The 128038-nt window shown below is 32.1% G+C and overlaps 7 protein-coding genes and 1 long non-coding RNA gene across 10 annotated transcripts; 1 reads left to right on the top strand and 7 right to left on the bottom strand.

Annotated features, from left to right (window-relative positions):
- Positions 1-39530: 39530 nt before the first annotated feature.
- On the bottom strand, positions 39531-40757 carry LOC134716455 (uncharacterized). The gene has a single exon (XM_063579455.1). The coding sequence runs from the start codon at positions 40755-40757 to the stop codon at positions 39531-39533; it is 1227 nt and encodes a 408-aa protein (XP_063435525.1).
- Positions 40758-52208: 11451 nt separating this feature from the next.
- LOC134714785 (endonuclease 8-like 1) lies at positions 52209-67413 on the bottom strand. Its single transcript, XM_063576347.1, has 6 exons — positions 66840-67413; positions 65812-65931; positions 64814-64953; positions 63321-63476; positions 62366-62433; positions 52209-54063 (listed from the first exon to the last, which is right to left on the bottom strand). The coding sequence occupies exons 1-6, from the start codon at positions 67304-67306 to the stop codon at positions 53734-53736; spliced, it is 1281 nt and encodes a 426-aa protein (XP_063432417.1). The 5' UTR covers positions 67307-67413; the 3' UTR covers positions 52209-53733.
- LOC134714784 (zinc finger protein 862-like) lies at positions 55681-60878 on the bottom strand. Its single transcript, XM_063576346.1, has 8 exons — positions 60497-60878; positions 60152-60365; positions 57365-57737; positions 56987-57241; positions 56672-56857; positions 56412-56561; positions 56070-56274; positions 55681-55935 (listed from the first exon to the last, which is right to left on the bottom strand). Exons 1-8 carry the CDS (start codon positions 60858-60860, stop codon positions 55754-55756), a joined length of 1929 nt encoding a protein of 642 aa, XP_063432416.1. The 5' UTR covers positions 60861-60878; the 3' UTR covers positions 55681-55753.
- A 4813-nt stretch (positions 67414-72226) lies between the features above and the next one.
- On the bottom strand, positions 72227-79125 carry LOC134713761 (uncharacterized). 2 transcript variants are annotated; one of them, XM_063575048.1, is made up of 6 exons: positions 79056-79125; positions 78692-78801; positions 76764-76993; positions 75929-76082; positions 73812-74051; positions 72227-72529 (listed from the first exon to the last, which is right to left on the bottom strand). In XM_063575048.1, the coding sequence occupies exons 2-6, from the start codon at positions 78771-78773 to the stop codon at positions 72315-72317; spliced, it is 921 nt and encodes a 306-aa protein (XP_063431118.1). In that variant the 5' UTR covers positions 78774-78801; positions 79056-79125; the 3' UTR covers positions 72227-72314. The 2 variants fall into 2 exon arrangements, with proteins under 2 accessions (XP_063431118.1, XP_063431119.1); XM_063575049.1 differs by having other exon boundaries at positions 78692-78790; positions 79056-79124.
- Positions 79126-88225: 9100 nt separating this feature from the next.
- LOC134713760 (uncharacterized) lies at positions 88226-91768 on the top strand. Its single transcript, XM_063575047.1, has 2 exons — positions 88226-88885; positions 90651-91768. Exons 1-2 carry the CDS (start codon positions 88453-88455, stop codon positions 91019-91021), a joined length of 804 nt encoding a protein of 267 aa, XP_063431117.1. The 5' UTR covers positions 88226-88452; the 3' UTR covers positions 91022-91768.
- A 2851-nt stretch (positions 91769-94619) lies between these two features.
- Positions 94620-96510, bottom strand: LOC134713759 (uncharacterized). The gene is made up of 2 exons (XR_010106375.1): positions 96200-96510; positions 94620-96061 (listed from the first exon to the last, which is right to left on the bottom strand). It is a non-coding gene; the product is annotated as an uncharacterized LOC134713759 (long non-coding RNA).
- Positions 96511-99013: 2503 nt separating this feature from the next.
- LOC134713758 (uncharacterized) lies at positions 99014-104815 on the bottom strand. The gene is made up of 3 exons (XM_063575045.1): positions 104587-104815; positions 101340-101768; positions 99014-100313 (listed from the first exon to the last, which is right to left on the bottom strand). The coding sequence occupies exons 1-3, from the start codon at positions 104678-104680 to the stop codon at positions 100234-100236; spliced, it is 603 nt and encodes a 200-aa protein (XP_063431115.1). The 5' UTR covers positions 104681-104815; the 3' UTR covers positions 99014-100233.
- Positions 104816-113874: 9059 nt separating this feature from the next.
- LOC134714783 (uncharacterized) lies at positions 113875-124273 on the bottom strand. Of its 2 annotated transcripts, none has more exons than XM_063576345.1 (6): positions 124151-124273; positions 122042-122130; positions 118754-118995; positions 117299-117446; positions 115833-116255; positions 113875-115334 (listed from the first exon to the last, which is right to left on the bottom strand). In XM_063576345.1, the coding sequence occupies exons 2-6, from the start codon at positions 122127-122129 to the stop codon at positions 115258-115260; spliced, it is 978 nt and encodes a 325-aa protein (XP_063432415.1). In that variant the 5' UTR covers position 122130; positions 124151-124273; the 3' UTR covers positions 113875-115257. The 2 variants fall into 2 exon arrangements, with proteins under 2 accessions (XP_063432415.1, XP_063432414.1); XM_063576344.1 differs by lacking the exon at positions 124151-124273 and adding an exon at positions 123764-123901 and having other exon boundaries at positions 113876-115334.
- Positions 124274-128038: the final 3765 nt, after the last annotated feature.

Raw genomic sequence — 128038 nt, 5'->3', positions numbered from 1 at the left:
TCCAGTTTCACCATTAAGCCTGTTTATTAACTATTAACCTTCTTTTACAACATTTTAATAGTTGGTTATTCCTTTTTAACTCTTGTGATAGAATTACTAGAGATATCATGTCCAATATCATATTTGTAAGCGATTGAGTAACATATACGATACAACAAATTCGTATGAACAAAATGGAGATGCAAGTTATATATCAATATAAAAAAAATTAACAAAATTCATGCTTGTAGGGGGAATTATACAGTATTCAATAATGAAAATATTTCTCCACAATGTGTCAAGCTCGAAATCGTACAGAGCCTGTAAACCATGTGAATAAATCCAAAAGAGGAACACACCAATCTTCATGAATTACATAATAGAACAATTAATAAAACTTGGATTTTATTAAACCTTCAATTTCTTTTCAAAAATGTATCAGAAATTTGAGACGCGGTTTAAAAAAAAATAAGGATGAAAGTATTTCGTGTTAATCTAAACCACCGAGGTGACATTATAGAGTGAAATTAGATTGTCGTTACAATTATAACTGATATGAACGTAAAATATGTAGATTTTATTCTACACTCTCTGATTCTTAAATATGTTCTACTTTAATTTTAGAAACATCATTACAAATTCAAATTCGAGGGGAGAAGGGAATGGCATATCAATCACTCTATATAGATAAATAAATACTAAGTAATACAAATTAAAAATGGTATGTCATTGTAAATTGACATAATAATAAACTATAGATCTATGTATTGGCTATTTTTGTGTATTTGTATATCAACATTATGTGTTAGATGTTTGTTAAAAAATCATTCCTGTTAAATTAAAGCATAAATATGTCACATTGTTTTTTCATTTGGCCAACCACGTCCTTTTAACTCCCGTATTTTTATACGTTTTGTGTTGATCAGTCGTTAAATTTTCAAAACATTGATTTTATACTTAGATGTTTCTTCTTTTACTATTTCAAAACAATACACGAACAGTATAAAAGAAACATTTTAATTAAAAGATTTAGTTTAATTCGAAATCGTTCAATTGTCTTTGAATTCAGACACCTATGGCAATTGTCGCTGTGTATTAGAATATTTCAGAAATAAATATGGACGCATTGTCAGCTTGTCATCATGTACAAAGAACTTCATGCATCTTTGCATCATTTAACCAACGTAAAATGCAATTAATATTATATGATGCACAGCTAGGATTTAACGTATGTTATGTTCTAATTCATTACTTCAAGCGAACATAAATTATTTACAAAATAAACTCAACATCTTTGTATGGGATCAGCTCGCCTGACAGTGTGCAGCAAAGCTTTAATCTTATTAAAGGACAATGCAGTGTAATAAATGTTCAGCAGTGCTACTGTCTGCTTAGGCCACTGCAGGTAATAAACACAAAAACCAATTTCGAAATAAAAACAATTTTCATTATGTACGAAAATACTCATAATGAATCAAATAAAGATTATATATATAAGAAAAAGTTAAGTAAACTCCGTATGCTGGTAACATATAAGAAAATTATAAAAAAATTATAAAGGTTTCAATACATCACTTTTGTACTAGTACTTTCAATGCTTCCGCAGATCTTAAAAGAGCATTGCAGAAGATCTTCCATATTCTGTACAATATTTCAGAACAAGACAACAAAGTGACATATTGATATGTATATGTAGCTATACAAAAAAAAAACGCTTCATCAGGAATAGATTACCTTACCTGTTTTTGGCAAAACTTTAAGGAATTATGGTCTTCAATGCTCTTCAACTTCGTGCTTTAAATTTTTTGGCCTTTTTAACTTTTTTGGATTAGAGCGTGGATTAGACGAAATGCGCGTCTGGCGCAAATAAGATAAAATGTAATCCTGGTATCTATGATGAGTTTATTTATAAAGCAGAACAAAGCTTTAGTTTAACATACAGTCTAATTTAGCTGCAAGTCTTATTGTAAGCATCTATAAAGTTGGTTTGAGTGAAATCATCAATTACAGCTGTCAAAAATTAAAATAAAAATACAAAAAATACGAAATACTTGCATCATGGTTATGTAGATTATATATGTATCTCCATGCGAATAAACAGCATTGGATTTCAACATTTATTTTAATAGAATAGTTTTTATTTGGGTCATATGTTTATAGTCTACTAGTTTTTTCATACCGCTTTTTATTTCTTACTTATTGATAGATAGGTTGTATAATTGTGTGTCAGTAATTATTCCATAGCGTAATTGAATAGCGTTTCCATCAAGGAAATTTCATATGAAGAAAAATCAGTTCTTGCGTTTATGACATGATATATTTGGATTAATCTGAAAAAAAACGGGAAAAATCATGCAAACTTGATGTAACATATGGATGCTTGATTGGCCTTAACGAGTTGTAACTTGATCGTAAATCAAATTATTCTTCTCTCGTTTTTGTTTTGCAATATCATAATGAAAAAATTATATTGTACGTTTTACTTTAAATGAATCAAATTTCTAATAAGGTTTATATAAGAAATGTACAATTTGTTATATTTGTTATTTAGAGTCTTGTAGTTTCAGTGAATTACTTTATCAAAATTGAGTCGAAAACATTAAAGATTTATTTTTTTTGAAAAATTAACCATGTAAAATTATTGTTATGTCTTGTATTCAGTCCGGTTGTTTGATGTCATGTATACTTATATTATCTTGATGACAAAAAGGTGATTGATTCTCAGTCAAGTGGTAAATGGAAATTGGAAGTGTGCATTGGGATGTTGGTTTCAAGTGGCCCCTAATTAAAAAAAAGTTTACTAGTAAAAAAAACTCATAAAGATGTAAATGAACTAAAATTTCCAAAACAAAACCCGGCATACAGGACTTAAAAGGCCAGAAAGGCGTAACAATGCGGCCGAAGAAGTGTGAAGTTCATAAGTATTTTAGTTTAAAATACAGTTGATAATTGTTTATCTCACCTTAACTGTTCTATTTTTACATCTTCTTAATTAATGTTAAACAAATACGAAAGAACAAAACCTATTTGTTAATTTCTCCTTTTAAGTGATAGCATGTTAGTCGTCCAAACTTGCAAAAACTATTCATTCTATAGTTGACCAGATCCTTATAATACTTTTACAACCGTAACCCATTCAATTGCAGGTCTACACGTACTTGGCCAAGTGGAATTCGAACCTACTAAGCAAAACGAACCCCATCAAATACTAGGAGTGATCTCAGGACCTTCAACATTATGACCTGTATAATCAAATTTGAATGTCATATTCTTGGCTTTCCAAATAAAATTACGAAATTTTTTTTCGATATAGATTGAAATATTTTATTATAATTTATATTGACAATAAATATGATTTGTTTAGGAAAACAAATTGCTTTTGGGATTTCTAACAAATTTATCTTTGTCGACATTCAACCCTAAAGTGCATTTGTGTAAATTATTTTTCATGCAAAAGATGATTATGATCTTACACTTAGCTACAGTCTGCATCAGAACAGGGAAGTAAATATCATCTATAAGGGTTGTTGCTGTCACGTAAAATACTTCGATACGAAAGATTGATACTTATGGAAAAGGTTTATGACTATAAGATTGACTCTTTACGAGAAAGGCTTTTTACTTTAGGATTGGTACTTTACAGTAAAATCTTTTGACCTTTAATTTTATACTTCAAGAGTTAGATTTCAACCTTAAGATTGGCACTTACGGAGAAAGCTTTATGGCCATATACTAAGGCGACAGTATAGTAGTTTATCGCTGATAAGTTCTTGTCAATGTGGAAAGTACAGATAAGTCAAGGTTATAGAAAAAATGTAGTGGAATTGCATGAACTCTAAAAGAAAAGAGAACAGGTGTGTTTACAGGTTAATTGTCTTCTGTCATGGATGAAGGAACCGCCATGTGAATTTACACTCAACTTGACATCCTAATCATGACGATTTTGAATAAGACATTATCTTTAAAGTTGTAGATTAGAAAAATTTACTAGTACTAGTAACGTAAGATTAACGATTTCGAAAACATTATGCAGATTTGTTCAGAAACTGATACGTATCGGTCCACCAATTCGTGATAGTTACAGTGAAACTGATGTTGTAGTAATTTAATCATCATTGTAAATATAGAATTCGATGAGACTTTCATCAAAGTTAGAGGGTTAACGCTTTAAAACCAGGTTTAATCCACCATTTTCTACAATTGAAAATGCAGGAATATGACAGTTCTTGTCCATTCGTTTTTGATGCGTTTTGTTATTTGATTTTGCCATGTGAAATGAACTTTCCGAATTGATTTTTTTCTAGTTCAGTATTTTTGTGATTTTACTTTTTTTTAGTACAATGAACGCAACCCTGTTTTAAAGTGTGGATATGCACACGACCGTAACATGTTGATTGGGATGTGTAAACGTCATACGGTCACTGCTGAGAATAGGATGCTAACAATTAGAAAGTTGAAACCACACTGTGTGTCGTATTCTTATTTGAAGTCGTCAATATGACTCAAACTTTGGAACAGATCCTTATATGAAATAGATCTTCTACTTTCGGTTGTATTATTAATTTCAATATTTTTATTATTAATATCAGTTTTAACATATATAGTAATACAAAATCAAAGATACCAGGTTTGTATTTGTGTGGATTTATATTTAATTAATGAAACGTAATAGAAGCCGAAATATCCAATAATGTTTATTCTGAAGATGAGATAACACGAGTCAATTTCACTTTTTTTTAAACTTTATTTTTCTCTAATGTTTGTCAAAAAGTACGGAGTTTTAATTTCTAACCCTCAGTATCGTTATCAAATCTGAAAAAATTGTTTTGGAAAAATTAATCGTTTCAGAAATAACCGATAACGAAACTCTACTGTTTGTTCCTGTTTATCCATAAAAACTTACAGTTTGGATGGTTTTGACAATTTCAATGCAAAAATGCGTATAATAATGCTAAGTTATCTAGTTCTATTATGGATGGGCTTTGTTTTCGTCTATGTAGAATTAGTAGTCTTATCTGTTATTGTTGCATTACATAGAAGATCAATATAGGGTCGATTAGAAACCTATTTTTTATAATTAAGTTTCATCCATTCTGGTTTGTGGGATTGTTTTGTTTCACAGTTAATACGATAATGATTATAGACATATATTTCTCTGATAAAGAAATCAACTGTGGTGTTGTCTCTGGTATGACAACATTGCATAATTACTTGACAAATTGATTAAGGTAAAATGTAACATACACAAAAGAGACGTGTTTGAATTACAAACAATAAGAAGATATTTTCATAATATTAAAAGATACAGATTACATACTGACCAAAACTAATAGACAAAAACACAAATAAGTCTTTAGCTGAAGAAACTTTGTCACAAATAAGGCGTGACTACAGTTTACCGAGGGATGGCTAATAACTGTTCCATTGGTAGTATCTCTCCTGTTTAAATATGGTAAGTTTTAGTTATATGCCAGTTCTGAAAATTTACGTTACGTCTAAAGAGATGTAGACTATTCCTTGTTATGAGAACATGGAATATTTGGTGGAATTAAAAAAATATATCAATATTTAAGTACCCCTTGAAAATTATATTTGTATAACATGCCCAAAAAAAAATCGCGCACGTTTTTGGTATTCGTGGATTTATAAGATTAATTTGAAAAGTCTGTCCAGCAACTTTTTATATTTGGAAGCATTTCAAGAATAAATGATACATATAACTTACAATTGGAGACCGAAACCATATAATGCAAGCTATAAGACGTAAAGCTCGTAAACAGTTCAAATATAAAAAATGATCATTTATAGCACATCTTATTGAGAGTTCCCTATTATTCATTTAATTTCAGTTAGTTATCAGCCTTTGTGAATACAAATGATACATTAAACAAATACTTTAAAGACAGACCTATCAACATATCTGTGTTAATAATTCCCTCCCCTTTATCGAAGTAAAACGTTAAATAACAAAAAATATCTAGCTCTCAGAAAAATTCAAAACGGAAAGATCCTTATCATATTGAAAAATTTAATTCTCACAAAGATAAGATTATGGTTGTTCATTTTAAAAACACTGCTTTGGTGTGACAGTTGAACATATATTTGCTTGATTAAAAAAACATAAACAAAAACAAATGATAAATAAAAAAATCGAGTTATAATTTCAGTCTATTCTTTTCTTTTCTATTTTCTTTTGTTTTGTTTTGTTTTTCTTTTACATTTTGGTATAACTTTAGTTTGAATAGAGCCGTCTACTCTAACCTTATTATAAAAAAAATTATTTTCAGCCCACCAGAATATAAAATAACTATTATATGCCAATGCAGAACAAACCCAATGATTATTCATTAATAAAGATATATTTTCTTGTCTTTTTATTGCCGGTACCTTTATGGTAGATTAAATAGGTTTTGGTAGGAAATTACTGAAAAGCAAATAATACGCATTTGATGTTCGTAACAAACGGATATTTCAATTTATAATTCAGTGTTTGCCATTCGGCATTTAAGCAGGGTGTGCCGACCCCCTTCTTTTAAAAGCCGACCACCTTTCGATTTTCGGAGGTGGTCGGCTTTTTTTCAAATTCCGATTTTTTTTCGGTTCCATACCGTTAAAATTTGAATACTAATCGCCCCTGGATGATTTGTTTTCATTGACAAAGATGGCGTCAAATCGTCAAATTTCTTCAATGATTTCATTTATTAATCGGGGGAAAAGAATGGCAGATGACGATGATGATAAAGAAAATACCAGACCAAATAAGTTATATAATATACAGTTTTAATACAAATGATGAGCCAGCAAAATGTACATTCGTTTTTAGCATTAATCTTTCCTAATATCAACAGAACATGTTTATCAGCGTCAGTCCTTTGAAACATTTATTCGATTTGCTTATAAAACTGATACAGGTATATATAGTTGCATATCGTTCAAGGTTTGACGATAATTGACTGTTATGTATACTGTTAGGCAGCGTGACATAAAAGCCTTTAAGAAACGTATTAACTTCGTACCTAATTGAATGGATGAGAAACAGGTTTCAACACGGCTGCATATAATAGCATTTAGTGCTAAAATTATATTCCTGGACATTCATCGTGATATTGTCTTATTGTTCCATTAGTGAAATGACAGTAATGATAATGGTCAGATATTTATAGGAGTTTGAATGTATAAAATGTAAACCTTTGACATATACATTTACATTCTTTTCTATAATACGTTTAAAGGAAAGGTTACAATTATAGGTATTCTATAAATACCACAACTATATAAGAAAGGTGAAAAAATGGTAATTTGCAAATATCTTTAAAATGGAATGCTATTTTTACAAAACACACTAAATAACCATAAACAATCTATACATTTTAATTAAAATTTATTTATTAATGAAATGCACATTTAACCCCTGGGGGTTGAAGGCATATACAAACAATACAATACAATATACACAATAGAAAAATTAACATATTAAACATCATATATAAAGTGGTAAAACAGTAATATTTGTGCAGGCGTTGTGTCCACTCCCCTCAGTGCAAATGACTTTTTAATGAACGGAACAGTAAGCTGCATAATATTAAATGAAGATAGAATTAATTGTAATCTATCTGTTTCAGACACATTAAAGTATTCTGGACAGATATTATTTATATCTTTTTCAAGCTGATTACGTAAAGATTTATTAATTTTACATTTTAAGAAAAAGTGGGTTTCATCTTCAACCGCATTTATATTACAATGTTTACATATTCTATTTTTATATTTTTATAATGCTTTATCTTTTTAAAGGATTTTTCTGTCTTCGAACGGATTTTCATAACAACCTTTTTTTCAGTTTATCAAAGAATGATCTAATAAATAGAAACTGATGGGTTCTTATCCTACAATGAGCATTGTCAATTTATAACACTTGTCAATTTTGGGACTTTTATATCCTTGCTGTTCGGTGTGAGCCAAGGCTCTGTGTTAAAGGCCGTAATTTGTCCTATAATTGCTAACTGTTTATTCATTGGGAGTCATTTATTTTGAATGACTTGAGACTCAAAGAATATGATAGTGTAGTGTTTAATTAAAAAGAGAAAATATTGTATCATTGCCAATGAGAAAACTCTACACAAGAGACGAAGTGACATAGAAATTAACAACTACATGTATAGGTCTCGGTACGGCCTTCAATAATGAGCAAAGCCCATATCGCATAGTCAGCTTTAAAAGGCCCCTAAAAGACAAATGTAAAACGATTCAAACGAGAAAACCAACGGCCTACTTTATGTAGAAAAATGAACAAAATCAAATATGTAACGCATCAACAAACGAAAACCACTGAATTACAGTCTCCTGACTCGGTATAGGCACGTACGTGAAGAATATGGCAGAGTTAATAGATACAGGAAGATGTGGTGTAAGTGCCAATGAGACAACTCTCCATCCAAATAACAATTTAAAAAAAGTAAACCATTATAGGTCAATGTACGGCCTTCAACACAGATCCTTGGCTCACACCGAACAACACGCTATAAAGGGCATTAAAATTACTAGTGTAAAACCATTCAAACGGGAAAACCAACGGTCTAATCTATATAAAAAAAAACGAGAAACGAGAAACAAGTTTAAATTACATAAACAGACGATAACTAAACATGTTTATAAAGGGTAAAGTACTCTCAAGCTGGGACAGTAAAGAACATCACTGTTCAAACTATAAAACTATGTGGGAAATACATGTAGCTGAATTCGTTAAATTCTAAGGGAGCACAAACAACAATCAACTGAACAAAACATGTAAAAGGCACCAGGTACGGATCTCAGATATGATAATTAGCGGTTACAAAAAGCTATAAGAACATTGATTGGATCACAGGACTCTTTTACTTTTAAGACATAAACAGTAGATGGTAGCTTTAGTAAATGCAAAATGCTTTGCTAATTGTTGAAGGCCGTACGGAGACCTATAGTTGTTAATTTCTGTGTCATTGTGTCTCTTTTGGAGGGTTGTCTAATTGAGAATCCTACCACATCTTCTTATTTATAAACACATATAATGTACTACCACACCATTATAAGATGTCAGTACTACCACACCATTATAAGATGTCAGTACTACCACACCATTATAAGATGTCAGTACTACCACACCATTATGAGATGTCAGTACTACCAAACCATTATAAGATGTCAGTACTACCACACCATTATGAGATGTCATTCGAGAACTTGATCAGCTGTAAAACATCGCAAATTAATAATGAACAAAGAGTGGGCATATCTTACGGAGAACCTGACAACTCAACATAAACGTAAACTGAGCATGATAAAGAGTCAATTAAATACCATTAATAAGAAGCAGCTGTCTTCATATTCCTCTGCATGATTTATAAATGTTTCCTTTATTGTAGTTTACGAGCTACTTTTGTATACTGTCCTTGAACGGTAGTGAGAACAATCAACAGGTGAACACGGGGGCATGCGATTGTTATATATGATAGAGAAACGTAATAGCAAGGATGAAACGGAACATATTTTTTTTGATAGTATCAGTAAATTTTGTTGATCAAAATTTAAAGTGAATTTAAAGGTTGTTTTAGCTTTTTTGATTCGAGTGTCACTGATGATTCGTCTGTAGTTGAAACACGCATCTGGCGTAAATACATAATTTCAATCATGGTATCTATGATGATTTTTTTATACAACTAAAACTGTTCCGTACCATAAGATATTACAGGGAAGAAATCTTTATCATTACCATTATTTCGTTATCTTATTGTTAAAAAATATAACAAATTAAATTGATAAAAGCAGTACCTTCGCATACAAATACAAATTTGCTTTGGTAATGCTAACACTTTGCTTATCATTCAACTATAAATATCTGAAATTAGCATACTACAAGAATAATCAACATTCCGGAAATCTGTGGTTGATGTCGTCATCAACATGCTTAATATTATTGTTCTTCTACAAATTCTCGTCATGCATTTTTAAATGTATTATAATACTTTAAGGATGTTCGTTACTCTGTTTAAAAATAACAAGCTTTTAAAAAGACTGTTATGAATTGAAAGCATATACAAAAAGAAACGAAAAAGCAGAAAAAAATGGAGGGTCCGTGTGCTTGTTTTCGAGATATAAGCCGTTGAAAATTTGGCGGGAAATAATTCTCTCTAGACTTTTCTTTCACTTAACATTGGCACCTTATTTGATTAAAAAAATATGAAAAAATAACAAGCATTTCATTAAATTTTGAAATATGGCTTTTCAAATGATATGGAATAAAAATATGAAAAGAAAAGAAGGGGTTAGTGGGCAATTTTTTTTAATGTTTATACATGGATACAACCAGAGGATTTCGAAAATCTTGTAAAAATTCCAAAAGTAGAGGAGCAAACATCCTTAATATAAGGAATCATGCAAATAGTTCTTTGTATCGTATTGGCATCACCATATAAATCCTTTCTTTTTATTTATTAAATTTGTCAAATACAGTTTTCAATTAAATGGTCATCTTTGTATGTTTCAGTTCCAACCTTCTAGTGTACAAGTTTGTCATTGAAATTAAGGATTTGACTACTCAAACCAAAAGTTATCAATCGACATTGGTAAAACTGTAAATAAACTCATCATAGATACCAGGACTAAATTTAGTATATACGCCAGACGCGCGTTTCGTCTACAAAAGACTCATCAGTGACGCTCGAATCAAAAAAAATTAAAAAGGCCAAATAAAGTACGAAGTTGAAGAACATTGAGGACCAAAATTCCTAAAAGTTTTGCCAAATATAGCTAAGGTAATCTATACCTGAGGTAGAAAAGCCTTAGTTTTTCAAAATATTCAAAAATTTGTAAACAGTAAATTTATAAAAATAACCATATCAATGACATTCATGTCAGCAGAAAAAGTGCTAACTGAAATATGACTAGTTTTTGTTCGGGAATTACCATCACCACTAGCTTCATATAGTTAGCTTTGAGCATTCCTGATGTAGGTATCTTAAAATCAAGATAAAAATGTTAAGAAACAACAAGTTAGTCAAATCCAGGTACAGCCCACAATTTTTTTCTGTCAGGAAAATGGCCATTGCTACATAATAGTTCTTTTCTGTGTGTGTGTCACATTTTAATGTTGTTGTTTTGTTGTGTCGTTGGTCCCTTATATTTGATGTGTTTCCCTCAGTTTTAGTTTGAAACCCGGGTTTGGTTTTTTTTTCTCAATCAATTTATGAGTTTCGAACAGCGGTATACTACTGTTGCCTTTATTTATGTGTATTTTTTCATCGTCATCTAGTATGCTCAGTTAGAAAAAAGCAATTTAACCGAATGATTTCAATGTTATATTTATAATTATTTGTTATTGAATGCAAATTACATCTTTTCCGTTCCTTTTTTTTTAAATTTCTTATAAAGTCTAAAAGGGAAGAAATTTCAAAATGATCGGAACAGAATACAGATTTTTTTTCTCCTCCAGAATTGTTCTTAAAATGTCTAAATTATTCTTTCTTTTTTCGATTTGTAGAAATTTAAAATCTTACTAAACAAAATCTAAGTTTTTCCTTTCCCTTGAAATCCAGACAATGCAAATAAGAATCTATGATCAAATTTATTTGTCATTACTACAGTAGGTCATAGAAATGGGAGCCGTAAGCCTGTACTTCACAATGTTTAATAAAGCGAAAAACATTCATTTAAATATTTAAATAATTTTATTGCCACTTGGCTGACACTAATTTATTTTATTGGTATCCGTTTGGAATACAAATCACATGTTTTACTTTAAACTCAATTCAAATACCTTTTTCATTTATACTTGTAAGATTGCATTAGAAAATTTATCCGAGTCCAGTAGTATACTTGAAAACTGTTCTTGATTCTTGTCATTATAACAAACCATAGAGTCAATGATTATGTAGCGCTAGCGTATTAGTTTTTGTTTATAAGATTACCAATATTTATAGATGAAAGTCCTTGTCAAGTCAGTCTAGGTCAGACATCACTATGGACTAATATATATAGGAAAGATCAGACATTACTATGCATAAATATATAGAGGATCAGGTCGTCTGGGAAAAGTTTACAGACGAAAGATACATATGAATACCGATAGAAGTTTTTTTATTAAACACCAAGCATAGATAAATTGCTAGCCCTGGAATACACAAACCGCAAAGTCATCTATATATAAATGTCCCCGAAATGAAAATGTAAAACAATTCAATCGAGAAAACAAACAGCTAAATTTATGTATAAAAAATTAATGAAAATCAAATATGTAACACATAAACAAACGACAACCACTGCATTGTTGGCTCCTGACTACAGATAGACACGTGCACATACATACAGAATGTGGTTGAACATGTAAGCGGGATCCCAACCCTTTCCGAACCTGGGGCAGAGATAAAACAGTACAACATAAGAACGAACTATAAAAATCAGTTGAAAAGGGCTTAACTCATCTGATGGATAAAAATACAAGTGGACGTGGACGGGTACTTGTACATATTTTTTATTTTGTTAAACCACTTGAAAACAAAACTTTACGACATTGTGATTTCAGCTTTCTGATTGTGAACTTTCCATTTTTAAGTAACAACATTCTAGCAGTACCTGCATACGAAGTATTATATACCTCTCCAAATTGATGCAATATTCCCGTGCTTGTATTTCCTATCATGATTTTTTGGATAAAGTATTGCTGCACACAACGAGGTTGTTAAACCAAGAGTTCCAAATGGTGAAGTTGAAATCAACGAATTTTGATATTGACTGGCCCTCTATTATCTATCGTCACCCTTTTATAATAGTAGTTTGAAAATATTTTGAAAAAAAAAATTATCATTTTATTCCTAAAAGTGTTATCCATATTTACAAAACTATCACATTACCCGTAAATGAATACAAAATATAACTTATTTTTGGCTCACACTTTTTGTTATTTTTTATTCTATATAAATGAATTATATAACACTGTGAGGGATAATTTTGCCATTCAAGAATTGGCAAATTTGACTTTGTTGCTTTACAAGATAATAAAAATATTTTTGGCCAAGTGTTAGATGAATTAAAAATGTATCCATATGTGCCTGCCTGTCACTGTTGTCATTCTTATCACTACAGCGTATTAAAAGCTAATTTTCAATGATAATTTGGGAAATTCCCGTAGGAAAATATCATACGGCAATTTCAAAGTTCCGATTAGTTCTCATGGGAAAACAAGTACACGAAAAGTTCCCATGTGAATTTAACTTCAACTATCGGAAAAAAAAATCCTACCACGGGAACATATAATTTACAATGGGAACGTTCTTTTCATTTCTTTTGGAAAAATGGAAAGGAGTAGGTCCGGTAAGACCCCTTTTCGGCCCCAAAATAAAGCAGTTTTACAAAACTATTCAAATGTAAACTTTTAGTTATTTATTGAACAGTGGAATGGTTATGCTACATACATATGGGCTCTTTTTGACAATACAATGCACATATATCGGGTACTAACACCATTAAGTCATGCTAAATTACTGAAATCTTCAAGATTCTATCATTTAAGTTAAATTTTAGACGATTTTCGTGTAAAACGGAAGTGGCCACATTCGTGTTCATCCTTAATATTGAAATGTAAGTTGTATTTTATGATAATACATAACATATATAAAGGTTGAGGATGAACACGGAGGCGGCCACTTTCATTTTTGACAAAAACCATCTGAAAAGTGACATTTTTTGGCATATTTGGTAGTTTTTTTCATATTTGAGCTTGAATCGGAGCGTTTTTAATGACTAAATAAGTTAAAATCTTTAACATAAACTAATTGATTCAAATGAAATAGACACTTAAGTGTTTAAAAAGTTGTCAAAATCTTTCGTCAGATGAACCTGAAATTTGAGGCCAAAATCGGTCCTTACCGGACCTACTCCTTGTTTGAAAAAGAAAGTTTGTGTAAAACTATTGCAGTAAGCAGGTTTTCCACAAGATATCGAAATGACCCCGTTTCGAAAGTTGTACTTTACATGCAATGTTTTCGTTTTGAATATTTGTTACAACAATATTGGTAGCGAGGTTTGACATGATTCATATCTTTGACATGCTTCACATTATTGTAATAATTAACGTACACTTGATGGTTTATAAGGTTTTGTCAACATGCATCTTTTTTTGGCACAACTTTATGGAATTTTGGATCGTCATTGCTCTTCAACGTTGTATTTGTTTGGCTTTATAAATATTTTGATGTGAGCGTCACTGATGAGCCTTATGTAAACTAAATTATAAACCTGGTACCTTTGATAACTATTCTTACAAAACATTGAGTAAAATTATAAAAAAAATATATCAGTATGGAATAAAAATAATAAAATAAAGAAATGAACACCATTTTCTAAGCCAAAGAAAAAAATGCCAAAAACCAGAAAAGTCTGCAAAAGAGAGGTAAAAGATACAAGAGGGACATTCAAACTCATCAGTCAAAATTAAACTGACAACACCATAGTTAAAACAAAACAAAAAACATGGAGACAAACAGATTTACACAAAACATAATATCGAAAACGAAAGATTAAGTACACGAATCCTACCAAAACCTGGGGGTAATTTCAGGTGGTCAAGGAGGTAGACAGATACTGCTCCATTTGTTGCTGTCGTGTTGATCATGCTAGTATAAACGTGGTTACAAGTCTTATTATACAATCTGCAAAACATTGTTCAGATTGATTTTTGTTTGCTTAACGTATTGTCAAAATTTTTAGGGTTAGGGTTATGGTTAGGTTTAGCATATAACAATCACAAGAATATGTATACTTACCAATCAGCCTACTCTCTCTACAGGAGAACAATTGATAAACAACCATCAAACAATTCAAACGAGAGAACTATCGGCCTGATCTATGTACTAAACCTTTACTTAAACAGAAAACAAATATTATATACAGCACCAGCGACATCGATTGCAATACAAGCTCCTGACTCGAAACATGCGCAGAATTCGAAGGGCCTAAACATGTTTGCGGATGTCCAACGCTCCTACACTGTGGATGGTAGTGAAACAGCACGACATATGAACTAATTATAATAATCAGTAAAAAGGGCATAACTCATCAGATCCATACAAAACATCAAATTCTACTTTCTCAATCCACGAAAATTGGTCCCCACGAAAAAAGGAATCCACAGAAATGTATATATGGTAAGCATGTTTAAGATGAAAACAAATATAAAATCATATAAAAAGTGTTCAAAGGTACCAGGATTATAATTTAATACGCCAGACGCCCGTTTCGTCTACATAAGACTCATCAGTTACGTTCAGATCAAAAACATTATAAAGCTAAATAATAGACGGGATCGGTTTGAGGGGTATACAAATTATCCGGACACTTGAAAATGAGGGTAAATTCGATTAAATGCTGCGACCGGTGTATTGAACACCTCAGGAAAGTGTCTGTCTTATTTTCATAGATATAGGAAGATGTGGCGTGAGTGCCAATGATATTTTCATGCATATTTACATCAAGTTGAAACATTTTTATTAAACGTTCTAGTACTATGTGTTGCATAATCAATCAAAGCCAGTATAGAAATCAATCATAATGATATTATGTAATACGTATTAACAAAACTTGTAAATAAAGCCAATTTAGTATAGACACGCATTTATCTTATTGAGACATTTCATAAATACTGGTATGTTTTACCAAGCTATATTCATCCAAGCATAAAATAAACTTTTCCTATATTTATAGATAACCAAAATTGCTATGTCAGGAAATACACACCAAACAGTTTTAATTTGTAGAAAAAATACTTTCAAAATAAATTAAGCGAAAAGACAAAAAAAACGACATACATCATACATCGCACATCTTATTTTTCATACTAATATCTACATAAATAAAAAAAACATAGAATTAGAAATTATACAATTCATATGATTACAATCTAAATGTAATAAAGTTGTCGAACACGTTTGGTGTTTGAAATATCGTTCAAATGAAAAGGCGTGTAAATAATATCTTTAGTCTGACAACCGATTTACTTAGTATTGTGTAAAAGAAAAACTGAAAAATTCTGTAAACGAAACAAAATACAGGATATTTGCTGCAAATACTATTAGCAATCCCGACTTTCACATTAACATTAAGCTCGATCAAATGGTAGGTGTCTTTTTTGCTGAAAATTCAAAGTACCCCAAACGTGCAATCTTAACAATATCAAGCTTTTAACAATCAACTATAACCTGGAAATCAAAATTGGTGTGAAAAAAATATAAGCAATAATTTTCCTTTGTTATTGTGTACAAACGCTGACACCTAATTGAACCTTCTCTCTGTGCCTGCAATTTAGATATAAAATTGTATTTCTCTTTTGAACTTATCAACCTTTTGTTTTCAACTCATTTCCAATCATAAACTACAAGAATCCAAGGATGCATTGAATGAAAAATATAAAACTTTAGTTAAACCAATTATTATTTATTGTCACAACTACCAATCACTTGTCTTACAATTTATTTATCACCAATACAACCATGTCAACATTGCTTTGTAAAGACTCCGTGAAATGTTGACTAATTATGTGTGCCAATTAACTTACTAAAATAACGTTTTAGTTATGACCGTTGACAGAGTTTTCATAATTCAATAACAGCTAAATCATAAGAGGTAAATCTTTTTAAACGATACATTTGTGTTTTAAACTTTTTTGTATTTATGTATTTGTTGAGTATTTACATAAAACTTATTTACACAAAAAAGGAATACCTACTGTATCAAGGAGCTCCGTATTAGAAAACTTAAACCACGTGTTCCAGGAATATAGATGTCTTACTTAAATTTCTTAGATAAAGAAAATTGTTATAATAACAGTTTAAAGTGGAAGAAACGAACAAAGCCTATAACACATTTTTCAAAATCTTGAGTTGTCTTTCACAATGAGACTGTATTTACATTTATTTTATATAGTGTTAAATTCTAATTGTTTTTTGTGACAGGTGCACTTGGCAATTATGATAACCGGTTTTTTTTTGTGATGTTGTTTGGTTGAGAATTAAACTTAACGACAGTATTTTGGCTAACTTATGTTGACTTTTCATTTCTAAGTAGCTTCATAACAGGGATACCATATTCGAGAGCGGACCTTTCCGATCACGATTTCCTTGAACAAATTGATTGCAGCTTTCTATGAAGATATGGAACAAAGGGTTCCACGTTGTTAAGTTGTATGTTGGTCTCTTTATTTTAGTTGTTAGTGTATTTTTGCTTAAACTCTGAATGTTCATCCTGTGTTCCTTGATTGAAACTTTACCGACTGTTGTTGGTCTTTTGTGTCAGTTCTCATATTTTTCAATATGGTTTTATCGGTTTCCAATTGACATATGGTCGTCCGTGTAAAATATTCAGCCTTGTTTTTATGTAGTTCCACTTTTCCTTTAATTTCACAAATTTTATCATCATGTTCAGATATAGCCACATAATAGTTTAAATCAAAATTCATATTGTTCAACAATTATAAAATGGATTTTCAATTTGCTTTTTTTTTTTTTTTATCTTAATCATTTTTTTTTTTTTTTATCATTTTTTTTTTATTCATGGATTAACAGGCATTTACATAAATTATCTATAGTGGGACATAATAAAGCAAGCAAGAAAAATAAGCATAATCAAGCAAAAAAGAGTAAACAAAAATAACTAATAATACGATATGATATAAATATTGATGAAGTATAACATTTTCATCAAACAATATATAGTGATAATGGAAATTACATTTCAGGCACATCTATATAAAATAATTCACTATTAAATTAATTAATGATTTTATCCCAGGGGTTCCAGTATATATTATAATATTTCACACTCATATTTTTTGAGGAAATATGTTTTTCTAAAATCAAATTTTCTTTTATATAGTTTTTAAGTCCCTCTTTATGAGGTTTTTCTTCTCGCATCTTTGATCTGTATATAAAATACTTAACTAGTAAAATGACTTTATTTTTTATAAAATTTAGTTTATAGTTATCATAAAGACCAAACATGACTATATCTATATTAAGTGGAATTTCAATAAGTGTTGTTTCAAAAATCCAGGCATTCAGATGGTGCCAAATGTCTGCTACAATATGACAGCCCCACAATAAGTGTTCTATGGTTTCTGGCTCTTCCTTGCAAAATGTACTTAAATTACACTGTACACGGTTCATCTTTAAAAGTAAAGTATTAGTACCTAAAATACGGTGAATAATTCGGTATTGAAACCAACAGAGTTTGGTATTTTTTGAAATTTTAGTGACACAGTTATTGATTTTTTTTCCAATCCCCTATAACTTTATTTAATATATTACCCTCCCATTTTCGCTCAGCTGCTATTACAACTGGTATCGCACCTAGATTTAATATATTATACATGTCTTTTGAACCTTTGTTTGACTTGTAAAAATGTTTATATTAAAAGGTAACAGAGCTTGTTGTTGTTTTTCCCTTTCAGTGTTGATTCCCATAGATTGTAGCCATTGTTTTAATGCTACTTTAATACCATAAAATTGTAAAAATGTGGGTTTAAAAGAATAAAGCTGTTCAAAATTTTGATAAGACAATATATTTCCTTGCTCATCTAGAAGATCATTTACAGTCCATACCCCGTTTAGTGCCCAACTTCTATAGTAAACACTGACGTTATCAATTTTAATGTTCTCATCATTCCAGATAGATGAAGATATGACTTCCTCAAAATAGCGAGGATGTCGGAATCTCGACATGTTTTTCCAGGCACAAATAACTTCTTTCCAAAAAACGTTATCTAATTTTTTAGTTGTTCCAAAATAAGACAACTCTGTAAAATTTATATTTTGTGTAGCAGTAAATAATTTGACCCACTTTGAATTTGAATTAAATAATCTTCTAACCCAGGTCAATTTTAGCCCTTGTATAAAATTTCTTAAATTAATCATTTTTAAGCCACCTCTGCAGTATTCTTGACATAAGAGCTCCCGATTTACCTTGTCAGGTTTACCATCCCAAATGAAAGCATAAATTTTACCATTGAGTTGTTGTAGTACATTTTCATCTGGACTTGGTATGGATAAGAACAGATGATTCAATTTTGATATAATTAAAGATTTTATAATAGTTATTTTACCAAACGGAGTAAGCGACTGTTTTGACCATTTTTGTATAATACTTTCTATTTCTTGAATTCGAGGAGCATAATTTAGATTTAACATTCTATCCAAATCAACACAAAAAGTGATACCCAATGATTTGAAGGTACTGGAACCCCATTTCAATCCCCACTTTACACATATTTTATCTTGACTATGTTTTTTACTTCCTATCCATATAACACTTGTTTTATCTAAGTTAATTTTCAGTCCTGATATCTCAGCATAGAATTGTAAGATACGGAGGGATGCATCTAAAGAAGAAGGAGATCCATCTAAAATAAGTGATGTATCATCAGCATATTGAGACAATACAAACTCTGTATCATCTATCGTAATACCTTTAATATCATTACTATTTCTGACTAAAATGCCAAGTATTTCTGCACATAACAAGAAAAGGTAAGGAGACAAAGGATCTCCTTGTCTACAACCTCTTTCCACACGAAAAAAATCTGAGAGACAACAATTTTTAGTTACTGTTGAAGAAATATTATTATAAAATGTTTTTATCCAGTTCATGATGGATTCTCCAAAATTAAAATATTTAAGTGTCTCAAATAAAAATGACCAGGAGATAGAGTCGAATGCTTTTTCAAAATCAATCAAGAGTAATATACCAGGGATGTCATTTCCCTCTGTGAAATGTAAAATATCGTATTTAAGTCTACAGTTCTCCCCAATAAATCTTCCCGGAATAAAGCCTGTTTGGTCAGAACTAATTAGTTTATTAAGAACCGACTTTATTCTCTCTGCTATACAGCTAGATGCTAATTTATAAGTTGAGTTTAAAAGGGTAATTGGACGCCAATTTTTTAAAACTGTCTTGATTTACCTTCCTTTGGGATACATGTAATTACTCCCTGCTTCTGTGTGACAGACATTTCCCCTATTTCATATGCATCATTTATTGACCTGAAGACAAATTTTCCAATATCTATACAAAAAACTTTTTAAAAATCTGCTGTGAAGCCATCTGAACCAGGGCTTTTATTATTTTTCATCCTTTTTAATGCTTGTGTTAACTCGCTAAAAGTAATATTACCTTCTAAAGAATCTTTTTCATTATCTCTTAATTTAGGTGTTTGAAATGGTAATTCCTCTGATAGATTGACATCTTTTATACACTTTTGTCTTCTGTAAAGCTTCTCATAAAACAATTTTGTTTGCGTCAATATTTCTTTTTTATTTTCTACTACAGTGTTATCATTAATACAAACATTTTTAATAGTTTTATTTATAAAATATTTGGTTTCTAGGTTACAAAAATAATTAGTTGGTCTCTCTCCTTCTTCAATCCACTGGGTTCTTGAGCTAACATATTGACCTTTAATCTTGTTTTGTCGCAAAATTCTAAGTTCACATTTTTTAATCTCTATTACATTTATATTGTCCTCAGTGATTGTGTTTTGTTCTAATTTTTGTAATTTTACAATTACAATTTACAATTTGCTGATGCCTAAAAGTCTAAACACCACATGGCTATGATTTTAAAGGAATCATTATAAATCATTCTACTTGAAATATCCTTCAATTTTCGAAAATTTCCAATCAATGCATATGCCTTTTTTATGCTGTGATACACTAAATACAATATTGTGGTGTAATTGTACTCTGGCAATGCAAATATAGCAAGTGTCTCTTCAAATAAGAGTGCATCCGATTTATGAAATAGGCGACGTGCTGTCATTAAACGTTGTTTTTTGGTAAAACAACCCTGAAACAATTGTCCAATATTGTGTTCAAATGTTATCTTAATGATGTTGCAAAATGTTGTATACAAATAGGGCTTGACCTTTGTATTTTATTATTATTTAAATAAGTTATGTTGATTTGTTTTTATTGGAAATTAATGTTTGTTCTGATATCCAATACTCGTTTTAAATATTATATAACGGAAACTGATCCACCACGGTTTGTAAATGCATTATTTATATAATTATTTATAAAAGTTACTAAGAATTATTTTTTTTAATAAACGAAATGACACCGTTAGTCGAAAAACAACTTTGAGCACAGTCTGTAATAACATATTTATTGATCAACATGCAAACTTCAATGACGGACATATTTCGAACGTATTTCTATGAATCTTGCTTTAAATGCAATGAAACAAGATAATATGTCATAAATTTAATTAAAGTTAGAAGCGTTTTGCACTGAAATTACAAACGGTTTTAGTGTGGTTCGTGTTGCTCAGTCTTTTGTTGCGTTCAGTGTGTGTGTCTGTTTTAAATAAAAGGTACACTGTTAGTGAGTTGGGTTTTTTTGCCAGGGTATTATCAATTTGTTTTCTACTTGAGTTTGAATGTCCCTTTGGTATATTTTACTACTCTTTGTGCGTCAATTAAACAATAAATAAAGGCAACAGTAGTATACCGCTGTTCAAAACTCATAAACCGATGGACAAAAACTAAAACGGGGTAACAAACTAAAACTTAAACTGAGGGAAACTATAACCTCGTTAGCACAAATATACCTTTGACACATTCCCCATTTCCTTTCTCAATATTATCTAAATGTTCTACTGGTTTCAACCACATTACCGAAACCAGGTGTTGGATAAAGATCGTCTACATCACACCCTGCCAACAATCAAATGATACATTTTTTAAATATTTTTTTTACTATAAAACCAAGCAATTACTCAATTAATTGGTATTTTCTGAATCACAAAAGTTTTGAGTGTAGCATTTGTTTGTCTCTAAGTCTTATTAGTCTTTATTTTTGTATAGTGTTATTTTGTATTTGTTTGCATTATTGTTTTTGATTGCCTTCTAGTATGTTTTCTCCCTTTTACACAATAAAACAAATCACAAATGTGTTGCGAGAGAAAACAAATATGCTACCCCATAGTTATCAATGGTACCAGGATTATAATTTCAAAATCAGCCGAACTCAAAAGTATCAAATTTTGAAGATTTTATCATTTCTATTTTATGTCTCTAGTCATGGTACCCGACACCATCTACGATAAACGAGAAACTATTTCACATCCGCATGTCTCTTCTTTTTATATTTTTTTTTTATCCAGATCAAATCTTTTGAAATTGATAAAACCAACTTTTGGATGATTTTAAAACCCGTTGATTAAATGTCTACATAAAGGTTATAGTTTACTAAGTCTAGTTTAATTGTATTTCGTTGAAATGAAAAACTGGAAGTAAAGTCGATTTTTTTTAATGAAATAATATTGAATCTGAAACCAAATGTAGAATGTTTGAAATAGAATATGTAAATCGAATGTGGAAAGTTAAATCAAATATTAAAAGATTAAAAACAAATGTTAAGTAATGAAAGTCAAATCAATGTTGAATGCTGAAGTAAATATCGCAATGAAATTTCAAATATTCTTACATATATATTACGTGTTTCTAGAATGACTTAGAATTTCTTGACGAATGACATGGGTTATACATTCAAACCCTTTATTAAATTATTTCATATGAGCTGTGTAGGACAAACATCAACCTTATGCAAATGTCGGAATGAAGAATAAAACTACATGTAGCTGCTTGACAAAACAGACAAGAATTCGTATTTCATGTCCTATTTAAATGTTTCGATATCAATTTAAGTCTCAGACAAATATATGCTAAAATGCACTCGCATGCAACTAAATTTAGAACACAAAGTTAACTGATTTGTCCCTATACTTCATACAAGTGAGAGGGTCAGCTAACTATTAAAAGGTTCAATCCATCATCATAAACATCAGAAAACACCTGTACTAAGTCTGGAATAATTGTTATCCATTCGTGTGATGATTTTTGAGTTTTTAAATTTGCCATTTGATTATGAACTGTTCAATTTAAATTTTCAACGGATTTTGATATTTTTCTTCTATTCTTCTTCTTTTTTTGCATAAAGTCGATGTCTAATTTTACGAGTTCTAAGATACCGTTAAATTTAAATTGTATTTTACGACTTTCTATTCTATGCATACCCACCTATATTTTGCATTATGTTGCGCTCTTGATGCCTTTTGTTATTTGATTTTGCCATGTGATTATGGACTTTCCTAATTGATTTTCCTCTGAGTTCAGTATTTTTGTGATTTTACTTTTTTCTTAATCTTTTAAAAGTGAGTATGGTCTATATTAAACTCCAAAAAGGGCATGTTGTTTCGAAGTTCATAACGAAACCTGCAAAATATACGCACTTTTATATCCGGCATATAGCAAAATCAGCGGACCAAAAGCAAACTATGGACAAAAAGAACCGTATCAGTCGATTGCTATCCGACGCAGCTTATATCAAGTTCACAAGAAAGCACAATTATCCTACTTTTCATTTTGTATATGCTTAGCACATGCCCTTCAACAGCTTTCTTCTCAGTCATAATCTTGATGAAACAGTCGGTGTTTATGTCAAACCTGCCCATTAATCGCCTTCTTTTTCATCATTATGAATGTGATTTGAAGTAGTTTGGGAAAATATACATAATTGGAGGAAGTTTCGCTATCAAATATCCATTATACGTTTATGATTTGATTGATAAGTTTATCAAGGCTAAATGCGAAAGTTTTTTGTTGGTTTATATTTTACAAAACTCTTTCAGTTAAAAAAAATATCTTATCTCGTTTTCAATGTGATGAACAAATTTTTGAATATTAAAACCTGTTATGTTTTTTGTTTTTGTTTTATCATTTTATCATAGAAGATCGTTTGCAACTAGTACTGTCTACTAACTCCAAAATTTGTAATACTATTATTTCCTCACATTATATATTGTTATGATTATGTCATCAACAGAAATTATATCAATGAATTCACTTGTAAATTTGACACGTTAAAGTGTTCGTTGGGTGCTCGTAATGCAAAACTATGCATGTGTTCATGACTGTCAATGCATATTTCCAATACCAAATGAGATAACTAAAATAAAATTTCATTGACAAATATTCATCTTTTTCTCCTCGTAATTCCAACTAAAATTACATAATGAACTGAGAGAACGTTATTCTCACAACGCGTTTAATATTCTAAGATGTTACATGTAGCAAAGGGACATTCAATCTGATGAGTAGAAAATTAACTAATTACGCCGTGGCTTAAAAAGAAAAAGACAAAATAAACACATTTAAATTGATAATGCAAATTGGAAATAAAAAAAACAAAACGGAACACAACATAAAAAACTAAAGACTGAGCAACACAAACTCCATAAAAAATAACGGTGTTCTCACCGGCTCCACCTATAACACCCTTCGTGTTTCTCGTGTTGGTACAACCTCGGTAATAAGTCTTATTGTAGGCAGTTCTTGTAGTTGTCTGTGCAGTAGTAGTTGTTTCGGTTAATACATTTTTATTTTCAAGTTTTATAAAATATTTGATTATTTAATGGCATTTATACTACGGTTTTAACAAAAAAAAAGACGTTTTAGTGCATAAGAAAGTGTTTGAAGGTATTGATTTTTTCCCTTTTTGTTAATCAGTATTCCTTGATGGTTATTTTTATGTGTCGATGTGAAACTAACTCAAACTAGGTCATGTTTTTCTCTGGCTGTTTATGCCGTCTTTACACAAAATCCATTGATTGTTTAGTCTTGGGTGCATGATTTTTTTATTAGTTGTTAATGGCTTTGAACTAGCTGTTAACTGCGAGTACTCTCATATTTGTTCATTGTGTCTTTTTGTGTCGAGATGTATAAGTACCCGGCCACGTCCAATTGTATTTTTTGTCTATCTGATGAGTTAAGCCTTTTTCAACTGATTTTTATAGTTCGTTCTTATGTTGTACTGTTATACCACTGTTCCAGGTTAGGGGAGGGTTGGGATCCCGCTAACATGTTTAACCCCGCCACATTATTAATGTGTGTGCCTGTCCAAAGTCAGGAGCCTGTAATTCAGTGGTTGTCGTTTGTTTATTTGTTACATATTTGTTTTTCGTTCATTTTTTTTTACATAAATAAGGCCGTTAGTTTTCTCGTTTGAATTGTTTTAAATTGTCTTATCGGGGCCTTTTATAGCTGACTATGCGACATGGGCTTTGCTCATTGTTGAAGGCCGTGCGGTTAACTATAGTTGTTAATGTGTGTGTCATTTTGGTCTTTTGTGGATAGTTGTCTCATTGGCAATAATACCACATCTTCTTTTTTTTAAAGTTTGAAATAGGTAGTATTCTTTCTTGACTGTACTGATGTCTACATAATCATTCTGAAGTTATCTGCGTTATAATCGTCATTACTCGAATTTGATAGACTTTTAATTTTAAATCGAATCAAGTCTAGACATTGAAAACAGATCTGGTTGAATATATATTGATCATTGGTAAAGATTGGTATAGCCTGGTCAATGATGAGTTCACACTTTTCAGTATGGTCATGATATAGGTCGAGTAAGTTAGTTCAGACTCTATGGAATGGTTCAGACTACATTTAAGTACTATCGAGTAAATTTTAAACTAGTCTTAATGGTCAGGTAAAATTTGCTAACGTTTAGATCTAGAACAAAAAATGCAAATTTCAGGCTTGTAATGATTTTTAGTGATTGCAGTTGCATAAAAAAAATAACTCTAGATCTGACCTATTGTTCTAAATATGAAAATGTTTGAGATGCATTTTCCTTTTCTTTGAAAACGAAAACCCCATTTTAACGTAAAACTAAAATGTAAGCCTGGAATCTTTGATGAGTTTATCAATATGTTGTCAATAAGAAACTCAAGCATACTGATTTCTTTTTCCTCTGTGTAGCCTGTTTCACCGTTTTTTTTACTATTAACGATAGAATGTGTGGTGTGTCTGTTATTTAATAAATAGTATTGTGGTTGGCTGGAAGTTCGTTTTCATTAAAAAAAAATCATTTAAATGTTAAAGATTTTTGACCAATAGAGTTTTTCTCGAGTCTGCAACTTCTGATGAAGAAGGCTCGACATAGGGAGTATGAATCAGCGGCGGCAGCGTTAGCTAACTTCAGAAAAGTTTATACTTTAGAAGGTGACAGGTCTGGATGCTTCATTCTTTGAATATAGATGACTTAACTGTTCATGGATTTATGAGTTTTGAACAGCGGTACACTACTGTTGCATTTATCTTACGAAGTATCTTTTTGTAATATGTCCATTGTCATTTGTATCATATTCATGGTTCAGATACTATATTCACTATGTCTACTATATTGGTGTCTGGAAGAATTATAAGGTGTACATGTACAATTTGTGGATATGATCTAACCTTGATTTCATTTTCATGGCTCAGTGGTTAAAGTTATGCAATAAGTCAACGTTATCTCTTTTATTAATTTACAATGTACATGTTACTCTATCATGTTTAATTTGACCATGACCTCATTATTTTATTGCTCAATATTAAGTTTTTGGTTATTTGAATACTTCATTTGGTATATGGACCACCAACTCATTTTAATTGCCCATCGTTCAATCTTAAGTTTTCCTTGTTAATGTTATTTCGCAGATACTATATATGCAAAAGGTCCACTATATTTAAGCATGTAAAGATTGTAAGTTGTACAAATCTGTCTGGCATGGTTCATCTGACTTTAGCTTCATACGCTTGCTCTATTGATTAATGTTCCGTTTTTTAATCCAGTTCGTTTCTTATATGTTCAAAAGATCAACTATATTTCAAGATTATTTGGTGTAAGGAATAATTGTAAGGTATTTTGTGTATTATTTATCATTTTCTTAGATCGTGTTTAGTTAATTCGATAGTTGAAGTCAAACTTTATATCAAGTACTATCCTCATAAAATATACGGAAAGTAAAAGAAGGCGAGACATTTCAGCGTATGCACTCTTGTCCCTTATATCTAAAGGAATGTTGTCTCATATTAACCCACCTTATGCATATCAATTGTCCTTTAAGTACGAAAAAGGAATTCATATCTATGAATGATTAATGCTACAATACAACTTAAAGTATGAATGTTAATGCTTCGTATGATAAAGTTAAAATCATATAGACGATAGATTCATCTCTGTGAATGCGGGTAATGTCTATAAAAAGTTGTTTTGTGACTGATTAATTTTACATACAACACCGTATAAACTATTTAGTGGAAGAACTGTTCTATATTATTTAATTGGAAATATATTTTTTTCCTATCTCTTTTCATTTATTTAATGAGTAAAAAGGAATAAAACTTTATAGATGCGTAGAAATTGATACTTTTTGATATGATTTATGTTCTTTATACGAACATAAAAATTGTCTTAAACATGCGGTAGTAAACCAAAAAGCAACATGGACTTTAAATAAAATCGACCAATTTAATAACAAAAAAGGAAAAATCTATCTATGCCTCTACAAAGCTCCAAAAGTATGGTCCGACATCTTCAAAAATAACATCTTGAATCAGAAAACGGCGGGTTGTAGGAAACATCACATTGTTAGTTCAAAACATGTGCTAAGATAAACGTATCTGTGAACGCGCATTCTTCCTCCTTACCAGAGTTAATACAAAAATTTGAGAAAAATATAGATAAATCAGTTCAAGAGAACTTGACTCATAAGACATTTGACGTATGCATAAAACATCAAACTTTTCAAAATTGTAATAGGTAAAGCTAGATACCGATCTATGACTGTTCACAATAAATATGAGTCATTTAATAGGCCGATTCTTAAAGTGGTCTTAAAAAAAAAGGGGGGGCGAGTGAAAACGATAAAAAGTCTGCACTACGCATTATGAAAACTTAAAATCTGAACAACACGAATCCATGCGAAACCCGTGTTGATTTCATGTGACCTGGAGTGTTAAATGTAACAGACGCTGGTCAGCTTGTCAAGCTTGTGACACAAGAAATGTTACTCCTATAAATCAAGTTAAACGTTACTTTAATAGTATCATTTATCATCGTTATAGCGGATTGGTTATTGCCTAATGATTATTCCTAAAAAAATCCAAACTAAAACAATATACGAATTTAATGTAAAGTGATTATCAAACAGTCAGATAATATCATAACCTTTTTGTTCAATCCTAAAATATAAGTTTAAAAAGGAGCTTGTGTTTGGAAAACAACATCAATACCAGTGCCGAAATTTTTAAATGTTTTAATAGAATTATCAGTTGATGAGTAGAAATAAGCTTGTGTTGCGTCTGAAGCGCTTCCCTGTAAGAACAAATTCGTTTTGGTTTCTGCTTTGTAATCCTGATTCTTTATATTCACTTCCTGTATAAGGAAGCAAAATCAAAAACACTTATACAAACAAGGACAGCTATAAGTACAATTTCAAACATGATCATGTACTTGTTTATTTTAAAAAAGCAAAATCAGATTGAAATTAGATAGTAAATTAAGACAGAAACTGATAAATATCAATTTTCTGAAAAGGATGTTTTTCAAGGACAGCATTTATTATCGGCGATATCCCGTGTAATTATTTTTTTATAGCCGCTTCTACGTAACTGTAACTAAACCAAATTCTACCTATACAAGGACAGCTTAAAGTATAATTTCGATTGATGATTATTTTCTTGATCATTTGTAAATTTTCAAAATCAGATAAAAATCCGAGAATACAATAAGATGGAAACTGATAAATATCAATTGATGAAAAGGAATTTGATCATTTACATTATTCAGTATCAGTGTAATATGAAGATAAATACTTAATTTTTTTTCTGAAGGTTGAAAAATGAATCACTTTGAATATTTTTAATCCAACAAACTAGACTCGAAGAATGGGGAGTACGAACATTTGTGTAATGTGTGAAAAGAAGTCAAACATTAATTGAATTTATTAGAAAGGGTTGTATGTTTGATTTAAAAACTGCAGATGCGTTGAATTATTTCGTCTCTGTATTGGTTTAAATCCTTTTAGATAATGAACAGTTGCTATGGATATAAAACCAAAACTTCTCTACGATTTGGATAATAAATAGTAAAAGACGGCGGCATGCAAAGAATGGTCACAAATTAAAAATAAATTCAATATCCCAGTAATAATAAAGATTTTGACAGTAAATAACAAAGCTATACCGATTCTGTTATCATAGTAAATTGATCCAAGGTGCATAATGGTTATCTGTATTTTCCTTCAGACGTCAGGTTATTTCTGTATTGGTCTAGTACTGAAAAAATAGCTTCATTGTCCCATCCAATCCTTAATGAAAGTTTTCACTTTAAAGAATTTTTTACAACTGAAGTTTGCAGTTTTCGTAATAATGCGATTAATTTAACTTTACAAAAACAATGTCGGTTAATCGAACAATGGATTGGACCTTGACGGTTAAATTTCTAAAAACAAATCGTCCTTATGTTGTATTTTTAGAAACAAATATAAACTTAAAATTTGCATTTATTCTGTTTGTTAAGCTGACTGATAAGAGTTGTAAAAAAAATAAAAATGTTTCAAGATTATTTGTAAAGAAATAACGATTATAAATACAAAAAATGGATGATAAACAAAGAGATGTAACCGTTAATCATGTATCGAATTTGAAATTGGTTAATGAGTATCCCTAGATTTTTTTCTAGACTGATGTAATCTCCGGATAAAATGAGTCAAGACGTAAAAAGCAATCTTAAAAGGGCAAAACCTTGTTGTGCAATGCTAAAATATAAGTATGGACAGAAGCTGGAGCTTGTGTTTGGAAAACAAGTCCAATGCCACAACCGATGAAATCAATGTTCAAATGGCTTAATACAATAATAAAACTAATTCAGCACTCTTCATCTGTCATGTAAAACTACCATGATCTTATCAATATTTTGCAATGGACAACCTTGCCAATATTTTGCTGTACTTTATCACAACTGATTTCGTATTTTATATGACTTATTAAAGCCTCTAACTCTTATGGAACAACATATTCCAGCAGATAACGATATTGTAACGCCACAACTTGTAAATCAAGCTTGTTACATTTACATACATGCATAATCTTTCTTAATAACATTGTCGGCGTCCTTTGGAAAGACAGAAGCCTACAAATGGTTCAGAAATCCCCTGTGATTATAAATGAGGACAAATGAATAGCTGCTAGCTACAAATAAAAGATACGTATTCTCTTACTTTTCTTTCTGTTGTGGGCTTCTTTTATTCATATTCTTAGAAACGGCAATAACGATACCTAGTTCTCGACCGACGACTACAATTTGTTTAAATGCTAGTGGATTTTAATTTTGAATACCGTGTAATAAAATAGCTACTCTGGATATCCCGGTCGTTTTAAAATATCCCATTTTGAACGTTCTGTATTATGTTAAAACAACTATTAAGTTTTGTTCTGTTACAAATGCATGACGCTTTGGTTTGCTGCTAAAATGTTCATTCAATATGCAAATTATGTAGATTGTCAGGTTATTGGAATTTCTATGGGAACAGACTGTGCACCACCTATTTAGGACTTGTCTCTATATTGGTATGAGAAACAATGTATGACTTAAATCAGTAAAGACCCATCGAAACAACATATGATTAAAAATGTTCATAACACTTTAAGATATTTAGATGATAATATTGGCTCTCAATGATGACGACTTCTGTATGTATACTAGATAGAGTTTAACCCTATCGAACTGACTCTAAATAAAGCCACTACTAACAATTTACATCACCCTTTCTTAGATTTTGATATCTATAATATTTAACGAGATGCTTAATACCAAATATTGCGATAAATAAAGGCAGCAGTAGTATACCGCTGTCCGAGAGTCACAAATCGATTGAGAAAAACAATCTGGTGTGAAAAGTTGTTTACCCGTGAGCAGACATGATTTTCATCCGAAAAAATAATTAAAAACCCACGAATAGAACAATCAACACCCTAACAATGTTCCTGGAAGTGCAAGGCATATATGCATTTGGTCATCCGTTAGATCCATGCAATCTAGTATACGAAAATAAAGTATACAGTTACTCTAAATAAAGAGACGTGTTAAATTGAATCAGTGTGAATGTTTTACAGGTAATATTGTAATCCGGTATGATGTATAGAAAAGGTGAACTGTACTTTGTGTAGGCATATGAATACTAGTTTATATAAGCATGTGGATTTACCGACAGAAAAGTGATTGGTACACGTTAAAGCACGAATTCACGCATGTCTGTTCCTTGTATTAATATAAATATTTCTATGGGATTATGAGGGTTTGTTTTAGATTTTTTTCATTTAACATAAAACTAGTATTAATGTTGTCGATTAAGATAGATATTATTATTTTTAGACATAACCTTCTTAACTGCAATCATACTCACGCCTCCTGTTATTATCTACAGTGCATGGCCAAAAGTATTCATCAACTTTCTAATATATATTTCATATAAATAAACACATTTTAACGTATTTGATTATAGTTTTGTAAAGATCTATTTTTTTTAATATGTATTTTCTAATTTCATGTTTAGCGTTTAAATACGGAATTTTAAAAAGTGAGCAAGAAGAGGAGGGATCAAAGTTAAGATTCCAAATAAATACCACAACAATTTAAGCAAATTTATCTTATAAATTACACTAAACATAAGAGGAAAACCAATCACCTTAAACAGCTTCATAAACAAGTATATTCACAGAATGCAAAACGGAATACAATGCTATACATTTATTTGTATCAAGTTGTACCATTATATATGCCCTGACAGGTCCCTCATAAACCAACCCATATCACAATCAACCATTCGGCAGACGAAATTGCAAAAGGATTAAAATCTCAATTAACCAAATTTTATCAAAATCATACAAGCGTCGCTGTTTACTTTTTACACGTTGTGATTCGGGTGGAGAGATGTCTCAATGGCACTCATAACATATCTTCTTATAGTCCTTTCCAATTGTAACTATTTTCTCATGTATGGGCATTAACCTGATACTGTGATGGACTCAATATGTACAAAATCATTATTTGAAATATTACTAATGTGGCTTACAACTAATGACTGATCACTTCCTTGAAAAATTTCAGTTTCTGTCGTGAATTGATCATAAGTAATCAGTACAAATGCAGCGTTAAAAAGAGTAAAATAGGATTATTTTGGAAATTTTTTAGGTAACTTTTTTTTTTTTTTTCAAAATGAAACATTTGAAACTACATAATACAGTCGCCGACGCAAAGTATAAAGAGTTAAGTAACACTTGTTAGATCGATCAAACCATAATGGTATAATAAGATATCAATATTATAATTGTTTTTGTTAATTAGATGCTGCTTCTACCAAATTCCACTTCTGATCCATTTTTATTTTTTTGTGCAGGGGTTAAGAATCACACAGAGTAGTTTTCTTTATTAATCCAATACTTTATATAGTCCATCTCCCAATATGTTGTGGGCAATATGCTCTTACATGTACATCTACATGTGTGTATATAGTATTCAAATAACAACAAGATATTATTAACTGATTTACTGTTGACAAAATCCTCCGACACACCTTACATAACCTCTGTTGCACTGAAAAGCAAGAGTAAAATAGTTGAAATGTACTTCTCTGTTAAATTAGAACTTATAACTGGTCTAGAAGGCATATTATCAAAAACAAATTCAATAAAAGTTTAGCAATGTGTGATTCTGGCGTTCTGTCATTGGTACGACTCTATACTGATAATATTTGCATTCTGAATTGTCATATATTCTGATTTGAATAAACAATTTGAAGATAGGGGCGATCAACAACAAATGCTTCTTTTGGGGATTTTTTTTGACAATATGTGCATTTTCGGACGAATACAAAATGTATTAATGTGTACATATCCTTTGTACGTACACATCTAAGTTATATTTCCCAGTATTTCACATGTCAGTTACTGTGTTTGTTTTATTCTCTCATTTCAAATCGTTCTTTAACTTATCAAAACTATCAGTCATTGTTTGTTCTCGGTATTTTAGCAGTCGAAATTGTATGAATTGATCGATTGTTTGATTTAAGTCCATTCTCACATATTTTATGCATTAGACTGAGAACAAGTAAACTGTAACTGTAAAATATAGGGCTTTGCAATTTTATTTTTGTTAGATCAGGGTGAAGTGTTGATTGCCACTGTAAAAGATCGTTTGATTAAGGTGGTACTTAACACTTAAGGGAGATAACTCTGTAAAATCAGCAGAACATTTTAATGACTATGTGTTGTTAAGAACATAGTAAGCTTCTCAGTAATCAAAGTAAGTGTTTGTCAAACTGCTATATAACCAGTGTAATTTTTCTGATTAAACGGTTGTTCGAATTTGAAAACTTTATATTTTTGTCAAAGAGTCAAAGTAAATACTTTGGCATAATTTTAAGAAAATTAAACGAGCCAAATTAATTTTAGTTAAGGTGTTGGCACCACCTTAATGGATCAAAAATTGGGTATAAAGACAGGCCAGGCCGTATACGAAACTCTGAAAGAGTTGTTGAAAGAGATTTAAGTGTGTATAGTGCATGGTGCAAGACGTCACATTTAATGTCCTCACTCTCCAGATGTTCCCCGTTAACTGAACGTAGATGATAATTTATACATCGTGCATAACCAAACGCCATACTTTGGCAAGGAATATACTGCTGTCAATTATCAACAAGTTTGTGTTTTCTAAATAATGCATTTAAATCTTAATTTTCAAATACCTGTTGCTTAATAGAACACTGAATTTGACTTTCAAATTAAATTAAAACATGTACTTACTAACGTTGCTTTTTGACAAAAATAAGGAAAAAAAATAAACTTCTAGTATCCCTCCTTTCCGTATTGTAGGCTTCATGATTCTTAAGCGTAATGAACTTATAAAAAAAGGTTAAAACAATTCAGGAACATTGTAAAGGACAACGATGATGTAAAGAAAAGGGTGATGAAAGACTTCATAGAGACCTAAACAATTAATGTTTAATCATTATTATGTATGTTGGCAATGGCAGCGCTAATGGCAGACAATAGCGTATAAACATTGGTTTATATGGATTTATAATCACCACAGGAGACTAGACCAAGACTCAGTGTTAACAAACATTATAGGAGTAAATAGTACAGGGACTTTATACAGACAATTTAATGCCGTTTCAATTTAAAGGAACGCTAAACTGATGTTTGACCAGACGGTTTATATCCCTATGGACATGAACTATGTAATTCGTGAAAAAGTGTATCCTTATTTAATTTTATAGACAGTAAATCGCTACTAAAAGCTTCACATTAATCAACAACTATCAAGTCATGAATATAATGTTTACTCAAAATTCGTGCTTATCACGAAGAAAGAAGTTTAACATATTTTTTCGTTTCATCCCAACAATTTCGAGGCCATTGTTTCACGGGTGATTATTAGCATAATATGTCCGCAAGGGTGTCATTCACTTAGCCACGAAAAACATCAGTATTGCCATGATTAAATGATAAGGTGTTTTTTAATTCATATGATTATGTAATTATGATGTGTACCCTGGTCATCACCAGTCATTTTGGTAAGAAATTGTCCTCCGATATTTATCGGATTACACTAGGATGTTGTTTTATCTCTTATTCTTTTTCTCATTGTAGCAGGATAGAATGTTTAACTCAGAAAAACAAGAAAACGTGTTTTTTCTTGTAATACAATGACTCGAAATCTCATTTACAGAAAATGATTTTTGAATTGTATTCTTTTCTTCAATCATTTTGGTTTGCAGGCTTATAACTTATATTGTATTAGCGGTAATAACTTATATTGTATTAGCGGTAAGGTCATTGTTAACAGCTTTAGTGCAATAAATTTATATTCAAGTGTTAAAAAAAACTTATATTGTATTTTGTACGTATACTCTTTGAATGATTTGTAAGTAAGTTATCTTAATGCATATCGGCAAGTTGTAAAATGAATCTTTACTTATTACAAGACAGGTAGGTGAGTGGTAGCAGGTTACTGGTTTATGAAGTAACTATTAGATATTATACTTCTCCTTATTTCTGAACTACTTATGAAAGAGAGGGCCCCACTTTTACGACATCATTTTAAAAAGACAGCACTTTCTATGTTGTAAGTAAAATAATCATGATCTTATCAATAAGTTGTAACCATTTGCTTTACTTATACACAAAATGTGACCAAGCTATTTTATAAAAACACAAAGTAATAACAAACAATTGAAAAATTGCTCTATGTGTCGGTAATACAATCGATTTCGTTTTTTATATGTCAAATTACAGCATCTTTTTCTACTGGAACACAATGTTAAAGCAAATAATCGAATAACGATACTGAAATTCCATCACTTGTAATTCAAGCTTGTTACATTTAAATAATTGCATAATCTTTCCAAAATAGCATCGTCTGAATCCTTTGTATGTACTGAAGCCTATTAACGGTTCAGAAATCCTATGAGATTTCCAAGACAAATGAATAGCTGCGAATGAATAGGTACGAATAATAAATAAGAAAACTATCACTTTTATTCTGCTGAGGGTCTTCCTCTATTCAAACTGCTGGAATCAGGAACAAAATATACCCAGTCGTTTTACAATGTTTTAACAAAATTCATTTTTGATGATATGTTATAGGTAAAACTTCCATATTTTGTAATAATAAGACCTTTGGTTTATTTGGTTTCATTTCGTGGTTCTCAATGCTCTTCAAACTTCGTACTCCATTTGGCCTATTTATTTTAATTGTATTTAAGGGCAATTGATGAGTCTTTTGTAGAATAAAGACACGTCTGGTGCAAATGAAGAGATTCGGTTTTGGTATGATGAGTTTATTAATTAAAATAACGGTGAAAACACCGCTAAAAGTCAAAACAAATTCTTACTTTAAATTAATGTCGCATAATTATAGGAACTAGTGACCTATTGTTGTTTATTTTGGTTATTTGGTATCTGATGAAGAGTTGTCTCATTGGCTATCATACTATGTCATGCTATTTTAATACATAGTGTTGGTGGTATATCATCGTAGAAAAATAAAACTAGCATATCCGCGTAAGCTTAAAAAACTATTAAAACTACAACTAAAACAGCAAAAGTGAGATTTTCTAATCATTTGACGTCCGTTGTCCGTGTTCGTTATTGCACATTATTGTAAAAAATTTTAACAATTTTTCATAAGTTTTTGTTATCTTTTACTAAAAGATTCTCCTTTTAATTTATAGGGACAAATTTACTCACACTTGGCCACAAACATAATTAGGGAATCTATTTTTGAAAAATGTTTCCAATGACCACGCCTGCCAACCAACATGTCCAACATGGCTATCAATTGAACATAGTGATAAAATGCTCTGTCTGGCTGATACCTGTGAAACGTGGCCATTTAGAACATATCTGATAATTAAAAGAAAGTTCATTCGTTAAGGATGTCCTAAAATCAGACGAATCAGACGGAACGTTGTTGGGTTGCTACTGTGGGTTACTATTTTGAATACTGATTTATGTAAAGATAAACTGTAAAAACAGCAAAAATGTTCAGCAAACTAAGATCTACAAAACAGTCAACATGACAAGATCCAATGAGGAGTAATTGCCCTTTAAAGTATTTTTTTTACAATTTTTCGTAAAGTTTCTTATCTTTTACAGAAATCTTCTCCTCTGAAACTGCTTAGACAAATTCACCCAAACCTGGCCTGAATCATCATTAGGTATCTAGTTTTAAATTGTGTCCAATGATCCCGCCTGTCCACCTACATGGCTGACATGCCTTAAACCATAGGGGTTAAATGCGGTTGTTTGCCTTATATTATATTATATGCAATAGTATAATGGTTGCATTATTTTATGCATTGATACCAACAAAAGTACAAGGTGAGTGACAAAGGCTACTTTAATTTGCCTATTTATATACCATGCACTAACATGCAATAACATGCTTCACCATCTAATTCAAAACTATGGGCACACTTTTTTTTAATTTGTGATCATTTACATTAAACACATAATCTCAAAGATTTGTCTGAAAGGAAATGCATTTTAAAGTATGATAATGCCTACATGTATGACGCCTAAAAATCTGTATCTTTTATCGTTTGTTTTTTTCTTCGTTTGTTTTTTCAACTTTAAATATTTTATTCTTCTACTGGTATTCTTAATCTTTTTTTTTTCGTTTTGTACTTAAAATTGTGATTTTCATTTTAATGATATAATAGATGATAACCAAGTTTACAAAACATATGTATGTTGAAGACCGTACTGTGACCTCCAGTTGTTAATTACCGTGTCTTTGAAACTCGTATAGAGAGTTGTCTTATTGGCATTAATACCAAATTTGTATAAGGAATCAAGGATGACTCGAGCGGGTTTATTGATTGGTGATGATTCCTGTTAGTCAACTTTACAAATGCCATTCAACTACCTTGTTTTGAATTGACTTTGAAACAAGGTCAAATAAAGTGCGAACGGATGGAAGATATAGCGCAGAAGCAGAATCCTATAACTTTATGGTCAGGTCAATTACTAATAAACGATTTTCTTAAATGCGTTTAAGAATGGTATCACACTATGAATTTACAACACATGTTAACTCTCATGTCCATCTCTTGGTATTACTTTTATAACTAGACAATAAAACAAGAACACAATGAAAACATACACTCATATACTTGTTAACATTATCTCCCACATTCAAACTTCACAACATAGTACAGCAATAAGAATAAAAGAATATATGATGTGGACATCAGTTAGGCAGAAAACTATAAAACGCTATAGAATCATACATCCATATATATACTTGTTTACATCCTCTCAAATGTAAACTATACATCATATTTCACCAGTTAGGAATATAAGGATATATGATGTAGAAATTACAGTATCCCAAAAAACACAATATATGTACAAACATAAAAGTATCTACATTATCTCTCAAATGCATTACTTCATTCTAAATATTACCAATATTGAGACAATATCTGAAAAAGTCGATTTTCCATGTCCCCCACTTCACCAGCAATTATTTTTTTATTCAACCATCTTTTTTGAAAATTTCAAGTTTCAGTATGAACTAAATTATATAATGCACCAACTCTTTCCAATTAAAAACTCATTCTTATATTTCTTCCAATAAAATATTGTAATTTAAATGTTCAACCCCCCCTAAAATCATGTTGTCCCCTGTGTTTTTTTGAAAACTAAATCATTCAAATAATATCCAAATTAATTAAACAGGCGTCCGATTCTCACATATATGATAAATTATATAACAATATTGCCCTTAATTTGTCTTTTTATATTATAACTATAGCATGTTATAAAATTTTGCAAATTTTAAGACAAATAAATTTGTCCCCAGAGGTGATTTCCCTTCTGTTACCACACGTTTTTTTTTACCTGTACGTTTATAAGACTTAGAGTTATTTTCCCATTATGTATTGTGAAGAGCATCATTTCCTGAATGCATTAGTACAAAGAAATAGTTGGAAAGGCAGCCAGGTTTGAAAATCAAGCCCATCCAAAGTAAGAATTTATAGAAAAATACTTATTGGTGTTCTATCCTGTTATAGCCTTTTCTTCCACTTTCTGAGAATATTTTTAAGTGTGCACCACAATATTAAGTGTGTTTTATATCATCTTTTTAAATGTTATTGGACACAGGCAATACACTTACATTTAATGTGATAAAAAGGACAAAAACTATCGCGTAATTCCTTTCTGTTACGTTCTGTCATGTTACCTGATAAAAAGTAACAGCATAACCATCATTAGTAACAGGAAGGATGTTCAAGACATTTTCACTGAAGAATCGAAGAGTTAATCTACTATATGTCAACCATTTCATTTAATATAAGTTATCACCACCATATCAAATAAATTTCAAAATAATATACAGTATATTGAATAACAAATTAGGTTTTTAGCTTTTGATAACAGCAGAGAACATTGTGCAATTTAAGTATAGTAGATAGTAACAGAAAGGAATTAATTTTAGAATTTTTCATTACCTAGGCAGAGTTTTCATCTTGCAAATACAGTTTCGAAGTATAAATGACATTGTTTGCTGTTATCTTCCAATTGTGACCAATCTAAAATGATGTATTTTTCTTAAACTTTAAAATAAAGCAGGAAAATCCTTTCTGTTACCTACTCTGTCCTGTTACCGTTGTCCTGTTACTCAAGATTCTTTCATGTTACCGACATACCGAACTATATTTAAGTATATTTCTAAACCTTTTGTATTGCAAATGTTAAAATCAATAATTGGCATTTGATAAACTATTGCAGGATATACTAGTAAACCACAAATAACGTCTTAAACTTATTCCTTATTCCCATTAGAAACTTTTTAAAATTGATTCCCTTTGGTAACAGGAAAGAACTGGATTTTTGTTGTACCATTTTCAAAATTGCCATTGTTTCCTTATTAAATAATTGTTTGAATTACAGACAACAGTTCCCAGATCCCAAATGTGTGTTCTTCGATTTGTGCTATTAAAATACCGGGTTTAAAGACATTTTTTTTGTTTTTTCTTGTAGCCAAAAAATCGATTTTTTCAGATATTGTCTCATATATAAACTATCTTCGTAGTTTTATAGGAAAGCAATGATACTTTATTTGTGATGGTTTCTGTTATCCATGAGACAAATTGAATTTTGCTAAGTATTTACCATATGTATCACAAATAACACCTGAAGACTCGTTATTGATAAAACAAACACACATTGGAGAGTTCAGTTCGTTCTCTTGAAAGTTCATCAGTACTTTACTCTCCTGTCCATCTTTTGATATAACTAGTATTTTCTGAGATCTACAATCTGTTACAATAATGTTACCATAATTATCTGTACAAAGTCCTTCAGGTTCTGATAATTCCTGTGTATATTGCCAAATCTGTTTACCTAAACCGTCATAACAGCATACTGCTTTACCATTTAAGTCACTATAGATTACTCTGTCATTACAGAAAACAAGGTTCTCCAGGTCCGATTTACTCTCAACTTGTATTGACCTCAATGTATTTCCATCCAAGTCTATAATACAGATTTCATCATCAAACAAACCTACAGCCAGAGAATTATTGGAGAATGATAATCCCCAGCATTCATTGTCTAATGTGATAACGTTGGTAACTGTTTCATTCTCCATGTTGAAGATCTTAATGGCTCTTTCATAAGGATAAGTAATAGCGATAGTGTTCTGATCGATCTGTGTTACACTCCAGGCTTTACCAGATAGTTTTAATTGAGGTTTGCCATCAGAAGTAAGTATATTAACTTCACCTAAATGTTCAACAACTATAATTCTTCCATCTATCAGACATATCATGTCACTAATATAGCTCGCAGTGTCAATCGCCATCTCTGTCTCAATATTCATTGTCATGTTGTTGATGCTGGATTGTTCCCGGGATTCTCCTTGTGATCCCCTCATCAAACCTGTTCCTATGTTCGTGACTACATTTGTCTCAACAACCATTACTTCTCCAAGAGAATCTAATGATTCTAACTGGCCAAGTATCTTTTCTATCTCATCATTTTGTTTAATTTTGATGTCAACTTCTTTTACTCTCTCATCTTTTTCAAGATTTTCAACAAATCTTTGATATTGATGTACTTGTTGTTCAATCTTATGTACACTAAGAAATGATTGTAGTTTAGAACTATGTGTTGTAACTGTTTTTAAATGTTCTTTCATTTCTTTCAAATTTTTAGATTTTCCTTCAATTTCGGAAATGAAATCAATTGCTTTTGATTTTTCCTGATTCCATATGAAATCTTTTTCTTGACATAACTTCTTTTCCAGATGATTTAAATGTTTATTCATTTTCTTTCTTATTTCTCCAATTGATTTTTTCATGCTTACACACAGATATTCTCCTGCTTTGATGTTTTTTGATTCGTTGTAGATTAATTTTTCCAAAATATTTAAGATATAATGTATGTTTGTCTCTACAGTTTCCTTTGACTTGTCAGTTTCGCTTTTCTCTACGATACCTGCTAAACTTTTAATTCCCGTACATTTTGAATGGCTAGTAGAAATACATTCATCACAGCAAGGCATTAAATGGCTGGGGCAGTACAAGTTGAGTTGTTGACCATGTTCATCACATTCTGTTGTAATAGCCCTGATCAATGGTTGATAACTTTTAATATCAATGGTCTTGTGATCCTGTGTACCTTTGGATCTTTTGTGATAACTTAAACATGTTGAACATAATCCTTCATCACAGTTATAACACCAGATGTCAGCTTTATGATCTTCTTCTCCTTGGTGACAAGGTCCACATAGTATAGGTTTACTGGATGTCATGACCTGAGCATGAACAAATACAAAAAGAAATATTTTACTTTGCTTCATGAAATCTTGAACATCTGATAAATCAAAGGTATAGCAAAATCTGGACAAGAAAAAGGAGCCGTGCATGAAGTAGATACATTATAGAAAAATCATTTCTCAAATATTTAGACAGCAAAGCTGTACCTAAAATATCAGTTTCCCCAGTATTTGCTCGACTCAGAGGTTCAAATTCATAAAATTTTAGGTTGACAACATCATGGTCAGCATTCAAAACGAGAGTTGTTCAGGAAAATCATAGCATGTACCTGTTTAATTTGTCTTTACTTTAGCAAGAGAATCAATATAGAAAAGCATTTGAAAATTTAAAATATTTTGTATTGATATTTGATTACTGTTTTTTGATACAATCGGTAATTTCACCAGATTATTTTTTTACCCTATGAACTTATATTGATAAGTTTTATGATAACATATAAAGTAAAGACACCTATCTGTTATTGCTCTCTACAGTTTTTTTAGTTGGTTACTATCTTATTGATGTTTGTCATCTTATTTCTTAATCCCGGGTACAGTATGTACGTGTATAATGATAAACCGTTGTCAATCAATCAGCAACATGTTGGACAATAAGTAAAAAACGTTGTTACCAATTTGCATGAAACTTTGTTGAATTGTTAATCTATTGACGTGACCTTCCTTCGAATATTATAGATTTTTGGTTTAACATATCCGAGGTGTATGATTTTACTCATAATAAAAGAATGATTTTCCAGTTTATGAAAAAAATATAAAAAAAAATACTTAGAGCAGTTTTCTTAAAACTTGGGTGAATTGTCGTAAGCCTCCTTCCGATTTTTATAGATTTGAGATTTATATTTTCGGGTTTTTGGATTTTATTCATAAAAGGGATTGATTTTTCAGCCTTTGGGCAATATCTTTAAAGTGCTTTAAATATTTTACATGAAACTTGAAGATGTTGAACTTAATTTTTTTTAAAGCAATGGGTGTTTCTTATGCGCTCAAGGCGCAGCTGTTTACATTCATATTAAAAAAAAATAAAAAGTAAAAAAAAATCATAAACATACTGGACTCCAAGGAAAATTCACAAAGGAAAGACTCTTATCAAATGGCGAAATCAAAAGCTCAAACACATCTCACGAATGAATAGCAACTGTCATATTCTAACTTGGTACAGGCATTTTCGTGTGTAGAAATGATGGATTAAACCTGGTTTTATAGCTACCTAAACCAATCACTTGTATGACAGTCGCATCAAATTTCGTTATATTGACACATACATGTATAAACAAACATACACAATTGGTAAAAGTGTCAAAAATAGCAGTCAACATTGTGTAATCATCTTAATCATTATTAAAAAATGCATATATCAAATTTAACAACCTCTTTGTCTTTTTTCATTTATCTATGTAAAATCCAACCATAAAGAATTGAAAGCTTTTAGGTGCTTGAATCGAATCATTGCCCTGTTATGTGGTTAGATTTCCATTAACAATAAGGTAGAAGTGCGCGTTTGACGTCACACAACTAGGTGTAAAATAATTGTGTCGGTCAACGTTTGACGGTATGCGTAAGTACAGAATCACGTCAAACGAATATCACAAAAAGCAGACTTAGAGTAAAAGTATTATTAATAAAGACAAAGAAAAGAATACTGTAACACGTTTTCAAGATGATAAACAACGTCAGTACGCATAATCTATCCTTCAAGAACATCGTGTATTATTTGTGAAGTTGATATGGAATATTCATTAACAATGTCTTAGTACCTTCCAATGAACTTTTTGGAAAAAGAACGAGATGGTTTTTGATATACCCCTGGTTTGTTAACTTTTTTCTCAGACACTGGTGACATTTTATACAGTATAAGTAGGACTTGAAAGCTCTTGAATACCAAATAAATTAGGAAATGTATATACCTTATTCAGGTGAAGTTAGAATATTGCTAATAAGGTGGGGGAAATAATTTCAAAATTAAAGTGTCACAGATTCTGGTACTGAGATGAGTGTGTATGGCGAATTCCAGGTATAAGTCTATGAATAAGGAAGATGAAGACGTGTACATTATTTCTTCAATTTCTTGTTCTGAGGTAGATACATATATATTAAAGGAACCAGAAAAGTTGGGATAGTTAATGGAAAGAACATCATCAATATTTCTGAAATTGAAATTATATAACCTGGCTTCTTTGATCTTCATTTTGACAAGTGTCTGAAGGAACTCCGATTCATAATGCAAACAAATAAAAAGAAGGGTGGCTAGGAGAGTCGCACAGATCGTTCCCATTGAAAAGACGACAATTTGTTGTAAAAGTCACCTTCAAATTAAACAAATATGAAGCCAATAAGCAATACCTGTAAATGAAATATATATGTGACACCAAATTCAAACCTTGTCTCTGTACATGGCATGTTGCATTGTCAAAATAGAATGTGGTAGTGTTTTTTAACCATATTATATTACCTCTTCGGATTAGGAAATTATCACCTCATCTGTATGTAAGTAACTTCTAACAGCGGTTTACGTTTGTTGCCTTTATCTTATAAAGATTTGTCATTTTCAAGGACGCTGATTAGAATAAGTTTATGCATTATCTTCCTAATCAGTTAATATTCAAAAAAATCTATATATAGATCATACCTGTTCCAGATAACCCCTAACATACAAATGACACAACCATGAATGTCATATATTGATAATTGATTTACCTCTTCATATAAATTTTAAAAGTTTGTAAAGATAAATCAATTTAAAAGGACTTTTTTTATTATTTTTGTGTTTTTACTTAAATTGAGTTAAAGAAAATGTTTTACATAGTTAAGAAGTTCTTATCTTGACGGGATGACAAGAACATAAGAGCAGTGTTTGCACCTGTCCTCAGTCAGGAATCTGATGTACAGCGGTTGTCTTCTGTTTATGTAGTTCATACGTGTTTCTCGTTTCTCGATTTTATATAGATTAGACCGTTCGGTTTTTTTTTTTGGTTTACACCAGTATTTTTTGGGACCCTTTATAGCTTGATGTTCGGTATGACCCAATGCTCCATGTAGAAGACTGTACATTGACCTACAATTGTTTACTTTTAAAAATCATACCACATCTTCGCATATCTACCTATTGTATTTATTGTAAACTTGTTCTCGTCCTGAAGATGCATGAAATATTTGCCACTGATTGATTGATTGTTGGTTGCTTAACGTCCAGTGGCAAATATTTCATGCATATTCAGGACGAGAACAAGTTAACAATTAATACAATAGGTAGGCTGTTGTAATAGAGGCCATCTAGGATGGTAGTCGGGGAAATTTGGACTGCCACTGGAAAATGAGGGTATATTGGATAGGTAATATACATTTTGCCTTGCAACAGGCCATCCTCGGATCCCTCAAAGAGTTGTTGCAAGGGTTCTGAACGTGCAAAGAGCGTAGCACTCTCTTTACACGAGGCATCGAATTTAACGTTTCCTTCTGACCGGACGTGACTGCGAACTTGATACAACCCGCAAAGTCAAACGGACGTCCCACTTCGGCAAGCGTTTTACTGCCGGTCGGGAGAAAACCAAGTGACCATATTTCTATACCCCACCTTTGGTGTATATCTGATTAGATATTGAGGAGTTATGGAACTTTACTTTTTTAAGAAAAAATCAAGCGTATCATATGCTCGTGGTGAAGCTCTTTATTTAACCGACTTTCAACCAGATATTGCTAATACTAAACTGATGTTTAAATTCTAACTATTTATGAAATTTTGCACCGTCTCTCAACTATGACAGGTCATAACCCACGATTTTGGAGAGTAGAAAACATGACGCGAAAATGATATACCTTAAACTCTTAATTGAAAATAAGATAGTACAGATGAAATTCTTTCAAATTGTACTTTATGATATAGGTTCGAAGATCGTTGTAGCATTTTTGTTATTGTGTTTTCTATTAGTTTGGGCTTTTGATTTTGACCTTTGATAGAGGACTTTTCTTTTTGAATTTTCCTTAGAGTTCGGTATTTCTGTTACTTTACTTCTGACTATTTATTGAATCGCTACAGAACCATTAGTAAACAGATCATAGTTGTTACATTGACATCCATATCCAAAACATCTCTCATATGAATATTCTTTAGAATCTGCTATGACCAACCTATCCTCCTTTCGTGCTTGTCATTTTGGACAAATTCGACCGTTTACAAATGCAATTTAGATGCTGAGATTTAAAATCAAAAAGGTATATGCAGGTTGTACGTGATAACTATCTTTGGAATTTAAAAGACTGTGCGGCAGAGATACATGTTCTTGACGGATATGTATTACCTTTCTGAGATCATATTGTGGTAAACTGTTATCTCTATCTCAGACATAATTGTCCTCGGAGATGTAAAATATATTCTATCCTAATGTAAGTTGATACTTTTGCAGGAACAGTTCATCAAATTCATTAACTTTCCGATGTTTGTTTACAGAATAGTGCAATGCTACGGTGTATATTCCATCATCAATCATTCTCATAATTATTACAAGGAAATAAAACGAATAACAGCTAGCAAGAAAACTATCATTTTTATATAAGCACCGAATGCTCTTGTACAAATAAAACAAGTTATGTTCGAAGTTAATGTAATTACTTAGCAAAATGATGGGCTCTTGTATTTTTTTCACAATGTGTCCTGGTAAAGTACACCTATATATATATATATATACATGATATAAACAAAAATGGGATAAGTTAGTTCCTGTTTCATTGACGAAAACCAAATATATTCATTTATTTTGTTTACTCGGCAGTTAATGAATATTAAAGTAACAAATACTATCAGGGAACAATAGGGAACTTTTTTTACATTTGATTTTTCATTGAACGGAAAGACAAAAACTTTAACAGGCTAAAAATTAGGAAGACAAAAGACGCGAAATGTTGAAAACATCATACAATAGGGATTGTTTATCCCTTATAGTTATAGTACTTTTTTCTAAATACTCTTATCGATAGGATGTTATTTCCGTATATATCAGAACTCTCAGCCTTTGGTACAGATGTTCTTTTAAAACTTAATTGAAACCTGAGATGTCATAAATAAGCTAATGTCTGACTCTTGCAATATGTTTTACTAAGGAATTATGGTTCTGTTTATAGAAAAAAAGATATATTTTGTTTTACGTAAATTTAAACTTTTATTTTTGTCAGAGATTAATTATGATATGAAATAAAAGCTTTTTGACTGGAAATTCCCGGGATTTGAACTCGTGCTATTATAAATTGTGATAACAACGTATGTACAGTGTCCAACACTATAGATCACTCCGCCACGTAGACTGAAAAACAATCAGCTTTCTGTAGCCTAGTATTACATTTCCTCGACAGTAGATTCTAGAGTTATAGCAACGTTCATGATACCTGGATTCGAACTCATGCGATTGAGATATCGAGGCAACACCGCCTGCACTGTGCAATCGCTCTAGACCTAGACTGAACTAATCATTCAGCTTTCGGTGGCCGAGTGTTACCTTTGCTCGTCAGTACAATCTAGAATTTTAACACAGTGTATGTCTATAATATATTAGACATGAAGATGGAATTGATTGCACATTAGCTATATAACTATCGTAGAGGATCGTAAGTTCATCCACACAAGTCCCAAGTCTACAACAGATCCATCCATTGAATTACATTGAATGTAAAAACACATATTATATTCATTATTACTCTAAATATCTGCACGACAATGTTAAATCTGCAAATGTTGTTCTTCCCTAGCCGGATTCGAATATGATCTTTAACGTTTGATCGTAATTGTTGACCTAACGGGGCCCTCATAGAACATATAATATTACCATCAACCATCTCTTAGAGGAAACTGGGAAAAAAACTTGACACGCAAGAATAAGGGGTCACCGAGGTTAGTTCCAATTATTTAGAGATTGTCTCATCAACTTGATATTGTGATGGACTATACTAAAAACTGAGTTGTTAGTAATGTAGAGGTGCATTAAAACTAATGACTGACCACTTCCTTGAAATATTTCAGTTTCTGTCGTAAATGGATCATAAGTATAGTAATCAGTACAAATTGATCATTAGAAACTGTAAAATAGTTGGAAGTGTACTTATTTGTTAAATAATAACTAAGAACTGATATATCCTGGTCGAGAAATAAAATTATCAATATTCAGTAAAAGTGCAGAATAATTTTTAACAATGTGCTGAATAAGTACTTTTAAAAAGTAAGACGTAATACTGGTTTCTCTAATCCATGATATTACATGTGGCAAGTTAAATCACAAAATTTGTCATTGAAGTTGTCATATTTTCAAAAATTAATACTTTGAATACAAAGAAGATCAAACACACAGCCTTAAATGTTGTTCAAAATGCTTGTTGGGAGATTCTTAGACACTATGTATAGAATATGGTATTAACTTAAGGCGAAATGTCGAAAATCGACGAAATACATTATTTTGTTCTTTTCCCTTTGTACAAATAAATGTTATATTTTCAGTATTGTACAAGTGCCACTGTATTGTGTTTATACTGTTTTTTGAAACCATTCTTTAAGTTATAATAAATGTGGTTTCTGATCTTTGTAGTAACACTTCTAAATCAAATAGAAACCGACAAATTATAGCAAAATTAAAAGAAAAACAAGAAGAAAACCCGTCTACAAAACACAATAGCGAAAATTGTAAGAAAGACAACGAACCCGACCCAAACATATCAAGTGCAAAGATATACTCAGATTTTGTTTTACATAATAACATTTTGAGGGCATGAATGTTTGTTTTACACATTTTCCTAACTACTAAAACTTCATTAATTCTTTAATTATCCTTGATAAGTGGCTATCAGTGTTCCAGTTTTAGACTTTATAAGAGGTAGGGACAACGTTTAAGGTAATGTAGTCTTTGTAACAGGTTCAAATCAAACGTAACTGCCGTGTTCCGGTGAATTGAAATGCAGTTACAATAGTTATCGAAGGTACCAGGATTATAATATAATACGCCAGACGCGCGTTTCGTCTACATGAGACTCATCAGTGACGCTCATATCAAAACAGTTAAAAAGCCAAACAAGTACAAAGTTGAAGAGCATTTCAATTGTGTTATTCCGGAATAAGTCGACTGATTTACATCAATGGAACATCATTAAATCAGTAAATTCACAAAAATACTGCACTCGAATGAAAATTCGAATGGCAAAATCAAATAATAATACACATCAAACGAATCGACAATGTACCTAGTATTGAAAAGTACGATCAGGTTTCTTACCATTGTAATTCAAACTGTCAATAACAAATTAAATTTGCCTTGTTGCAAATTTGCTTTCCTCAATTATAAGCTTTGTTTTTTCGGTCATTCGACTTTATTGAATCTTTTTACTCTTCCTTGTACCAGACTATACATGTAATCATTTTTCAATAATATTTATAAGATGGCTTTTGCGTCTACCAACATTGAAATTATTTCCCATAGGAGTAATGTTTATATGATAAAAAAGATAATACTTTACCGTTATTAATAAAAGTTCTTTGAATCCTTAAGTTATATTAGATCACATATATAGCGTCTAGGAATTAACCAAAAATAGATTTGATTTGTGACATGCCATAAATTGAACTAAATAGAAACAGACTGTTACGAAATTCTTATAACTTTTAAGGTACAATCATGTCTATAAAACATCTACATAAACATTGATAAAGTACATAGCTATCGATGTTGTCCATATTAAAATTTTAAAATAATTCTTTTAGTTCAACTTTGAAATGAGTTGTCGAGTACGAATAGCAAAACAAAACCACTCCAGAAGTTTGTACTTTTGTATTTAAAAAAAATACTGAACTCCGAGGAAAATCTCTAGTCAATCGGCAACATCAAAAGCTCAAACACATGAAACGAATGTTAAACAAATGGCATGTTCCTTTCTTGGTGCAGGCCTGTTCTTATGAAGAAAAGGGCGGATGAAACCTGGTTTAAAAGCTAGTTAAACCTCTCTCTTGTAAAAGGTACAAATGTCAAATTAGGTGAACAACAGTCAGCGTTGTGTTATTATCTTAATCACTACAACAACAAACAGATGTATAAACAAACATTTACTATAACAAAATAAACGGGATGTATAAGTATAGAGCCAAGTCATATGCAACGAGAGAAAAAACAGAAAAGACTCACAAGCAAAAACGAAAAACAAGAATACAGAAAGTATCAAAGAACAATAATACGATGACGGGATGTACAAGTACATACCTACGTAATATGTAACAACGTAACACAAAAGACAGTGTCTTCGCGTACCCGATCCATTGACATTAAATTAGGGAACCGGAGGCGGGTACGCATAGCCTACATAGGCAGATTTGGGTATGCGTCCCAACAAGATTGGACACAATGTTCAAGTTTGATACTGTCTGAATTGGGATTGTGATAAAGTTTTTGACATAATATAGGTTTTTGACACAAAATAAATGTGGTGAAAAATCTTTAAAATTTAAAATGGGTTGAAATGTTTGTATTAATTTTCAATTAAAGATTTCTTGCTTTTGCGCAATACTGTGATATTGAGCAATTTTGTTGCGTTTACTTTTTTGTGTTTTTTGTTAAATTTTAGAATGTAATCAGACCATTAATTTTCTTTTTTATTTAACGTCAATGTTAGAATCCAAAAAGTAATAAGCATTCTACATAATTTAATATAAACAACTTTTATCTACATGTGATGCCTAAAACAGACACTGTTAACTAGGTTACTTTTACAATCGATGATATTTCTGCTATACTTTTACCAAACATTATGCAAATACAGTGCATGTTGTCTGTATGCAGCTACACAGATATTAATCCTGTATTTATACTTTCATACAAACCATTCGACCTCTGCGCTCAATTTTTTTTTATCCTTCTTATAAAATCAACGCTTATTCAGTATATCTATAGAACGAAATGATTATAATTCATTTACAACACTGTAAAATAAAATAGAATTAATTCATATTAAAAAAACGTTGAAATTTTTTTAATTAAACTTGATAAATCCAACTTTTCAAATATCAAACTGCTTAAAAGGAAGTCCATAAGGATATTCAGTGTGACAATTCGATCAAGACAATTAAAATATCTAGACGAATTGCATGTTTTAAATGTACTAAGCTTTTAATAAGACCATGGCATGTTCGTGTAAATTGGTATTATATAAACTGCCACAAAAATATGACATGACTTGTATTTACAAGCTTAAGTGCCACAGTGACTTTAACATTTCAACTTTAAAGAGCAATCGAACAGAAGTGCATATGTATTAAAAATGGCGAACGAACAGCAGTTTGGGGAAATAATTAAGGACTTCTGGGGTCTCCAATCGAATCAAGGAATTATCAAATAATTTAAAAGATATGAGAAGAAAGATCTAAATGCAATAATTTTACTTGCAAAAATGATTGCCTTGGTTTTCTATAAAAGACTTACGCATATTTTTGCTAAAAACTACACTATTACATGCTAATGGTTGGAAGTTGAATGGTCTCAAAACGTTTGGAGTTACCCACGATTCCAATATACTTTATGTTACATGTGCAATGTCAATATTTTTTTAACCCATAATGAGAGTCGGAATGCTGAACAACTTTGTGAAAATGTTCATCTACCATACAGAAACCATCCGGGTTTTGGGGGGTTTTTTTTCTAATTTTAGAATTTATTAAAAAGAATGAAAAAAACGAAGGTTTCCATTAAGTAAGGCGTACAATTGAGACTGAAAATGGGGAATGTGTCAAAGTGACAACAACCCAACCACTGAGTAGAAATCAGCCGAGGTACACAAATGGATCATAAGCATGTATGCACAAGACAGGCTCCTGGTTAAAAACATCTATGATTCAAAAAACCCCAAAACATATATACATGTAAAACAAATTAACAAGCTAAACTGCTGGATAGGTATAAGAAGATGTAGACTGATATGAGTGTCAATGAGACAACTCTATAACCAAGTCAAAATTTGTAAAAGTAGTCCATCAAGTCCAAATATTAGACCAGTTTTTTTTTCAACTCAATTTTGACATTTCTTTTAAAGCTGATTATGCGGTATGGGCTTTGCTCATTGTTGAAGGCTGTACAGTGAACTATAGTTGTTTATTTCTGTGTCATTTTGGTCTCTTGTGGAGAGTTGTTTCATTGGCAATCAAACCACATCTTCTTTTTTATACTTTTACATTGTCAACAGTGAATCATTTATTCTTTGAAATAGGCGTGCAATACAATTTCTTGTTTTATTCTATAAGCAAATTATTGGAATTCGATTCTAACATTTTGTACAATATCCAGAAACCCTTCATATGAAACTTTGAACAGCTTTCTATGAATATGCTTTATTGTAACACACTTGTGTTATTGATAACCTGCATTTAATAATGCCCTCAGTGGTTAAAACAAATCATCATTTGAGGGCTAATATTGATAATAATGCCCCCAATGGGATAAAACAAATCATCATTTGAGGGCTAATATTGATAACAAAGTCCCCAATGGGTTAACACAAATCATCATTTGAGGGCTAATATTGATAATAATGCCCCCAATGGGTTAAAACAAATCATCATTTGGGGGCTAATATTGATAATAATGCCCCCAATGGGTTAAAACAAATCATCATTTGAGGGTTAATATTGAAATAAGAGTTGCCTGACAATCTCCCCACAATATAATTACATATTTGTAAATCTAGTCTTGCTGGTCATTTGAAATCTCCACCAACACTTTTACCAAACATGTGTACAAAAATCATCATTAAAGGGATAAAGTGTTGACCAACATGTTCTGCCATGCTTATTTGTACACCTTGTCCTGCTGCCCATATTTTTTTATTTTATCATAGTTTCATAGATAGTGCATTTATATTATGTACAAGTAAGTCTATGTCTAGAATAGTGTTGATATTTTCTTAATAACATATAACTGCTCAAGCCAAAACTAAAACAAAATTTTAGAACTAAGAATTATATTGAGGTTTTATTGGTAAGGTTTTATTCACAAACAACAACAGACTATATACATGGCATATCATAATTATTGACACATTGATTTATTCACAGAAAGATAAGGTTCTATACATTCATGCTATTTCACAGAATCATATTAAAAAAATAAAACCAAATCATGAACCTGCTCCACATAGTAATTTTAACAGACAATCATTTAAAATGATAAAAATTCAAAAAATTGTCATAAAAAAACATGTTACTGAAACGTTAACTGTAACTGAACATACTGAAGGTATAAAAAACAACAAATTGGTAAAAATAATGTCTTGAAACTGTTACATTGATGGTTGGCTATAAGCGATTTTATATATATATTTATGGGTCTTCTATCATAACTGAGAAGTCATAGTATCTAGATATCAAAAGTAATTCCACATCATTTATCATGTTTAACCAACAAAACTTATGACAAGATCATATTTTTTTTTCATTTCATTTACATTACACAACTTATTTCAAGGATATAAAAACAAATTATTAACATGATCAGACTGAGATTTCATCACAAAAACTTATATGAAAATACAGTAAACATGAAATTAGTAAAATGTCTATTCAACTGCATTACTACTGTGCAATTTTGAATATGCATGAGAATAAGAAATTGGCACATGATTTTAAAATGATAAAAGTTGATAAATGTTTTTACTATGATTTGTACTACAAAACAGTGAATCTGAAACTGACAATTCATACACATAGAAAATTAACATTTATACTCTGAATTTATACACATAATTTACAACTTAATCACATCGCATATTGTCAAATGACTATGATAAATCATAATATTGTTTTATCTGTTTATCCCCTTTCTAATACCAGAGATTTCCAAGACCCAATTTGAGATAAAAAGTAAGATTTAAAAGTACATTAACAACATATTTCCTTTTGTATGTAATGTTGATTTAACCTAATAGAAATTTGAATGAAACATGAATTTTGAAGCTTAAAGTTGGTTTTTTAATTCAAATATGATTCAATTTTAATTTAGAAATACATGTATCTAAAGATTGAAGTTTCAGTTTGGTATTTTTTGTTACATCGCACATTATTGCAAATCTTTAAAATATGGGTTTTTTTTCAATTTTATACAGATATGTATATCTGACCCCAAAAAAATTGATAGTATTTATTTTACTATGTTCTAATATTGTAACAACTGATATACTAAAATAAACATTAATAAATGATGCACTTTTTTGTCGTACATTCTATTCTATTTAAAGATACAACTGGAGTACACTCAGACCATCAGGAAGGGTAGGCTGTTCCTGCAGTGTAACTTATCTGGTTGCTCATGGCAAGTTAATATTTTGTTTTGGTGACAGTCACTAATATCACTCTCTTACATTACATCGTCTGATCTCATAAAATGCAGAAATTTAATTATTTACACTACAATAATCATTGTCTGACAACAGCTTGTTCAAATTCTTCCATATTTTCACTTCCTTTAAATTGATTTTAGAACCATTTAATTTGTTAACTCCTTTTCCCCTGTCTTGTTCTTCTAACAGTGTTTCCTGACATTTTATGCTTTGGAGTACTTGATACTGATATACTTGTATCAGAAACACTTGTTTTAGATAGCTTTCTTCTTGTAGCTCTTCTCTTCCCAGCTGCTTCCAGTGTGCTCTTTTCAAGATCTGTATTTTTAGCCTTTGCTGCAGATTTCTTTTTGCTTTTCTTTAAGCTTTCTTCTTCCGTCACAATTTTACGTGTAATAGGTCCAGTTGCAGTTTTTCTTGTTCTTTTTGATTTTTCAGTAGTTTCTGCTTCAATGTCATGTTCTATTTTTTCTACTTTCAGTTTCTGAAAAAAATTGCTGATAAATTTAATATTGCTATCAATATTAACATAAATCTTTTGTGGTCTTTAATCTACCAAATAACATCAAAGTCTGTGATACAAAACTTTGTAGCATCTCAAATAGCAAGAAGATAATAGGTGAAAGTACAGTCTTCAACCACAGGCACTCGTCTCAGAAAAAAAATCCTGTATACCTTTATATAACACAAGGTACTTAACTGGCGATTTAGAAAAATGTCAGGCGGTGACGAAATTTCGTTTTATGCCGATTTCTCAACCCCACTAAAACTTGTTATTTCATAAATCTAAATTGATTTATCTTCACAATGGTGTATAACACGTCTACTTTTGTTGTTGGAATCATCCGTAGCAATCCTAAACAAGGATGTCAATGGTAATTATTTTGTCTACAGATATTGGATTGGCAATAAATGCCTCACATCTTTTATCATGTTTATATATCTCAGTTTCCGATAGGTCAACTTTTTGGGAAAGTCTAAATGAGTCTATGAGTTATCTGATCTTGTTTCATTTCATACGTAAAGTTAAGAGATTCTGAATGATATTGATGTCATGGGAAAATTTGTAACTTATTAAACATACCTCAAATAACACATGTTGGATTTTTTTCATGGTATCTTATACAATTATATACTGCAGCTGTCCTATTTGAGCAGTCAAATTGCATTGACTGTATATTTATATGTGATATACAGTCACTGACCATATATCACCTTGTTTATGACGTTGACATTTCCGTAGAGTTTTATTTAAGACAAATGTAAGACGTCAATACAACATACAGGTTCGCAGAAATTTCACGTCGTTCGCTCCAAATTTAAAAAAATTATGTTTTACCCTAAATACTTCATTTAAAACACTTATATGAGTTGCAGTATATAAAGAATAACCATACAATGTCTAGAAATATCAATGTTATTTGTACAAGGCTTAGAAACAGGTAGAAAGCCAGGCTGTGTGGATATTTACTAACTGGATGATAACTTCTATTCATACGAAAACTAACAGTTTTTTCTGAAACAATTTTTATAATTAATCATTTACTGTGAGACATTTATTGCCAATTTTGTGTAGGTTGACGGATTTAATTACGGTTGACATACTTGGGTAGGATTGCTACAGATGATTCCGACAACAAAAGTAGGCGTGTTATACACCATTGTAAAATTTAATCAATTTAAATTTACGAAATAACAAGTTTTAGTGGGGTTGACAGCCAAAAAATCTGCATATAAAGGAATTTCGTCACTGCTTGACATTTTACGAAATCGCCAGTAAAGTACCTTGTGTTATATAAAGGTATACAGAAGTATTTTTTTTCTGAGACGAGTACCTGTGTATTTAACATTAACATGGAGCACTGGCTCACAACTTAAAGCAAGCTATAAAGGGTTCAAGAATTACTAGTGTAAAACAATTCAAACATTGAAACTGTAATTACAATGCAGTGTTCTCCCCAGAAATTTTTGAAGGCGCAAAATTCAAGGGCGCGTAACTCTTTTTTTGGGTGAACTATTGTGACACGAAAGCCATCAGTCATGAATCATGGCATGCAATATGAATTATAAAGCTTTGTGACATGTGTTTAATAATGCATAGTATTTATAAATTAAAAGAATATATACATGTATGAAATGAATTGATTTCAGTCAATAAAAAAAGTAAATAAAGTTCAAGAAAAGATCCTCCTGTTCTTTTGGGTCTTCCAGTGCTGAACAGCATCAGAAATATCTATCTCTGTACTCTCTTCTCCTTCTAGTGATATGGTAACAAGACAGTTGGTTATCTTATTTGATAGCCTGTTCCTCAACTCTGTCTTGATCCTCTTTAGGGTTGAAAATCCCCTTTCACAATCTAAAACATAAATAAATTAATGCCTGAATTTTTATATTTCAACTTGCAACTGAAATAAATAGTATGATAAATGAAAAGATAATGCATATTCATGTTATGATGTAAAAGATTTTATTTAGGATATATGTATTTACCTGCAGTAGATGTAGGCAATAATAAGCCAACAGCTGATAGGCTGGACGACAGAGGAAAACCTGCTGATAACTTGCCAGCCAATTGCTGCATGATCAAACTTGCAGATAGAGACTTGAGGCTGTCATCAGTATTAATTGTATTTTTTAGTAGCCTCCACTCCTGGCTTAATGGCACCAGATCCAATTTAAAGTGGTCAGAAAGGATCTGAAAAAGATATATATATATTCATTTTGAAAAAATAAAATATATAAATGGAATAAAATAATAAAGAGCCAAAAAAACTTTTAGTTGTTATACTTTGTTATATTACAAAAAGGAACTACATGTATAAAGCTATTTACCCCTATTTGCTCCCTGCCATAACCATCAGCTTCTTCTGGATCTTCTGGAACACTGATGGGGTCAAACACAGAAAAGCTTTCCAACAAAGGTAAATCTGGAAACCTCTTCTCTAAATTCTCCACCACATGGTCAATGTATGGAAAGTAGACCTAAAATGTATTTTGGAAATGTTTACATTGTGAAGAATTTTATAGAACATACATATTCAATTTACAAATCCAAATTATTGTAATGTCATATACATGTACTTATGAATTACCTGTCTTTCAAATTTATCAAATTCCTCCTCTGTTGGACTCTTGACTTTGAAGTTTTCTTTAATCAAATCATCTATCACTTTCCTCACTGAAGCATAATTTTCCCCATGCCTTTCTTTAAATGATTGGATGGTCTTTATAGTTCCAGTCACAAGAGGTCTTACTACTGTGTAGTCTGCATCTTTTCTCTGTAAAACAAATCTTGTATTTAATTAAATTAAATTAAATTTAGATTATTTACCTATTTGAATCTTGACAGTGCAGATATTATAACAATTAACTGAATTATGAATTAGGTATTTGTAAAATAATGTTACCTGCAAGGCTTTTGACAGTTGTGATAGTGGTGGCAGCAAATCACACATCATGTACAAGGTTGCAATGAAGTCAAACTTCTGTACAAATGTGGCCAAGCCTAGTGCCTGGGCATCTCCTCTCTCCTTGGCTTCTCTCTCCAAACTTGTAATGATTGAAGGAAAGCATCTCCTTATAGATTGGACAGCTTTGTCATGGGAAAGCCACCTTACATCTTTTGCCTCTGTAATTTTGATAACTGGCTCCTGGAGAATTTCCTAAAATAATGAGCATACAATAAATATCAATACTTGCATTTCCAATTAATGATTTTTAAGTGTTTTAACTAACAACCACACAAACATTAATATAATATTTTAGTCATATTAAGATGTTCTTACCTGAATGTGATGAAGTGCTGCCATTCTGACTGCACTGTACTGGTAGAACCTGTACAGCTGTTCCACAATAGCCTTAAACTTCTTCAGGTAAGGGACAGCAGCAGCAGCTTGTGAGCTTGCTAAAGCCAACCTATGGGCAACACAGTGGTTTGCAATCAAGGTTGGAACAGACTCCTTCAGCAATGCTGCAACACCTCCTTTTCTACCAAGCATGACAAATGCCCCATCACTTCCTAATGCACACATCTTCTCCAATGGCACGTCAATCTCCTCCAGAGTTTGGACTATGGCACTTTTGATAGTTGCTGCTTTCCCATCAAAAAGTTCAATCATTTTTAGAAAATGAGTTGAACTTTTGCCATTTTTAAGAAATCTGTAACAAAAAAACAAATATGAAGTATTTCAATAAAAGAAGTGGCTGAAAAAGTTAGTCATGTAAGTAGTTTAGGAATTAAAATAAAACTAGAGGCTCTAAAGAGCCTGTGTCGCTCACCTTGGTCTATGTGCATATTAAACAAAGGACACAAATGGATTCATGATAAAATTGTATTTTGGTGATGGTGATGTGTTTGAAGTTCTTACTTTACTGAACGATTTTGCTTCTTACAATTATATCTATCATGAACTTTGCCCATTAGTAACAGAGAACTATATTTGGTAAAAATTTACATAAATTTACCAAATTAATGAAAATTGTTAAAAATTGACTATAAAGGGCAATAACTCCTTAAGGGGTCAATTGACCATTTAGGTCATGTTGACTTATTTGTAGATCTTATTTTGCTGAACATTATTGCTGTTTACAGTTTATCGCTATCTATAATAGTATTCAAGATAACCAAAAACGGCAAAATTTCTTTAAAAATTACCAATTGGAGGGCAGCAACCCAACAACCAGTTGTCCAATTCATCTGAAAAATTCAGGGCAGATAGATATTGACTTGATTAACAATTTAACTTCTTGTCAGATTTGCTCTAGATGCTTTGGTTTCATAGTTATAAGCAAAAAACTGCATTTTACCCCTATGTTCTATTTTTAGCCGTGGCGGCCATCTTGGTTGAATGGCCAGGTCATCGGACACATTTTTCAAACTAGATACCCCAAAGATGATTGTGGCTAGTAGTTTCAGTGGAGATTTTGTAAAAGATTACTTAGATTTATGAAAAATGGTTAAAGATTGACTATAAAGGACAATTATTCATTAAGGGGTCAACTGACCATTTCGGTCATGTTGACTTATTTGTAGATCTTACTTTGCTGAACATTATTGCTGTTTACAATTTATCTCTATCTATAATAATATTCAAGATAATAACCAAAAACAGCAAAATTTCCTCAAAATTACCAATTCAGGGGCAGCAACCCAACAACCGATTGACCGATTCATCTGAAAATTTCAGGGCAGATAGTTCTTGACCTGATAAACATTTTTATCCCATGTCAGATTTCCTCAAAATGCTTTGGTTTTTGAGTTATAAGCCAAAAACTGCATTTTACCCCTATGTTCTATTTTTAGCGGTGGCGGCCATCTTGGTTGGTTGACCAGGTCACGCCACACATTTTTTAAACTAGATACCCCAAAGATGATTGTGACCAAGTTTGGATTAATTTGGCCAAGTAGTTTCAGAGGAGAAGATTTTTGTAAAAGATTACTTTAATTTACGAAAAATGGTTAAAAATTGACTATAAAGGGCAATAACTCCTAAACGGGTCAACTGACCATTTTGGTCATGTTGACTTATTTGTAGATCTTACTTTGCTTAACATTATTGCTGTTTACAGTTTATCTCTATCTATAATAATATTCAAGATAATAACCAAAAACAGCAAAATTTCCTCAAAATTACCAATTCAGGGGCAGCAACCCAACAACCGATTGACCGATTCATCTGAAAATTTTAGGGCAGATAGATCTTGACCTGATAAACATTTTTATCCCATGTCAGATTTCCTCAAAATGCTTTGGTTTTTGAGTTATAAGCCAAAAACTGCATTTTACCCCTTTGTTCTATTTTTAGCCGTGGCGGCCATCTTGGTTGGTTGACCAGGTCACGCCACACATTTTTTAAACTAGATACCCCAAAGATGATTGTGGCCAAGTTTGGATTAATTTGGCCAAGTAGTTTCAGAGGAGAAGATTTTTGTAAAAGATTACTTTAATTAACGAAAAATGGTTAAAAATTGACTATAAAGGGCAATAACTCCTAAACGGGTCAACTGACCATTTTGGTCATGTTGACTTATTTGTAGATCTTACTTTGCTGAACATTATTGCTGTTTACAGTTTATCTCTAACTATAATAATATTCAAGATAATAACCAAAAACAGCAAAATTTCTTCAAAATTACCAATTCAGGGGCAGCAACCCAACAACCGATTGACCGATTCATCTGAAAATTTCAGGGCAGATAGATCTTGACCTGATAAACATTTTTACCCCATGTCAGATTTGCTCTAAATGCTTTGGTTTTTGAGTTATAAGCCAAAAACTGCATTTTACCCCTATGTTCTATTTTTAGCCGTGGCGGCCATCTTGGTTGGTTGACCGGGTCACGCCACACATTTTTTAAACTAGATACCCCAATGATGATTGTGGCCAAGTTTGGTTTGATTTGGCCCAGTAGTTTCAGAGGAGAAGATTTTTGTAAAAGTTAACGACGACGGACGACGACGACGACGGACGACGGACGACGGACGCCAAGTGATGAGAAAAGCTCACTTGGCCCTTCGGGCCAGGTGAGCTAAAAATCATAAGTAACTGTCTAACTTTTAATGATTTTCTTACCTCACATAGAGAATCAATTCCTTCTTAACAGCTACATCAGTAGTTTCATCAACCATCACAGTATAGAAGGGAGAATTTTTCAGGTCACAGATAAGTGGAGTCTGTACAACATATTTAAATGACAGCAAAGCTTCCTGGATGAATCTTTCAGAGGTGTATTTTGCATTCTCTCCAACCATCAAGGCATTCAGAACATCAACACCAAGGTCTTTGCCTGTCAAAAGATTTTTTTATAATTTAGATGTTTAGGCCTAGCACAGCACAATAATTCATTCAAAATATTTTTCTTGAAATAATATTGTATTTGAACTGAGCATTATTATAAGTACTGAAAATCAAACTTACAAAGGTTCATCAAAGGAACATAGTTGGTTGTGTGTGGAAGTTCCCTTTTGCACAGCCAATACAAGCACTTCATTGCTGATTCCATTGCCATCTCATTTAATGTAACTTCCTTCTCAACTGCTGTTGCAAGACTGGTGTTAGCTAGAACTCTTGCCCCTTCAAAAGCAACAGCCTCTTTATGTGTCTCACTGCGCCCATGTCTAAGAATGCTTTCACGTACCATCCATGAGCAAGGCAAGTCAACCCATGCAGCTTCCCCTGGTACACACTTTTTGGGTCTCCTTTGATGTTTTGTACACAAGTTACATTTCATCCCTTTTAAAAAAGAATTAATAAAATTTTGATTCCGGTTGTTTAATTTCATTATTATACACAGAGACGTATATGTCTCTGTAATATACATGATCAAGTTAAATGTATTTAAAAAATTTAAAATATAGTTTATAATTATACTGAGACTCATTAAAATACTGACACGAACGAGATTCATCCTCAACTATTTTTTTTTATATTGATGAACGATTTCTGCAAATGAGTTAACAATAATCTTTTATGAAATAAAATTTATAAAATATTCCTTACCCCCTTCAACATTCCTAAGCCACGAGAATTCAGTCAGCCACTTGTCATTGAAGCCAGAAATACGGTGCTTGTTGTTATCTATTGCTGAAACTTTAGCCCGCTTTGGATTAGGAGAAGCAATAGCCTCTGCTATATATACTACTGACGATGTAGACGGAGGTGTATTCTCCTTTTCATTAGAAGTAACTGGTCTGAAAAAACTTCTTATTCCATCATCTGCCTTTCTCTTAAACCCTTTCTTATTAGTAGATATCATGTTCATTTAAAATCAAAATTGACTATGGTTAAGTTTTTTTGGAATACAACTTTTTAAAAGAAAAATATTTTAATGAACAGCTGACCAGTTTCCGTAGTTTGACATTACGCTTCCGTGTGTATTATTGTCAAAACCTATCTTTGGCATGTAGATATAAACGAAACTTGACAAATTTGTCAAAGTTAAAACCATTGACATTATTTACTAGTGACATTATACAGAAGCTGGGCGATTCCGTACTCGTGTTGATTGTCACATATATCCCGACGTACATATTTACGATCGATGTTCTATAAAAAAATTATTTATGAAATATTCATCAATTTCAGACGAAGTAACCTTGAAAGCAACATTTTTTTCAATTTCTATTAAATAAATCACTTCTCGTTATCTTTTATCAAAGTTTATTTTATTTTTTCCACGTAAAAATACTCCATTCATAATTTTCATCGTAAATATATTTAGAAATGTGTATTCAAATTTATCACGTGTATTCAACACGTTCATTGGTCATGTTTAAATAGATTCTTCTTCTCGACCAATGAAAAAATTCGTTATATACGTGTTCAAGTGATCACAAAGACCATGCGTAAATACAATGCATTTGCGATCTATTTCTTCGTTTTTTACACTGAAGTTTTTAGAAACTTTAATATTCCTTTCAAAATATCTATCTTCTTGATGAACATTAACGCTATAATCTGATAACATGGTCTGATAAGGGTGTCTCAGGTAAAACTAATTATCATTTATTGCGCAACACTGACCGACCGCTCAGCGGTGATCAGCAACTTTACAATTTTAACCAACATTTACATAGAAAATGTGAAAATTAACACGCTGCGGGATCAGATACTAAGGGACAGCGGCCAATTAAGGCGCTGCGGGAATTACGAAAATAGTTTGAAGGCGCTGCGAGGCCGCAGCGTCATATCGGCCTGGGGAGAACACTGCAATGATAACCATTGATTTGAAACCAAATCATGAGGACATCTTAATTTGAATTATATAAATTGATGTTTCTATTTTACCTTTAATACAGTCTTCTCCACTTCTTCAGATACTTTCTTTTTTCTCTTAATCTTTCTTACTTTCTCAACTGAAATGTTAAAAAAGTATTAATTTTGTGTTTATTTGTAGAACTTTGTATCCTTATTTACACCATAGTTTCACCAATTGATGTTTTATTCATATATAATCATAGTAAAATGGTTTTAAACTGATCACTAAATGACCAAGTAATCTGTAATAAATTGTATCTATGCTTTATGCACATATCTAATAATTAAATTACTAGGTTTTATTTTATTTTCTCCAATTATTCAAACATGTCAAAAGAACTTGGCAATAGTCAATGATTGCTGCACATTTTATAAGCAATGAATACCTGTCTATAAGATTACTGTTTGTTAGTAAATTACGTACATGTATATATGAATTTAGTCTATAAAAAAGGTTGTAAATAAACTCATCATAGATACTAGACTAAATTTTATATATCCACCAGACTGCGTTTCGTCTACAAAACACTCATCAGTGACTCTCGAATCCAAAATACTTGAAAAAAGCCAAATAAAGTACGAAGTTGAAGAGCATTGAGATACAAAATTCTCAAAAATGTTGTCAAATACAGCTAAGGTAATCTATGCCTGAACTTTCTGCTCCTATTGTCTGCGTAATAAGCACAATTTTTGGTACTTCGTGCAATTTCAGTACTGTAACATTACAAACTTAAGATACAATGAACTTTGTCCAAGTGTTATAATGAAGGTCTGGCGAGAAATTTGTAAACTCTACCAATCAGTTCCGAATTAATCAATTTAAACAAATAAACATACTGTTAGGTTTCAATTTCATTAAAATCTGCAAAAATTCGAGACAAATTAAAACCATATGTTTCTGTGTCAATAGACCATCTAGACATTTTTAACACAAACAACATTTATTCAGTAGGTCATCAACATGTATTTAGCAGGTGACCCTTACCTGATGGTTTTAATGGCCCTGGATTACCGTCATACCACATTGTTCTTTTATTATGGTCAGCCATGTTTTTCATGCCAGGTTTGTAGTAACACTGAAGCCATTCTGTAAACTTGGAGTAATCAGGATCTCTATTTTCTGGATCATAACCTGTACCTCCTGTAATATAAGATCAAATTGAGAATGAAATTAGGCCTCTACAATAATAATAACAAAGGTGGCAGAACATAAACAAACCAACTCGCCCGCAAAATTGAAATTTTTCTCTTAGTTCTTACTTATTGTACTCAATAGTCTACACCCCGTCTGGCAGGTCCAAATTTGGAGAATAAAACCATGGACTATAAAAGCCCTTCTATGGTTAACTCCAAAAGATATACAATGTAAATGAACTAAAATTAAAAATCCTACAGGACTAATAAAGGCCACAGTTGTAAAATCATACCAATCAGGTTTTAATTTTCTCTTGACAGAAGACTTCCTGCAACTAGGTTACACCAAATTCAAATTTGTATTGGTTGGAAAATTTCAAACAAATACTGCTTTGTGACAACTTAAAATGTAAATGGGGAATTATTAAAAACTGTTTTATTGAAAAGCATGCCAATAAACACAGAAAATGTACATATCACTAATTTATGTTGAGTTGACTCACAAAACCCAAGTTGGAATAATGAAACACTTATTTATTCTCTATTTATATCTATTGCTGACTTTCTATTCCTTAATTTAGTGTCAATCATTGTCTATTCCCTTATCCAGACTTAACAGATCTTATCAGTACTTGGAAAAAGAATAAATAGAGTTGTCTTTCTTGGAATATTTTTTTTCTCTTTGTTTTCCATGTTGTTTCATAAACACATGTACAAATATATGTAAAGTGTATATCTATGTAGTTTGTAGTTCCTTCATTGGACACTAAATGAATGCAGATGTTAGCTGCAAATATGCATTGTGTCTGATGACAATTAACGGCAATTATAATATATTGAACATACATGTAGTAAATTGAGATATTATTGTCATATGATTGCAAGTCCATGAGTTTCTTTGTGATTGGCTGCCAGCAAACATGTGTACATGTCGATATACTTATCGAGCATGATGGTTCTCAAATGGTTTAGAATAACATAATACACTGAAGTTGAATTCTAATGCTAGTATGTTCTCTAATGTCTGTCAGGAGTCTCTGGCCTTTGTTAGTCTTGTATGATTTTTAATTTTAGTTTCTTATATATCATGTATATATTTCAGAGTTTACATACAAATGTAGTATGACATACATTGTGTATATTATAAATTATCACTGCAATAGAATACATTTTTAAGGCGCCAGCTGATGCATGCCTCTGGGTGGGGAATTTTCTCACTGCATTGAAGACCCTTTGATTGTTTCAGCAGTTATCTGCTCTTTGATTGGGTTTTGTCTCTTAAACAAATTCTCCATTTCCAATCTCAATTTTATCACTAGAAATACATAGTACTAGATTACGAACCTAAGTTAATAACTTCATTAGGCAACAAATGACAAAGCTGTAGTATATCTGGTTTCTCGGACTTTATTTTCACTTCATTTGTTTCGGTGAGTAGTGGTTCTAATACAGATCTTGCATCTTGAAATGGTAGAATTCCTCCCCTGTGAAAACAACTTGAGGTGTTACTGTTGTAATACACAAATATTGCAAAGTCCACTGTCGCCTTATACATGTATTTATAAGATCACAGTATTTTTTAATCACTGGAGGGGAAATGCTGCCTTCTTTATTTCTACATGTAAAAAAAATTTTGATTACAAATGCTTATCTGCTTTTTTCAGGTGATTGTACTTGCAAGTCTTCAGATTACACAAAAGAAATTGCATGCCCACTCCTCTGGGTGGGCAGAGTGGACAAGGTAGAAATATTGTCCACCCAGTGCCCACTCCCATGGTAAGCCCTTGGACAAAGTAAAATCCAACCGAACTGTAGTGTATATATACTCAGAAGAGAGAGTGTTCAGCAATGCAATGAAATAAATTTTAAATTACAAACATTTTGTGTGTCGAAAAACTACAAATTGAGCCATTGGAATGTCTGTAATTTGGGAATTCTGAACAGTAGGTGGCTCCGCTTAACATCAATGGTCCATCTTAAACTGATTGAATCCAAAAATTAGGGTAAACATAATTATGCAAAAAGTTATAAATCAATAGACCAGTGTTCACCCCAGAAATTTTGGATAGCATCACATTTTGCGTTAAAAAGATAACTGTATTATAGACCATGAATCAGACAATTTCCATGTACAGCTGTACATGTAAATGTGAAGTTTCAATGCTTATTCAACAGCATACCAAATTTCATGGACCTTCATTGTACCAATAGTCATGGCAGTGGTTCCCTTAAAATTGATCTAATAAAAAACTAGTACATTGTTGATACAGTGCCACGAAAAGCATGCAAAAGTGTGATTTTTCTACTTCTTTGAGACAAAAATGAAATCAATATCAATTTACCTGTAACATATTTCAGCTCTGAGATAGTTTCCAATACCATTAAAATACTTCTGATTCAAAAGCACTTCACAAATAGGTTTTCTGAACACAGAGAGCTCAACATTCTTTAATATATTTTCTCTGAAAAGAAAATAACAAAATTCATTAATAAACTTAAAGTATTATTATTATAAATTTGCAATCTCTGATAAAAATAAACTACAAAAATTCTTATCATCATTCAAACATTTGTATTTGTTATTCACACGGAGTGAAATACATTTTGTTAATGTTCGGTCAATGTCATCTATCACAAAATAACCAACGTCAAGATCAACGACCAATCATAATATCATTGTATTCCCTAATATGCAAATCATATAAGAATCATACATGTACATGTACACATTGTATGACAATAAATGCAACATCATGAACATAGGTACAGATTGTAAACATATATATCATTTATATTAACAACTAGGGTAAATTTATCAATCTTTTTTATAAACTTATTCTAATGGTAAAGTACCCCTTAAAATAAAGTGATCATTTGGGTAATGCTGGTATCAAATGAAAGATTAAGGGCATGAATTCAATACAGAACTTTGGTTCAAAGTTTCTATTGAATAATAAAAAAAAAATTGCAGGGAAGCCGCAGAACTATACAGAATGTATTTGCCCTGTTGGTCAGATCAAAAGAAACTGTTTAACCAAATTAAAGGTATGCTGATTTTGTTTAACACATGTTGGAACAAGGCATACATATATCATGTATATTATATATATGTAGCTAAGTCACCATATATTTGATCTAAAGACAAATAGTTACACATAACTGTTTATTGAACAATTTGTCATGTCCAAAAATGACAAGTCCCTGGATTAGTGTATAGAGAACTCAAAATAGAGGGACCTATTACATACATGCTATAGTTGCTGAGAATTCACATTAATTAATTGGTCATTGGTGGACAAACAAAATGTTCCCTTTACCACGTTTACCTCTATTACACATGTTACTTGAACATACAGGTCTTTTGAATTACCTAAATGGGATGTAATCTGTAAGTACACAAGGTCCTCTTTCCACAGACCAGTTTCCATTAGGCTGCCACTTCCCAAAACGCCTGTAGTCTACAAAACTCAACACCATTCGAATGCTTTTGTTATTTTCAGTTTTTGTGTAAAAATTTAGATGAGCATGTTTTTGAAGTTCATTTGCTTCATAAAAATCAAATTTACCAGACATGCCAAATTGGAAAACAATGTCAAGTGTTTTGTTTTGCTTTTTAGAACATTTCTTATTTTCTTTTTTATCATTTGTGATCGATTGTAATGTTAATTTCAGTTCTTTCCCTCTTGTCACAGCAGATATTGTGTATGTTTCTTCATTCCAATCAATATCTGGCTGTCGACTAACTGCTGATTTAAATATTTGCCCTGAAAAGAGATTGTTTCTACAAGTTTGGTTGATAAACTGTGCAGACATATACAATTCGGGTCCTTCTGGCATCTTTGCAGATTCTCAGCTTTCAAGTTTCTGACACACGTGTTTTTCAATGATTACGAAACATCGCTTTGTTTACAAATATTAGAGCATTGTGGGAGATTTTCCCCGCCAAATTTTATGTAAAATCAAGTCAATATCGGAAAACTTCTTCAGATCCGGAAATAAGTACGTATGTTCCATTTTCTTCCTTTTCCCGTAATTATTGTACATTATCATTTTTATCAATATCATAAATATTATAAACTAAATAACTAACTCATTTTATTTTTTTCAGCATAAAATCCAGTTCAAAAGGATCATCGCTGAAATACAAGAAAACATAGATTTTTTTTTTTTTTTTTTTTTTTTTTTTTAAAGAAAATGAAAATAATGAAGAAACAATAGACAAATCACCCAATTCAATATTTTGCAATTATTCCCACTGATGAATTTCTAATCAAGATACATTTGGATATATATATACATATGTTTTGTACAAATTGTAATGTTGTACGAATTATAATTTGTACACTGATATATATTTTGTACAAGTTATCAGTGTTTTATGAACTACTTAACACAAATGGATGATGCAATCATACATAGTTTTGTTTCACATATTTCTGTTATTATTTTTACAACTACATAATGCAATCTAAATCTGAGTATTGATACAAAAACGTTATATTAAGACCACACAAAGACTTTTTAGGAATGTGAATATGGTATCAGGAGAAACATATTTAACTGTTACATTTTAGAAGATGAATATGTACCACCTGGTGGAAGAAGGTATGTGTCAAAAAACTTATAACTTGTACAAAAACCATGTTCAAATTATTCTTGTACAAAAACCCTGTACAAATTATTCTTGTACAAAAACCCTGTTCAAATTATTCTTGTACAAAAACCCTGTTCAAATTATTCTTGTACAAAAACCCTGTACAACTTATTCTTGTACAAAAATCCTGTTCAAATTATTCTTGTACACAACATATATAAGAAATATGTTGAGAACATCAGTCTCCAAACAGTTCATTAAAAATCTAAATTCATCAAAATTATCTAAATTACAGAAACATGGTATAATATTAACAATGTCATCATTAAACTTTTTTCTCTTGTCTTGATAGAGGTTACATTCACTTATAAAATGAAACTCATCTTCAATTATGTTATCAATGCAATGTTTACATATTCTTTGATCCAAAGGCGTATTAATTTATCTTCCTTTTTCATTGTGTAAATTGTGGTTAGAAATTCTTAATTTACATAACTGTATATTATACATAAATATATTGTTTTGAGATAACCAACTTTGTATAAGTCTCCTGTTATATGTCCGTAATCTGTTACATTTTAGAAGATGAATATGTACCACCTGGTGGAAGAAGGTATGTGTCAAAAAACTTATAACATGTACAAAAACCATGTACAAATTATTCTTGTACAAAAACCCTGTTCAAATTATTCTTGTACAAAAACCCTGTACAAATTATTCTTGTACAAAAACCCTGTTCAAATTATTCTTGTACAAAAACCCTGTACAACTTATTCTTGTACAAAAATCCTGTTCAAATTATTCTTGTACACAACATATATAAGAAATATGTTGAGAACATCAGTCTCCAAACAGTTCATTAAAAATCTAAATTCATCAAAATTATCTAAATTACAGAAACATGGTATAATATTAACAATGTCATCATTAAACTTTTTTCTCTTGTCTTGATAGAGGTTACATTCACTTATAAAATGAAACTCATCTTCAATTATGTTATCAATGCAATGTTTACATATTCTTTGATCCAAAGGCGTATTAATTTATCTTCCTTTTTCATTGTGTAAATTGTGGTTAGAAATTCTTAATTTACATAACTGTATATTATACATAAATATATTGTTTTGAGATAACCAACTTTGTATAAGTCTCCTGTTATATGTCCGTAATTTGTTTTGGTTTTCATCTGTCAAACATGAGAAAAAGTAATTTCCATATTTTTCTCGTAATATCCTTTTAACTGCAGATATGAGTTTTCCTTCTGACAGAGTTCCTTGTTTATTCTAGACATGGTCAAGGGAATGAATTTTAGAAACTGAAAAATGTGTTTATTGAAGGTACATGGAAAGGTACAATTAACATCTTCGATTGACTTATATGCTAATTTTGAAAAATTCAAAAGAGGGTCTTTGTACTATATATACCATGTTTTTTACGAGTTAACATGTTTAAACAAACGAATCCGAAGGATGAGTTTGTTTAAATATGTTTATGAGTAAGACACATGGTATATAAAATTTGTAATATAAATAAAATGATTGACAGCTTCAAGACCTTCAACTAATATTGGAAATTGATCACGTTACAGTTTTATCCAATGAAATGGAAGCTCGCGCAAGTCACTTTTGCGCCTCGTGTATGATCTTTTGTGTATTTTATGTAATAGAACCCCTGAATTTGCAAAAAGGAAAGAAAATGTCAGATTTTCCCGATTTTTTATTTAGTTTTGCGCCACGTGTATGGTTGTTTGCGCAAGTAACTTCATAATGTCATCAGACTGAGGTAAACAAACATATCGGATTCCAGCGTCGGACAAGGATTAAATAATAATATTCTAATGACGGTGAGAATTGGTTTTTTTTTTTAGTATCATACAAATTAATCATATCTTACAGAATTTTCATCTCATTGAAAAATGCACATTTATACATTTCTAGTTTTCGTACAAACTGCTTTCTTCCGTTATTTTATTAATTCGATTATTAGATTATTTATTAAAACACAATTTGAATGATAAAACACTGTATTTAAACAGTAGCGGATCCAGGGAGTGTAGATAGTGTACGTTCCCCTAATTGATCGCAAAAAAAAACATTTTTTTTCACAGATATTTGTAGCCGATATTTATTCCTTTTTCTATAGGTACCCCCTTTTTTAAATCGAAATTTAATTGGATCTTTGCAAAGGAAATGATAGTTTCACATTTCATTTTTTTCACAACTTAAAGAAGAAACATTTAGAAATTGTTTCCAAAATTAGGGGAATTCGTAACAATCCTATATAGTTTGAAAAAGGTTTCTTAATATTTGGGTACACATATCTTATCGCTTTTTGTAATGAAATGAAAACAAATGAAGATCTTCACCTTTTAGTACGTTTAACAGTTTCTTAATATTTAAGAGGCGGAGACATTTAAAAAAAAAAGGTGGAGCTTCAGCCATGGAATAACATGAACATGAATATGTTATACCATGGCTGAAGCTCCGCCTTTTTCCCTGTGAATTCTAGTTGAGTTGCATATTTAATTAGTAAAGTATGGTACAACATTAATTTGCATATAGTATACCATGGTTTCCCTCACCACACTTTTTAAGCAAATTATTTCATAAAAACATCAAAGGAAAAAATCCAATTTATGTTACAAATTCAAATTAAGCCAGTATCCAAGAGACTGGAAAATAAAATTTGTTGTAATCATTTAATTTAATTGGCATGGAGACAGTACTATATACCAAAAACGGTGTAGTCTTACTATACAAATTGTTATACATAAATTATATATAAAACATCACCGAAGAGACATTTATTGTACATAAATTGTAAAATATTTTGCACATAATGTTTGCGGCCGGTACACGACCTAAGTTTATTATTTTTTGTTTGGTAATAAATTGATAATAAGATTCATGTTGTTGCATCTGGTCGTTTATTTGGTAATCGCCAATGGCAGTTAGCATTTTTAAGAACAGCAGCTGTTCGACCTGCTTGCTATAGTCAAATGCGTTTTGTTAAAATATACTTTTTTCACTTTTTTGGTCTTTTATAAAATGTTGTTTGTGCTGTATTTAGACCCCTCTACTAAGACATTTGTTTTGCATGGACACGTATAAAAAAGGTTTTTATCTAACGCAATTATAGGTTTGAACGTTATTTTCAATTCAAACTTGTTTATATTTTTTCGTTTGGGCTTGCATTTCATTTGCCTTCGGGTTTATATAATCCGTCCATCCTATTTCGACTCTATAAAAATTCAAGATTCTATCCATTATTAGCAACATCACGGCATCTGCTTATAAATACTTAAACTATTATGATGTGTTAAAAAAAAATTCACGATTCAAACTACCATCGACTATTGACAGATGATCTTGTTATAGTTTACTAAAACGAATATGACAGACATGAACCAACGACAACCATGCACTTAACTACATGCTCCTGCCTAGACACAGGTACATACAGAATGTGGCTTGGTGAAACTTATTTGAGAGTGCTCATTATGGATAGTTGTGTAACAGAACAACATACAAACAACCTAGAAAAATCAGTTGAAAAAGGCTTAACTCATCAGTTGATACACATAGACTAACTAGACTGACACTCAATGATTCGGACCTTAAAAGTGCTTCTTCACAAGGTACATGTAACAGTCCGCAGGAAGACATGTCACTCTATCCAATGGATCTGTCCAACTCTTTTTACTCTAACTTCTTTAAATATGCTTAGCAAAGAAGCAGCATATGTACCAATTACGTAGTCTTTAGTTAGACCCGGCCTGGATTCGAACTCATGATCTCCTGCACTCGATTGATTGTTGAAAGATTTTGTATTGCTTTACGCCGGTTTAGCGCAGAAGTCAACCCCTCGAGATGAACACGCTTCCATGAGACTACCAAGCAGGTCATAATGTGTTCGGTGTTTGAGAAACAAGTCATTATTGCTTAATCAAATCCGCTGGGAAACGTTCATAGCATGGCGACCAATGAAATGGTTTATTGTGCCAAAAAAAGAATAAAGGAAACACTAATACATTAAGACCACTTTCTTTAGAATTGGAATAAACCGTTAATTGAAAGACATGCAAATAAAAAAAAATAAAGATGTATTTATGGAAAAAGGGAAGATTGGTGTTTTAAAAAGATTAAAAATTCTATGATGTTAAAATTTATGTTTTCAATGTTATATTGCACAAGAATTATATACAATATATGAAGTATTTAATTTTTCAAGATGAAAGTTAAAATTCTGTTATTATCTAAGTCCCGATTTCATTTGCGATTTTCCAACCACATCATCGTAGCTTGGAGGTGGTGCTTGTGGTCCATTTGAAGGCGGTCCTTGTGGCACTAATTCGTATGGCGCGGAAGGAACACACTGTCCAGTGGCAAACTCTCCCTCTTCAGACGGAAACGTCAATGAGAATTCTGACAGCGATGTTGAATCATTGTCTTGGATATTTGTTATATCTAAATAAAATATAATAACAATAAGATAACTAAAGATAAATACACAGCTATTTTTGCAAAGGTACTATTTCTGTACTTAAAATCTGTAGTACTGGAAATTTCCTTTAATATTTAGTACTTAGTCTATTTCTTTACTTTGAAATTATTGTAATATTTAGGTACTTGTATTTTCTAGTACTTGATTTGTACATTAAATATAGGTACAAAAATAATACCAACAATGATCACAGTATTCCATGTTGGAACATCATTACTTTATGTAATTTGAAAAATACAAACTTTCAAAATGCTGAAAATGTTACCGTGTAACCAAAAATCTGTAGTACTTAAATTTCAAGTACAAATCAAGTACTGTAAAATACAGGTACCTAAATATTACAATTATTTTAAAGTAACAAAATAGTACTGAATGTTAAAAGTAGATTTCCAGTACTTAAGATTTTTGGTACAGAAATAGTACCTTTGCAAAAGTAGCTGTGTATCTTTATAAAGAAAACATTTCAAATTATTCTTTTAACCAACTGTAAACATTTCTGACATAGTGATTTTTATTTTCCATTACAAAAATATCAAAACACGAATCTCTTAATTTTTACATATCCAAAAGGATTTTTTAGAAGTACTTTGGTATTTTTTTATTATATTTTTGGGGGTAAATGGTTAAGTTTGTATTATCATATATCTTTTGTACATATGCATAACATTGAGAATGGAAATGGGGAATGTTTGCATTTGTTTGCATTGACCCAAATAGATGTATCTACTATTAAATGGATATAATACAAGTAAACTATACCCAGTAGAACATTTCAAAACTCAAAATATTATTACAATTTATACAGTTTCATCTTTAAAAAAAACAACGTGACATCATTTAAAAAGAAAGGCCCTTTATATAAAACCATTCATTTAGTACCCTTTATATTAAAAAAAAATGGAGAATTTCAAGGATTTTAAATTAATTTCAAAAGTGTCTTTTTAAACTGAGTATTAAATCATGAAAAGAAAAAGGGTTAGCGGGCAAGAATTTCAATAGCACTACATGGACAAAACAAGAGATATCTACATGACAAACTGTTAAAGCAAGACTTAGAGAAAACCTTTTACGCTTTAAAAAGTAACTTAGGTTGCTACATGTATTCTAGTATCACTTCTACTGTTGTCTGTTCTATAGTCGGGTTGTTGTTCCTATGACACATTCCCCATTTCCAATCTCAATTTTGATATCAAACATGATAATTTTGACAAGTGATGACAATGATGATATGAATTAATGTTTTACCCGTTGATTCGTAGTTAAGACGATTTTCATTGATAGATAATCTTCTTGAGCCTTCTATTAGAGTATCTGTAGATTGTTGACTCGAGCTGGAACTGCCAATTTTAAGAAGTTTCCTTATACGAGTAAAAAATCCGTTTCTCAGCTTTTCATTTCTAAAGCAACAGAATATTACAACAGCAGCAATCAGAAAGGGTAAAATTTCTAAGGCTGTGTTTTGTATATACTCTCCCAAATTCCAACCTACAACATATCTCAAAGAACTCAATAATGCCTTCGAATAGTTGAATACACTTCTCTTATAACATTGTATGACTAAGACGTGGTTTAAAATTGAAAAGAAATCTCTACAGTGAGATTATTACCCATTCATTTTTATCATTTACAAATGTACTGTGTAAATATACATTTCAGGTATCAGTCATCCTTATAATTAAACTTAAAGATATAAACCTAGGAAGATGCTAACTCTTATTTAAAGATATAAACCTAGGAAGATGCTAACTCTTATTTAAAGATATAAACCTAGGAAGAACTCTTATTTATGACTGATACTCAACTAACAGCTGGAACACGGTGAATTGACAATATGCCAGTTCTACAGTGCCCCGTAGACGGCTGTAATTGGAAATCTCTTGATGAAACATTTACCGCTGCTTTAACCACTGCTCTACAGATTCATGACAGAACTTGGTCATCACCTACCTCTGGCTCAACTAGCAACACACAAGTTAAAATTGGACCCTCCTACTATAGCAACAGGATGTGATCAAGATCGATAAACATGATAAAGCAACGACTAAGCAACGTGCAAAGAAATGGGTTGCCACCATATATTTGATTATAGTGATGAGACAATCAAGGACAATTAAGTAAGAGGTATTGCAGACCCAGAAATTATGTTTCACCTGCTAAATGACTCCAAGGCCGATAGAACACTAGAAGAGACTTTATCACTTATTGCTTAGAAAGAGCAGGGTAAAGTTACAAGGATTACAGTATGAGTTGGTGTCATGAGTGCCGCATGTTATACTCAGAAACGACCCCACTCAGCTGAAGCCAAATGTTGGGCTTTTAGTGGTCATGGACATACGAATGACCGCAAGGCCAGGCTTGGACATTTACATGTGCTAAATGCACAGTCAAGGGTTGTTACACCAAATAATGCAACAAGAGCACTACCTGTCGAGTATTGGACCACCGTGATGCATCTTTCAGAATCTGCGCTCAAGGTAAGGACCGCAGGAATCCGCCCTATAAAGGGAGATCTATGGCAAGCCGTTTTTCTTTTTATTTCAACTTCAAGATATCTCATTCATAAGAGTTGTCTCAATAACAATTATAGTTGTTTTTTACTTACTGCAAGTACTGTCTTATCGATACTTATGTCTTAACTCTTTTGGTGTTTTTTTCAGTGTGCCTTGTGTAGAGTCGAGTCTTACTCATCTGATTTTATAGTGTGTTTCTATGTTGTGATGTTACACCACGGTTCCATGTCAGGGGATAGCTTTGCACCCGCAGACATACTTAACCCCACCACATTGTGTATGTGACTGTTCCAGTCAGACGCATGTAATTCTGTGTTTGTCGTCTGTTGCTGTATATCGTATTTGTCTTTGGTTTTTTTAGTTTTGGATTGTTTTTTTACTAGTCATATAGGACCTTTTTATAACTTGGTATACGGTTAAGATTTAGCTTTCTGTTGAAGCCATGTAGTGAGTGACCTAAGAACACTACCTTCTATGTCAAATTTCTTTGGTGCATAGTTGTCCCATCGGCAACCATACTATATCCTCTTATTTTTATATTGCAGTCATTATTTGTTTTAAAAAAAAAAACTAGTGGTTTTATCAACGATGTGACACATTGCAACCCAACTTTACCAGGTAAGTTTTAACTGTGTAAATTCAATTTAAAATTTCGAAGATATAAAAGTAAACAAGTACATTATTAACAAGTTTTAAATGTTTTCGTGCCAACTGTTGCCAATTCTTTCCAAAAGCATTCTCCGCTAATAATAACTGGCTATCATTCTATTACATAGGTCGCTGAAAGATATACGTAACAGCATAAATCAAACAAGTACATTTGATTGACCCTCTTAATTGATATATACCAACCGGCGTCTGCATTTGAAAGTTTTTTACTTGTTATTTTCAGTTTTAGATTCCAAGACAACTCTGCATAATTATTTGTTGGTTTCATCTTAAAAATCAACTCATAGGCTCTTTCTATACATTTTCTTTGAATCTGTTTCTGTGAGCCATCATAAACCTGTAAAGGAGAAGTGATTTGTGCACAAACAGTCACTAATGATAGAATATGATTAAGTAAAACATGTACATATAAATCTTATTATTATTATACAACAGTAATGTACATCAATAAGGTAAACGTATCAGGTACACTTAATCATTTTCTTTCCGTTTAATCAATCACTGTTTTGTCTACAAAATAAACATCTTTAGGCAATTGACTATTTATACTAAAGTGTAAATAAATTGTGAATGGAAATGGGGAATGTGTCAAAGAGACAACAACCCCACCATAGAGCAGAAAACAGCCGAAGGCCACCGATGGGTCTTCAATTCATTACAACGAGAAAAATCATACAAGACAAAGGCAAGAGGATCCTGACTTGCGACAGGCGCAAAAATTGCGGCGGGATTAAACATGTTTTTGAAATGTCAACCCTCTCCCTATACCTCTAGCCAATGTAGAAAAAAACAAACGCATAAAAATACGCACAATAAACTCAGTTTAAGAGTGTCTTGCAACAATGTCAGCTGGCAAATCTCCTATGTACAGGTAGGGATATATATCATGGTGTGTTTGCCGATGAGAAAACTATCCACCAAAGTTCAAATGACAACGATAAAAGCTACAACAATGTCAATATTTGATGTGTCTGAAACCAATATCTGACATTGACATGTTCTATTTACCTAAACCTACCCATTTCTGAGTTTCTCCTGAAACTATCAACTCTACGTCATAAGATGGTAACTCATACTCCTCAGATTCAAAACAAAGCTGCATGTTTATATAGGACTCTCCATTACCGCCACCAGTGAAATTAAAAGTACACAAATGTGGGCTTATTTTACCATACCATGATAAAATGTAGGTTTTATCTAGCGAAACCGTCCTCGAAATCTCATCACAGTTGTAGGAATTGAACAGTACTGAAAAAGCGGTAACGAGTGAATTAAATGAAGGATGTTTAATTTTTCGTCATTATCCGTTAAAAAAAATGTTTTATGATAAAAATGGTCATACGTGTGATTACCAAACAGTTGGGATTTGGTGTCATTTTTGTTTAAATTTGATACCTTCATTATTAAAGGTTTGGTTTTAAGAATAGATGTATTTTTTCTCTCAAATATCTTTTCGAACATCACTGACAGTAATTAATTTTAAAACATGCACATATATGGAGGGCCGAATAAGCTGAAGCATTTAGTAATTGACAACATCTAATCCTGAGATAATATTTACTCTAATCAACAGCCGAATGTGTTTATTTTTCATGTATTTTGATCCTCCAATGTGCCTGATAGCACTGAGCAATACGACGGTTATCATATGAGGAGTAGGATCTGCTCATCTTCCAGAACGCCACGAGTTTTGGTGGTGTACATATTACACAGTCTTTAGTTTTCTATGCAACACTTGTGTTTTGTATAACTTTGTTTGTCTTTCGATCGTGTTTTGTTTGTTTTTTGTCATGTCGTAGTCAGTTTGTTTGTGATTTATGCGTTAGAATATCCCTTTGAAATCTTAAATTTCGCCCATCTTGAATTGTACAATCTTGAGATAAAAGGTTTTGACATTACCGTTGAAAATAATTTGTTTCGCTGGGTCAGTATTACAATAATTGAGATAAATTTCATGTATGTTGCCTTTTTGTGTGTGTGTCTTGTTTTGTGTATGTTGACGTTAGTTTTAGCATGTTTTTCTTATCTTTATAAGTATAAATCTTTTCTAGAGAACAGTAAGTCAGTGTGATTACATTAAACATGGACACATAAGTGCAAAATCTTTTCTCGAAAAACCTGGATCTCTCCATCCTGCAAATCACAGCTGAACACTTGGGGCATGGACCCCTTTTTATCGCATAATAATAGATGCGCTTTTGTTCACAAAAGTAAACTATATATAATTTTAATAATATTTGTAAAAAATACGTAACCGCAAAACAGTGAAAGGAAATAAGGGGTCATGCCCACAAGAGATGTTGTCTAAATTTTCTCTTGTCATTCATGATGATTAACATTAAAATTTCTCGTTTAAATCGATATAAAAAAGGAAATGGGTAGTTATCTTTTAAAGACGAAATTAACGTTAAAGAGAGTCTAAAGATGTTATACTGGTCTTGCTGTAAAATATATGGATTACATAGTATACATTTATATATATACTGAACATTACAATACTATATAGAGCCCAGGTGGTCGTGTGGTCTAGCGGGACGGCTGCAGTGCAGGCGATTTGGTGTCACGATATCACAGTAGCATGGGTTCGAATCCCGGCGAGGGAAGAACCAAAAATTTATACAACTCGTCTAAACATCAACCCAACAATGTTGGATCTGTAAATTTGCTTTCGCAAATTTTTGGTTCTTCCCTCACCGGGATTCGAACCCATGCTACTGTACGTGATATCGTGACACCAAATCGCCTGCACTGCAGCCATCCCGCTAGACAACACGACCACCTGGGCTCTCAAAAAAAGACCTTTTGCTGGTCATGTGTTACCTTTCCACGTCAGTTTTAATCTAGCAGCGTACTACAGTACATGATATATAAGGCATGAAGATGTTATTGTTACAGATCAGCTAAATTATATATATAGTATTGTAATGTTCAGTATTGTTTACTTACGATCAACTGTATTTGAGAATACCGGACTGGTAAATACTGAGACAATTGCAGCAGCAAACAAACTACTATAGATGTTATACATATCTATGGTCTCGAAGTCTGTAAAATCTCTAAAAAATCCAAAAAATATACCAGTAATAAACAAATGTCGTTTATCTCCCCTTGAAAGTGAGATTTAGCTATATTTTTAAAAGAAATTATTAAGAATAACACAAACATATGAAGCCAATAAACAAATATAAATGGAAGATTGAACTGAAACAGACGACCGGATCTCTATATCTGATTCAGTTGCAATAAATGTTACATATGTGTGACATTGTGGAATATAATAGCTGGTAAATCATTTGCAAAACGGACTTACTAGTCTATGTATCATCCGACTTCGTTGTCAATTCTATACATGTATTTACATTTTGATTTTATTCTGTCCATTTAATATTGATTTTGTGTGGGCATTAATATTTGTTCTATTTCATAATTATTTAATATATACACAAAGCCGGGATCAGAATAACATCGGACATTTAACTTGGCGTGTAAATGATTAGTCAAGTATTTCCTTACAACCGCAGTTAATTTTCCAACCTGAAATAAGATCCCGCAAATATATTTGGAAACCTTACATTTTCACTACAAAGAGTATTTGTGGCAACAGATATAATGATAATCACAACTTCGGAGGGGAAAAAAATAATATATATCTTTATATATTTTATGCATTCTGTAAAACTCTTTCGTTTCCAATTCTGTGACGCATTCATTTAGCTTTTAAAACTAAAGTCAGAATATATAGGTCACTGTGCTCCGAAATGTTAAGCTCATTGGACAAGATATAACATGACAATTTTCAGCATCCTCTTAAATCCTTAAAAATGAAATTACATTGACTTATAAGTTTAATACGGAGAACAAAATCTGTATTTGAAGCATGTTAAAGAAGAAACTTAAAGAAACTCGATGTGTAGGCAAGACTGACAAGCGGTGTCTATATTATTATCTTAGATGCTCATTTAAAAAATAACAAATTAGAGTTGGCAGGAAATGGCCACAGCATTTATTAACAAATTGATATATGTACTATTATATGAAATGCAATTTGTGATATAATATGAACTAAAATTCAGTGATAGAAATACACATATGTTTCTTTGAAAATGTTGTATGATGATCGCCGAATATGTTCGAGGTGGCAGACCATATATGAAAAGGGGCAAGTTCAAGATAAGCTATTAACCCTGGAAATCAGAGGCTAATGCTATCATACGATTTAAATAAGTCTGTAAACTGCAAATATGTTCTTTAAGCGCAGCGAAATCTGCCATAAATCAAACGACTAACTCTGGAAATCAGAAATTATCGATATCATTGATTAAATCAAATCTGCAACTATTTCACATGTTAGAATGTAATAAAATCCATAATTAATCACTTCCAAGTAATCCTTTCAATTTCTGTGTATGTCCACTCTTTTGCGGCCAGTATTCATCTATAACATCTATTTTTAGTTGATTGACAGTCTCGATATTAGAATCTGAACAGCTTTCAATATGGTATGACGATATAATCTTTGTGGACAATACACATCTGAAATAAACAAACAAAAACCAAACAGCAGTATCTTCCGCAAATAAAGGGGAGGGTGGGCGGGTTTGCTCTAAAAAGCGTCTTCTTTTGCCAAATGTCGACGGTAAAAGGAGGATTATGGGTAAACAATCACTTGTGAAGATCGATAATCCAATTAAAAACCAATTATTAATAATAACTGACGAAGTATTATAACGGACTGAGCACAACCGATAACTGATTTAAAATTTAGATTTTAAATCTTATTATCTTAGATGCTCATTTAAAAAATAACAAATTAGAGTTGGCAGGAAATGGCCACAGCATTTATTAACAAATTGATATATGTACTATTATATGAAATGCAATTTGTGATATAATATGAACTAAAATTCAGTGATAGAAATGCATATGTTTCTTTGAAAATGTTGTATGATGATCGCCGAATATGTTCGAGGTGGCAGACCATATATGAAAAGGGGCAAGTTCAAGATAAGCTATTAACCCTGGAAATCAGAGGCTAATGCTATCATACGATTTAAATAAGTCTGTAAACTGCAAATATGTTCTTTAAGCGCAGCGAAATCTGCCAAATTGACGGTGCTGCGACAATTTTAGTCCTCAGATAAAAGTTTCGTAGAACCGTCAACCGCCAATAAAATTGGGGGGAGCTGCGCGAAGCTGTGCCATTTCAAGCAAATTTGAATGAAACAATTTCTAAATAAATGAACAGAGGAACAAGGAAGAAATTATCTACATTATACATAAAACAGCATCAGTAACGCTGATGTTTCATCTAAACTAATTACAAAGTTCATAATATGAGCAGATATAATATTTACAACGAGTCAATTAACAAAATTCAAAGTGTATAATAGTCGTCTGGAAAAGTAATGCCACCCGTCTTACTGGAAATAATTGTTTCTAGTGCTCCCTGTATTATATTCAGAAAAATTTCATTTCCTATCTTAGATAAATGCACCCCATCTTGTGCTAGGAACTTATGTGTAGCTTTTATGTCAGGATACCGAATGTAACAGCCTCCATGCTTTGTCATGTGGACACCAATGGAGCTGTTTAACCGACGTCTGCACTTCTCCATACAATTCCCATTGGTTGAATACCTCCACAACAATCTTGGTAGTACTTGCGACCAAATTAATGTGGTTTCAGGCAATTTATTTGATAACCATGACATAAATTTAACCAACTGGAAATGTAAGTAACCTAGTTTGATATTACCTATATCATTTCCCCCAATGTGCACTATAATATAGCTGGGAGGATCTTCAAGTCTCAGCATTAATCTAATGCGATTTTTCATCTTAGAGAGAGTTAGTCCACCGGTTCCTTGCCACCAGATATTTACTCCCAACCTATTCAAAGCCAAATTAGTTCCTCCCGGGCGTTGCCTTGATTCCACAAACGCATTCTTAACAATAGACGACCCAACAATCCAAACCCTTATAGGAGAATCTGAAACTAACAGCAATATAAATAAACAATTAAACGGGAATTCGTATGTACCGTAAATATGCACTCGATTTCCAACGACCTAAACTTTTAATCTTTTCGTCGGATAACCCTTCAATGGCACAGGCTGTAGCCATACCTATTCTGAAAGAGTGAGACGACCAACGAGTATTAACAATACCTAAAGCATGTAGTGACTTTTTGAGTATTGCAGAAAACTGGTATTTAGTCAATGGTTTACCGTCAAAATGACAAAATAGCGGTCCCTCTACTACAGGTCTGTCTCGCAAATAGCAAGGCAATAAAACCACCGGACAAATACATTTGTTTAATTGCTCCGGAATGTGTATGGTTACGCCCCTACCAAACTGATCGGTCTTAGACGAAACCAAATGAATTTCTAAATATTTTTTGTAAATTTGTACATCATACATGTTTAAAGCATGATTTGAATAACATGTATTACTCATAGTTTGAACTGTCAACTCCCCAACCCTAAAAAGACCATGAAAGGCCAAGGAAAAAACCGCCTTGAATAGTCTTACCTCGTATGCCGAACTGCAGATACAAGATAATATTGACAAAATACGACCCAATAACTCTCTTGAAATAGGCAGTCTAGTGTCCATCTGAGGCGACCTTGTACGCTTTACACCATCGATCATTTTCCTAACGATAAATTTTTGTGTATAGTCTTCATAATCATTTAGTTTGTTGTAGAAACTTAGGCCTGATATGTACGAATTAATTGTTGAATGAGCGAATCCAGATTTATACATATATGCAATAAAAGCAACAATGTCGTGCAGTGGCACAGGCCATACATTAGCAAGACCGATATCTTTCCTGAAACTGTTAAATAAATTTAAAGCCCTGGTGTACAACTTTGCTGTACTAGGAGCTACCGAATTGTTTATTAAAAAATCTACTTCAGTTCCGAAATGACCATGTGAAACTCCACAGGAATGTCTGATGGAGTTTGATCTGCTTCCGGGGCCAATGTACGGAAACGGATCACCTGAAAACGAGACAGAGAATCTGCAATTGCATTACTTTCGCCTGGAATATGCAACGCTCGTACCTGAATATTTTTTCTCATTAATAACAAAACTAGAGGACGAATTAACTTCATTACGTACTTCGATTTTGATGTTCGCTTGTTAATTATCAAAACTAGTGCTTGGTTATCTATTCTTAATAAAATTTTCTTGTTGCAAAATTGAGGGGACCAAATTAACATGGCCAATAATATAGGCACCAGCTCTAAAAAAGATATATCGGACATGAAGTCTTTATCCCTCCACTCGACAGGCCATCGAAACTGAGTCCATTGCTTGTTAAAATAAGCCCCACAACCAAGAGCAACATTTCCAGAACTATCAGTAAACAGCTCAAGGGTATCACTTGATAACCAGAGACTTTCCGAAATGAAGCATTCGCCATTAAAATTTTCTAAAAACTCTAACCAGACTAAAGCATCAGATCTCAGCTCTTGATTTATTTTTACATAATAATACGACTTTCCGTGTTGGAGGTTTGAAATAACATCATAAAACCTTCTAGTAAAAGCCCTTGATGACGGAATTGCACGTGAGCAAAATGCCATTAGCCCAATGATTGACTCTAGTTCCTTCAATTTTATCTTTTTCCGACCAACCATGTATTGAATACCAGACCTTAACTTAATGACCTTGTTTTCCGGAATTTTTACCAACATAAGTAAAGTATCAATTTCAAGACCAAGAAATGTCAAGGTTGTTGTAGGACCAACTGTTTTGTTGTCTGCCAATGGCACGCATAAATCCTTACAAACTTTCATAAAAGTGTCCATTAACAACTCACAATTATTATTTGACTCGTGTCCAGCAAATATAAAATCATCCAAATAATGATACAAAGTGTCCAGACCCGACTTTGACTGAACAACACAGTGTAAAAAGGTCGAAAACCGTTCAAAAAGCTGACATGAGCTACTTAATCCTAAGGGTAGACATTTATTGATGTAAAACTTATCCTGAAATTTGATACCCATAAGATCAAAATCTGCAGGATTTATGATTAAAAGCCTAAATGCTTGGCGAATATCGATTTTTCCGAATTTCGCACGCTCTCCGAGAGCTGAAATCATATTTAAAACATTGTCAAATGATGAGTATTTCACACTACAATAATCTTCGGGTATAAAATCATTAATACTACCTCCACTTGGATAAGACAAATGAGATATGAGACGCCAACCATTATCTGGTTTCTGAACAAGTCCAATTGGAGAAATTCGCAGTGTCGATATAGGTTTTTTAGAAAATGGACCCAAAATCCTACCAAGTTTGACCTCGTCGTTCAACTTTGCTAATGTTTCGAACTTGTGTATTTCTGCAGAAACTAAATTTTTTGCGGTAGTAGAAATACGTGGACCCTCATATTGTATCCTAAATCCAAAAGTAAACCCCTCAAGCAGGAGCTTAGCATCCACCCTATTTGCATAATCACCAAGATACGTGTTTAATTCAATTATGTTTATTGGAGTCCACCCTTTATCCCATAGGTGACGCAATAGTTTGGACTCTGAAAGTAATACAATCTGAATTCTATACAAAATTAACAATATGAACAATGTCATAAATTCTTACACATCTCTTTAACATAGAAACATAAAAAATATTGTGCCACAACTTTAATTGCATTTTGCAAAGAATCACTTCGTATATTGACCAGAATACGATTTCGTATTGTTGGGATACTGCACTGGGTTGCCACCACGTGCCTGAAATCTCGGTCTAAATTGAGGCCTAGGTTGCTGAAATCTTGCATTTCCGCCTACCCTATTAGGAAAAACGTTTTGTCTTGGGCACTGTATAAGTGGGTGCTGATCAGAACATCTTAAACAAGAATGATTATAAGGACATGATTGGTTCACGCAATTGCCCTGGTAATTGAATGCGTAACATTTAAAGCGCCCCGTGCTTCCTGGCGCATTACTATTAGAAGACGGAGGATACATATAAAGCAGCCAGAGCTCAGGGTCAACAACAGCCCAAGACCCTGCTGGATCCTGTGACATTCTGAGGCGGAATTGTTCGTCATACGATTTCCACCCTAGTGCGCACCGCTTAGCACCTAACCGAATACTATGCATGTACTTTAGTAATTCTTGAAATGCATGCGGGTGAGCAGTACAATATATACTTATATACAATAAATATGCGTCTGTCCAGGTATCTATGGAGTCAATTTTTTGTTGTTGCTGCCGTGGTTGTAACAAAATTTCTCCCTGCGAAATAACTACTTTTTGTTTATCCCCTGCAGAGGCTTGTGAATTGACTAACAGTAAGGCCAGGTCAATATACTCTCCAGCAATAATTTTTTGTCTCAAGCTTACAGGGATATTTCTAGCAAGGTCATCACTGGCCATAATGCAAGGAGAAGGGTTTTGAAATACTGGACAATTACCTGAAGGCGTAATGGGTTCAGTAGCGGTTGTTGAGACCGGAACCGGAGCCATAGTCATCACTTCTGTATCTGTATCTAGTGTAATGTTTGCCACTGGACTCTCTGTTGATCTGATATCATGGACATCTCCAACTTTTCGACGCAAGACACTTCTCTTAGCGGCCGGAGCCACGCTATCTCCTCTTCCCTTGGGCACCACCCTTTTTCTTTTAGAAGCTCTAAGCATTTTAAACTGAAAAAGACACACTATGATAACTTATGTAAATATTTGATTATATGTCAGATAATATATGATTTAAGACAATGTAAAAGAAACACAATAATATGCCCGATTCTGCTGTGGCCGATTGATGAAAAAAATATTAATTTAGATTTGCATCTACCTCAAACAAATAATATTGGAATTCTGCTATCACAAATATTTGATGTGTTCACTGTATCTATTCAATATAAAGTTAAAAAAAAATGAACTTCTGCTAGATATAAACTAATTCAAAATGTCAAAAATTTCAAAACCATGCCATGCCGTCTGCTGCATGAAAATTTTTGTTTCGCCCTGGCGCTTCGACAATTGTATCAATCGAGTCAAAATAATCGATAATCAAATCTCTGAACAAAATTGTTTGAAATACTTTGAAAATAAATAACGTTTTTAACAACTTATGTGTCAGATTTGTGTAGATTTGCTGCAAATATATTTTGCTCTAAAAAGCGTCTTCTTTTGCCAAATGTCGACGGTAAAAGGAGGATTATGGGTAAACAATCACTTGTGAAGATCGATAATCCAATTAAAAACCAATTATTAATAATAACTGACGAAGTATTATAACGGACTGAGCACAACCGATAACTGATTTAAAATTTAGATTTTAAATCTTATTAACACCTAACATGTTCTCATACTTAAATGCATGTGATATTTGCCACTGGACATTTTAAACGTTTTAGATGCCCTTTGACGATCGTTCTATTCTCTTTACTATTTCAAAGATTATCTTAACAAGAGTGCACACGCTGAAATGTCTCGCCTTCTGTACTAATCATTGATATTATGTTGATAGTCCTAAGAATGGAGCTTTATTACAACTGTCACATAAACTTAACATTAATCAAGATAACTAAACAAAGACCAATGAACCTTGAAAATGAGGTCAAGGTCAGATGAACCATGCCATGTAGACATGTACAGCTAACAATGCTTCTATACAACATATATACTTGACCTATTACTTATAGTTGAACAAAAACTTAACACTACATGCAATGAATCGTGAAAATGAGGTCACGGTCAAATAAAACCTGCGCGACTGACATAAAGATCATAAAATATTTCCATACACCAAATATAGTTGACCTATGGCATACAGTATTAGATAAAAAGACCAAAACTCAAAAACTTAACTTTGACCACTGAACAATGAAAATGAGGTCAAGGTCACATGACATCAGCCCGCTAGACATGTACACCTTACAATCATTCCATACAACAAATATAGTAGACCTATTTCATATAGTATAAGAAAAACAGACCAAAACACAAAAACTTAACTATAACCACTGAACCATGAAAATGAGGTCAAGGTCAGATGACACCTGCCAGTTTGACATGTACACCTTACAGTCCTTCCATACACTGAATATACTAGCCCTATTGCTTATAGTATCTGAGATATGGACTTGACCACCAAAACTTAACCTTGTTCACTGATCCATGAAATGAGGTCGAGGTCAATTGAAAACTGTCTGACAGACATGAGGACATTGCAAGGTACGCACATATATAAATATAGTTATCATATTACTTATAATAAAAGAAAATTCAACATTACAAAAAATCTGAACTTTTTTTTCAAGTGGTTACTGAACCATGAAAATGAGGTCAAGGACATTGGACATGTGACTGACAGAAACTTCGTAACATGAGGCATCTATATACAAAGTATGAAGCATCCAGGTCTTCTACCTTCTAAAATATAAAGCTTTTAAGAAGTGAGCTAACACCGCCGCCGCCGTAGCCGCCTCCGCCGTCGGATCACTATCCCTATGTCGAGCTTTCTGCAACAAAAGTTGCAGGCTCGACAAAAATGAATATGTTGCTGACAAATGAATTCTGGTTTAGTTGTGTAATAAAATTATTATTCACTTTTTTCATGGACACCTTTACTAGTTATTTTTACACCTATATTGTTTCGATATAAAGGCTAAGTTGTTGGACTCGGAAAAGATAACATTAACTATAAAGATAACAAGATGTGGTACGAGTGTATTTTATGGTTATGTCATAACATTTCTCTCTTATTAACCTGGATGTAAAATTAACGTTTAAGAGTTTTTTTTCTGAAAAACTGCTGTTCTTCTATTTTTGACATTTTTTATCTTTTATGTCCGTTTGGTTGTTTACACACCGTTGTAAGTATACTAGAATTTTATACGACAGTCATACAAGTGGGAGGTTTAGCTTACTATAAAACCAGGTTCAATTCACCTGTTTCTACGTAAGAAAATGTCTGTACTAAGTCAGGAATATGACAGTCGTTATTCCGTCGCTTGATGTGTTTGTATTTTTGAATTTCCCTTTTGCATTTTCATTGGAGTTCAGTATTTTTGTGATTTTTACTTTTTAAATGGTTTACACTGTCACAAGAATCTGACAATAATATAAACACATCAAAAGAAAAGTACTATGAACAAGACACGTTTTACCATAGACAATGCAGGTGTAATCGTTTAGGCTTTTTTTATTACTCGTTTTTAATTCTATGTCCAACTATTGACAAGGAGAGCGCATTATCTGATCAAAATTGTCTGCACAGATTTTTATATCGGCAAGTATCCAGTTTGTTTCTGCGACTCTTCGATGAACTTATTTGAGTAGGTCAGCTGAAAGTTCTACCATGTGTTGTTTTGTGCATATAATACACTAAATTAATCCTAGATTAAACCTTTAATTAATATTAAACATAATGTAACATTTTGGTACGTCTAATCTCGGTATATAAGAGTTTAGTACGCGTGATTTAAACATACTGTAACTGGGATTAATTTGTTTTATTGCACAGCCACAATAGAAAAATGGAAGACACGAGTACAACAACTTAAATAGGAACTTGTTCATAATCAAAATGTTGTTTATTTGCGGATACGAGATAACTTAGAGAAAAAAATGACAAGTGAACTCAGGAAGAGTTAAAAAAATTAAGTGATATTGATTTGTATTTATAATTCCATGAGGGAAAAATAGATATCATTGAAACGATATTGAAAAGTTAGCAATGTTTCAATCTTCCCTTGAAAGAATTCCTGGGAAAATAAGACGAGGATTTGTTTACCAATCTTCCGAAGACATCCTCCCCTCTTTAAGAAAAAGACATGATTCGCGCACCACTAAGGAAAAAGAAAAGATTCAGCGCAGAGTTGTTAGACATGATCTGTGTCCCCCTTTTAGGGAGGAGCAAAGTCGGCCCGGAACACCCGTAGTTGGTACCAGGCTTGAACGATATGCAAGTGGTAAAGGCCGAAAAACACAAATACCATATGAGACTTCTGATATGTATGCTAATAATGGGATGTACAAGATGAAACAAAAAGGTTCAGCAACAAGCAGACGGGAAGGATCTGGAAAACTATTACTTTCTGCAAAGAGATGTCCTACTCCACTCCCCAACGAAAAACCGCTCACAAAGTTATGTTGGAACCATCACAGAGGTCTGTCTTATACACTTATTACTAATTAAGGTCACATCAATTGATTTCTGATTTCAATTTCACGTTTATCGCTAACTTATTAAAATGGTTAACTGACACGATTTCTTCAGTATTGTTGCTTCAGGTGGCAAAACTTGCTTGCATATGCATATTACTTCCTCAATGATCATAGAGATACAACCAATTCTGATGTCTCACAAATAAACTGTTAAATATCTTCATAAATAAATATTAAATTAACCTCGTCAGAGGTCATTTTATATTTCAAATCTGTGAACAATTATTTTGCTACTTTACAATGCAAGTATCGGGACGTCATAGTACTTGGTATGTTGTCTACAGAGAATTGGAACGTTGTCGACAAAGTGTTTGGTACGTTGTTGGCATAGTGATTGGTACGTTATATACATAGTGCTTGGTATGTTGTTAAACTTCTGTCTAATATATTGACGAATGGAAGAATCTTCTATCCAAGTTTCAAATACATTCCATTCATGAATGTTTTACAAAGATTGTAATGCTTAAATATATTTCCAACCCAGAATGTAAAGAACTATTAACCGGTAAAGAAACGTAGTTCTGTTATCAGTAAAATACGGGACAATTCTAAATTTTGATCTGTAACAGTATGTACAATCTTTGTTTATAAAAATAGAATGTCCAAGTTTCGAAAACTCTATGAAGAAAAACCTTAGACTTTATCGTTATTTAAAGTTCACGAAAAACCTAAATCCATTTATAATGAAAAATATGTAAACAGTAAAATCACAAAAATACTGAATTCCGAGGAAAACTCCAAATCAAGTTCCTAATTAAATGGAAAAATCAAAAGCTCCATCAAATGGATAACCACTGTCATATTTCAGACTTGGTTCAGGCATTTTCTCATTGCTGATGTTATCACAAAGCCGGTAAATACAAATGAAAAGGTCACAATTGTTAAGCTGGTACCATCTCTTTTGTCTTAAAGTTTTGTTTTTAGACCGACCCTCATCGTCAAGTTCTAAATATAAGTCCTAATCAAATGGTAAAATCAAAAGCTCAAACACATCAAATGAATAGATAACAGCTGTTATATTCCAGACATAGTACATGCATTTTCTAATGTATGTTGGATTAAACCTGGTTTAAAAGCTAGCTAAACCTCTTACTTGTATGACAGTTGCAAGTTCGTAAAATTTCATATTGATTTGATACAGATATTGATGTAAAAACAAATTAACACAGACTGAATCTATGTAAACAAACAAAAAAAGACAGCAACCGAGAAATAAAACAAACAAACACCTAACAAACAGACAAATTGAAAACGAACTCTTAAAACATTTGAGGTTGAACTTCTGTGTTTTGGAAGGTTCAGCAGTTCTATAGGTGTCAATTGCCGCGTTTTCTCTTTTTGAAATACTTTAATTAATTAGTCATATCGAAGAGTCAGCATTACAAGTTTACAGTCGACCATTGGTAATTGTCTGGTATCATTACGTTACCTTGAACCAAAAAGTCAAATTTATCCAAAAAAAAATGTACATGGTATGTTTCACGAACATTTAAACTTAGAGACCGGATGTGAAAATTGGAAAGACAATACGACAGAAACGAATGAAATCGTACAAATTTAAGTATTTAAAATGAGCACGATCTCCTTTTGCACAAAACTGGTTTATAGTAAACTAAAGTGTTTTAAAACACAAAGAAAATATAATTGTATGCTCCATTTTTGACACCCGATGCTTTTTATCATAATATTCATCTTGTCTGTTTTCAGAATTAGTGGAAGAGGACGATTCGGATGATGACATAATAATAAACGAAATGTTGGATATCCGGAGACAACATGAACGTCATTTTACAGCATCTACCGTTCACATAAACAAAAACAATTTTGACGTTACACTGTCTGATTTAGAAAATGACCAAAGTCATAAGCCTCATGATCCAGTGCAGCTGACGCAAAAAGTTTTACAGACACTGAGAAGTGACAATGTCAATAAAAACCAAAGGATTGTACAGTGGTTAATGGACTGTGAAGAAAAGAGCAAGTTCACGGGTTCACAACTTCCGTCACATTTACCGGATATTATGATAAACGCTCGCCACGTTACTTCCGCCTCGCCTAGTATGGTAAAAAGGATTTAGGGAATTATGTTTCAAAAGATTAATTATATTGTCCATCTTACTACTGTCCTGTACAATTTGATCGTCGTTTACTTATAATGGGTAACAATTATTGTTTATCGTAGTACCAAGGAAGAACCATTTAACTTCAAAGGGGGAGATATTGTTTTGTCGGAGTCAATGGTTTTTTCATAGCTATCCGTCAAATTATTGTTTTCAACATTTAACAAGAAGAGGGTTGGGGAATTCTGGAATTTAGAATAAATATTTTTGTCATCTGCTTGACCAGATTAGTTTTTCCCGTCAAATTGGAAAACCATAACCCCCACCCATCCCCTGGAAGTTAAATGGTTGTTCCCTTTTGGACTACAAAAAGAAGTTTGTGTTGTGCTGCGTATGAGACATTGTCAGGTAGTAGGAAATTTTTAAGATATTGAGTCCGTGAGATATTGTTTTCAATAACGTCTAGAACTTTTATGTCATTCTAAAACAAACTCCAGTGGATACAAGAAGAGTATTAAAATGACTATTAAATAATAAATATAAAAAGTTAATATACAAAAACAGTCAGTATGCAATAACAAATGATATCATATTCCCTTTATGTACCTTTTTGTCATACACGTCCTCCCTTCATCTTTAGGGCATTTGACTTTCCTGGTAAAGACCCCAGTAAATCCAGAAAAAGCACTGCGGCTTCAAAACATTTATTAAGTTGGGTTTTTTTTCAATTCAAATTTCAATGCATTAAAAGAATACTAATTCGAAGTGGTTACCTTTCAGTAAATTCTTTTCAAACGATGTAGAAGAACTATAATAATTGACTGTTATAATAATGATGAATACAATTGCAAAAAATATAGACATCAGACACTAGTTACAAAGACCAGACTGAGTGCAATTACATTAACATAACTTTTTTTCACATGGAAGTAGCAGATAACACTATAAATAAACTAAACGTATAATGCTTCTTTCAGTACTCAAGACTTTGGTTCATTATTCCACTCTAAAAGAGGGACGAAAGATACCAAAGAGACTGTCAAACCCATTAATCGAAAATAAACTGAAAACGCCATGGCTAAAAACGAAAGAAGACAAACAGACAAACTATAGAACACATGACACAACATAGAAACTAAAGAATAAGAAACAAGAGCCTCAAAATATGCTCAGGGTCTATGATTTTGATCTGAGTGTCACTGATGAGTCTTATGTAGACGAAACGGGCGTCTGTCGTATTACCTTATCAGCCTGGTACCTTTGGTAACTATCAAAAGTATGAGGGCACTAATATATAAAATGGCGCAATACATTTTGAGCTATATGTACTGCCATAAAGACGGTAAGTAAATAAACTCATCATAGATACCAGGATTATATTTTGTATATACGCCAGACATATATATCCTAAGAGAATACAGTCTTCAAGCAGTTGTTCCTACTTCATAAATGATAACAATTTTCGTAGGGATGACTTGATGTGTTAAGAATAAGCATCCCACAGTACTTAGCTTTCATGTCTGATATGTAATCGTGTTTTCATGATCATAGCGGAAAAAAAGTAAATTTAAGAATTCAGTGATTCTTTTTGTAAATTCATTGAGGTGTACACGCATTGACCGAAGTACATTTTATATGAAGCGCAGAAGCGCTTCAATCTAAAAAAAAAGTACGCACAGTCAACGCTTTACAACCCTATGAAATTACTAAAAGAAGCATTCAATACTTATATCTACCTTTTTTCCGCTATGATCTAGTCCAATGGACTAGCTATGATTATGAAAACACGATTACAATCAAGTTTTTCATTTATTTACCTGTACACTTTATTGTGGAAACGTGATCATCATGAATGTTACCATTCAGTGATTCATTTCGAAATGAATGTTAATTTCAGAATGACTCAAGATTGATGTTAGCAAATAGAATAAAGTTTTATAATAGAACATACATCCACTGTAAACATTTTTGTTGGATGTATTTCTATTTGTATCCATCTAGTGAGTTAGGCCTTTTTCAACTGATCTTTAAAGTTTGTTCTCAATTTGAACTGTTACACAACTGTCCCATTTGGGGGGATGGGATGTGTCCGCTTCATGTTACAAGTTTAACCCCGCCATATTCTTATGTACCTGTCCTAATTTATGAACCGGTATTTTAGTGAGTAGCATTTAAAACAATGATCTCAACCTATTGCCGAAAAGTACAATCACTGAACTCCGAAGAAAATTCAAAGCGGAAAAACCTAATTAAATGGCAACCATTTAAATTTAATGATAAAACACATCAAGCGAATGGACAACAACTGTCATATTCCTGACTTGGTACAGGCTTTTTCTAATGTCAACCATGGTGGATTGAAACTTGTTTTATAGCGCTAAACCTCTAGCATTAAATTTCATTATATTTACAACGAAGCGTGAACAAAACAGACAAAATAGGTAAAACTGTCAAAATAGGGGTACAGCAGTCATCACTGTGTCACAAACTCAATTAGAACAAAAACAATCAATTATTTTTAACAAAGAAGCACAAAAAGCACCAAATTCATTGCTTACTTATACATGCATTTTAAATCAACCCATAAAGGATTGAAATATTTAAAATCCTGTGATTCATACACCTGGATTCACATCAACTCTAGTGTAAAGTTGTGTGTTTGACGTCAGAATATAAACGTCACACATGAAGACTATAGAATAATCGTGTCGTTCAAAGTATCCTGTGTTAGCAAAATGTAAAAAACTTTCAAAAGTGTGAATAAACGGTCGGATGTCTACCACAACAACACATGAAAAACAATAATCAATCTAATAGTAATCGCAGTCACCAAATTAAATCTAGTCTAAATTAGATTTAGAACTACTTAGTTGTAGATAATCCTTTATTTTCTGAACCTTATAAATCAAATAGTAACTTAAAATGAATATAAAAAGTAGAAAGACGTCATCATAATGCAGTCTGTAAAAAGTATGACCTGCAAATCAGCTTGGGACAACTTTTTTGTAGGAGTTTAATTTATTTCTGTATTATTATATCATTCATATCCGTCCTTGGACGTTGTTCGTGTTGCTCTAAATGTATTTGTCTAGTGTATTATGAATTGATGGTCTTTACGTCGTTTTTCTTTAAAGGCTATGATATTATGTTTATTTTATTCCATACATGGTTTTGATTCCTCACCTCCTTGTTCTTTTCTCAGTTTATTTTAGAATATACATCTTCTTAATTTATATTATGTTAAAGCATTATCTATTTAATAATTATCATGGTAGGGCCACCCTAAAAGTAAAACATTATAATAGTCTTTGTAAAAAAAAGTATATTTGTATGATAACATACATTCAATACAAGAAATCAATATTTTGAGACTACACGTATATATTTCAATTCTCCTGGTATAAACCACCCATCAATGTAGACATAAAACCAATACTTGCACCAAATAAACAAGTATAATCAATACTTGTACAAAATATCCAAGTATAATCAATACTTGTACCAAATATCCAAGTATAACCAATACTTGTACCAAATATCCAAATATATATATTTACACACTCTGCATATAAACGCCATAAAAGGCTATAATAAATACCGAAGACTTTGTAAAGTGGATAGTCGCACGACAACGCCGATGCTCTATATTTAATGATAAATAATCTCAATACATACATATATATCTACACATATAATATATAACTCAAACATCAGTATCGACACAAAAAACTCTCCAAATAAAAAGCTTAATAAACTTTAACCAGAATTAAAATTTACCAAGAAAATTCGACTGCTCAGATTGACGATGTCGTGCTGAATGATAACATAGGCAATAAAATACCGCGAAAATAATTTTGAAGCGGGAAAACATTACGCCCTCTATGCTACATATGATGAAACACCCAGGAGAAATTAATTTCACTCTAATGCACTGCCCGTATAAACGAATGAAATTATAATTCTCCTGGTATAAACCACCCATCAATGTAGACATAAAACCAATACTTGCACCAAATAAACAAGTATAATCAATACTTGTACAAAATATCCAAGTATAATCAATACTTGTACCAAATATCCAAGTATAACCAATACTTGTACCAAATATCCAAGTATATATATTTACACACTCTGCATATAAACGCCATAAAAGGCTATAATAAATACCAAAGACTTTGTAAAGTGGATAGTCGCACGACAACGCCGATGCTGAACCCAAAGAACGGGAAGCTATTTAGTACTATGTATGCAAAATTATATAGTCCAAATATAAATAAAACAAAAAAGATATTCATTTCCCAAATTCTGAGAAACAATCCTACGTTTTGATAAATCTTCTTTCACATAGCCATCCTTTGAAGTTTCCGACTTCCAACGTCCATGACGTTTAAAAAGTCTATCTGAAAAACCAAACCTTGCAGCGGTAATAGCACCACAAGATTGTAAACTATATAATCCGTATGCTTTTATATCGGTAACAAATGGAGAAAATTGCATCAAAGTAAATTCCCTCATCCTTGTATAGTTTAAAGGCTAATTTGTTGAACGAAAAACAAAAAGTTCTTTCACTTGTGACAATTCCTGAATGAATACAAATTTTAATCAGATTAAATGCTACTCTATGCATATATAATTCCAAATTAGGACTGGACGCAAATTTGTGCGTTTTTCACAATAATAAACCAGTTTCCATCTCTGTAAATATCCGTTCTTCCGATACAAATTGAAATGTGTATTGACTTGCAATTAATTGCATAATAACGCAGATTCAACAATTCTGATACACTTAAAACATAGATATCCCAATATACACGCACCAATGGTACGTTGTGTAAAAACGATTATATACACAAAATAACTTATTATACGCATCCTGTAATAACTCATCGGCTCTTCCTTCCAGATTTGTGGGCCTAATTTCTTTTCAACATCCTCAAAAACATATTTCACTAATTGAGAATCTGTTGTAGAATCTACACCAGTAATCGAGTGCACCCCTCTATACTATAGTATGCAGATACATACAGGACTAGACAAAGCAATATCGTTTCTGAACACCTGGAAAAAAACATATGAAATAACATAAATTTAAATTGATATGTGGTTCCTTCCAAGTTTTCAAATAGTTCATCAATACAATACATTATACACCAATAAAATGAAAAATTACAATAAAGCATATGCAATAAAAATTACCCCAATACATGAAAACTATCACCAAGTTAATACTAGTTAATTTAATGTCACCCTAAACTCCATTCTAATAGCCAACACCGTAAATGGTTAATCCATATACCAAAAGCCGATGTATTCCCTCTACCAAATAAAAAAATAGCTTTGTGAGTAGGTAATGTAAACCCAACACCTGATCAATAAATATATCTCCTTTGGGACATAAAAACGGCCAGTAAAACGCCGATCTCCACAAAGGTAAAATAAAAGTTCTATATGCCTTATACATGTATACATAAGGACTTTCAATAATAGGCAAACTGAGGGAACATACCACCCATTTATACCTTCTGATCAATTAATCTATCTTCTTTGGGACATAAAAACGGCCAGTAAAACGCCGATCTCCACAAGGTAAAATAATAGTTCTATATGCCTTGTACATGTATACATAAGGACTTTCAATAATAGGCAAACTGGGAGAGCATACCACCCATTTATACCTTCTGATAAATTATTCTATCTCCTTTGATATATAAAAACGGCTAATAATACGCCGATCTCCTCAAATGGTAAAATAATAGTAAAATATGCCTTACACTGCTGCATGTATACATAAGGACTTTCAATAATAGGCAAACTGTGGGAACATACCACCCATTTAAAAACCTTGCCAATAGATAGTGAACGCATCAATAAACATGAATGTACATTCCAATACCTGTAGTAAAATACAGGTAATCGATGGTTATGATCACTAACAAACCAATTAATTTCATGAGGACCCAAACAGGGAATCCAAATATTCAAAATTATGTACTGCAAAACGGCAGTCATCAGTATTTATGATACGACTTATATAGTCTGCAATTTTATCTATGCCCTAGGTATCCATTCAACCTCTAAGAACAAGACTTAATTGTGCTTCTAACAAGTCACAAAAATGACATACGCAATATCTGCAAATAAGGCTTCATACTGCCCTTATATAAACAATAACAAAAAGTTTTGGTTATCCGTAAACCATCAATGCGTTTATCTCTCATAAAATCCGTCCAAGAAGCCATATATATTTAACAGCCGTAAGTTCTTCCAAATAAAACTATGGTATACATCGTATTCATGACACATACCTTGAGTAATAATCTTACTGAACTGAAAGTCCAATATTAGATTCATATAGGCTGATATAACCTCAAAACTAATGATTCAATCATAGTATAGCCACATTCCTATGACATATATACGAAATGGATATAATTTGACCAACGGAAGCTACAGTTCTCCCATTAAATTAACCTCAATATTCTGAAGATAGTTAACTTGTTTTATGGTATCAAACAGTTATGAGTCTCTCAACCGGTTATGCTTATGATAACTTTGTCTGTATCAATGAAATACTTTAGTAACCAAATATGTCAATGTATAATTGGGAGACCATGTGGATACAACCACTTTGATCAATAAGGTCTTGTCTAACTCAGGTGGCAAACTCTGTACACACGTTAATATCAGAATCGGTGACAAATCCATAAATCTATATACATAAAATTTAAATTTCTTATCATTCACATCAATTTAATTAGTGGTCACGTAACTTCAGTAAATATATATCAAGCAAAACTTCATCCCAAAAATGAGAACGAGAATACAAATATATATGAACTTCCATCCAAGGATTAGTAGTCTTAACTATTATACCTCGTCATATGTTCAGTAAAAACCAAGATGATCAGAATGCAGATCGTATATATGCCTATCTGGCGATAAGCTGAATGTTAAACGTAAAACAATAAAAATATGTTTAATTAGATAGCATATCTACCAAGATATCTTCAAATTTCACAAAAGTGTTTTCCATAGATGTAAATGACATGACCTACAATATATATCTAAAATTAAAACTTTGATTACCATTGCTTAGAACAGAGGTAGCAAGTGGTGGCAAGTGAATAAGCAAACCAATGGTTTACATCAGTACATTCAATAATAAGTCCTCTAAACAAAAAGATCTTCAATAGTTTATAAAACAAGATCACTGTGTGTAATAGCAGAATAATGTTTTGTAAACAAACGGACAGCCGTGTAGTACAATTTAATAAAAGAGTATTTATAAACGTGTAAAATGGTATCGGTATTTAAATTGTCGGTAATGAAATCACGACAACCAATGTTATACCAAAAATCAATATATCTCTATAATCTATCTCTGACGATAATTTTAGACTGACCTTGTTCATATTCAATGTAGTCGTGTGTGAGAAAAGTGTGCACTCGATTGACTACTAATATAAATATTTAAATACTCATCTTATATAAATAATTCCTGATTTGGACCATAGACTGCTTTCGAGTTGAATAGGCATCTATTCCTCAAATATTGGTTATCCACAACCATAGCAGGCTCCTTCCTGAAACTTTAAGACTGACTTCCGCTCATGCTGGACATGTTGCAATATAACGGGAAAACGGCATATACAACCGGGATGAGGTTCTCGAAAGGGCTGCTGTTGAAACTTTAATTGTTGTTTACTAGTGTTGAAAATGTCCTGTTGTGAAACACCATGCAGGAGATTCCTCAAGTAATGGAGAATCTGGGTTCATTGTCAAATTCAAGATAGGCAGCGTACCAAGAAAATTCGACTGCTCAGATTGACGATGTCGTGCTGAATGATAACATAGGCAATAAAATACCGCGAAAATAATTTTGAAGCGGGAAAACATTACGCCCTCTATGCTACATATGATGAAACACCCAGGAGAAATTAATTTCACTCTAATGCACTGCCCGTTTAAACGAATGACATTATAATAATTATCATGATAGACCAACCTAAACGTAAACATTATAACAGTCTGTGTAAACAAATTAATTATAATTATAAGATAACAATCATTCAATACTAGCAATACCCATCTTGAGACTACATGTTTATATATTGCAATGATTTTTACTTTAAGCGCTGATTAAACTTTCTTTTTCGTTCTTATTTTTATGGTACTTAAAATAATGTACGAAAAGACATTTCATTGTAAAAAGAAGAAGAATGCTCTTCATTTCTTTTGTGGTGAATACACCGTTGAAATGACAAAAAGGTTATTGTTTAAAAGTGATATATTTATTTAACCTGCCGAAGTACTGTCTTTGGATGTGCCAAGTTTAGTACATATAAATGAATAATATTAACAATATCGAATACTACAACAAACTTGGTCAGTCACTAACATCCAAGTCCTCTGGAAAAAGCGTACATACAACCAGAGACAAACGAACAATACCTGGTCTGTCTTACCTGACTTATGTTTCATACTGTAGGCAGAGATAATTAAAAACACACACCAAAATCTTCACAATTTGTAAAATAAAAATACGCGATTTCAGCAATATAATTTGTTTTCTTATGGAGCAATCGTGATTTACACCTAACTGACTTTCCGTGTTTTGCAGTTCACCGTATCCTATTTACCAACTTGTTGTTTTTCCTTTTATTCAACAGTTTTCTTCAGATTCAACCAGATACGTACTTTATTGATCGCATTTATGTCATGAAGTACCAGTAATAAAAGAATCGAAAATATATACACTTATATTCCTGTCTATCTGAAATAGGATATTTTACATTCTCTTATGATTGTGTCCTGTTAATTATGCTTACTGTACAGATTCGAAGAAGTGATACAAAAATGCTTTTATTTAGTTAGCTTAACCAGCATCACGAGACGTTAATATGCCATTTCCATTGGCTATTTGTTCGGTCATTGATTCCTTTCAAAGATTGGGATTATGGTAGTACGAAATTGTCGATATCAACGATTGGGTGCATGTAGTACGCATGTGTCGTCATCAATGATAAGATTCATGTAGTACGTATGTGTCGTCATCAATGATTAGATTCATGTAGTACGTATGTGTGTCGTCATCAGAGATTAGATTCATGTAGTACGTATGTGTCGTCATCAATGATTAGATGCATGTAGTACGTATGTGTCGTCATCAATGATAATATTCATGTAGTACGTCATCGATATTTGGGTTGGTATACGTATATGTGTCGTCATCAATGATTGGTCTGAGGTGCTGATTGGGGTATATCACGTATAGCGGTTTCATAACTTGGAGGAGGCGGTAATGAATCTCCTGCAACAGACATATTAAATGTAGTGTGAACTTTATGAATGTTAATTGGGACTGTTTTTTTACCTTAAAAAGTGTACAATTTCAATACTAAGACCAACATTGTTTTTACTATTTTTCTGTCTTTAAAGTCACATTACATCCAAAAGTAAACTATTTTGACATGTTCGCTATCATTCTTTCTGATATCATTGTTAGATATTGATGAACTATTTACAATGGTTATGATTATAGAGAGGTATGGTTTTATTTGCTGATGTTTTTGTTGTTGCTGTTGGTTTCAATAACTTTTTCGTAGGAAAGCGACGACGTAAAGTGTTATTTCGAAGCTATAGACATTGCTATATCAAAGTGCTTTTTAGCACTCAATGATAAAGATTGCTTCAATTTAACAGTGGGAAGCAAACTCAAATATTACATTTTGTAGTTGATTTAACAGCAATTTTCGACAAAGGAAGATAACTCCAACTGGTTGACTTTAACCATTACATCATTTATAAATGTAGATCAGATATATCAGATTCCTGCACCTTGCACAAGTTATGTAACTTTCTTGAAAAGTTAAACTTCATTTGTGCCTTGAATATCTGAACATATATTACATTGTTAAATTTCTTGAAATGTTCATGGATATGATCTATAGAATGTTATGATCAATGCAGTATTTTTTGTGTATCAAATAGATAGTGATCAGCCTTGGAAGATTTAGATATCAAGCCAGTTCTATAAGGATTTGATTACATTGCATGCAATCTTTACCTAAAAAAAGTCTGTTCATAAAATTAGAAGTAGAAATATAAATGAACAAAATGATCATTAAAACTGGAAAACATGTTATAACTGATGAATCCACTGTCAAATATTTTTCTTGCAATACAATCATCTGCATTATGTCAGACCTATATGTGAAATGTTTATCCATTGTCCGATTTGCAATAAAGCTAAATTCAAAAAAATATAAGTGTGTGCTTGTATCTATGAAAATATCAATAGTTGTAGGATATAATGTAGAATATACATAAATGATACCTTGTAATGCACGGTAATCCGGTGGTGGTGCGGAAGGCTCTGGCATTAAAGTCGACGTGCGAGTCTGTACCGGCTCTTGAGACACTGGATTCATTCCTGATGTTTCCAACGAATCCTCTTGGTAACTCTCATCTCTCACATTAAAATCAGAAGGTGTACAACAACCCGCCAAGGCCGCATAACACAGTCCACAGGGCTTACATATATCTTCACAATCACAGTCACACGTGGGACAATTTGTACAGTCAAAACATTCACAAGTGAAACAAGTACATACAGCCTCGCCAATACATGCCAACCCTACTTCTCTTCTAGATCTGAGACTCGACTTGATACAGCAGAACACACAAAATGCACAAACAATAAAGATAACAACTCCAGCTACTGTATAACCTATTTTATTGCTTGTGGATGTGTTATATTTTTTATCTGAAATTTAAAGCAGATAAATCAGGTCCACTAACGGTTTAAAAAAGAATAAAATTATGGGCTCGATCTGAAATTTAAAACTGACAGTGCTTTATAAAATGGCAAAATCAAAAGCTCAGAAAAATGTCACACACGGAAACCAGCTTGCAGTTCCTGATGTGCTACAGGCATTTTATTACATAGAAAATGCTGATTAAACCTGGTTTTAGGGATTGCTAAAACAATATATTGTATGCCAGTCGCACTAAATTCCATTATATTGATTATATTAATGTGTGTTTGCAAAACAATCTTTCTTGTGTACACTTTGGAAATTAGTATGGCGTTCGTTATCACTGAACTAGTATAGAATAGAATAGAATAGAATAGAATAGAATATAATAGAATATATTTTATTTCCATAAGAGGTACCCTCAAGGGGCATAGTGCATATACATTCATGACAATATATAGTTACAAACAATTACAAATACAATAAAGCAGAACAACAAAACAGTATGCTTTAAAAAGTTAGACATTTTAAATATTACTTACAGTATCCCAGTGTTATATTATAAATGTTTACTCAAGGCAGGTGTTTTAATAAGAAATAGCCAAGTTGTTTTAAAATATTAATAGACTCACAGTTTAATAGCCAAATAAATTTATTGACCATATCCAAGGAGTTAAATTTTTTACATTCTTTAAATATCAGATCAAATAACATGTCTCTATCCTTAGAGTATACAGGACATTCTATAAGAAAATGAAGTTCATCTTCCACTTTATTAAAATCGCATTTATCACAAATTCTTTGATGAACTTCTAATTTGGAATATCTCCCAGTTTCAATTTTAAGTCTATGAGATGAAATCCTGAATTTTGTGATAGCTTTTCTCAAATCAAACTTTTTCAAGATATTTAAATAATTTCTTTACAAAATGATGTTTTAAACTGACAATATGTTCTTAGTTTTCCTTGGCTATTTTGGCTATTTTGGCTATGAGTATATATTTGTTAAGGGGCCAGCTGAATGACGCCTCCTGGTGCGAGAATTTCTCGCTACATTAAAGTCATGTTGGTGACCTTCTGCTGTTGTTTTTTCTATGGTCGGGTTGTTGTCTCTTTGACACATTCTCAATTTTATAATAGGTAAATAGCGTTAAAAATAGGGTACTGCAGTCAACATTGTAATGTAATATTAGTCGCAATAACAAAAATAACTGTTTCAAAACAGAAACATAAAATGGTAAACAGAGAAAGTACATAGGTAGAAATGAAAGACAATAATTCCAAAGTATAAAGTACAGCACAATAACACAAACCAAGTTGACAATAACGATAACAATAGAAATAACAGGCAAACCTAGGTTACCTCTGGTTGATATAGTCTTTTCATCTAAAAGAAGAGAAGCATTGCTAACTAACTATTATAACATACACTTTTAAGTAGAAATGTTGTTTTTTTTTAATTTACTAAAAACATTTTCTTGTCTGTTATTAAAAAAAATTCCAGACTAATTCCATGTAAACTGCACTTTGTTGTGTATCACCTGTGCATACTTTAAAACTTTCAAAGATCTTTTTACAGTACATACAATCTAACTCTCTTTCATCTTGCAATAGCATTAAAACATTTGACTTTTCCACAATTTTCACAAGTATTCCTCATTCAAACAAAAAGACAATTGTTGCATTAAAAATAATGGGCAACGGAGATACAAGTATCTTGTCTTAGGGAGGGATGAATTCTACTTTGTAAAGGATCATTCTGATTCCAACAAATAAAAAAAAAGCATTGAAACGGACATTATCAAAATGCTTATTTCGTGATTGACATCATATTTGTTATGTTCGGAGAACGTATTTTCAACAGACTGTCGGCATTCCAATGGGAACCAATTGTGCCCTTCTTCATGGCGACTTGTTTCGTCATCATTATGATGCTGACCTCATACAGGAACTTCATTGGAAGAAAGATAGGAAGTTAACAATATTCTGTAAATATTCTTTCATGTTCTTTCACTAAATAATTCATAATTTTGGTTACTATGTTAAACGCATCTATCCCATCAAACTAGAGATAAAGGATACAACATATACAGTTAAGTCGGCCTAATATCTTGACAACACCTATCAATTGAGAATGAGGGACGATTTATAACAAAAATTTACGACAAAAGAGATGATTTCAGTTTTCCAATTTTGAACTTTCCATTTCAAAGTAGCAACTTTCAAGCAGCACCTGCATACTGGTATATATCTCCTAATTGAATCGATATTCCCATGCTTGCATTTTCTACCAGTATTTTCTTGATAGAGGGTTGCTGCTCACACAGAACCTATTAAACTATGAGTTTTCGTAAATTTTACGGACGGCATCACGAGTTAGTTGAATGTTATGGAAAATATATCGGATATGTTCCTTACGTTGTAACTTCAATCCCCTTCCCTTTCATGAATGTGACTGTATGAGATGGGCATTCTAAACCAAACACAAAATTACTCTGAAACAAATATAAATACATTTATTTCGGATGCAACTTTGTCGGTTTTGTTAACAATAAGTTCCCATTCAAAAGTGAACCAAATTCTTCAGAATTTAGTAAGATTTTGCACGCTGCAAACAGTGGCAAATAACAATTTGATAGATTGTTATGTACATATAGTAACCTATTGAAAAGTTTCACTTTCAGTCACTATTTTAACATTTTGTAAATTTTGATGGCACGAGAAATAAAAGATACACCAACTCATCCAATTGACTGTAATTGCAGTCTTCTTATTGTTTTGATAAAAGAAATATTTGTATGTAGTGCATTTTTTCTGTATTAATTACCTCTAAAACGAAATGCTGTGACTTTGATGATAAGGTAAGTTTTTGGTAGTGGTTCTCTATACCCATGTGGTAGCAAAATGGTAATGGTTAACATGTAAGCCTGCTTTACGCAGGTTTTCTCAATATGTCTATCGTGTCCCGTGTAATACTGAAGTAGATTAAACAAATGAACAACAATAGCCAAAATCAGGGCTCGAAATCTACTCGCAGGGAAATCTTCTATTCAATAATTCCTAGTATGTAAAATATTTCTGAAAGGCCGTGCTAACTATTAAATTTTTAAAAGATAGAAAAAATAGATGAACCTACAGATAAAAATTAACAAATTATATAGACGATTAGCGATTGAGCAAATAGTTATCAAAGGTACCAGGATTATAATTTAATACGCCAGAGCAAACAAATTCCCCAATAAACAAGGAAATGCAATTGGAAGCGTTATAATTAATTATCAAAGGTACCAGGATTATAAATTAGAACGCCGGAGCGCGTTTCGTCTACATAAGACTTATCAGTGACGCTCATATCAAAATATTTATAAAGCCAAGCAGGTACAAAATTGAAGAGCATTGAGGATCCAAAATTTCAAAAAGTTGTGCCAAATACGGTTAAGGTATTCTATGCCTGGGATAAGAACATCCGTAGTTTTCCGAAAAATTCAATGTTTTGTAAACAGGAAATTTAGAAAGAAAAAAACAAGTTACAAAAATTGCAGGTGTGGCGCTGTCATCGTTTCGAAAGTATCAAGTCATCCAGTAAATGTCTTTCTAATTAGTGCCACCAACAACATTCGTTTTAACTATATAAAGTTAATCCTTTTTTCAAATAGCATAACAGCTCACAGATTGCAACGTAAAGTTAAGGGTATGAACATGATCAAAAAAGCTTTTTATTGTTCTATCCCTTTCCTGTAAGACATTATACAATATATTAACAAATACAAAATTAAGAAGATGAGGTATGATTACCAATGAGACCCCTGTCCTCATAGGACTAAATGGCACATAATCTTAAAACTATAGGCTCCCGTACGGTCTTCAAAAGATTAACGCATAGTCAGTTGACTCAAAAAGTTTAATAACACTTTCCGACGAAATGTGTTATCCAAAGGTCCGAAATATCGTGAGCCTAAATCCATCAATTAGAGAAAAAAAATTCAAAATACTGATGGATTTAGTCGAGGATTGTGACAGGCAATGGACGAAGCGCAAGAAAGAAGACGTGGATACTCATTCAGAATGAATTAAGGCTGTGAGGTCGTTGATTCAATTAAGAATTAAGAAACTGAATGGATATATCAAAATCCATGCTACATCAATCTTTAAAGATTAAAATCACAAAGTTTAGGAGAAGTTTGTCCATACCATGATAAATTATAAAATGTACTCTCTGTTAGTCGTCTGACGTATTGGTCGCAATAATGAGACGCAAACTGTACTGAAATAGTAAGATAATTGATTGATAGGTTAGATTGTTTATTCGACACGCAGGTGATTTTAACTAAAACAATAAATTTCATTTGAGAAAAGACCAACCTTGCAAGGGCTACATGACAAAAAGGGACATAAAAAATAGCCAAAAAATGCAACTTCCTTGGATCCTTATTTTCCTAAAATTTATTAACGGAGAATTTCAGAAAAGTCAGGACCGAACACTGCAGAGCATATAACATATCTATCAGACTAGGCTGCCAGCCTAGTGCAAGTATTTGAATGTTAGAATCGAACACTGCAGATCTTATGTTATATCAAGAAACAAAGAACACACAAGCAAGGGTGCCAGCCTAATGCTAGTATATGAATGTTAGAATAGAACACTGCATAACTTATGATATTTCAAGTAATTAAGAATATGGATATGTTCAAATTTTCGTAGGTATTCTCCCGTCAACTTTTATCCGATTGCGACATATCTGAATACGAATTAACAGGTTATTTATAATGACTTATGGCAACTCTACGGTTACTAGAAGCGGAGAAGAATATGTACTCGTTAAGAACACCTAACATTAGGAATATGTTTTAAAATTGTCATATAAGCAAAAGGTTTGTTCAAGTTCAATCCACCATCTTTAAATGTCCTGTACAAAGTCAGGAATATGGTATTTGTTATCCGAAAGTTTATTTCTATGTTTTCCTCTTATAGTTAATGTAGATGTGTTTCCCTCGGTTTATAGTTTGTAACCTAGATTTTTTTGTATCTTAAGTGATTTATAACTTTTAAACATCGGTATACTACTTCATTATGATGGGGTTTGTATTATCAGGGTTTATAGAACAGCTTTGAAGACATGTACAAAATCACTGTTTGCTGTCATTTGTCACCGATTATTAAGATGATGTAATTACATTCTTAACGTTATAGAAATATTTTATGTAGACTTAGTTTTAGTAAACCGACGTTAATAATATTATATGAAAAATAAAGCATCACAGTAACTATATATGCATGGGCCACTAAACTCGTTACTATCTGAGTAAACTTACAATTAGTTGAATACAATCCGTGACAACTGTCCACGAAGAGGCAAATCATGAAGATTAATACTAGATTTGGCTCTATGATAAAATACATTCTGAAAAAAAACGTATGACGAATAATAATAGTACATGTGTTTGACTATCAGTGTCATGACGCATACCGGTATTTACTAAAGGCGTTTCCAGCATTTAGGTTTTTTTTTACCTTGGTTACACACAAAATTGTCTGAACTTACAAAAAAAGACATTTAGCATTTATCGAATAGTAAGAATAACAAAATGTATAATACAAATTATGTAAAAATGTTTGTTGAAACTATATATCATTTTAAAGTTAAAATATTTTAACTTTAATAAAACTAGGAATGGTCATTTAATGTTGAAGGTGCATGTCAAATTGTTATATTTCTACCTTAAAGATAACATCAGTGTATCACAAACTCTGTCTGACCTAACAAAAAAAATGTCAGACAAAATATCATTTAATCAGACAGAAATTTTAAGATATTGTGATTGATTACATATTAAAAAGGTTCAAATTTCTTTTCCGGTCAGAGAAACCATAAAACAGTTTGGCACAGACTGTTATATTCAAAGTAGTTGTCACATAAATCAGAAAACTAATTCGGATCGTTTCTGTAGAATTTTCTTCTTGAGATTTTAATATGTAAAAGACGTTGTACCTTCAAAGTCAAAATCATAGAAAGCGGACCCACCAATAAAAGACCGAAACCAAAACAATTATTTTACCTGAATCTGTGAATCAGTATGATTTGTCTGAAATCAGTCGCAATTTCGCTAACACTTTTGTACTAACATAAAACGGTACAAATTTCACAGGGTGCTCATTTCTACCGCTATCGTACTACATCTTCTTTTTTTATATACACAGTATTACTTTTGAATGAATTCTTCATATCTAAATCAGCTAGTTTCAAAAACAATTATCATTGGGATACCGAGTGCATGGAGGCTAAGTATTGATTTTTTTGTATTATATCATCCTCGAGGATAAACAATCAGAGACACAAGCTGTTATGTTGGCAGTTTTAAAAAGAAATGGTGCACATTTTAAAAAAACAAATTATAATCATGTTTACGAAAATCTATATAACCATTGCACTATACAATGAATAATAATAGAGCTCATCTCATTTTGTAAGTAACCTATAGTTGTTTGGATCCCGGTGTTTAACTCTGCCAAGATACTGCAGGGCGAATACAGCAATTTTTAAAGGGAGGGGGGTCCCAACCATGGATAAAGGTGGGGGAGAGTTCCAACCATAGTATGTCCACATTCAAATGATCATCAGAAACAATGAGAAAAGAAGAGGGCCAACCCCCGGAATCCTCCCTCTGGATCCGCCAGTGAACTGCATCCCCTTATTCCTAAATTGATATGTTTGATTGAACGCATTTAAAATAGAATTGTTTCATCTGTTAAGATCTGTTAATACTGTTGATTTTATAGAATTATATATAATATTATTACGTCATGTCGACTTCCTGTATAGCGTGTTTACTAAATTAAGATACTACCTTTTTTGCTAGTTAACGCATTCAAGAACATGAAGTCCATCTGTTTCCTCCATTTTGTTGAATCAATAATTTAAATGAATGTTACACATATTTGAAATATTCAACAGCATTATTAGAGCGAGGAAACGCTACTTAGTATTTGTGCATATATGATGAGTTAAAAATAGATCCATATTGATTGGGGTTTAAAAATAGCATTATTAATATATTTTAGAAAATATCTGAAAAGTCTAATTTCCATGTCCCACACTTTACCAGCAATTATTTTTTTATTCAGGCATTAACAAGAGTATATATTGCACCAACTGCAACCAATTAAACATTCTTTTCAATATTTCTTCTAATAAAATATTATAATTTAAATGGTCAACCCCCCAAAACTCAAGTTGCCCCCTGTTATTTTCTGAAAATTAAATCATTCAAAGAATATCTAAATTAAGATAACAGCCTTCCGATTTTCACAAATCTGATAGATTATATAAAATTCTTCTCCATTACTGATCTGGTTTTGTTATAACTAAAGCATGTAAGAATTTTTTGCATTTTGAAGGGTCTTTTAAATGTTGTCCCAGGGGTTATTTCCCTCCTGTTCTCGCTTAGTTCTTTCCACCTATTGACATGTTTGAAAGACCAAAAATTTATTTCTTGTAATGCAATGTGAAGAGCATCATTTTCTGAATGTATGATGTTTAGGTGCACAGCAACATGAGCAACCAGTTTAAAAAATCTGAACTCCCCAAAGATCAGAATTCGGAGAAAAATAATTTTGTTGTTCTCTCCGGTTACAGCCTTTTTTGTAACTTCTGAGAATATTTCATTGCCAGCACTATACCAGTGCATGTGTCTTTATAGTATCTTATCAAATTGACATGTAGATGGAAGTAAACTTATACACAGTTCGAGAAAATGAACAAAAAGTACTGCGTAATTCCTTTCTGTTACGTACTGTCATGTTACCTGATTGAAAGTAACAGCATAAATATATTTATTAAAGTTATTGGTCACATGACGTTGTAACGGTCAAGTAATTGTTTACTATAAACACGTGTGTGTGTTTATATCTAGCACATGGTGTGTGTTTACGTTCAATTTGATTGGATGGCATATGCCTGTAGTGCCGGTTTTACGGGTATATGCCCTCATGATTTTCGTGAAAAGCATGATTAAGCATTACTTAAGGGGTTAGTTTGAGAAAATAAAGTTATTCGAAGTTTGCCTATAGTTCAAAGTAGCAGCATTCGTTATTATGTTTACCCACCCACCCACCCTTTTATGAGATAGTTATTGTTAATTGGAGTATATGCATCATATATTGCATTATATTAATATGAATTTTTCCTCTTTTGTAGATAGTTTTTGATTGTGTAACTGTATATTACTGTGCTAATGTATGATTGGATTGGTAGTGTGCCTGAATTATAGTGAAGGACTTTATAGTTTGAGAATTATATTGAATGTAAAGTTAATATTAAAGGCTGCTACAGCTGTAGGCACACTTATCCTATATATGTGTTGTTTTATTTATTAAATAATTTATATTCGTTTGAGCTGGCGAATTAGAATATAACCATAATTAGTAACAGGAAGGATGTTCAAGACAATTTCACTGATGAATCAAAAAGTTAACCTACTATATGCCAACTATTTCATTTAACATAAGTTATCATCACCATATTAAATAAATTTCAAAATAATATACAGTATATTGAATGAAAAAATATGTATTTTGCTTTTGATTACAGCACCGAACTCCGAGGAATTTCAAAAAGCCCATTTTAGTCAAATGGCAGGTAAAAAGCTCAAACATCTAAAACCAATGGATAGCAACTGTCATATTCCTGATAAGGTACATGTAGAGGCAATTTCTAATGTAGACAAAAATAAAATTACAAAAATACTGTTATCTGAAGAAAAATTTAAAGAGAAAAGTTCTTATAATGGGAGATTAAACCTGGTTTCATAGCTAGATAAACCACTCACTTGTTTGCCATTTCATTGTATCGACATTGATGTGTGAATCATGAAAAAATAGTCACAATAGATAAAAATGTCAATTAGGATTCCAGTCGTCAACATTGTGTTACGATTGATTACGATCTTATATCGTAATCAATAATAATAAAATGAAATAAACACATAAAGGCATTTAGACAAAGTACAGCAGCAAAAATAAAAGACAAGAACACAAAAATATACCATAGCACTAGAACACAATAACGGGATGTATAAAAGAGGAACGAAAGATACCAGAGGGACAATCAAACTCATGAAACGAAAATAAACTGACAACGCCATTGCTAAAAATGAAAAAGACAAATCAACAAACAATGGTACACATGACACAACATAGAAAATTAAAGAATAAGCAACACGAACCCTAGACACATCAAATGGACATCACAATAAATAGTCTAAACCGTAAAAATAATTATTAATGCACTAATAAAAGAACTCCTCAACACTTAATTGAGATTAAAACCAATGTGAGTACTTATCTATACGTAAGTAACGTTATATATACGATCTATAATACCGTCATCGATGATAATAGCACTAATTTTGATCATCATAGTCTATATCATCATTTGAAACTAAATCGTGTTATATTGAATATCGGCCTTTTGTTGATAAATAATTATAAATGTGAAAAAAGAAGAATATTTCATTTATGTATTGTTTAGAGAATCGTTCTACTGGCGTACTTAATTGTAATCCTGGTACCTTTGATAACTATTTACACCACTCTGTCGATGCCACTGCGGGTAGACGTTTCGTCCCCGAGGGTATCACCAGTCCAGTAGTCAACATTTTGGTGTTGACATGAATATTAATAATGTGGTCAATTGTATAAATTTCCTATATACAAAACCTTGAAATTTTCGAAAAAACTAAGGATTTTCTTATCCCAGGCAAACATCGAATATTGATATGTGGTATCTGAATAAATAAAGGTAACAGTAGTATACCGATGTTCAGATGTCATAATTCGATTGAGAGAAAAATAAATCTGGGTTACATACTAAAAAGTAAAATCACAAAAATACTGAACTCAGAGGAAAATCAATTAGGAAAGTCCATTATCACATGGCAAAATCAAATAACAAAACGCATCAAAAACGAATGGACCAGAACTGTCATATTCCTGACTTGGTACAGGCATTTTCAAATGTAGAAAATGGTGGATTAAACCTGGTTCTATAGCGCTAACCCTCTCACTTTAATAACAGTCTCATCAAATTCCGTTATATTTACATGATGCGTTAAATAAACAGTCACAATTAATAAAATAGTCAAAATATGGGTACATCAGTCATCATCGTATAACAATTTTAAAAGGGGAACAATTTAACCGAACACAAAAACATCTTCTATCTACGAACACATTAATTGATTTGAGTGTCTGACGTCAGAAAATTTTATACGTCACATAAATTTGTCGTTCAAAGTGCATACAAACAGTTTAAAATTTTCATAGGCAATGTAAGCATACAGGGTTAAAAAATCAAAAGTATGTAAGAATAAATTACAGAAATAGACCGATATTCAAACTAGTTCAAAAAATATAGGTAGAATTTATGAGAATCCAAAAATAGTTAATACCACTACGCGATTGAATGATTTTGACGTTTTTGGTTCAACGTATAAAACCGTGGGAAAACAACTATAAGGGTAATAAAACGAAACATCAGAAACACTGAAGTACAACAAAAACCAAACGGCAATGCAACACACACAGAAACAAACTATAAGATAATAAAATGTCATTTCCTGACTTTGTACAGGACATTTTAAGGAGGTATGGGTTGAACCTGGTTTTGTGGCTAGCCAAACCTCACGTTTTTATGGCAATGTTAAATTTATGCAAGTAAAATGACAGCATTACATGTCAGGAATACAGTACAAATAAATTCAAAATCTTCCAGGACAGCGAAATACAAAAATAATTAATACAATTGTACATTTCGACATGACGTATTTGGCACAACTTTTTGGAATTTTGGGGTCCTCAATGCTCTTCAACTTTGTATTTGTTTGGCTTTTTAATTGTTTTGATCTGAGCGTCACTGATGAGTCTTATGTAGACGAAACGCGCGTCTGGCGTACTAAATTATAATCCTGGTACCTTTGATAACTAATTATAACCATAGTATAGCAACAAACACATAAAACAACCAAGGACAGCACACAAACACAGCACAACAAAACGAGATGTCCGTTTCGCATGAATGACATTTCATAATGAAACTGTTGTGTTTTGTGTTTTATTGTTTGTCTTTTTCGTTTTTTATACATCGCGTTGTCAGTTTATCTTCGACTTATTATTTTGAATGTTTATTTGGTATCTCTTTAAAGTACTTTTATCAAATTACAGATTAAAAAAACTAATCCAGCCAGGTACTTTCGTATTGAGGTTTAGTGTTAGTGCTGACTTCTGTGCTGTTGATACCCCTGAAGAATGCAATGTTTACCAACAGTGGCAGCAATGCACTGTTTGTAAATGGTCATCAATTAGATATACATGGCTTGTGAAGCCATCCGCTCCTTTTCCTATAATATTGAGTTAAAACACTTCAAAGGTTAAATGCAAAATTTATAAAGTTGTAATGTTGAAATCTTACATTAAACTGGTCAACACAATCGCTGTAGAATACAAAAACGTAAGATTTTAATGAACTTATAAAGGCCAACGATGACCATCAAATGTTCAAATCCTAGTCTCGTGATAAACTGTTATTTATATTTACATTTCATACTTTGTATATATTCACGTCGCACGATTGAGACTAAAAAGATTTCAAAACAAAGAATAATTCGAGTATACAACCATAAAGACATAACAAGAACGTTTTTGATTTTAACAAACGCAACTATGTATTACTGGTAAATTATTAAACCAGGGATATCGTTACCATAAATTACTGAAAACCTTCCTTTACTAAATTTTTCCATAGATATACAGATTTGGTTTTGAAGTTTGGTTGTACCTGTCGAAAACTTATTTCAAACGGGATTGCACATCCTCCTTTGAACAGAAATGTTGTTAACCGTGCCCGGAAATTAAGAAATGATCCATGTAAACTTGTTGCTCCTTTAAATAAACTTATTCGTAAAGGCTACCTATTCAACACTGTAATAAGATCATCGAATATTGTTTTTATTGGTATAAATATTGGCTGTGTTATCAGTAGATTAAAAGCTAACTAAATATTACTAGTATGTTATATACATATACATTTTCATAGATCTACAATATGTCGATACCTGTAACTTGGCATTGCACAAGGTCATGTTTTCCCTGGCTGTTATGACCTCTTTACACTAAATCCATTGTATGTTGGATGTGTACGGATTGATTGCTTAGTCTTAGAGGCATGATATTATTAGTTGTGAATGGCTTTGAACTAGCTGTCATATAACTGCGAGTACTCTCAGATCTGTTCATTGTGTCTTTTTGTGTCGGGATGTATAAGTACCCGGCCACGTCCACTTTTATTTTTTGTCTATTTGATGAGTTAAGCCTATTTCAACTGATTTTTATAGTTCGTTCTTATGTTGTACTGTAATACCACTGTTCCAGGTTAGGGGATGGTTTGGATCCCGCTGACATGTTAAACCCCGCCACATTATTTATGTATGTGCCTGTCCCAAGTCAGGAGCTTGTAATTCAGTGGTTGTCGTTTGTTTATGTGTTACATATTTGTTTTTCGTTCATTTTTTACATAAATAAGGCCGTTAGTTTTCTTGTTTGAATTATTTTACATTGTCTTATCGGGGCCTTTTATAGCTGACTATATGCGGTATGGGCTTTGCTCATTACTGAAGGCCGTACGGTGACCTATAATTGTTAATGTTCGTGTCATTTTGGTCTTTTGTGGATAGTTGTCTCATTGGCAATCATACCACATCTTCTTTTTTATACAACAGTCTTACATCAAATTCGACCGTATGCATTTATACATTGTTGTATATGCTGTCTTAGGTAATGTTGTGTTTCTCAAACGTAAGTTAATGTAAGGTGTTTCGTAAATTGTATAATGTGGTTTCTCTAATTCTATGGAAATTTATCCCTTTTCGAACCCATTGTATAAAAAATTTAATCAACGTGTGGTTGCTGGTGATCTCAAAAGATCATTGGATGATTTTAATGGTCATGACCTGTTTAGCTAACTGGATGAATCAAAATATGATAACAGGTGTTTATGAAATTGACAACTTCGTGCAATGTGAAAGGCACTCGAAGGGGATTTTCGGTTAACAAAAAAAAGAAATGTTTTTTTAATCATTAGAGAAACAGATTCTTACATAGTTACTCGTGGATTATCAATGTAAGAATCTAGATTTATCTTAGTCGGTTTATTTTTGTGACCATGTGGTCTATTTTTATTCAATCTCTGTTGTTATCACTATTTGATGTCATATTGTTATATTTATAAATCTGAATGTTTCTGATAGTATCACACGTGGAACATGATCTGCTGACCGTTACAAAGCATCTAAGATTATCCTTGATTTTGATTTTGATTTTTTTTTAAATGTGTTTTTTTTTAGTTTTTTGGTCCGTTTTTGTGTTTGCCACGACAAGTTCAGTTTGTTTTTGACAACTACTTCATAACTTCGAGGAGGCGTTGATATTTATCGCCTTATGTGTTTATTACTTAATTGGAGGAGCAGAAGGTTGTTTATAAGCTGTAGCGGCTTCGTAGCTTGGAGGAGGCGCTAATGGATCTCCTGCAATAGAAAAAAAAAGGTATCTCAGATGTGCTATTACGTTTAACAAGTTTTTGTATTGCCAATATATTTAATAGTTGAAAATTATTGAAAACGTTTGTAACTTTCAACGTAGACAAAGATAACCTCTTTATGCGTAATCAAGAAAATATTGTTTTCGAGGACAAGTGCATTTTTTATTTTTAATATGCAAAGGTAACAATTGAAATTATAAATAAGTATATGCGTTGATGAACTCTTTAAACTGTTTCAACTTTTAGGAATTTTGGTCCTCAATGCTCTTCAACTTCGTACTTTATTTGGCCTTTTTAACTTTTTGTATTCGATGAGTCTTTTGTAGACGAAACACGCGTCTGGCGTATATACAAAATAGTCATGGTATCTATGATGAGTTTAACATATACTGTGATTTGAACAGAAGCAATCAAATTATGTTGTAGTTGTGCAAAAGACAACAAATGTATAATATATGATAAAGTAGTAAATGATAATAAATACCTTGTAATGAATGGTAATTTGGTGGCGGTTCGGTAGTCTCAAGTATTGATGACGACACGCTATTTGGTTCCGACTCCTGTGGTATTGAATCCATTTCTGTCGTTTCTGACGAATGATTTTGAGGACTCTCACCTCTCACTCTTAACACGAGTGTTGCACAACATCCCGCCCATGCAGAACAACATTCCCCGCAGGGCTTGAGTATATCGTCACAGTCACATGATGAGAAAGTATCTCTACAGTTACAATCACCAAAACATTTACATCTAACACAATATGATAATGATTCACCAATACATGAAAGTACGGCACTAGGTCCATTGTCCGACTTAAAACAGCCGAACATACTACACGCACACCCAATGAATATCACAACAGCAACTACAGTTAAAATAATACTGGAAAGTGTTACAACTGGGTCTTCTAAAATTATAAGTAAGATATAAAGTTGGTCAATGTTTAATTTTATTTCAATATCAATAATATTTAAACCAGATTGACTTTCATTGCAGCATTATTTGACCTTTTATGGCCATTGTTATATCATAGTGTGTTCCTCTGTGTTTAATACTTTAACGTTGTGTTTCTGTTGAGTCGTTTGTTTCCTCTTATATTTTAGTTTGAATTCGAATCACTATAAGACGTGGCTCCGTACTTTTCTATTCCAAATTCATGCATTTAGTTTTGATGTTATAAAATTGGAATGGAAATGGGTTATATTTATTATCCTCATCGGATTTAGTCTAATGCCTAGTTCATTTATGTGTGTGTTACATTTAAATGTTGTGTCGTTGTTCTCCTCTTGTACTTAATGCGTTTTCCTCGGTTTTAGTTTGTAAATCGGATTTGGGTTTTTTTCTATCGAATTATGAGTTTCGAATTGCGGTTTACTACTGTTGCCTTTTTAAAAAATATATTATAATATTAAATATTATATTTTATAGTTAGATCTGTGTACTTTGATGTTCTCCTTATCGCAGAATACAGAAGTGTAAATAAACAAATGAATAATAAAATAACAGGTTTATTTCATACCTATTGATTATTCTATAATTGAATCTCTGATTCAAAAAAGATATCAATTCAACAAAACCAGTTACTTTAATTGCATAGGTATGTGGGTTGCTTTTGGAAGTTTTTTCGTCTGGTATTTCAAAACTTTGTAATTTAGTTATTTCAATAAAGGTCATTATTCGGTTATCAAGGTACCAGGCTATTGTTTAATTCGCCAGACGCGAGTCTTGTCTACATAAGACCCATCAGTGAAGCTAAGATCAAAATAGTTATAAAGCCAAGCAAGTACAAAGTTTAATTTGAAAAGCATTGAGGATCCAAAATTCCAAAACGTTGTGCCAAATACAGCTAAGGAAATATATGCCGGGGATAGGAAACCCCTTATTAATGACATTAAGTATTTATATCCCATTTTTTACATGTTATTCATGCAAATATTTTATCAATATTACCTTCTAATCGAGAGGCTGTCACTTTAATATTGAGGTAGGTCTTTTGAGTGGGCTCTGTATATCCATTTGGTAAAATAATGAACATTTTTAACTTGTATGCCTGTTTTACACAAGTTTTCTCTATAAATCGGTCAGCACTATCATATGACTACAAAGAATAAAAGAAAGGTTAATAAATAGAAATGAAACATGGCTTTTAAATTACAATCAAAGCAACTTTCAATCTGATGAATCTATCATGATTCTAGCTGATTTGGGGACGCTGCACCAGGATAATGATAAAATATAAAACTATAAGACACTTTCAACTGACTTTAAGTACTTTGATATCTATGGGTAGAATCATAATCAGACGGGCTAACAGATAATATATTAAATAAATCTGGAAAAAAAGTAAAATCCACCAAAAAATGAACTCCGAGGAAAATTCAATCGGAGAGTCCGGTTCCTTTTTAGCGAAATTGTGTTAACGTTTTTTGAGTTTGTTTTTATTTGTTTTTATAAGAGATTTATTTATATGGTATCATTTCATTTGATAGAAATTGTTTGTTAAAAAATCAGCAGTTTTGTACTTCATTTCTGACACGTTGAATAGCGATTTTCTACTGTTGCCTTCATACGGAACATCAATGATTATAAAATGACACCATCACGGATTGACGAAAAAAGAGAAAAATCCAGGTTAAGCAATAACTTATCAGATTCGGAAGAGTAATGTATCATGTTTCCCTAGTAAAATCTGACCTATTCGATACATATTACTCATAATCATCTTTCCTTTTAAAATCTGGCTTATTCGATACATATTACTCATAATTATCATGTTTCCCTAGTAAAATCTGGCCTATTCGATACATTTTACTCTAATCAACATGTCTGTCAACTCATACAGGGTTGATAGTTCATAATCTATTGGAATATTATAGTCAGTAGCGAAATTAAACAATTACTTTGTTTTGGTTGGTTTATGTCACTTCTTACACCCATTCTTGGTAATTCTCTTAGGGTTATCGTAAAAAGCTTATAGGAGATAAATTTATTCCTACTATATCATGGCATACCTGCACTGTAAGTATTAACTCAAATCCGAGTTTTGAGCAAATATATAAAATTTCGACCTCATTTTACTCAAAAAGTAACACATGAAGGTATATATCTTTATTATATATTTGTTTTAATCAGGCAAAAAATAGCCTACATGCAAATTGTAAGCAAAATTTTAATATGGGATCCAAACTGTACTGTATGCCCTTATACCATCGAACATTAGCATAACCCCCAACGCAATTCAGCGGAGCTATCAGAAAATGGCGTCACATTTTCAGCATCATCACACAGTATGAAAAAAAAACACGCTTCAGAGCGGATCATCTCAGTATGACGGTTGCATCGGACTCCCGTCGCGGTTTAGAATCCTTGTAAACGAATATGTTATCACTCAAAGTATGCACTTACCCATTTTGATTTACTTCCTGTTTTGTTCTGTATGTGTAGCTCCACATTTCCAAAAGTAGACGGCAGATTAAATAGTAATGACTCAAAACATACTTCATACGATCTTTGATTATTGTACTCTCCTCCAGTAAAACTAAAATCGCAAAGTTTAGGAGAGGTTTGTCCATTCCATGACAAGTTATAAAATTTACTCTCTGTTAGTCGTCTTGCCTCCTCATCACAATTATATGACGTAAACTTTACTAAAACAGAATAGAATATTTGAACATGACTTAAATATGTAGATTTAAAAAGACTGTCACTTAACTATTTGTGTATTTCTATATGCTGTGTACATCTGATTTTGTTTTTCTATTAAAAAGAAACTGAGAGCGAAGAGTACACATTTCACATAGTTTGAGAATATTTCAAGCCAAAAATTACGTGTAGACCGATTCCTCTTTATGGGCATTTTGAAATTATATACAAAAAACAACAAAAAAGCAACGAAAAATTAAGACTTTCGTTGTCATACACCACCAACAAATGATTAAACGTAGATATTTCATTTAAAGGCAAACTGAAATACAATGCAAATTGAAAAAAACAATTTACAAATTAAATCAAATGCCAAACATTTCTTTCCTGATGATATATATATATATGGTTCGAATCCCGGCGAGGATAGAAACAAAAATTTGCGAAAGCAAATTTTACAGATCTAACATTGTTGGGTTGGTGTTTAGACTAGTTGTATATACATTATGTGCACAGCCATGTATCACCATCATTGATGGCGATCCGATGGATACATCTGTTGTAGGGTTGTCACTGACTCAGACGTACTTATGAATATGATTATTTTCTGTGACTGTATCTTACATTAATTTGTAGGATCCGTTACTATAGATAATTTAGCTGATCTGTAACAATAACATCTTCATGCCTCATATATCATGTACTGTAGTACGCTGCTAGATTAAAACTGACGTGGAAAGGTAACACATGCCCACCGAAGCTCTTTTTTTGAGAGCCTAGGTGGTCGTGTGATCTAGCGGGACGGCTGCAGTGCAGGCGATTTGGTGTCACGATATCACAGTAGCATGGGTTCGAATCCCGGCGAGGGAAGAACCAAAAATTTGCTAAAGCAAATTTTACAGATCTAACATTGTTGGGTTGATGTTTAGACGAGTTGTATATATATATATATATATATCAGACGTACTTATGAATATAATTATTTTCTGTGACTGTATCTTACATTAATTTGTAGGATCCTTTACTATAGATAATTTAGCTGATCTGTAACAATAACATCTTCATGCCTTATATATCATGTACTGTAGTACGCCGCTAGATTAAAACTGACGTGGAAAGGTAACACATGGCCAGCGAAAGCTCTTTTTTTGAGAGCCCAGGTGGTCGTGTGGTCTAGCGGGACGGCTGCAGTGCAGGCGATTTGGTGTCACGATATCACAGTAGCATGGGTTCGAATCCCGGCGAGGGAAGAACCAAAAATTTGCGAAAGCAAATTTACAGATCTAACATTGTTGGGTTGATGTTTAGACGAGTTGTATATACATTATGTACACAGCCATGTATCACCATCATTGATGGCGATCCGATGGATACATCTGTTGTAGGGTTGTCACTGACTCAGACGTACTTATGAATATAATTATTTTCTGTGACTGTATCTTACATTAATTTGTAGGATCCTTTACTATAGATAATTTAGCTGATCTGTAACAATAACATCTTCATGCCTTATATATCATGTACTGTAGTACGCCGCTAGATTAAAACTGACGTGGAAAGGTAACACATGGCCAGCGAAAGCTCTTTTTTTGAGAGCCCAGGTGGTCGTGTGGTCTAGCGGGACGGCTGCAGTGCAGGCGATTTGGTGTCACGATATCACAGTAGCATGGGTTCGAATCCCGGCGAGGGAAGAACCAAAAATTTGCGAAAGCAAATTTACAGATCTAACATTGTTGGGTTGATGTTTAGACGAGTTGTATATACATTATGTACACAGCCATGTATCACCATCATTGATGGCGATCCGATGGATACATCTGTTGTAGGGTTGTCACTGACTCAGACGTACTTATGAATATAATTATTTTCTGTGACTGTATCTTACATTAATTTGTAGGATCCTTTACTATAGATAATTTAGCTGATCTGTAACAATAACATCTTCATGCCTTATATATCATGTACTGTAGTACGCCGCTAGATTAAAACTGACGTGGAAAGGTAACACATGGCCAGCGAAAGCTCTTTTTTTGAGAGCCCATGTGGTCGTGTGGTCTAGCGGGACGGCTGCAGTGCAGGCGATTTGGTGTCACGATATCACAGTAGCATGGGTTCGAATCCCGGCGAGGGAAGAACCAAAAATTTGCGAAAGCAAATTTACAGATCTAACATTGTTGGGTTGATGTTTAGACGAGTTGTATATACATTATGTACACAGCCATGTATCACCATCATTGATGGCGATCCGATGGATACATCTGTTGTAGGGTTGTCACTGACTCAGACGTACTTATGAATATAATTATTTTCTGTGACTGTATCTTACATTAATTTGTAGGATCCTTTACTATAGATAATTTAGCTGATCTGTAACAATAACATCTTCATGCCTTATATATCATGTACTGTAGTACGCCGCTAGATTAAAACTGACGTGGAAAGGTAACACATGGCCAGCGAAAGCTCTTTTTTTGAGAGCCCAGGTGGTCGTGTGGTCTAGCGGGACGGCTGCAGTGCAGGCGATTTGGTGTCACGATATCACAGTAGCATGGGTTCGAATCCCGGCGAGGGAAGAACCAAAAATTTGCGAAAGCAAATTTACAGATCTAACATTGTTGGGTTGATGTTTAGACGAGTTGTATATATATATATATATATATATAATGTTGATTACAGACAACTTCTGTATGTGTTCATTTGACACTACTATTGTCTACACTATACACAAAGAAAAATCCAAATTGGATAAATCAACAACTATGAATTTAAGGATGTACTTGGGTGGGGTTTTAAAAATTGTGTCAAATGTTTAGACTCGTTGGTGTTTTTTTTACTGTACATGGTAAAATATTTTGCTCTATATCACCTATCTAATATTCTTTCAAAAAACATTTGATAACTCATAAAAGATCAATTAAACAATAACTCGTAAATATTCCTTAAAACAATTAAAGTTTCTCTTCTGAAAAAAATAGAAGCTTAAAACAGATATTTAATATGTATGTCTAGCATTCTACGAGTTTCCCAAATTTACATCATAAATATACTTACAATCAACTGAATATATGCCATAACAACTGTTAATATTAAGACTAAACAAGAACACGAAGATAATAGTGTTCTCTCTAGTGACCTTCATTCTAAAAAAAAAATAAACGCAGATTATTCCACGTGGGTCAACCTCAATGTAAATAACAACTCATGTGTAAAAGTGTGAATTTCTTGTCTTGACTGCGTCTTAGCAATTTTAAAACACGAATTAAAATGTATATAAAACTCATTATTAACAAAAGTAATATGACAATATACCGTATATGTAACCTGAAGAAAGGTGACGCTAGGAACTTTTACAATCATTCAAAAAGGTGTTAATATGACATTAATGACTGTAGACTATAGATTTGAGCAATTTACAATTTAATCCGAGGGCAATTAAAAGTGCAAAATATAATGCATATTTTTTTATTCTCAATAAACCATCATTATGATAAGGCATAGAGAAATACTTTATATGTACAACATTTACAATATATACCACATTTTATTAATACTATTAGCACAATACATGTTACAAAAAATAACAGGGGTGGCTTCAGACTAGATTAAGCTGGGAGTACACACAGATTTATTTTTAATTTTGAAAAATTGTAGAGTTGAATAAGCTCTACTTTCTTTTTGGTTGAAATTAATAATTTATACCTTAAAGTATTTCGTTTGGTGTAACTATATTTTTGTATGCATTTTCCCTCTCCTGTTCAAATTGAACATTCCAAAATAAAGTGAAATTAATCCCTGAGTTCATTATGTTTGCACAGAGTACAGTTTCTATTTTGTCCGCTGGTGTCGAGTTCATTGTGTTTGCACAGAGTGCAGTTTCTATTTTGTCCGGTAGTGTCTACCAGCTTCAATACGTAATTTATGATTCGTCGTTCTTAATCTGCAAAACTCTACAAGATTGTTGTTGTCTAAAATATCTAAATTTGCTTCCGAAATAAAATCTTTAAATACTTTGTAATTTACAGGTTTTGGTAATTTTTCTAACAATAAGTGCCAATTCTGTTCAAATTGATATGTTAGGTTTCTACTAACTGTCAGACGCAGCCAATTCAAATTAATGAACGTTCCAAATATATGTTAAGACACATCCGCAATTCATAATATTTTTTATGCTATCTAACCATAAACACTTATCTCCATTCACATATGACAATTAGAAACATAAGTTTAATTAGTACACTCAACAACAAAAGAATCAGTTATCGATATTTTACTAAGTTAAGTTGGAAGACAATAATTCGAATAAGATTGGAAATAATATATTTACTTTTCGTTCAATATTTTACCCATAAACAAACATTAGTTTTCTCGTTTGAATTGTTTTACATTTGTCATTTTTTTTGTGTAGCTGATTATACGGTATTGGCTTTTCTCATTGTTGAAAACCGTTTGGGGTCCTATATGTAATTTCTGGGTCATTTGGTCTCATGTGGAAAGTTGTCTTATTGATAATTTTTAACGTAAAACATTATTATTGTCAGTGCGGCAACACAAACAACGACAATAATACCATATATATATAATAATTTAGATATTGATTATTAATACAGGCTATTTGTTACATGTACTGTTAGAAACAATCCCAACTTAACTGGTTTTTAAAAGTATTTCTAATATGTTACCCTTTGTTGATTTATAAATAAGTATTGACGTAAAAATTCGTGAAATGTATACATTGTATTGTTTTCTTGATTTAATTTGTAATTTTATTCTTACTTATTTAAGAAAGCGAAGTCCTTATATTTTGCACAGAATATTTCCTTTGTTTTAAATCATTCCTTAGAATCAATCACTTGAGCAAATATCACAAATATTGCAAATACGATAAACTTATTAGAGCATAGTAACGGGTCCATTTTGTACATATATTATGACCTTAATGTCGATATTGATTGGGATTTAAAAACAGGTTTATTTATAACTATTCAACTATTTATTAAAATTATATCCAACATACATAGTTCATGAGTTCTTAAATAATAGAAAAAAGTTTATTTTCAATACACACTTATCATTAAATTTTTACCGACTTACAAATGGTAAATTTTTTTAGAAAGTGCCCTTTTCTTTAGAACCGACGAGTTTAAATCGGATTCAACTTACATGACAGATAAACAGTCATCCGACTCAGTCTCATGTATACCAATTACAGTTGAAAACGTAACACGATCTAACGGTTAATTCATTTCACATTGAAAGCTTTAAATAAACACCGTGGGATGTTTGTGTGTATTAGATAGCGAATGATTAACCTGTTCGTCGTTTATAAAGTACGAGCGTTAGCATGTAAAATCAAATATCACGTAAGTTCAATCAAATTAAATTAAAAAGTTTTCGTTCTTTTGTTAAGGATTATGTACCCTTCTGTTGATTCAATGCTAAACATATGGGAATTTTATAGACAATCCACAGCCTTTATCCTTGTACGGTCATATTTGGCAATTTGATGACTGATAGATGTAGGATTATTGCATACAGTGCTAGCATTGATTTCCTTAAAACAAGTTTATTGATGTAGTTATTGTTTAAAAGAAATAAAAAGATGGACCAAATCCAGTACACCATTAAGGGTGTCCTCGACTTAAGGTTCATCATAACAAACGAACAAATATGGCTGTATTTACATGCCAAAAAATTGCTCTGAGTACAGACTTACCTGTGAAATTGGAAAAGTTTTAACGCCTGACATCCACTAGATATAAAATAGTTAAATGCATTTTGTGTTTCAGAAAGATAAAATCTCTTTAAGATTTTGATGGGCATTTTTTTCCTTCATGCAAAAGGTGCGCAAATCAACTAAGTTGTGGTATAACTATGAAGTGCTCCCTTAGGTAAAAAAACCGGTTTGTATTGTTTTGATTGTCCTTATCTGACATGGACACCAGGTAACTTCATAACTTCAGTTGAGTTAAAGAGTTTATCTGAGTCAGTGAGTGAACAGTATCAAAGTAATTCAGATGTTTGTTTATTTTTACACCTTCTGCAGAAAGGAAAAAAAATGCCCATCAAAAACCAAGAAATATTTTATCTTTCTTAAACACAAAATGCAATTAACTTTTACATATCTAGTGAATGCTAGGCATTTAAACTTTCAAAACAGCACAGGTAAGTCTGTACACTGAGTATTTTGATGTTAAAATACGGCCATATTTTTCCATTTGTTATGATGAACCTTAAGTGACTCTTCGCGAGGTATTTTGGAATTCACAGGTTGGTTCGAACTTTTTGTAAAAAATAAACACTAGCACATCATAGAAAAAAAAGTGAGTAATCTGTGTTTCAAATTTTAAAACAAAAATCTCTGAATTAAAGGCTGTGAATTTTCTTTTAAAATCTTGGTTTATTTGCAACAAAGTACTCTTTTTCTGTTAAATGCAGTAAATAGCAATGCTTTGCATCAAGTTTCCCCCCCCCTGTATGTACAAAATGGCCCGTCTGATTTATTTATAATATTTGCAGTTTTGATACAATTTATGTTTGAAAAATTCGTACAAAAATGGCTACAGAAGTGGTCATAAACCTTAAAATTATTTTTTTGTTGTTTAAGATATCAAAGGTAACAGGATTATAACTTAGTACGCCAGACGCGCGTTTCGTCTATACAAGACTCATCAGTGACGCTCATATCAATATATGTATAAAGCGAAACAAGTACAAAGTTGCAATATAATTATAAAGCCAAACAAGTACAAAGTTGCAATATATTTATAAAGCCAAACAAGTACAAAGTTGAAAAGCATTGAGGATCCAAAATTCCAAAAAGTTGTGCCAAAAGCAGCTAAGGTAATCTATGCCTGGGATAAGAAAATCCTTAAAATAACATGTACGATACCAATTTTCCTCCAACTGTAAAACTAACACATTTTATTTTAATTTATTCCTCATTTCAAAATTTCAAATTTTATTTTCAGTCATTTTCAATCATATTTTCACAAGTTGTTCAATGTGTTTCGGGACAGTTGTAACTCATTTTATAGATTTAAAAGTAATTGGCGGTAAAAAGAAGATTTAGTTGTAAATATTCATCCGTAATTACTTTTTGTTTTTAATAAACAGAGATGTGGTGTAAACATCTACGACGGGTGCGGAGCAGAATCTACCGACCATTTTGAGGCACCTTTGATCACACCCAATTATTTGTGGGTTTTGTGTTGCTTAGTCTTTAGTTTTCTATGTTTTGTCTTGTGTATTTTTATTTGTCTTTTTAGTTTTTTGTCTTTATCTTTTTTAATCATTAAATTGCCAGTTTATTTTTGATCTTCGAGTATGAATGTCCCTCTGGTAAACATTGGCCACAACTTCCGATCTGAATATCATTTTATAAAAAAAGTATATGGGTCTGATACACAATGCATAAGGTTCTTCAGAATATTCATGTAATATAAACAAATATGTATAAAAAGAAGATATGACACGATTGCTAATGAGAAAACTCTTGACAAGAGACCAAAGTGACATAGAAATTAACATCAATAGGTTACTGTACGGCCCTCAACAATGAGCCAAAGCCATGCTGCATAGTCAGCTTTAATTAAAAGGCACTGAAATGACAAATAGATATAGGAAGATGTGGTGTGAGTGCCAATGAGACAACTCTCCATCCAAATAACAATTTAAAAAGTAAACCATTATAGGTCTTCATCACGGAGCCTTGGCTCACACCGAACAACAAGCTATAAAGGGCCCCAAAATTACTAGTGTAAAACCATTCAAACGGGAAAACCAACAGTAAAATGTTCGTTTTGGGTGGAATTTACCCTGATTTTGTATACGCTACATGACATGCATTTTCAAAATGATTACATAAGTGTTGTTCAATTGATTTGAGATTTTTTATTTAATATAAAAAAAGCAATGACTTTGGTTGTAATCTGATCTTTGGTCGGATTGTTGTCTCTTTGGCACATTCCCCATTTCCATTCTCAATTTCATGAACGATATATTTTGACAAAATTCATTATCGTTCTGAAGGATGTTCTTCAGTTAATTTGATCATCCGTCGTTCAACGTCTAAATTAAGCGAATTCTTCGAAAAAAAATCTATTGCATTCTTTTCCTAGCCATATCATTGCTCGCGTTTCGTCTACATAAGACTTATCATTCTTATGTTGTGTCGTCATTCTCCTCTTCTTTATAATGCGTTCCCCTCGGTTTTGGTTTGTTACCCGGATTTTTTTATTTTTTTTTTTTTTTTATCGATTTATGAGTTTTGAACATCGGTATAATACTGTTGCCTTTATTAAGTCACCTGGCCCAAAGCCGCCATGGCTAAAAATAGAACATAGGGGTAAAATGCAGTTTTTGGCTTATAACTCAAAAACCAAAGGATTTAGAGCAAATCTGACATGGGTATATTAGTTTATCAGGTCAAGATTTACCTGCCCTGAAATTTTCAGATGAATCAGACAACCCATTGTTGGGTTGCTGCCCCTAAATTGGTAATTTTAAGGAAATTTTACTGTTTTTGGTTATTATCTTGAATATCATTATAGATGGAGATAAACTGTAAACAGTAATAATGTACAGCAATTTAAGACTCAAAAATAAGTCAAAATGACCAAAATGGTCAATTGACCCCTAAGAAGTTATTGTCCTTTATAATCAATTTTTAACAATTTTCATAAAATTTGTAAATTTTTACTAACATTTTCCACTGAAACTACACGGACAAGTTCATTATAGATAGAGATAATTGTAAGCAGCAAGAATGTTGAGTGAAGTAAGATGTACAAACACATCACAATCACCTAAACACAATTTTGTCATGAACTGTCTGCTTCCTTCGTTTAATTCACATATACCAAGGTGAGCGACACATTCTCTTTAGAGCCTCTAGTTTATTGCGTATCGGAAAATATAAACGTACGTAACTTTTTGGCATGTTTTTTTCATTTTTTATTCGAGCGTCGCTAGTGAGTCTTTTGTATAGTCACCGAGCAAAATTATAAGCCTGGTATCTTTGATGAGTTTATTTATTGACAAGACAACAAT

This window comes from Mytilus trossulus, chromosome 4 (genome assembly GCF_036588685.1).
Source record: "Mytilus trossulus isolate FHL-02 chromosome 4, PNRI_Mtr1.1.1.hap1, whole genome shotgun sequence".
In the NCBI taxonomy this organism is placed as follows: Eukaryota; Metazoa; Mollusca; class Bivalvia; order Mytilida; family Mytilidae; genus Mytilus; species Mytilus trossulus.
The sequence above is the reverse complement of the archived record's forward strand: the minus strand, read 5'-3'. Positions and strand labels throughout refer to the sequence as shown.

Bases quoted from the DNA above. Each gene is read 5' to 3' on its own strand.
- LOC134713760 (XM_063575047.1), top strand. From the start codon at position 88,453: ATGTTTCAATCTTCCCTTGAAAGAATTCCTGGGAAAATAAGACGAGGA. The intron at 88,886-90,650 runs GTCTGTCTTATA...GTCTGTTTTCAG, and splicing joins ATGTTGGAACCATCACAGAG to AATTAGTGGAAGAGGACGAT.
- LOC134714784 (XM_063576346.1), bottom strand. From the start codon at position 60,860: ATGAAATTAAACAACCGGAATCAAAATTTTATTAATTCTTTTTTAAAA. The intron at 57,242-57,364 runs GTAAGAACATCT...TCATTATTTTAG, and splicing joins CAGCACTTCATCACATTCAG to GAAATTCTCCAGGAGCCAGT. The intron at 56,858-56,986 runs GTAACATTATTT...TTTGTTTTACAG, and splicing joins AACTGTCAAAAGCCTTGCAG to AGAAAAGATGCAGACTACAC.
- LOC134716455 (XM_063579455.1), bottom strand. From the start codon at position 40,757: ATGAAAAAATCAATTGGAGAAATAAGAAAGAAAATGAATAAACATTTA.
- LOC134713761 (XM_063575048.1), bottom strand. From the start codon at position 78,773: ATGTATAACATCTATAGTAGTTTGTTTGCTGCTGCAATTGTCTCAGTA. The intron at 76,994-78,691 runs GTAAGTAAACAA...CCGCTTTTTCAG, and splicing joins ATTCTCAAATACAGTTGATC to TACTGTTCAATTCCTACAAC. The intron at 76,083-76,763 runs GTAGGTTTAGGT...TCTCCTTTACAG, and splicing joins CAGGAGAAACTCAGAAATGG to GTTTATGATGGCTCACAGAA.
- LOC134713758 (XM_063575045.1), bottom strand. From the start codon at position 104,680: ATGTTAACCATTACCATTTTGCTACCACATGGGTATAGAGAACCACTA. The intron at 101,769-104,586 runs GTAATTAATACA...TTTAAATTTCAG, and splicing joins CACAGCATTTCGTTTTAGAG to ATAAAAAATATAACACATCC. The intron at 100,314-101,339 runs GTATCATTTATG...TGTCTGTTGCAG, and splicing joins GGATTACCGTGCATTACAAG to GAGATTCATTACCGCCTCCT.
- LOC134714785 (XM_063576347.1), bottom strand. From the start codon at position 67,306: ATGCCAGAAGGACCCGAATTGTATATGTCTGCACAGTTTATCAACCAA. The intron at 65,932-66,839 runs GTAATTCAAAAG...TTTTCTTTTCAG, and splicing joins ACAGATTACATCCCATTTAG to AGAAAATATATTAAAGAATG. The intron at 62,434-63,320 runs GTAAGGGTCACC...TTAACATTTCAG, and splicing joins AGGGCCATTAAAACCATCAG to TTGAGAAAGTAAGAAAGATT.
- LOC134714783 (XM_063576345.1), bottom strand. From the start codon at position 122,129: ATGAAGGTCACTAGAGAGAACACTATTATCTTCGTGTTCTTGTTTAGT. The intron at 118,996-122,041 runs GTAAGTATATTT...ATTCTGTTTTAG, and splicing joins TGGCATATATTCAGTTGATT to TAAAGTTTACGTCATATAAT. The intron at 117,447-118,753 runs GTAAGTGCATAC...TATTCTTTGTAG, and splicing joins CAGGAAGTAAATCAAAATGG to TCATATGATAGTGCTGACCG.